Genomic DNA, 144179 nt, shown 5'->3' on the forward strand with positions numbered 1-144179 from the left:
TATCACCCCAGAACAAAAATATTGCAAGTTCACTGCACTGTACTGAATCTGGAGAGAGTCATGTTTTGTTCACGGCACCTTTTTATCCACTTACACATTGGAACGGTTCTCCTTTTAGACTTGTTTAAAGTTGATGTTCTAAAATACATAAAATTAGCAGGCCATAAAAGTTAATTTTATATTTATTGAATAAATAAATAAATAAAGCACCTACTACTCCAAAGTATAATCCAACCCTTCCCTGTGTTTATATTCTGTGGTTGGGTGAAACTTTGTCTGGATAAACCTCTTCTGCAGTTTCCTCTTGAAGCTGATCTAACCAAGGCTAGAACTTGCAAGGCAGCTGTTGCTTTCAGAAATGATGCTCCCTTTCTTTGTCCTATTGTTCCAATGATTTGTGTATACAGTACAGTGTCACACATGTGCACTTGGGAGACAACTTTAGGGCTAGTAATTCCACCCCATGGGTTGGTGCTGCCTTTTAATGCCTCTCCTCTTCCTCTATCTACAGACCAGAAGACTGACAGTTTAAGGACCTATGATGTCACTTCCTGTTTCCAGTCATCCTGGCCCACTACTTCCTGCATTCCTGCTAGATAGCCACGTCCACCGCATTCTTACTTCAGTCTAGCCTTGGATCCATGTCTGGAAAGACATTATTGTTTGATGTTACAGCACCAGCTCTTTATGATCTTTTTTGTCTTATTTAATTCCCTTTTATTTTAGAACTGAAATGAGCGGTCTTGCCAATTGTTTGTCTCTTAATCGGGAGATTATTTTCTTCTTTATTCTACTTAAACTAATTTGTCAAAAGGCCAATTCTTTTTTTTTCTCTTCTGCAGGTATCTCTGTTAATAAATGTGTATAATGATACATTTTAACGCTCCTTAGAGTGTATCTTGAAAATGTAAGCAAAAAAGCTCTGAACATGTGTGAGTCTGCAAACTGGGGCTGAAACTTTTTACTGTTGATTCCGACTTGTCTGTCTTATATGGTCAGCAGGAATAGAAATGGCGAAAGGTAAAATGTTTGTATTCCTTATTTTTCTTTTGACGTTTCACCAAAATGAGTTTTGGAATAATAGGAAGTAATTATGTAAATAATGTGTACTTTTTCTTTGATATTGTAAGAGATGGCCAGCAGCACAAGAGCGACGGTCCGCCCAAGAAGGCGGCAGCCTCTTTCGGGCACCGATTCCCCCAGAATGCTAAATGGCAGCTCCTCTGGATTGCAGCAGTGCCCTGGATTTCCCACAGGGCACTATGGCTGTTCTTCATCTCAGCCCTGTTGGGTACTGTGGATGCTGCCAGGGTATGCTGTAAAAATGGAAGAGCAATGTGGCATGAGGTCTCCGTCTAACCAGGAAGTGCTTACAGACCATGTGGGCAAAAGAACAGAAGCACTACCAGGTTGGACACTATAAAAGGACTTGCCAGCCTCACAGCAAGGAGCCAGAGTCCGGTGGTGGAGGACAGAGCTTGTGAAGAGGAATGGAGGCAGAGTAGAGAGCGAGAGAAAGAAAGAAAGAAAAAAAAGAAAGGACTGTATGTTATTTGGTGCTTTGTACTGTGTTGCGAAGTGGGGAGCAAAAAGAAAATGCTTCCTCACTGAAGAATAAAACGTTGAATACTGGTGTCAAAGCCTGTCTGTGTCACGGTTGGGGAGCAGTACGCCCCCTGGTGGACCACAATATAACAATATAACTTAATAATTTATGGTAAACACAATTTTACCTGAAAAATTGAAAAACATGTTTAGGCAAACTAAACAGTGACACAACAGCTTAGCTGCAAAGCAAAGAATTTATGAGGCACACAATCTCAGTTGTCCTTACACTTTAAAAAATTAAAAATATATCAAAACCCCTACTACCATATGAATTGGAATGTAACGTGTGACCCCAAACTTCAGCACCACAAGAACACAAAAGGGTACAGTATGTACCCCTACTTTCATTTCAAACTGAAACAGGACAGAAATACCCACCAATGACTGATCTAAAGTCTAACTGGAGCAGACCTCCTACTGACCCCAAACTCTACTGCAGCCAGGCCACATTGCCATTGTCTGTTTCCAGTTCCCAGCTTACTGTGGATTGCTTCAGATCCCTCAAACTAATTAGACATATAAAAGACTCACAAAGGACAAGAAAGAAAGAAAGTTAGTGGGTCTTTGAAAGTGCCCTGTCAGCCATAGCGATGCTATGAAAAAGGACTGAGCACTGCAGCTTTAACAGCCAGCTGAGTGATAGGCAGGTAGGCTAGGCAAAGGTACCTGCCAGTTAACCGGGAGTCCAAATTCCCTTTGAGATTCATTGCCCATTGTTGACTTTAAAAGCCAGAGCTGAAAGGAACCCTGCCCTCTTAATTAGCCAGCAGATTCAGCTACAAGAGGCTCACAGTCTGACAGATCACTCTGACAACTACAAAGGTTGCATAACAACTGAATAGAGCACTTGCTTTTAATTTTGCTGAGAGTTTACAAAAGAAGTTAAAAATGGGGGATTAAGATTGAAACAGCAAATGTCTTCCTAGTCCGAGTTCTCTTCAAACTTAAATGTACGCAGCTACCAGGTGACATAAAGTTACAATTTATGACCCAGCCAGGCTAAGTCCATCATCAGTTTGGAAAAAGTACAGCTAGTAGATTCTGAAATAACTCGTCAGTTTGTTAAAAAAAAGCATCAGAACTGACAAAGTTGCCCATCATTCTAAGTCCTGGGCAACTAGACATCTGCAGACGTCACATATTTTACTAAGAGAAATATCCCCCATTAAAACATGCGCCAAACAATAATTTTATTTTGTGGCAATTGTTATTAATAAGGCGAGTGTCCCCATATTGCAGATAAATATTGATCCAACACAATTAATAAAATTTTCAAACCTTCATTAAGTGCAGAAATACTGTACCTCTCTGTTAAAGACAAAGCTTTGTTAGATGGGTTTCTCAAGAATGGGTAGTTTCTTGTTGTTTTAACAATAAGATAATGAGGATCCAGGCTTTAGGGGTGGACACCATCTGTGACAGAGGTGAAAAGGCTGACACAATTTCTTAGGGCCTGTCCCAATAAAAGTCAGTTCATTAAATTCGCAAAATAATGCATCTGCACTGCAGAACTACAGCATCACTGGTCCAGAAGATGAAGGAGCATCAGCCATAGAATTCCAAATGTAATAATCAGAGGAGACAAGCTCCCGGGCTTAAACAAAAAAAGAGAAAGAAAATAAATAAATACGAATAATCTGCAATTTATTATGTACATATACATATGTGTCACTTTCACATTCTAAATGTGCTTCTCCCAATACAGGATTGTGAGGAGGAGGTGGCGGCTATTTTGGCAACACTGGATACAAGGCTGAAAACAATTTTGGATTGGCCCCCTCATTCACCACATGACAACTGTCATGAAGTTCGAATTACCTCCGAAAGGCTTCATAAGCCAAGTCAGACCAGGCTTACTTCGGGCAGTTTCTCTCCCTTACTCCCCAGGAAGGCTTTGGCCTACTCACTCAAGTTGGTTTTCAATCTGTTTAATGTAACTACATTCTACACATTACACAAACGTGTCTTTTTAGGGAAAGGAAGTATCAAAACATATGACTATGGTGGACAAACCCACAGAATAATCTTTATAAATACAGATTTTTGTAAAATATCACAAAAGAATAAAAATTGCAAAAATGAAGAAAAAACAATCTGCTTAAAAAGTCAGTCCGAGGCAAACAAGTCTTAATATGCAACCTAAAGACCAAAAACCGGGAACAGAAGGAAATAATTCCATTAAAAACACATAAACACTAAATAAAACTTCAATGAAGCACTGAAGGATCCACTCTCAGTTTTAGAAGATAAAAGATGGAGGGCAGTCCTTTAGCAGTGACCCACCTCTTGGTGCTCCACCCACGAAGTACAAGAAACGCAGCAGAACAATTCATTACACAGAGACAGTAAACAAACAACTCTAAAGGAACAGTAAATAATTAATGAACAAGAAACAAAATGAACAGAAATATGAAAAATAAAACAGAAAATAAACACAAGCCAGGGAATCAACACTGGTTGTAATACATCAACAGTTTGTAGCTGTCAATTAAACAAATACACACTCTTTTGGAAAATGGGGAACAAACTGGAAAAGAAACCTCTGACTAGGAAGAAAAAAGCAAACTCTGTACAGACAGTGCCCAAGCCAAAATTGTAACTCAGGACTTGAGAGCTCGGAGGGTTACCACTGAATCATGGTGCTTGCCTATAACAGTTCATTATACATATAAATTCAATGCTTCATGTTTGGCCATATTTTACAAATAATGTAGCCAGCTTTTTTTAAGAGAGTCACAAAATCCAATCCTTATTGGTCAAATAGGCTTCGGCTTTTCATTTGGGCTCAACCCTTTAAATATTCCATTTATGCATTTATTACATTAAAAAATCCAAAGCTTTACTTTTTCATAATCCATTGTTTTTAACAAAACATTACTGAAAAACATTTCAGACATAATGTTGCTCTTAAATATTTCACGGGATGTACTGAAGAGATGGCATAGCAGAATTGCAGATTGCATGCAGTTCTCATGGTCTTTTGTAAACTGAGAAAAGCCTGAATAATTCTGACCGCTAGTAAGTACAGCACAATTAGAAGACTCATGGATTTATCATACTTACATGTAACAATTTTGGGTTTGGCAGAGGAATAAACCTGCACAGAGTGCTGATCCACTGAACAGCCAGATAGAGTGATGTCAGGAACACGAAAATGTAGCTAAAAACCATAAGAAAGATCTGATGAAAACCCTGAATTACCAGACATAGGAAACCACAATCATAAGCAGACTGTAGCATCCAAACAAAGAATACATGTCATTTTGTTTATCTTTTTGAAAATCTTGCCAGAAGAATCATTTAAGAAATTAATTTCACAAAATACATTAAGGATACTTGCCTTGATATACGAAGTAAGGCCAACACACAGGAAATTCATTGGTCCTATTTGAGGCCCACTTACGTTGACTCCATTGAAACTTACGCTACCTGTTAGAGACACTTCCAAGGATTTTGGGAACTTTTGTCCTGTGAATATCAAGGTAACATTATTTTCATAAATCAATTATGTCACCAAAGCAATTAACAACATAAAAGATAAAACAATGTATTCCTTGCAACATAACACCATTACTGGCATTTTAACCACACTTCAGAATGATATGGACAGTTGAAGTTTGGAAGATATATTGGGCATGCCAGGCACTTACAGATGTAATGCAGACTACTGTGACTTTGGTGATGGTATGCACTGCAACTGAACCTTTTTAATAGAAGAATAAAATCATTCCTCTTTTAACAGCCAGACAGAGAGTTGAAAATTAATGAACCGCTCCTAACTACTAAGTTGGAATCCCATCTAGGTTGAAAACTGATTAGAGAATGTGTATTTTCTTTCATCATCTACTTTGCAAGCTATACCAGTAAAGTCAATGCACCAATGAATTCTAGTAAAACTGTGCATTGGACAAGAATGTCTTAAATGAAAATACCATGTAAATTAAAAAGGAAACACTTACCAAGCATCCAAACCACCAATCCCTCTCTCTGGTAACTTCGAGTTGTCCGGTTGTCACTCTGAGGTCAACACTGGCCAACTGACCCCTATAGAAACATAAAAATCTCAAAACAGCCAATATTTTCTGTACCATTCAAAGCAGGAAATGCAACCTATTCTCTGGTTAATTTAAAATATAATGATTGCTACTGGTGCATCACAGAACAATCAGATCCCTAGTGCATATGCATATGGCCTTTAAAATGGTGTCAAGTAACAGTAGGCTGTTACTGTCATTCTTCAATAAGGAATCTGTTACAAGCATTCACAGATGATTAAGAAATATTGAAGGCGATAATGATTTTGATAAAAGTGATGTCAGTCATTGGGTTTCCCCAACTGTGAGCTCTGAGAAAGGGGACTTGGAGCTCATCGAGTGTCTCATTCTGGTTGGCTTACAAGAGCAGTCAGTTAGGCATGGCTTTCACATGCTGATGAACTAATTTCAGAGTTCTGAGAGATTACAACCAGAATTCATGCAGATGAGATCTCAGTATCGAAGGGAAGAGCAAACAGCATTACTTATGTCAAAGTGTGTTCATGGTGGGCTACGTCTTTATTAGGGTAAGTCAAGTCCACTGTTTTTTGGCATAGAGAAAAAGTAATTATAGAAGACATTTATATGGTCAAACTTTTAACTCTCTGCATTCAGATTTGCCACTTTCCAGAACCTTTAAGAGAGTGTTCAACCTGTCACAAATATTGCTGAAATTCTCTTATAATTTGAGAATTCATTACCAGATAAAGAAAGGAATACATAGAAAGAAATTACAAGGCTTTGATCAATAATTTTTCTCCATCTGTACTACAGCCCAGATGCTACTCCCTCAAATTTCCACCTCTTTGCAGAACACAGAGATTTCATGTGTTGGAAAGGTTTTGGTAGTGATGACATGGTTATTGAAGAAGGGGAAACAAATGCAGGATTCAGATTTTTATTAGAAGGGGATAAATGTTTTCATTTCTTGTCGGAGAAAGCTTACTTTGTACAAAAATAAACAGTGTTGCAAATACATCTAATTACATTGTATTTTCAAACATTTCTCTAGTAAATTGTCAGTTAGTTAATCATTTTCTAACCCACTTAGTGCTGGTTTCCTGCCTAGTGCTGAATAAAGTTGCGGGAGGTGCTGGAGTCTATCCCAGCCAGCAAAGGGTGCAAGGTAGGAACACATGCTGGACAAGGTGACAATCCATGGCAGGGCAAATACACACATACACACGCCAAGGCCAATTTAGTATCACCAATCCAGCTAACCTGTGTGTCTTGAAAGGGGAAGTGCAGCTCACACATTCATTCAACCCTAGAAACAAGCTATTCCACAGCAGAACACTTTCACAAACGTTTATAAAGAAAAATGGGGTAAATTAACTTGTACCACTAAGAAACTACAAGTTATAGGGCAGTAACATTTAACTCAAAAAAGTGCAGCATTTATAATACTCAGCACACACTCACAGGGAGCTATGGTCACGTCAAAGACATAAACCTCTAATCATCTTCTCTCTATTACTGCCAACGCACTCCCTAATAAACTGACCTATGTACCTCAGAATTACTCTACCTGTTGAAGAAGGGGAGCTGGACTTCGCAATATTCAAATCCGTTTTTCACACTCTCATGGAGTTTCAGATTCACTGTAACTTTTAATCGGCCAAGTTCCTCGATTAGTTGGTAGGAGCCCAGAATTGGTGGCACAGGTACCTAGAAGGAGGATACAACAGATCAGGATAGAAGCAGCATTCCTTCATCCAAGATGCTTTTTACTACTACTGGATTAGGAAGGCTCAACCCTAATGCATGGAAGATAGTAACTACACTTCAACATGACAATATTTCATTGTAGGGCACATTTAAACATTTATGTCCAGACTGGGAATATTTACAGATATTTACAGTTTTAAGGTGTATGAAGAGAATACAGAAAACAAATGCAAACAGGAAAAATAGATAAATTCCATTCAGAAAGTGACTGGAATGGGATTCAATCCCAGGAGCCTGGAGCTGTGTGAACAAGAAAACTGTCCATTATATAAAACTCTAAAAATATCCTCATTCACATAAAATCAATTTAGAGTGGCTGATTCACCAAACAGTATGCGCATGAATTATTGTTTGAAACCCCTACAAAATATTTTAACCCAAAAAAGAACGGTAGACTCCTAGGTCCTACACTTTCCAAAGTGTCACTCACTTAATACAATGCATATTAAAAACATTCTACTGCCGATAAGGTATTACTGGACACACAGTGAATAATTCAAAAACTCACATCTAAGTAAGTTAAATAAGCAATTAGCTCAGGCTGTAAAAAAGGCATCATAAAGAGGAAATTCCTTCAGGAAACCTTTTAATTCAAAAACTTATAATAATAATAATTTCTAACATATTATTTAGGGTGGCCTCGGAAGGGCTTTAATACAAAATTGCTAGAAGTGTGTGATTACACATAAAGTGTACTGGAATAAAAATCTGCAGTTTTTGCATAACTCTGAATAAATTTGGACTTTTTTGCAACATTTGTATACCTGTGAAGTGTAACAGCACAGGCGAAAGGGCTCCAAGGGTGGAGAGAAGGGAAACTTGTAGGGTCCAGAGAAGGCAGAGCTGTCACTCTCATCCACACTACTTGCGGTCAAAACACTGGAATCCAGGGAAGTGACACAGTGATGAACCACAATATCCTGAAGAGGTGAACCATTAGGAGGCAGACTCAAAGTAACAGTGACATTGGGCAACACACCCTCCAGGTCACACTGTAGAATGTTTAAAAAAAAAAAAAAAAACTATCACTATTTTAATTCAAATCATTAAAGTTCCGACAGCCATAAATTGTACGATTACAACAAATGGTCTCAGTTCAACTTCATGTCCCTTCAGTACTAAGACACAGGAAATAAAAATCTAATTTATTACAATTACTATTGAATACTTGATTGATACCTCTTATCCAAGATTATGATACATGTTAGTTGTCTATAGTTATTTTACAGTTGGTGCAGGGGCAGATGAAATGACTTATTCAGGGTCACTGAGTGAAGCAAAGGAAGGAACAGAACCAGCACCGCTATGGTTTAAAACTAATAAGTGATTTACTCTAATGCACCAATTTAACTATAAAAGGTACTGCACTAACACTTTCTCGATTTTAAGATAGCTGACTACATTAATTAGTAGCTTGCCTTCAAGAACTCCATCAATCCTGACCTTGCATGACACAGTGCCAAATACGTCCCATGTGTCTGGCTTGGAAGGGTTCCCATATTGCATTGATCGAACTTGCTCACTGATAGCCACAGCAACCTGCGCTCTTCCTTTGTGTATGCCTGGTTTCCAAGCAGGCTGTTTCTGTGTTCCAGGAAGGGAAGCAGGAGGAACTACAGTCTGACTTAGATTGGTTTCTAAAGGACTGCCTAAAGGACAGGCATGCAATAAAAGATTAGACAAAAGGCCTAATCTGGATGTTAAGTCTCCTTCTGCCTTGACCCCAGTTAGGAATGCCTGGAGCCCTGCAAGTAAAGAAAATCCTTGAGATATTGAAGGTAGACTAGGAAGTGAAGGGCGTGGTTTAAGAGGTGCCTCTACCAGTGGCAGACATGCCAGAATTAGTTTCCCATGTTGTATGGCCAACACAGGCCACAGTACATCGCCTCTCAACTGATCCAGCTTTAACTCCAAAGCAGATGTTTTATGCATTCGGTCACAACCATCTCTTGCTTCCACAAAAGGTTTTTCAGGGTCTGTGAGGCCAAGCTCAGTAAGCAGGGACCGGACAAAGGCAGTATCCTCAGGAATGGACACATAATGTTCTTTCCCAATTCTTCTGGCCCTGATTTCCACAGTTGGGTACCGCCTGGGGAAGAAGCACAGTAATTCTTTCAAATATGAGAATTATTAATAATTGCACTTTCTAAAAATACATTTTTCAGCAGTTATAATTTCTCCAAAGTGACTTCCAGGTTACATGGGCATAGAACAATTGTTTCTGCTGTTTTTAGAGTGGAGCATTGGAAGGTGAACTGACTGAAGTACCATTACCCATTACAGTCAAAAGATACATCCATGTTTTAAAGCTGCTTTATCCTGAGCACAGTCATGGGGCAGTTGGAGCCTATCCAGGCAAACAAAGGGCACAAGACAGAAATGATTTCTGGAAAGGGCATGAATCCAACAGAGGTTAAACACAGACACACATACACTAGGGCCAATTTAGAACCGCCAGTCCACCTAAGCTGCATGATTTTGGACACAGGGAGAACATGCATACTTTACACAGCAGGGACCCAGGGACATCAACCCTGGTCTCATTACTGCGAGACAGCAATGCTATCACTGTGCTCTCCTAATCAAAATATTTTAAGAATTATTTCACTTTGCCTAGTTTTTTATAATTACACTTTGCTTGCACAACATTTGTTTATATAGCATATTTTCATAGATGAGAGTGGCTTAAAATCCTTTACAATAATAATAGCTAAACAGTATAGCATTAATTAATAAAATAATGCAGAAGCATATCATATATTTTTTTACTCATTCTTTAATTTTAGAAATCTAATATCACAATGGCATATAACAAAGACATAGAAATACTGTACCTGCTTATAAGCTTTTCCTAGGCCAGAGAATTCAAAGGCACTAGTGAGCTTTAAGGAACAATAGAAAATTAAGATTTTGCCTAACATCAAATTTAGCCTAAAAACATTAAAAGGACCTGACAGCATTTTCAGGCTTATGTGCTTCTAAGGTACCCATCACCTCTCAGATGCTGTTATATATAGTTTTAGTTTATATGTTTATCTTATACCATAATTTTCTCTCTATTTTCCTAAGTACTTTTTCATTGTTTTGTGCTTTGAACTTGGGAAAGGTATAATAAAAAAATGCATCATTATTATTAGGTTTTTATTTATGGCCTGGCTGTACAACACTTTTTGCCTTCGTGTTTCTATCCATTTTTAATATGTATATGAAGTACATTATTTCACCTCATCCTTCTTCAAGCTTCACTTTCCTAATAATATGGTTTTAGAGAGCAGGGGATTTTCCCAGGAGTACTGCCACAAAGCAGTGATGTGCAGGATACTAGTATGGTGGAGAAAAGTGCACCACAAAAAAAAAGAATCAAGATGTTGATGCAGGAGCACCTGCAAGCTCCACAATGACAGAAGTCATGTTGGACACTGATGCTAAAAAAAATTATCTAATGGCCAATGGATTGAATTACTAGCGGGGTTCACCCCCTGCTCACTTTGTTCACCAACCCCTCCCTCCACGACCTGTGCTACGCGCCAGCCACTTCGCTCACGTGTGTATGTGGATTTCACTTTCATCAAACAACAAATCTTTTAATTCTCGTTGATATGCCTCTTCATTGCGAACACTACTTTTCCCTGATGCCAACATGAATTAGACAATCTACAAGTCTCCAACATAAAGTTTAAAGCCGGACAATATATTCAATCTCTTTTCGCTGTTCCGTTATTTCACAGAGTAATAATTTCTGTTTGTTAGCGCTAATGTGATGTTTATTATAATTTTTTTGAGACTTTCGAATTTTAGTATTTTCATTATCTCTGACCTGCTCTGCATGTGTATCGCGCCAACGTTTTTGAATTCTTTACAACGTTCTACTTTGTCATCTACTCTTTGTCTTTAATTTCCAGCCCCGGGCTGGTTAAATCTCTTGACACAAGGTCTCGTACCGCAGGACATGAAAGTATCTCTCTCTGAAAAAGTCACATCTCATCCCAGAATTTTTTTTATTATAATAGAGAGAAATCCAAAAGACAGAAAACTGACAGCGTACTTCAAATCATTTTATGCTAAATTTTGAATTATGATTATTATACCACTAGAAAAAATGAATGCTGAGGCAAAAACTGTGGGGACTTCTTGCTCTCAATAGATGTCTTTTATCAAAGGATGTAACTAAGAGTTTTCTTCTTGAATGGATTTGTTCTAGATTTTTCTTACTGCCTATCTGAAACATTCTGCCTTCCAGTATCTAGAATTAGTGGTGAAAAGCGTTAGAGTAGCTTAGGTTGGATTAAGATACATGACACCTACTTTTATTAGTTAAAATGAAATTTAAATGTATTTACCTTGAAAACAGTACCACCCCAGATCCTCCATTTTCTTGACTAATCACCCAAAGAGATCTTATACTCATCTTCTGTTATGCAAGAAGAACTGGACCCCAGCAAACATGGATCAGACTTTATCAGTAGTACAATACAACGTAGTCAAAGAAATGTAATCTGAAAAATATAAAAATAAATAAAACCCTATTGTAAAATATTTATGGAACCAAAATGAGTATGGGGCCCAACATATCCACTGCCTATGGTCTAAGTCCTCACCCAGTTATTGCCAATGTGGAGATTGCACGTTCTCCTTATGCTTGCATGGGTTTTCCTCCCCAGAAACACTGTGGCAATTCCATATTGACTTTGTGTATGTGTACATACAAGCAGGCCTTATAATTAATGCAACCATGGTTGGCTGTAGACCCTGTGGCTCAGCAAATTTTTGGTTAAGATATTTTATGTTAGAACATTAGAAAACTTTCGAAAAGAACATGCCATTCAGCCCAACAAAGCTCACCAATTCAATCCTCTAAAACATCAAGTCAAATTTTGAATGTCTACTACACTACTTGGTAACTTTTTTTGTTGTTAAAGAGCTTTATTGTTGTTGTTTTTTTTTTTAAAAAAAACCTGGATAACTTTTGTTAAAAGCTGCCACATCTGTCGACCGGATATAGTTCTCAAAGCCTGTGATGAGCTCTTCTAGCACTTTGTCATCTTAAACAACACACTGGATTCGGAGGCTCCTTGATTCTGTAGCCTACTGGGATCAGTATGAAGGAGCCCCACAAAAGGCAGCCCAGGTTAATACTTGAAATGTGTTCTTCCAGCTTTGCCATGCCAATTTCAGCATCCTATGGCTTCATTTCAAAGAAGATGGAGGATTTGGTGAGGAGTGTTGGCTTCTTTGATATCTTTGCTTCAAACTGTGTCTGGTGTTCTGCTTTTATTTTCTTTGCCTCTTCACACTCCTCTTCCTTATTAGACTCAAACAGATCATTGTCATTGTCATCCTCCTCCTCTTTCTTAGCTGCTGTTGTGTCTTCAGTCTCTGCTGGGCTGTATTTTCTCATAGGTTTCTTTACTCCAGAGAGGCTACATTTTCCTTCTCCTAAGACTTGACGTGGTTATACGAATGAAGTACATTGAAAGATATGTGAAGGTGGTGGACTGGACTGAGACACAAAAACCACCACATCTGCTTGAAAAGACACATATCCTAAGACATAGCTTCAATCAGCCAAGTAGTTGATGAGGTCTTTAAGGCAAAAGGGAAATTTAAGGTTACCAAAGCCCAATGTGCTCCTCCGCTTACATGCAGTAACAAAAGCTAGCAGCTAAGATAGGGCCGACAAATAAAATTGTTAAATACAATAGGGAATTCTTTTCTTACTTTTTTTTTTTTTAAACTGCTGATTAAAGCAATATATTTCTCATTATACAAAAAGGATTTAATGATACTTTGTAACATAACATGTTCTTAAACTTGCTTAATCCTACTCAGGGTTGTAGGAGCTGGAGCCTGTCCAAGCAGCATTGGGCACATCATTGCATGTCCTGCTCATACAAACAAATGACCAGTTAGCAATCACTGAATAATCTAAAATGTATGACTTTGTGGGGTTCAAGACCAGGGTGCTGGATCCATCAACTCCAAGTTACATAGGCACTATATTTTTTCATATTGGATATCACATGGTCACATGAGGTCTGCATGGCCTGGGTGGGTTTGTTTCTTCCGCTGATGTGCCACAGGTGTGCACACGACGTTTACTTACATTTGAGCTCAACAACCTAGGAATCATATACTCAATCGAAAACGGAGAAACGACTTGATTTCATGGTCTTCTGGGCAGTCTGTATAATACAGAGATCCGGAGAGGACATTGTGTACGGCCACTCTAAATAACATGAAAGCTTTAATAGCGGAAAGTGTAAGACTTCACACACCACCAAAGATCACCTGCTAAAAAAAGGTAGCAAAGGTTCTTTGCCATCAATTTATAAAATATATAACCTTCCAAACGAAGGTGTGAGACTGCAAAACAAACTGCTTAACGAGGCTGTCATTAACCTGGGTCTCGTCACAAGTTTCAAGTCGGTGCTTTTGCTCCAAAAAAAATAGAGTAGGGCTCTTTTATGACAACTTTTAAATTCCTTGTTAAAGTTGGAAAAAACAAATCAATTGGAAAAATAAACCGATTTATGTATTCACAGATCTTCAAATGTAAATAAACAAAAGTTCCATTTGTCATGCTGGAGAAATTTCGGCAATGAATGATTGTCTCCATGCTAAACACTAAGAGATGTACTCATCTAAATAAATTACTTTGCAAGAACAAAAGCGTGTTAATCGTAAATAAAAACCGGCGACGACATATATAATAAATAAAAATATTCACATCATCAATTTTGCCAATTAACGAGACAATCTTCTGATATGATGCAGAAATTAACCAGAAGTTCCAGTTCAATGGCGAATTCTTTTTACGTAGCACCAAAGTAAGTCATTTCGATTAACGCCTTCCCTAGAAGCTTCCTCTTTCTAGTCTGCTTTCGGATGCACACGTGCTTAGGGTGGGCATCAGTACCAACGAATTACCAGGGCATCTCTCCAGATATTCAGCACTATACGGATGCCAGGCTTAAAAGTTACAAAAAAACCAAAAACAACTTCCTACATCCGGGAAAGGTCGTCGCCTCACGTGACACACAGCACTTCCGCGAATGTCTTTGTTACTAAAACTGTACTTCTTTATACGTGTTTTGAATTATTTCTTTATAGACATAATATGCAACTAATTAAGCACATCTTTTGAAATCATTAACTGTCTTAATTAAAATAATAATGAACCAGGCGTAACTTAACATTAAACGTAAGAATAAGGATAGATGAATATAAATATCAAAGAAGTTAAAGTAGGCTAATAAAAATACAATACATTATAGGGTAGAGGAATTACATATTCACTAAAATGTACTCCTTAGGTTAAATGTGCCCATCATTCAGCAGTTCTTTCCTTCACATACTTTAAGAAAGAAAAATAAAAACTGTCTTATAAAAACTGATAGATAATGAATAAAGTTAAGATGCTTATATTAATGAATATTTATTTACTTAAAACAATAAGAGCATTAACTAAAAGGTCACCTTGTTTGTTTTTAACATAAAACCGAAAGCAATATAATGTCTAGAGAAACTGTCAAGGTAATACATCTTTGATATATTTATGCAGATGGAGACCTGGGTTCACTTCCCGGGTCCTCCCCGCGTGGAGTTTGCATGTTCTCCCCGTGTCTGCATGGGTTTCCTCCCACAGTCCAAACACATGCAGGTTAGGTGCATTGGCGTAAATTGGCCCTAGTGTGTGCTTGGTGCGTTTGTGTGTGTCCTGCGGTGGGTTGGCACCCTGCCCGGGATTGGTTCCTGCCTTGTGCCCTGTGTTGGCTGGCATTGGCTCCAGCAGACCCCCGTGACTCTGTGTTCGAATTCAGCGGGTTGGAAAATGGATGGATGGATGGATACCAGAACTTGTTGGAATAAGTACAAATGAAAAAAAATGATGAGTTGTTTCATTATCCCTGCAAAATTCAGTTATTGCAAGCATAACCAAATTGCTGTCTTCCTCAGAAGTATATATTGATTAAACATTTTAAATGAATTTCTATTTCTATTTTCTAGATTTTACAGGAACAAGAAATGTGAAATATTTAGTTCTTAAATGATGTATAGTGTTCCCTGGATAATATTAAGACATGCAATTCTTATTTGAACAAGTTGGAAGGAAGGAGAATTAATACAACAGAATTTGAAAAATGCATTCTACAGTACCTAACCTCTACATGGAATAGCTTTAATAAACAAACAAACTATATTCTTTTTGAATAACGTTAAATTCATAGCTTAAACAGTCTTGAAAAAGCCTAGAATTTCCTTTGATATCCAATACAACAACAACAACATTTATTTATATAGCGCATTTTCATACAAACAGTAGCTCAAAGTGCTTTACATAATAAAGAATAGAAAAATAAAAGACACAATAAGAAAACAAAATAAATCAACATTAATTAATATCGAATAAGAGTAAGGTCCAATGACCAGGGGGGGCAGAAAAAACAAAAAAAAACTCCAGACGGCTGGAGAAAAAAATAAAATCTGTAGGGATTCCAGACCATGAGACCGCCCAGTATCCTCTGGGCATTCTACCTAACGTAAATGAAACGGTCCTCTTTGGATTTAGGGTTCTCACGGAAGGGCTTGATGATGATGGTCATGTAGACTTCTGCCTTTTAATCCATCCATCATTGTTGGAGCATCATGAAGCTTTGAGTAGGTGGAGGTGGCGCAGGCCACCACCACAAAGAAACCGGAAAAAGAAACAGAAAAAGAGAGTAGGAGTCAGTACGGAAAGAGTATAGAGTCATTATAGACTGAATTCTCTGTTCTATTCAGATTTTGTTGTGTAGCAATTTGTTTTTTTAATCAAAATGTACCTGTTATTCCAAAATGGATTATCATTTGTGGACAAACATCAGTTTCTAGTATAATAACACTTGGTAGTGAAAAGAAGACCATTTAAAAGGGATTTCGTGAATATTAAAGACACAAGATGAGAAAACGGAATATTTCCAATTTTTGACAATTATTTCTCTAGTAATATGATGTCAAAATTATTACTATATAGTTAAAAGGGATTTCAACCACTTGATCTTAATAGTACCTTTTGAGCATACAAAGTCTATTGCTCTGCAGTGGGCTGACACCCTGTCCGGGAATTGTTCCTGCCTTGCACCCTGTGTTGGCTGGGATTGGTTCCAGCAGACCCCTGTGACCCTGTGTTAGGATATAGTGGGTTGGATAATGGATGGATGGAAAGTCTATTGCTTGCACACCACTATCTTTAAAACTTTTGATTAGTTTGGCTTTTCTCATATAATACATTTTTTTTGCAAGTACTCCAAGTAAAGTCAAAATTTACTTGATTTTTTTATAGTTGTTTGTGAAATAGCTAATGTGTAAGCTGGATAGATACATCTTGAAAGCCTTTCCATTTTTGATAAATAAACTAGATCTAATATCGACATATCCTTCTACAAAATACTGTATGTATTAGCTTATATTAACCTTCATCAGTTGTACTGCAAATATTTAAACTTTCACTTGAATCAATGTTTTTGGTAACCGGTATTCTCAGATATTTTACAGTGGATTTAATCAGAATGACACAAGCATTAATTACAGGACAATACTGAACTGGCATTAGTTTATATTTGTTCACCTTTTAGAGTTAAACCAATTGAACTCATTCATACATATACTTAGTCAACAAATGCCAATACCAATATATAAGAACTGGCATATTGTAATATTTCAAAAATGCTAAATGAAAGTTTATTTTGATTCAGTGAATTATACATATGCTCAAATAGTTTCAATATAGTTAAAATTAGTGTTTACTTTTAAGTCATTTTCTTGTTTAGCATCTTTTATTGTTTCAGTAGCATATATTTTTATTTAAGACAACAATCTGAAGCAGCATGTTTTCGAAATAAGCATGATTATTAAGTAAAGAAAGAAAGACAGAAAGAAAGAAAGATAGATAGATAGATAGATAGATAGATAGATAGATAGATAGATAGATAGATAGATAGATAGATAGACTTTATTTGTCCCCAGTGGGAAATTCAGCTTTACACACAATCTCTTTAAATACATACATGCATACATAAATAAACAAATAAATACATAAACAAATGTACATACACACGATGCTCTGAACACACACCAGAATGTCTAAAAAGCAATAAAATTACAAAGAAAGAAAACTTCTGACTGAATTTGTATGCAAAGCAACACCCCATATGGCAGAAGAGAAAGTCACAGTCAGTCTAGGATTGGACAGATAAACTCATTTGGTCTGTACATCAAGTATTTCAATAGTATTGGTATTGTTTAATTAATGATAATTTTGTACAGAATATATATTTTAATAGGGTGGTCTGTGCAGTGGTGGCTGTAATGGGAAACCTCATTTCCAAAAGAGTTGGGTTGTTGAGTAAAATGTAAATAAAAACAAAATGCAATATTTTACAAATCATTTAAACCCATGTTTATTTGAAAATAGAACAAAGACAACATATCAAACTTTGAAGCTTAGAAATTGTATTGTTTTATGAAAGATATGTGGTCATTTTGAAACTGATGCCTGCACGATGTTTCAAACAAGTTGGGATAGGGTCATGTTTACAACGAATATTACATCATCTCTTCTTTTAACAACACTCTTTAAATGTTTGTCAACTGAGTAGATCAATTACTGTAGTTTTTAAAATGAAATGTTGTTATATAGTAATAGGCTGTGCTCCAAGGGCAAATGTGAAATGGATTCATTAAATTCTGCAGTAAGATGCATGGATGTACACCAGCATTCAAAAGTTTTCAATCACCCAGAAATGTTTATGTCTTTGATAGAAATTGATACGTTTCTTATCAAAGCACCATTAAATTGATTTAAAATTCAACCAAGACATTACTAGTATTAGTAATGACTATTAATGTTTGAAATGACCGATTTTTAATTTATTATTCACATATTTCAGCATAAAAAAATAAAATAAATAATAAGAAAATAAATAATTTATTATTCACATATTTCAGCGTTGGTTTGGACATGTGCAGAGGACAGATGCTGAGTATATTGGGAGAAGGATGCTAAGGATAGAACTGCCATGGAAGAGGAAAAGAGGAAGGCCTAAGAGAAGGTTTACAGGTGTGGTGAGAGAGGACATGTAGGTGATGGGTGTAACAGAACAAGATGCAGATGACAGAAAGATATGGAAGAAGATTATCTGCTGTGGCAAACCCTAATGGGAGCAGCCAAAAGAAGAAGATTCACATATTTCAGCAGCGATTCTGTCAGTGTCCTAATGGTCATCTCCCTTTGCTTATCCCTACTTAGTCATGTCCGAATGATAAAAGGTTATTAGAGAAAACTTTGTAATTGCATCAACTCCACTGAAACCTGTTATTCTGTTCAATAAAGCAAATACATTTTCTTTCTCTGGGCTGGAAGGTACTGACATTCTTAAAGTTCTGTTCTTGGTTGAAAAACGGCTAAAATTAAATAGCTTTCTCTGTTGCAGACGACACTGGAATTTGGTGTGTCTTTAAGGAAGAAGCAAACCGAGGACCTGTAAAGCATTTGTTTCTCAAACTACACACTATCATGGAAGACATGGGTGGGCTGGCATCCCAGCCAGGATTTATAGATCCTTACCTGGCTAGGAAGCCTTGCTACTTCTTTAATAAAGGAAGGAAATGAATGGACGGGTATCACGGCTGTGTTGGTTACTGGTATCTTTCCCAGTTAGGAGGCCATTATTAGTGAAGAACAGGGGGAAACTGTCTTCAGGGCTATGTGTTCCCTCAGTACACTGGGTGCCAGTATCTTTCTGGTATGACACCCATTTGGACACTAGCAGGGCTGCACAGGAGTTGTAGTTTTTCTGGGCAGCCCCGCTGGTGTTCTTGGGTATCACTACGGGGAGCTACTAGGGGGCAGGCTTCTCTGTTATGGAGAGGTTCTGCCTGACCCAAAAGTGTTTCCAAGTGGCAGTCTTGTTCCACCAGAAGTACTTCTTGGTTTGGATCGACAAACAGCTGCGCTATCTGGACCAGGGTGGGGTGGGAAACAGAATTAGTAGGAGGTGGAAGGAGAAACAAAAATAATTGTGACTGTGATATACCAGATAATAAAAACCTGTAAAAAGTATTTTAAGGGAAATATCTTCGTTTGAACCTGTGATTGTGTGGTTTGGATGCGTTTGGGATGCTGATACATCCCCTACAGATCACACTCTGATTTTGAGTATGTGGGAATGTGTGATGATGGCAATACATCAACACCCTTAAACAGTAAGAGGAACGGCTTAAGGCGTGAAACACATAAGGCAACCAGACGTCTCATTTTCCTAGGCAGGCCAGTTTTTATGCATCGCTTCCCGTTTTAAGGTGAATTTGAGTTGTTTTGGAACAAAAACAAATAACCAGGTTTGAGACTTTGAAAATCTGGTCCTCCTAGTGCTATCGATAGAAGTCATATTCTAGTAAACTAGTATAAAAGTCGAAAGGCGGCCAAAACGGTACTATATAAGTTAACATGGATTCATGGAAATATCCATTAGTAAAACGCATCTATTCACTAAACCTGGAGAGCGTCTTGACGTACCATGCGCATGCTTGAACTCTGAAATTGCCCGGCGACCGCGCCTACGCACGCGCAACTGTCAGTAGTGGGTGTGGTCTATGGTGCTGTGCTTCCGGGCCAAACATGGCTGATTCCGAACTTGCTGGCTCCAGGCTTTTAGTGTATGTGAAGCTGTATTTAATATTAATTTGAAAATAAAATCCTGCCAGATATACGGAAAGACGACGGCTGAAGTTGAAAAGCCCGCATCATTTGTCATTGGTCGGAGTCATTCCTTCTTGGACAGACCCAACCGTTATGGCTACCACGGCACAGCTTTTCGAGGTGGGGCTCGGCAAGAGAAAAAGAAATCAAATATGAAAAGTATTAGCTTGTCATTTGTTAAAGATTGACTTGTGTACTGAGGTTAATTTGTTGCATGCATAGTTGTGTTGATACCAGTCATCTGTTATGCATTCCGTATTTATTGCCTTCCTCCCCACATAAAAACTGTCTCTTGCAGTGTATGTGGATGTAAATATCTGGAATGGTGTTTGTATATGTGAGTGTGCTCCTGATGTTCTGCAGTCCTCGTAGGCGTTGGTAATGGGAGAGGGTCACCACAAAAAAAGCTTCCTGTATGTTTGCAAAATATCAATTTAAAGTGTTTCGATGAGAAACGATCCTAAGGTAGTGGATTCAATATGCAATGCTCCAGTTTAAACGTTATCCATATTGGTTCATTAAAGTACTTATCAAGGGGTGTGATTCATGAAAAGTATAGATTCATCTGTTTCGAACGTCAAGGAAATTACATGTAACGAGGAAATTGTACTATGTATCAGAAAAGACTGATGAAGCGGACAGGGTGGAGATGTATCACTTATGAATTTAATGGATTTCAGTCCATTTTTATACAGTACTAGTATCCACTATCATCAACCACAGAGCTAAGAAGATTGCAGTCAAGTATCAAACCGACCGTATAATTATTCGACAAAAATATTTTTATTTTCATTCAGATTAAAACATAAATTGAATTTTGAGACATAAAACTAGCTGTAAAGCTTGAAAAAAATTCCTGTCAATAATAAAAATGGTAGACTGTAAATCATTGGTCTCCAACTCTGGTCCTAGAGTACTATTGTGGCTGCAGGTTTTCATTTTAACCCTTCACCTAATTAGTGACCGTTTTTTTGCAGCTAACTCTTGTTTAAATTTAATTAAGTTGCCATTTAAGACTCCTTGATTGCTTATTTCCCATAATTAGTAACCAAACAATATGACACAAAACAAGCCAACACATGACCATCAATCTGTGCCCATCATACAATTTCTGAAAATAAAGGGGAAGGCCCACAAAACGTTTTGGTGGTGTTCTTAGAAAAAAGAAAATCAGCAATTTTGGATTTTTTTTTGTGACATAATGAGAGCATCAACAAGCCAATAAATTATATAATAAGTTGAATTAACAAGAACTGTTTCTAATTATGAAATTTTTTGGAGTGAAATTAAGGCCCCAACTTAGCTGAGAATCTGTTGGCTTAATTTACATCTCGTTTCCTTTTCATTGTCATTTAATGAAAACATAAGAAATTCAGAGGACTGAATCTTATAAAAAAAAACAGTTCAATTAAAGTTTACGGAAAAGATGTTAACTAGCTGCAAAAACTGGTCACTAATTTAAAAAGGGAAAATGGAAGCCTGCAGCCATAGTAGCACTCCAAGACTGGAGCTGGGGACCCTGGTTTAAATACTGTAGATTTTTCACAAGAGAAACAACTGAAGATCTGGCATACCAGTTAAGCATATGGTCTATTTCAGAGGGTTAATCACAGCATTTACTGTTTTGAAAAACAAAATAGAAAATTTGACTTAAGCCTTTATTTAGATCTTAAAAGTTTTTCAAAATCTTGAAATAGATGCAAGTCTTCAGAGTGTCGCAGCATCAAAGTTATTCACCTAGTATACTGAACTACATATAAACTTTAACTTCAGCAAAGATATATATTGTTCCTTCAGCTTGTGATTATGTGCAATATGAATATCAAGCGCTGCCATTCCAGAAAGAGCTTTGCCAACAATGGCAGGAAGTCTGGCTTCCTAATTGTATTTTCATCAGGAGTATTTATATAAATAGAAACCGGAAGCCTGCTTGCAGATAGACATTCGCCTTGCTCTGCTACACTACTGGCAGGATCATTTTCAACGGCTGCACACAAGTACTGTAGTCATTACCTAAAAAGCAAATATAGTTTGGTGGGTACAGCCCCAGATGTTGCTATACAATCTGTCTTAGATTACTAAAACAATTCCTTAAATTTGTACAAAGCCACACTTTAAACCTCTTACAGTATGTGATTACTGGAATAGAGGTGCATGCCACGTCACTACACCTTTATACTTTGTATGCTGTCATTTGTTGCTACTTTGTTTTGTATCACATTGCATAGTGTTTTTATAGTAACTCACAACAGTTTTTCTTCATTTATGTTTGGGTAAAAATTAATTGTAATAGAATTTTGTTATCCCCTTCTTTCCAGAAAATTTGTGCATGTGATCTGTGTGTGGTTAATAGTCATCACTCTGAAAATCTTTTCATTGTCCTGTTATTTACTTAACTGCATATATTTACTTCTCCTTTTTTCAACTATTTTGGCCATTTCATTAGTACAAAGTAGTACATTGGTATTGTAATGCATTCTTTGATGGTAATTACTATCAAAAAATGCTTTAAGATGCAAATGACAGGTGCTATATAAAATTATGATTACCTTTTAGGAAAGTAGGGAGTATAGCCTCAAAGTGAAGCCAAGCAAACAAAATTGCATGCTACAAGTAAAGTTAATATTAGGAGTAGTTTTATCATTGGTAGGCATGCCTACACTTTGAATTATTTATTAGTTCTGAGTGGGTCTACTTTCTTTTTAACATTTAGTAAAATTTTTGTTATACCTATAACGAAAGAGAGAATGTTACTCACTATATTAATATAGTTAACAGCCCACAAAAATATATACTTTGTGTAATTGTCTCTATATATCAGGTGAAAGAGAATTGGATTAATGTTTCTAGTTTCAGGCATCTGTTACCTGCTGTTTTAAAACACATTTTACTCAGGATGGATGAAAGATACAAATTTAAATCAAAGCACCATAGTGATTGAAGATCAGTACCATGTAGACTTCAAAACCTGGTATATTTCCTCACAATGATATTATGAAATATTATTGAAGGGCACAGGTTTAATTAAAAAAAAATTAAAATAAGTATTTCCTAATTCTGTTTTATATCTTTTCTACTTCTTTTTCAGCATCACTTTTCTCTCATTGACATGACAAAGGTCTTGATTTGCTATTGTGCTAAATACAGACAATATATTCTCTATGCATATGTTTTATGACTTTTGTTTTAGTTTCAAATTATGTATTTGCGTACTGTATATGTTGTTTTTCATGTATGTTGCACTGTGTGATGTGTGCTGGCATTCATTTTGTAACATTCCCCAGCGTATTTGCGTCTGGACAGCTCTTATTTTGTATCAAGTGTTCTTAAAAGCTGACTCATTCTTTCTCTGTATTATGGATAAGTAATTTATAAGCCCGGTGCCACTGTGTTAATCACAATAAACAACTCTGTTAACACTGAATACTCTATTCAAATGTGGCATTATCAATCTTTTATTGTGCTTTTTCTGTCTGTCTGTCTGTCTGTCTGTCAGTCACAAGTGTATGTGCAAGTTTAACTCAAGTCCTAAACCTAAAGGTTGTCTCTTACAAGCTCGTCATTTAACACATATTTTTGGTAACCTTAGAACCCTTTATACAGTAACTCTCAAACTTCTCCAATCCAAATGGGGGTATTTGAGAGGAATGTGCAGGCAGCATCTCTGTTTGTCAGGTTTTATAGATCTTCAATGTATCTGCTAAGAATACCTTTAGTTAGCACACATTTTGTTTTTTTTTAAATTCATCAGACTCTTGCCTTTTTTTTCTTTTTACTCCAGTTCTCTGGTTAAATTGTGTGGCTTTAATCCATAGATGGCTAATTAATTACATTAAATTTTCTTTCAGTTTGAATCCAGTTTAATTACAAGAGGAAGAGGTTTGAAGTAACAAATCAATTGTATTATCATTACAGGAGCCCTTTGATGCAGATGAATATATCGAAAGACTTGCTTGGAGGACTCCAGGAGGAGGCTCTAAAGGAGGTGCGGAGGCATTTGACCCAAAAAGGTGATTTTTCCCTTTGTCAGTGGCAAGCATCCTTGGGGAGTTCTGGCTTATTTATATCTTTAATGATTGTTAATGTGTGGTGATCATGGTTCATGCTGATAATAGGTGAAAAATACATTAATTTCCAAGTTATTATTTTGCATTACTGTATTTTAAAGGTCTTTGATGGAAATGGCTGTAATGTGAAGGCTGGTGCACGTGTCAGGCAGAGACAAACTTAGTTGGTTTTAAAAATAGTTGAACACCCTGTCCTAAAGTGAAAAATTTGTTTCTCTCTACTAAACAAATTCAGAAGGCAGAACATCACTTAATTTGTTTAATTTGCCTACATAATACAGGTTTTTTTTTTTCTTTTTTAGACTCATGCCTAATTTTACATTTTTTTTCCTGAAATGTGTGGTCTTTGTTTTATGCAATGACAAATTGCTTGTTGCAGTTTCAGTATCTGGTAAGCTGATGGAGTTTCTGTCATGTTTTTGTTCCAGAGAATCTGTTATTCTGTTCAAATTCTAGGTCAGAGCTTTTTAATGGAAAATTCTGCTTTTTCTTGATGTAATGGATGTTTAAATGTTTTGGCGCAAATCAGTTAAAAGACGGGGATCTTGGGTTCAGTAAAGGGAGTAGAATTGGTATTGTTAGGGTGTCGGAGAACCATATAAAAATCTTCTCTTAATATAGCCATATATCAGAGAGTAGAGCAATGAGGCAGAAAAAAAAATCAGCCAAAAATGTAAAGAAGACTGTACATATTACTAAAGACTAAATAAATATTTTGCTGTAAAATGTATGTATTTGTTGTATGCTTGTGTATATAATCTAACTCTAGGTTAGTATTGTGTTTGTTAAAGATAAAAGCTGTGATTTTTTTTTTTTTGGCTTAAACTTTGACGTGATTATAGACACATTTGCCCAGAAAAGCAGAAATGCCATCAACGCTGAAAAAGAGACTCGACAGTAATTACTGGTATTGATATTGGATATCTAAGTTTTGTCAAGATTTTGGACAGTACTGGGAAATGTATACAATCAAAGTAAAAAGTATGTGAACCCTTTGGAATTATCTGGTTTACTGCATGAATTGGTCATAAAAAGCGATCTTATCTTCATCTAAGTCACAGGTACTGATATACACAATGAGCTTAAGCTAATGACACACAAAAAATTATACTCTCATGTCTTTATTTTACAAACATATTCAACGTTCACAGTAGTAGTGGAAGAAGTAAGTGAACCTTGGGATTTAATAACCGGTTGACCCTCCTTTGGCAGCAATGACCTCAACCAGGTGCTTCCTGTAACTGCAGATCAGACCTGCACATCGTGCGGGGGGAATTTTACCCCATCCCTCCCTGCAGAACTGCCTTAACTCTTCCATATTCTTTGGTTGTCTTCTGTGTATGGATCTCTTCAAGTCACTCCACAGCATCTCAATAGGATTGAGATCTGGGCTCTGACTGGGCCACTCCAAAAGGCAGAGTTTGTTCTTTTGAAGCCATTGTGCTGTAGATTTGCTGCAATGTTTGGTGTCATTGTCCTGTTGCATCACCCAGCCTCTTCTGAGCTTAAGTTGATGGACAGACACCCTCACATTATCCTGGAGAATTTGTTGATAAACTTGTGAATTCATTTTCCCTTCAATGATGGCAACCTGTCCAGGCCCTGATGCAGCAAAACAGGCCCAAATCATGATGTTCCCTCCACCATACTTTACTGTAAGGATGATGTTTTGATGTTGATGTGCAGTGCCCTTTTTACGCCAAATGAAGTTCTGCTTGTTCCTTCCAAGTAGTTCAATTTTGGTTTCATCACTTCACAGAACATTTTCCCAGTACCGTTGTGGAGTGTCCAAGTGCTCTTTGGCAAACTTCATGCATTCAGCAATGTTCTTTTTTGATAGCAGTGTCTTCCTTCTTGGTGTCCTGCCATGGACTCCTTTCTTGTTCAATGTTTTGCGTATAGTTGACTCATGAACAGAGATGTTAGCCAGTTCTAATGACTTCTTCAAGTCCTTTGCTGTCACTCTAGGGTTCTTCTTTACCTCATTGCTGACTTTGCGTTGTGCTCTTGGGGTCATCTTGGCTGGGCATCCACTTCTAGGCAGAGTAACCACAATACTAAATTGTCTCCATTTATAGACAACTTGACTAACAGTAGACTGATGAATATATATAGTCTTTGAGATGACTTTGTAACCCTTTCCAGCCTTATGTAGATGAACAATTCTCGATCGTAGCTCTTCAGACAGCTCTTTTGTGTGAGGCATGATTCCCATCTGGATATGCTTCTTGTCAAAAGCTCAGACTCAAACTTTATAGTGTTTTTATCAATCAAAGTAATTCTAGGCCACACCTCTGAACTTGTTTCATTAAATGGACTGCAGGTGTGCTAAATTCTGACTGCTATGAGCTTTTAAAAAAGTCATTAGCATAGGGCTCACTTACTTTTTCCAACCTTCAGTTTCACAGTTTGAATGATTTATTCAATATGGTCAAAAATTCTCTGAAAGTCTGTGTATCTTTAGTTATAGGAGACTGTGTTTGTTCATTATTGTAACTGACATGAAGATACAACCATGTTTTATATGGGAATTAGACATAAATATAGATAATTTCCAGGGGTTCACGTACACTTTACTTTGACAGTAAAAGGAAAATTGCACTTATATATTGAAGAGCGTTTGAAAATGGGATTATGTGGTGTGATAACATTATAGGCAGACAATAATGTAATGGTACAGACTCATGCATCAACTGAGCATTACAGTCAGTAGCAGTCCATATTCAAGTCAGCAGCTTCAGTGCCAGCAGCAGGGGAGTCTATAAAAAGAGTGAACCTGCTGCCCTTGTACATTTACCATTCTAGTGTGGCCATAGCAAGTGGTTCATCTAAGGATAGCGATCTCCCTAAAAGAGCAATGAATTGAACAAGAATTCATTGGGCCAGTGCTGGCAAACACTGTGCAGCACTATAATACAAGGGTAAATCAAAACGTAAAGGTAATTTAAAAATGATGCGGTAACTGTAACACATATAAGTTGATGCAATACAGCATCATTGTGATGGCTAATAGACGACGAGGCTCAGTCTGGTTGACCATCAACATCAGGCACACAAATCCACATTGACATGGTGAATGTCTTCATCAGAGACAGACAGATTATCCACAGTTGGATAAACTGCTGATAACCAGCATAGGAGAGAGTTTCCCCCAACCCACAATTACAGCAGCCCAGGTAAGCAGAGAGCTGAGGAGACTATGTGCCAGTAAAGCAGCGGATCCAGATGGAGTATCGCCACGACTGCTGAAGGCCTGTGCATTGGAGCTGGGGAGTCCTCTACAGTGCATCTTCAGCCTGAGCCTGGAACAGGGGAGAGTCCCGAGGCTTTGGAAAACATCTTGCATCACCCCAGTCCCAAAGGTTTAACGTCCTAGTGAGCTGAACGACTTCTGGCCTGTCGCTGTGACGTCACCTGTGATGAAGACCATGGAGAGGCTGCTGCTTCACCACCTGAGGCCACAGGTCTGCCATGCCCTCGACCCTATGCAGTTCGCATTCCAGGAGAAGGTGGGAGCGGAGGATGCCATCATCTATATGCTACACCGATCCCTCTCCCACTTGGACAGAGGCAGTGATGCTGTAAGAATTATGTTTCTGGACTTCTCTAGCGCCTTCAACACCACCCAACCTCTGCTTCTTAGGGACAAGCTGACAGAGATGGGAGTAGATTCATATCTGGTAGCATGGATCGTGGACTATCTTAAAGACAGACCTCAGTATGTGCGTCTCGGGAACTGCAGGTCTGACATTGTGGTCAGCAAAACAGGAGCGCCGCAGGGGACTGTACTTTCTCCGGTCCTGTTTAGCCTATATACATCTGACTTCCAATGCAACTCGGAGTTCTGCCACGTGCAGAAGTTTGCAGACGACACTGCTATCCTGGGCAGGAGGAGGAGTATAGGAAACTAATCAAAGACTTTGTTAAATGGTGTGACTCAAACCACCTACAACTGAACGCCAGCAAAACCAATAAGCTGGTGGTGGATTTTAGGAGGCCCAGGCCCCTCATGAACCCCGTGATCATCAGAGGTGACTGTGTACAGAGGGTGCAGACCTATAAATACCTGGGAGAGCAGCTGGATGATGATAAATTGGACTGCACTGCCAATACTGATGCTCTGTGTAAGAAAGGACAGAGATGTCTATACTTCTTTAGAAGGTTGGTGTCTTTCAACATCTGCAATAAGATGCTGCAGATGTTCTATCAGATAGTTGTGGTGAGCGCCCTCTTCTACGTGGTGGTGTGCTGGGGAGGCAGCATAAAGCAGAGGGATGCCTCACCCCTGGACAAACTAGTAAGGAAGGCAGGCTCTATTGTAGACATGGAGCTGGACAGTTTGACATCCATGGCAGAGCGACGGGCACTGAGCAAGCTTCTGTCAATAATGGAAAATCCACTGAACAGGATCATCTCTAGACAGAGGAGCAGCTTCAGCGACAGACTGCTGTCACTGTCCTGCTCCACTGACAGACTGAGGAGAGCACACTATGCGACTCTTCAGTTCCACCCGGAGGGGTAAACGTTAATATTATACAAAATTATTGTCAGTCTGTTATACCTTCATTGTTATCACTCTTTAATTTAATATTGTTCTTTATCAGTATGCTGCTGCTGCTGCTGGAGTATGTGAATTTCCCCTTGGGATTAATAAAGTATCTATATAATGACTTGGGGTACTGTAACACTTGTGCAGGATGGGTACCTAAATAGCTTACTGATCTGTACAAGCCAACATCCTTTGGTGAATTTCAGCAGGTTTCACTTCCTCTACCTAAAGAAATTTCAATATGGCCAATTATTCAGCAATGGTATAATCTTACAGCAGAGCATCCATGTTCTTTTGACCTTTACTTCAACTAGACTAGCGGCAGAGTCCTGCACAGTGTGTGTTCGAACTACCCATAAGCCACTACTGCAAAAAATGTATTATTTTAATAGACAAAAGTATTGTAAACCTGCTTCATTCTTTTTGCACGGACTAGCTCTCAGCTTATCAATTACACTTTTTTTTTTGTCATTCATCTTCCAAAATGTTTTACAGTTTACATAATCGTGGAGAGCTGTGAGCTAAGATAAAGTAAAATATTTCAGAAAGAATATGTGTTTCTGTCATTGGGAAGCAACACATTTTTATAGACTTTCTTTTTGTCACATTTATTGCATTTGCATATTGTCTTGAAATTCTCTGTATAAACACACCACCATTATAAAAAGATGCACACATTTGATACATCACTAGGAAGCTAGACAGTTTAACGTTTAAACATTACTAACCTTTGGTGTTTTAAATATAAATGACTTTCTTGTCTGAATTATAAAATGAAAAAAGATATAAATCATGACCAGTTGAATTTTTTTTTTGAGAACGGCTACAGGGCAATTTTAATGTATGCTACTTAATTCTGTTTTGTTATTTTTGTACAACATGCAGCACCTTAAAAGGTAACACAATCTTGGGGAGAGATGATTGCACTGACTTTAAAATGTTATTTGTATTATTCAAAAGTCCTTTAGCCATTGGCATTCATCTGACCATTTAAAATACAATCCTGCCAATCTTGACTCCTGTTTTGTATCAGTGTTCTCTGAATGGATGTGGAGGAAATCGCATCAAAAAAACCTAAGTCATATAATAGCTATCCTTTCAGTACTGACTTAGCATTTTGTAAAGCATGAGCATCAGTAGAACAGAACATGCAGGAATCCATGTAAAATGTCTTATATTCATCACTACGTTACAACGCATGTACAAGGAAAACATTTCTTTAAGGAGTATTTGAATATAAATGTGATACGTCTGTGTAATGTAATCTGCACAAATATGAGATCAGATTTGGTAGCATAAACGCAGCATATATCACAAAGAGATTTTTTTTTTTTTTTTTTAATTCTTGGAATTGCATTCAACATAGAAATTCAATTTTTTGTGGGTGGGAGCCAAAGTGCATATAAAACTGTCATGAACCCAGGACTCTGATCTTTAGAACAGCAGTGCTTACCTATGCAGCACAGTGCTGCCCAGTGAGAATTGTGTTATTTGGTAATAATTATGTTTGTAGAGTGATTTTTTAAAATTTATTAATTTTTACCTTTAAAAATATTTAGAACAATCTTTTTGGTACTCAAACTGCTACATGAGTAAATTTCAAAGCGTTAATTATGTCTGTACATTGAGGTGTAGCCATATAGTGCATTTTATTTGAATGTGTGTTTTTGTTTTGTTTTTTTCTTTTAATTTTCCAATGTAAATGGGCATTTTGTGTTAATTATATTTGATAAGGTCTTCAGTAATCATTACAATGTATTTTGTGAAATTAATTAGTTACATTATTTATTTTTCCAGTCTGTAAACAATAAAGTGGGAAGAAAGGCCAACATTCTGTTTTAAAATAATAAAGGCAAACATTTCTATGGATGTATTTATGGAACTATTCCTGAAATAAGTGGTAAACACTGGTATATATCAATGTTTGACATAAACTGCTCAAAAAATTAAAGGAACACTTTGAAAACACATCAGATCTCATTGGGAAAAACAAATCCTGCTGGATAGCTCTACTGATATGGGCTGGGTAATGTGTTAGGAATGAAAGGATGCCACATTGTTTGATGGAAATGAAAATTATCACCCTACAGATGCCTGAATTCAAAGACACCCTGAAAATCAAAGTGAAAAAATGATGCGTCAGGCTAGTCCATTTTGCTGAAATTTCATTGCAGCAACTGAAAACCGTACTTGGGAGTGTGTATGGCCCCCACATGCTTGTATGCATGCCTGACAATGTTGGGGCATGCTCCTAATGAGACGACGGATGGTGTCCTGGGGGATCTCCTCCCAGATCCGTACCAGGGCATCACTGAGCTCCTGGACAGTCTGAGGTGCAACTTGGCGGTGTCGGATGGACTGAAACATAATGTCCCAGAGGTGTTCTATTGGATTTTGGTCAGGCGAGCGTGGGGGCCAGTGAATGGTATCAATTCCTTCATCCTCCAGGAACTGCCTGCATACTCTCGCCACGTGAGGCTGGGCATTGTCTTGCACCAGGAGGATCCCAGGATCCACTGCACCAGCATAGGGTCTGACAGTGGCTCCAAGGATTTCATCCCGATATCTAATGGCAGTCAAAGTGCCATTGTCTAGCCTGTATAGGTCTGTGCGTCCCTCCATGGATATGCCTCCACAGACCATCACCGACCCACCATCAAACCAGTCATGCTGAACGATATTACCCGGCAGCATAACATTCTCCACTGCTCCTCTAGACCCTTTTACATCTGTAACAACCCCCTCTGCTACTTAACTGACCACATCAATATCCCAGAAGTTTCATTGACTTGATGCTATACTCTGATTAAAAAGTGTTTCTTTAATTCTTTTGAGCAGTATATGTTTATGAAGTATTTGGGTTGACCATTGTGCCAGTTTTTAAATTTTAGGAAATACTGTATATGAATAACCTGCTGTAGTGCAAAGTAAAAGGTACAATAGTTTTCTTCTAGTTGAGAAAAACTACTATAGTACACCAGTCAAAGTGTTTAAAAATAGATCGAATGTGTTTCACCACTCTTAAAGTAACCATTAGGTTTTCTACTTTTAACTTTTTTTTCACTGCCATTTTTATACTGTTGGCACATACAGGCTACTTGAAGAATTTAAAAACCATATAGAAGAGCTAAAGTTTCTGGATGAGAGAATTCAGAGGAGAGTAGAAAAGCTAGAACAGCAGTGCCAAAAAGAAGCGAAGGAGTTTGCCCGAAAAGTACAGGATTTACAAAAAAGCAACCAGGTAATATTTTGAAATTCATTTAATTTTGAAGTTCATTTCAAACTTAATCGCCTTCTTTTTGCTTCTGGCATTTTGGCAATGTTTGCAGTGGTAACAAACCCCTTTTCCCACCACCCTGTACAATAGTTTCCAGGTATTCCTGGGAACTGTGCAGGCACAACCACACCAGTCAACTCAGAATATGTCAGGAGGACCATATCTTTTATCTCTATGTAGGTCATGCCTGGTACACAATTGTGAAAGTGTTGGCAACCTAACTCCATACTTAAATTGAGTTAGCTGTCTCCTCTGCACTCAGAAGCAAAGTTCTACTTTGAAGTTTATCCAGTGAGCGGTTTACCCAAACACAGTCAGTAAAATCATCAACCCCATGCACAAAGTTTCTTTGCATCAACTTTTCCACATAATTTCATTGTTTTAGTCAGTACCCAGAGTTTGTGGCCATTGTTGAGAATATGACTGTTGACCAATATTCAGTAACCATCTTTTTATATTTCAGATAATGAGAAATAGAATCTCCTACCTTTTATGTACTGTCATAGAAGTTAAAAAAAAATTAGACAGTCTTAAATTAGATTAACTATTTGTGAGGTGTCGGTCATGCGACATTGTAAAAGGACAAAATAAGATGACATTCTAAAACACAAGTGAGAAGTTGCATATATATAATAAAACAATTGTAAATGTGGTGATTTTATTGGTCAGGTCCTGAAACATAAAACAAAGTTGCTGTCATGTGTTTTTGTGGAAAGACTTGCCCTACAGTAGCCACATATAACATTTGATTCTCTCAAATACCTTCTCTTCAGCTGTGATGGAAGGGCATCTGAGTTTGCTCATCTATTGCAAATACAGTTCAGTCAGCAGGGTAAACTGAAAAGCCCCCTTAAGTCATCGATTGAAACTTATAATCTGTCATAAATATTTAGATCTGGGCAAGATTTATCAGACACTGCCAAGTCCTGTGCAAGCCTTTAACACTGACAACATTTGAGGCAGACAAGCCTCTTGACAATGCCAAGTTACAGTACTAGGAAGAGGGATTATTGCAGACTTGTTTTAAAATGATAAAGATACTATTTAGCCTTTCCTATTTTACATTTGCCCCACAATGTTTTATTAATTGCAATTTGTAAGCCTTATTTTTGGCATTTGGTACAATAGTCAGTGGACCAAAAATATATTTTGAACCATCTTTCTTGTATTTCAGTAATTAATGTATTTAATTATTTAAATAACCAAAAATAGATATACAGTATTTAACTTTAATAAATGATCCTTAATTACATTTTTTTGTTATTATTTGTATGCAGGCTCGATTGCCATTTATTCTAAAATTTCTAGATATCAATATTTGTGTAATGCTACATTAAGGGTCACTGTGTTCTATAAAGTAATAAAAATATGTATTTATCGGTAAAGGCTGTAAGTTTTGCTTTGTGGAGAGTGTTTGAGCTGTAAAATTAATTGAAAGAAGAATTGAATTTAATTTGTGTACAAATTGGCTCCTTAAAAAAAAAATAACGGGGTGTGTGTTTCTCTGATTTGAGTTGACTGGTAATCTCTCTTATTTGAGAAGTCAGAAGAAATGTGGCTTCCATTTTCTTCTAAAGAATGCTGCAGTTTTGTGTAAGAAGGTAATTAACAGGAAATGCACCCTAATTGCCTGCTGGATGTACTTGCAAGCATACTTATTATAAATAGGTGAGAATATGCCTTTTAGCTGAAACTCCTCCAAAGTGGACATATCTGTTGTACAGGGGAAGAGATAGACGATATCTTTTAGTTACACATTGCGGAGGTAACTAAGTAAATAATGAATATAATTGTAATGACAGTTCATTTTTTTAAACCAGCACAACTTATAACTGAGCGTTTTTTTTTGTTTTTGTTTTTTTAACAATGCTATCACACTTGTAACAAGTAGAAAAAAATATATAATTTTTTTTTATTTAGATAATGAAGTTAAACTCTTGCCTCTGTCACTGTTGAGTTTGCATCTTAAATGCAAGGCTTTATTTATCTTTTTATACAGGTGGCTTTTCAGCATTTTCAAGAGCTTGATGATCACATAAGTTATGTGGCTACAAAGGTGTGCCACCTAGGGGACCAGCTAGAGGGAGTGAACACGCCAAGACAGCGGGCTGTGGAAGCTCAGCGGCTCATGACATATTTCAATGAGTTCTTGGATGGTGAGCTACGCAGTGATGTTTTTAACAACCCAGACAAGGTAAATCAAAGTTCCTGTACACCTACACTTTACATTTTAATTCCTATATTGTTTTTCACTCTAAAGCTATGCCTCATTCAGTATTCTCACCCAAAGAGATATTTATTTAGTCACGGTCTTTGAACCATTTTTTTTTCTGTTTCTGAACCTGTTTAGGGTTGTTTGTCCTACCGTATAAGTATCTTTTGTCTTTTCCTCTGTCAAGCAGACAACAAGCCAACAATCCTCGCAGTTCCAAAGAGATTTAGTAAACTTATGAAATAATAGGGATGGAATATTGTGTCTCAATGTTCTACATAGTTAATTCATTAATTCATCAATTTAGAGATGTCTGAATGGTATTTTCTGCAGTATACAGGCAGAGATTTCCTCTTACTTTAGTTAAGTCATGTCATTGCCTTTGTGGAGTTTGAACTTTTATCTATGGCTGTGTGGTATTTTGGCCAGCATAGTGGAACAGTAGTTAGTGCTGATGCAACTTGGCAATGCCATTGTATTTATGGAATCTACACTCTTTCCTCTTGTCTTGCGGGATTTCATTCCGCATCCTAAAGGTGTGCAGTTTGAGTTAACAGGGTTCTTTAAATAGACCCTGTATGAATGGCTCTGACTATGTATGTGCTGTTCCCTGTGTATGATTGGTTTCTGCTTTACACCAAATGCTCCTGGGGTAGGCTCCAGTGTTCCAGAACCTAATGTTGTGTTGTAACAATTGAGTGATTAAATGTATGGTAAGGATTTCTAACTGCAGATTTGTTTTTTTAGTTCCTGAACCTTTCTGTGTAATTCTCTTCTTGTGTCAGAATCTGAGAAATAAGTTATAATTTAGCCGTTGGCTCAAGAATGAGGTAATCTGGGTTTTCATATTTCCTTTGTTCACCAACACTTTTTCACATGTAATTATTTGATTTGGTTGAGATGAAATTGAGATGTACCTGCTACATCACAATAGTATTACAATGATTTATTTATATCTCATTTACCAAGTACTACCTCAGTTTTCCCTTTTAGCCTATATTAGAAATTTAGGCTTATATAATGAACCACAAGGATTTATAGTGTGCTTGCTGAATGTACCATAAGGTTCTTGCTGAGGATGACACAGCAGTGCTGTTTCTACAGGCTGGTAGAAATGAGCTACTTGCTTACAATTTAAAGTGTTCAGAATTTTACTTATTTAATAAAAATGAACCAGCTCATTTTTCATCTGCTGCCTGAAGCAGTTCCCCCGAAGCAAATTAGAGTGATATAGATGATTTGAGGCAGGTGTGGTAGCCCTGCATGAAAAAGATTTTTTTTACAAATCCTTACAAAGGTGAGCACTATGCCAACAGCAAGGAGCAAGCACTTTAAAATCCTGACTCAAGGGTAGGCTGCTATATCGCTTACTTACATGGGATTTAGCTAATCTCAGCTAGAGGACAAACATTCAGGGGGAAAAAAAAAAAACCCTACCAAATCGGAAGCATGTCGCTGCCATGTGATTGAGCAAGAGCGTTAGCCTGACGTATGCTGCTGCAAATGAGAAAACACAAAGCGTGACTTGGGTTCTTGAGAAATGTGACTGCCTTTAAAACCATTCATTATTGTGAGCAAAAAAAATGTAATTTACTCTTTCTGTTCTATAGCAACAGCGTAAATCTGAACGTTTTCAGAGGTTACTCACCTTTTGTTTTGTACGCTTCACATTAAATGTCACAATTTTTGTCTTCTCATCTTTATGTGGCTTTATTTTATTTTCGTTCAGTTTGATATTCGTAAATTTCAACTTTGTATTTATGTGTTTTCCACATGATAGTTCAGTGGCAATACACCGAAATACAGTATAGTTAACCCAAGGTGACACAAAGAAGGCATCCTGTGTGTATGAATGCCAGATCTTGGTACTGATTAAATCTTTTAATGATAGCTTTTATTGTGATACAGAGTAAGCTTTGTGAATTAAGATATTGGCATTGAATCCTGGACCCTGCTGTTTTTAGCATATTTGGCACATTTTTTAAATTTATAGACCACAGTTACTCAGGTAACCTAGTAGTGATTGTGTTGAAGCTGTATAAGACCTATTCAAGGCTATGTGTAGAATTATGTCTGCAGTTATTTTCCACATATTAGGAGAATGGCATACAGTCGCAGCACTACAAGAAAGTCCAAAGAGCAACTTTTATTTTTAAGACTGCAGGGTATAAGGTATGAGGAAAGATTAACAAGTTGAATCATTTTAGTCTCCTCCCTGCAAGAAACAGAGTGGAAACATTGAGGCAATAATTAAAGTTGATTGCCCTGTTACATTAAATTCATTTCTTCATCAAGTACATTTGGTCACTTTTCAAAGCTAGTTAAGTTTAAACTCGCACAAAATGTTAAAAACGTTTTCTTTGCCTAGAGAACTATAGATACTTGGAAGTGTTTCCTTGAAGAGTACTTGAAAGTAGTACCTTGGAGACCTTTTAAATTTTACATTGTTCTTATATGCTTCAGTATATACTTCTTAGGCTTATGGCAAGAATCATTATCCTGATGAAAAAGCTAATTCACATATTGGTTCACAGCTATTGGGAATTAATTTGTCTGATGTACAAATACGTTCAGATAACTCGTATTTAAAGATTACTCTTATAGTGTCAGGGCTCTTAATGTGTGCCATGAAAACATGCAGCACAGTAACAACTTGCATTGTCACTGGGTAGTTCTAAAACATTTGTTTTTGATAATCTGTATCGTCATGTGTTTAGAGGATATGTTTTACAACTATACAACATTAAAAAGATAACACAGCATGGCCTAATAAAAATAGTAGTAGGTTTTAGCCTGGCGGTAGCATTCTAGACAACATTGTCACATGACTAAATAGTTTATAGCAGTTAAAACAAACATACAGAATTTTGCTCTCCCAGCCTTCCATCGGTTATATGACTCAGAACCTTTGAAGTCCCAAACAAGTCAAGGTAGCATTATTTTCTGAAACCAAGCATCCTTTTATAATAAGTCAAAGTCTCATTTGTTTCTATAACTCTTTATCACTGTGGACTGATAGAATAGCTCCAGATGGCTGGCCTTAAACCCATTTTACTTATAGACAACCTAGCAGCATTGTTTAAAGTATGTTTGTCATGGCACAGCTTTAAGTAAACATATAATTAATAAAATACCATGCCATTCTGGGTACACTTGGGAGTAATAAGATAGGTTTCTTTAAATTTTAATGTAAGGTGGTTTTCATGCCAAGCATACTGTATGTAGTTTCACTGCTTTGGTCTCTGGTCCGCATTTTATCTCTCTCTCTTTTTTTTTTTTTTTTGTTAAACTGGGAGGCTTTGCTTTAAGTCCTTTGGTGATTACCATAATTAGAAAACTTTAAAGTGACTTGCGTTTGCTGATAGTACAGCTGTACAAAGCACCTAGCATTGAGTGTCCTTTATGGTTTCATGCTGGGCACAGCTGCAGTCCAGATGTTTTTTTTTTTCTTCAAAAACTTAAGGCAGTTAGATTTTTGTGCTGCATTTTTTTAATTTGAAGTACTTACTGTTGTGTAGGTGGGGGGTTGGATTCATTCTCTTCAGAGATGTAAATGAGAATGGCTGGCCTGCAGGGAAGTTCTATTGGAAGTTAGAGAGTGGTTGCTGGACCGGAATATCTTTTGTTTCGCAGGAGTTATCAAACCTGCAGCAAAAGATGAGTGGGAAAAAAAACTTTTTGTTTTAGCTATTGTAGTACCAAATGCATGGGGTTTGGCTAAGGCTGTATGCTTGGTAGGAGTAATTGTTCAGAAACTTTAAAAAGAGCAAGTCAACTACATAATTGAAATTTTTACTCCATGCAACAAAATAGTTTAATAAACGTAGATGTCTTTTTTCAGTAACTTGTGATAATTTAATGGACATATTTTGAAGTTATATTCTTTTAATATCACTATATGTATAATTTTAAACAGGTGCCTGTTTAGTTCCAACATATTTTATTCTGGCACATCAATGTATGTTTTAAAATCTGCCTATAAAAGGGATTATAGTCTAACTTTAAGACACTGAGAGCAATATTCAAAACCTGAGAAATGCTTTTCTTTATTAACTGCTTCACAATACAGAGTACAGTCCACTACTCAGTCACTGTAACCAGCTGAAAGCTATGATTGAGAAGTACTAAGGTTATAATCAAAAATCTTGCTTTCTTAGGAATTATTTGGAATTTGTGAGTATTGCATCAGGAAATTCTAAATGATTCATAGCATGGGGGTGACATGTAGTTTCAGTTTGTTAGTCTATTAGCCAGCAGAACATAGGGATGGGAATTGTTAGGGGCAACACAATTTGATATTATCAAGGTCCTTGAGTTATAATGTGATAATGTTGTTTTATTAGTTTATGGAGTGGTGGCTCTATGGCTAAGGATCTGTGCTGGTATCTGGGAGGTTGTCATTACCCCCAGAGGGGATCCTACCCTGTTGGGCCTATGAGAATGGCCCTTAACCTGAACATTGCTCCTGGGACACTGTACATTGGTTGACCCTGCGCTATGATCCCCAACATCATGTGGAAGACCCCTTGGGGATTAATGAAGTATATTAAAACAAAAAATATTTAATTTTGTAGTTCAATTATCACATTGTTATAATGCAATATATTTTAATTATATTTATTGTACTAAAATAATTGAGCCCTTATGCTCATAGTAATTTCATAAAATAGCATTTGGGAAATTATAAGCATCAAGCCTGTTTTTCTTATGTTATTTAAACAAAATTGAGCTCAAAAGTCAACTTAAACACACTTCGAGTGTTTTGTATTGGACTTCCTACAGCAATGTTAACATTTTCAGTTGCCTTTCCACCTCTTATGCCATAGATGAATAACTGTTTACAGGCTATTTTCAAACAAGAGTAAAAATTGCCATGTTATTTTTTTTAAGTAATTCACTTGGTTATGCAAGTACCAAAATTGATTTTACAAAAGCTACCGGAAAAATCTCAATACTTACCATTGTATTGATAAAAGGTCCTATCAAAGATGTTACAGTACTATATGCATTGATGTCCAACCCCAACCACTTCTTGAATATTCAGGCTTAAGCAATTTAGAAACCTTTTTTTGATCCTTGGATTTTTTTCTGAACATAGGTTCTATGTAGGTTCAACCAGAAAATGTTTTTCTGTCACAACATTGAAAAAATTGCGTTGAGTTGTTGACCTCACTGTCTTTTTAAATATTTGAATAATGAATATTTTTTGTATGTGTTTTACCTTTTAACTCTTAAGGTTTCTGGGTGTTTTGAACTGAGTTTTTAAAGTAAATTATTTTTTTATTTGTCTTTTTAAATATTGTTTAAAGGCACAGACACACTGCTAGAATTAAAAAATGTGCTTTATCAAAATTCATCATAAAGCTAGCCCAGACCCTACTTTTCTACTGTGCGAGTTGTTAATAGATTTGAGAAACTTGTAAATCCTCTATAAAACATTCTCTTAGGTAAGGTAGTATTGTTTCTTTCCACATCTAACATTTGACATTAATGCTTTACATTCAGTTTATGAAGAATAGTCTCATCAACACCACATAAAGAAGCTTTTAATTTTGAAGACGCAAATGAAGTAATTTGATTCAAAATCATCTGCCCCTAAATATGTATCTTTAGCTCTTAACTTTGATTTATGTACCTACATTAAATTAGTGAACTGTATCCTCTTCATCTAACCCAGCGAATCAGAGTCAGTTGTTTATGTGCACATTTTTTATTTATTTATTTATTTTTGCAATGTTCACACTTCTGTGAAATGCACATATTGACAGGAGAAACTACAAGATATCCTTCATAATCGTTATTAAAATTACATTTATGTGATGTGTCATTTTCTGTCAGTGTCTTCATCTAGTGGATTCTAAGGTCATGATGATATTTTTGATTGTATTTATTTGTTTAATAAAAGACCTTTTCATCGTACTTGTCAGATCAAGGAAGCAGCAGATATAATCCAGAAGCTGCATCTGATTGCACAGGAGTTACCCTTTGACAGGTGAGTCTCTTATACTCCTTTAGATGGCAGGCGAACAGTCTATTAGGTGACTGTTCATTCTTACACTTGGTTTCCTTAAATCTGTTTTTATAAATTTATGTTAAGGTTGTCTGTTCGAACTTCATTACAGCCTTATTATTGTATTGTGTTACTCTGAATGAGTCCTTTAACCTAGCAGTTCCTAAAATGTACAGTGGCTGAAGTTTTTGCTTACTTTTTAATCTGACAGAAAATAATCTGGAGTATTCTTAAATATGTTTATTTAATGAAGCTGCTTAGATATTCAGATCCTTTTTGCTTTTCGAGGCACCCGTGCAAAAGCACTAAGACTACTGTGACCTGTTGGCACAGTTTTCCTTTCCCTAGTTTTGTTCACTCACCTCACTTTCTGCTGTGGCACATTGCTTCAAACAGTTTAACTGAGCTTCATGTTTTTAAAACTGGTGTTGCTCTGGGTGATGAGTTTCTCTTTAAAAAGGCATTTCTCTTTTATTTCTCATGTTTTTTTCCTCCCATTGTAAGCTGAGTTTGATTTGCCTGTGGCCATGAAGTCTTCACACATCCTTTTAAGAACCCTCAGCTGGAGCCCTTAGCACCAAGTTGTATGCAGTCAATAGGCTTGTTCTAATTTGCTTTCACTTTTGTTTCAAACAGGTTTGCAGATGTAAAGGCAAAAATTGCAAGTAAGTACAGACGTAGAATTTGATGTTTTGGTCCCTTGTGCATATTCGTGAAATCTGTAGCTGTTACTAAAGTTGGCTTTCAACCTAAAACACTTTCATGACAATGTTTGCCATGTTCTCCATAAAACATCTTGATGTTTACAGTAAACATTACTATATTATATTTTAAAAGACGGTAACTAAAAACATCCAGACATTCAATTATTGTGTTAAATTTCATAAGGAACTGTCCAGTGGGGTATGTTTGGAATGACACAATATACAGTAATGTTAACATGAAAAAATATACAGTACAGGCCAAAAGTTTGGACACACCTCCTCATTCAATGTGTTTTCTTTATTTTCATGACCATTTACATTGGTAGATTCTCACTGAAGGCATCAAAACTATGAATGAACACATGTGGAGTTATGTACTTAACAGAAAAAGGTGAAATAACTGAAAACATGTTTTATATTCTAGTTTCTTCAAAATAGCCACCCTTTGCTCTGATTACTGCTTTGCACACTCTTGCCATTCTCTTGATGAGCTTCAACAGGTAGTCACCTGAAATTTCAGATTTCAGTGAGAATCTACCAATGTAAATGGTCATGAAAATAAAGAAAACACATTGAATGAGGAGGTGTGTCCAAACTTTTGGCCTGTACTGTATGTTTGCTTTCCTAATAGAGAAAACTGAAGATGGTATCCCTTAAAGAGCATAGTGAAGCATAGGCAATGTGTAAGATTTAATGATTTCCAATATTGACTTTGCCTTTTAGAAGCAGCTTATATGGGACACTAGAAATCCATATTTTGCCTTGTGATTGCAGCTAGAAGTTTAATGAGTCCTAAGCTTGAGCTTTGCTGCTAATGATCTATATTTTGTGTACTATTGATATTTAGGTAAATACCATGACCTGGAACGGCAGTTGATTCAAGAATTCACCGCTGCTCAGCGTCGTGGTGAAATTGCTCGCATGCGAGAGGTGGCAGCAGTTTTGCTACACTTCAAGGTACTTACTATCATTTTGCTCAATTTTGGAACTATGTTATCTTCAGAAATTGTAAGATCACTGCAAGTTATGATAGCATTTCACCATTCTTCCTTCAGAAATGATAATGTCACAATATTACAAGTGTAGGAATCTTTTGTTGAGCATCTGCTACAGATGAGTTTCTTCTAAAACTTAAAAGTAAAAAAAAACAACATTTGAATATTGATCAGAAAAAAAATCCATCAAAATGTTACTAACCCCACTCCCCAGCTAGGAAAGACAAAAGCAAAATAGAACAATTAAATATGCTTCACTATAATGCATCCAAAATACATCAAAGGGGCCCCTTCTCTGACCATACTTCACTGCATTCCAAGGTCTGATGAGCATTTGCATGCATAATAAACATAAGCAAGTATTTAATTTTGTGCTAAATGTAGGAAATTGAAAGTGTGTTTAACTTTTTAAACTGCCAGGGTCAAGACTTGTATTTGAAGCAAATAAGTTACTGGTTCAAAGTCCATCATTGTTTGGTTGTGCTCCAGATATGTAAATATATATATTTCTTTTCTTAAGGTAAAATTACTGTAGTTTAATATTTTCAGTGTAAATTATGAAAAATACATTAATTGATGAAAAACAGAACTATAATCTGAAGGTGAAATTGAAGTATATAAGGGTGGAGTCTTTAGTAGTGCAAAGATTATCAAGACCAATAAGAAGGGACATCTTCCCAGCCAAGTTGCTATACTGCTGTATAGTTGACTGGAGCTTTTCCAAATGGTAGCTTGGTTCTTACTAGACAGAGGCAAGGATTTAAAGCAGTGCTGTCACTTCTCACTAATGATGCAAAGTGTTTTTTAGAAGCATAATTACTCTTCTGTCTAAATGTTGGCACAAATCTAGAGTGATATATTATGAAGTCGTATCCGATCTTATTGTTTATTGTTACATTTAGTCGTGTGCTAAATAACCAAAAGGTACTTGTAGCTCAGTGGTTTCCATACTCAAAAGTCCCCAGGTAGCACTAGATTTACTGTAGCTATAGAGAAAACAAACTTTGAATGTGGTTCTTTAAGAGTAAGGTCTCTTCTTGAAAATTTTTATTTTTAGGATTATTGGTCATGGTTAATAACTGCTATAATTCTTTCTTGAGTATGAAATTGACCATTATAAAAGGGGATCTTGTATGAGTTGTGATCTGATGTAAAAGTCCTCTCCATATCCTACTTCACTGCTCAGCATTGAATAAGCATTTTAGACAATGCTAGACTGCTTCATAGTTCTTTTGTTGTAGATCTTTGGATTCACAACATCAAAGCCTTACTATTGAAGATGCATGAGCATATTTACACCAAGGTGATTGGATCACAAAACTACACCAGAAACACTCAATAAATTGGTGTCCTCCATACCTAAACATTTATTAGGTGGTGTTAAAAAGAAAGCAACGTAAGAAAATGGTAAACTCTTTACTGCACAAACGTTTTTTGGAATATGTCACAATTATCAAAATCAAAACAAGTGTTTATTATTGAAAATAATAACATTCATTAGTTATTACAACAAATAATGGGCTGTTGTGTTGTTTTCCAGTTTGAGATCATTTACTCTCATTTACTAATCATTTTTGTTTTGCATTTTCCATATGGTGCCAACTTTTTTCAAGTAGGAGTTGCAGATTTTTTAGTCACAATGTCATAAAAAGAGGTTTTGTGTAATATATCTGTATGAGTAAAACATTTATTTCCTTTTTTTTTTATAAAGGGTTATGCTCACTGTGTGGATGTGTACATAAAACAGTGCCAAGAGGTAAGTTGAAAGCTTGGTTGCATGCTTTTATACAGAAGAACTATATTCTTGATCCAGTTTCATTGTTTATGTACCTTCTGTCTCTAAGAGATTAACCACTTCATATTGCTAGACATATTCATTGAGCATGAGGAGCAGGGAGATTGAACATATGCAGTGCTGATCATTTATATGCCATATCCACGAATTTTTCTCCCTGATTTTTGTACACTGTAGAGGTCTAAACAATGTGATGTTTGTAGATAATATAGAAATGTGCCTGGGTGGCACAGTAGTTAGAATTGTTGCTGCTTCTGCATATCTCCAGTGTTTGATGTTATATCCCATTATGAAACTTATTGTTTGGAATAGGCATATTTTCACTTGGCATTCTCTTCATGTACTCTGATTTCCTGCCACATCCCATGTGCATAATTTTGATGTGACCTTAAACTAGTCATGTATGAATCTTTGAGTGTTGATGTATATGTTAGTATACCATATGAAAGATGGAAGCCATCTCCAAAGTTGGATCCTGACACTCACTACTGTTGGGATAGTCACTGCAGTCCTGATTATTTTGAAATAGTCATGTATATAAAATGTGTTAATAAAAGATATTGGGTGTCACAATTATCATTTATCACTAATATATTATAGTTTATTTTTATAGTTCAGTAGCATTTCAAGATACATTTATATATAATAGTTATTAAAGATTATAATAAAGTAGAATTTTTGGATTACTGTTTGGCAGCACTGAAAGTGTCATTTGGAGGTGTGTGAATGGAAGCTAATAAGAAAACTTAACTGGAGTGTAAGATTAATGTTTGGTTGTGAAAGCAAAGTAACTTCATTAAGTTTCTAACATTAGTGCACCTTCTGAAAACCAAAGGTAACAAAACAGCATTAAGTTATCATTCCCTTTCTTAATTAATGTATAGGGTGCATATTTCCATGATGACATTTTTGAAGACACTGCTTTGTTGTGTCAGCGTGTCAACAAGCAGGTTGGAGAAGTTTTCTCCAGTCCAGAAACCATAATGGCCAAACTTATCCAAAACATTTTTGAAAATAAATTGCAGGTAAGCAAGTCAGCATATTACTTGATTTGTGTTCTTCTAAGCTCTTGATGTTTACGAGTAATTTCTTTATGTTAATTCTTCAGCATTTTTGGGGACTTAGGTCTATAGTCTGGCTAAATCATGTAACTGCTGTGCTTAGTAGAAAGCAGCATCTCAAGTAGGTTTAGACGTTTATGTTTTAAAACTGAGTCCTAAAAATGTACATTAAGCCACGATCATAAATTTATGAGATTGGTAAAAAGCACAAAAGATAGGATGCACTGCTTTTAATTTAATCAACATTACTGATTTTCATGTTTTATTTACTGTGATTTAATGCTTAAAACATGATAGTTGGAGTAGATGTGCCTTTTTCACTTTACCTTGTAATTAATTGCAAATATCACTGTAAGGTAAATAATCTTTTAAAAAGTCTTTTTTTCTCTCTGCAGAATTTTGTAAGAGACAAGCTGGAAGAAAGTCGTAAAACCGATGCTGAACAGTACCTTAAAGATCTCTATGACTTATATACAAGGTAATAATGATTGTTGCCGCTTATGAGTAATGTAAAATGTATGGTTAAAGTGATGCACTTTGGATTGAAGCAAACAGGTTCTCCTAATGAGAGCATGCTAAGTTAACTGTACATACAGTATTACCTGGGCACAATGCAGGAAGTAATTCTAGATTGATTTTTAGTTCACTCACATGCTTCCTAATATGCTGGTAGTTTAAAGCTAGTGGTTAACCTAGCATCTTTAAACACATTTGGAATTACTTTTAAAACAGGACCAACTAGAGTTAAAGACTTGCTGATGCTGATTGACCAGTGCTCTGCAGCTTTGAAGCAGGAGTACTAAGCAATGCACCACAGTTTTGCATAATAACAGACATTATTTTTTAAAGTGTTATCTTTTACTAGACATATAAAGCTATGGTAGTACTTGTACAACAAAACAAATTTGTGTCAGTGTAACTTCTTAATGTCTATACACTAAACATTTATGATTCTCTTCTAAATGTTTTATGGGTACGATAATATGTACATACTATTATATGTGTTCTACTCCTCATTTAGGGTTTTGGCCAGGTCATGCTGTACCTCTATCCTTCCCTGAACAATGCCACTGTATATCACCTTCTGAATCCACACTCCTAAAAAACATATGTAGGTTTAAAGCCATCTAAGCATTGGCCACATCCACTTGCATTTTCCTGCGTACTGTGTTCTTCATATGGTTTGAAAGATTACCTCCTAACCGTGAGCCTGCAATGTCCCTGAACTGAGTTTTAGAAGGCTGTTTTAGAAGGATATTACCCTAGTGGCAAGAAATGAATCTAAAAATATGTATGTTTTTTCAAAAGTATTCATTTTCATTTAGTATCTCCTAGTATAAAATAACATCAGCAACTCCAGGTTTCTCCTTTCTTTGTTATATACAGTAACATTGCTTTGCAATATAATAAGTCAAAATAAATTATTTGTAAAATATCTCATAATGTACTTTACTAAAGTTAATCTTACAAAATAGCTTCTTTTCATTATATAGTTGTAACTAAAATGATGCAATAATAAGCTGTTTAAAAATGCTTCAGTTTCAGAAAGAAGTTTCTAAAAAATGATGAAGTTTGCAGTATTGGATTCAACTATTAGTAATTAATGCAAATAAAATATAACTATACTGTCATGCATGCCAAAGGTGGTGATGTTTTCAAGTGCTTTTTTCTGGTCAAAATAGTACTGTTCTTTTTCTGTATATTGAGTGAAGAAGTGTACAGTTACATACTTCTTAAATTTAGTAAGCTTGAATTATGTCTGCCTTGCATCTTGTAACTTTTTTAAAACAAAATGATAAAATATCTGGCTTCCTCCATCAGAAGAACTAACATGATAACTCAGTTTGGTGTATGAAATACACACACCTAATTCCACAAGACCCCAATACATTTTTGTGTTTGGAGGCCTTGCCGGTGATTCTTAACTGTCAGACTTATGAACTGATGTCAGTCTAACTGTAGCTGCTTTGGCTCTTGTTTATCTGTTTTATTATACTTATAGTTAAAATCTGTGAACAGAATATGCCAGTGCTGCCACTGCATATTAGAGGGTCAGTTCTGTATTTTGTATTTTGAGAGCTTGAGCTTTTTGTCAGTGATGGTTCTTGAAGCAACGTATTACCTGATGTAAAAGATATCTCTGTTCAGACACTCAGAGGAATGATTTTCTTGATTCTCCATCTGCTATATGTGGTCTTGGGCATATTTGGCGATAAAATACATTATTTTTTTCCTGCTCTTCACTTTTTCTCCATGTTCACTTCAGCTTCCCTCTTGAATTTATCCCTCCTGTACTTCAATCACTATACTTTTCACCTAATCTTTGTCTTTTTCTCCACATGCCCAAACACCCTCAGCCTTTCTTACCTCGCCAAATAACATACCTTTTATCCCCAATTCATTTCAACTTTGCAGTTTTCTTAGTTTCAAAGAAGTTTCACATATCTATTTGATCATTGTCATCTCTGTCTTTTTAATTTAGCTCCATAGTCTACCCTCAGTACCGGTGTCCTACAATACTTGTACACTTTGAATGAAAATTTCCTTTCAGTATAAGAAAGATTATTATATGACTCTGAATAGTGTAAAGCTCCCCAAACTAATGCTGTATACTTCTCACATTTAGGCAAATATGTGTTTTATAATATATATGAAGAAACCACCAAATACTGCGAATTTACTTTCCCTTCATTGCTGGGTTCTTTTGAGGTTGTTATCACTGTGAAATACAAATTACGCTTGAACACCCTCTTACAGTGAACTGCTCACCTAATGAATATAGCTTATTTGTGTTAATACTGTAGGCCTAGTGCACACCACAAGATTTCCATCGTATCAGAGAAAAGAAAGATTGATGCGCCAGGTTGGAATTTTCAAGAAAAATGATCAGAAGAATATGTTTGTGTCCCCTAGAATGAAAACATAATTTGTCTGATCTTACAGGAAACTGTTGCAGTAGCTAAACAATACAGCTTTAGAAGGCATTAAGAGATGAAACATGAGGAAAATTTTTCGAAATACATAGATGTGGGAGGGAAAAACTTGAACAACTAAAAAAAAAATCATTTGCATGATATAAAACCCTATTTAGAAGAAAACGAAGTAAATATGGCAGAGTCAGAGCTGGCTAATGAGTATCACAACATATTGCTTCATCATGTAAACCTATCACTGAAGATGAGTTTATTAAGCTGTGTATGCAAGAGATTGTACAGGAGATTTGCCCAGAGAAATGGGACTGGTGTTAGCAAGGGTAGTTACCAGAAGAGTGGAAGAATTGGCAGACAGTCTCTTGCAGCAGCTCAGAAGGAAAGCACTGTGAATCGTTATTTATTTTATTGCCTTTGATGAGAATACTGACGTAATGGACATTGCACAATTGCTGGTATTTTTACTAAGCATAGATGAATTGTTCAATAACACCGAGGAGTTAGCTGCTGTTCATAGTTTGAAAGGAAACATAACTGGAGAAGAACTATTCCTATTCTTATGTATGTGTAAACCTCTTGAGCAGCTTGATTTGAAATGAGAGAGCTTAAAAGTTAGAGTGCCAAAGAGATTTTTTGAGTTACTCTCTGAAATCATCACATTTATGACAGAAAAGGGAAAGGCTGTCAGAGATGTCTCATTTTAAATGGCTTTGGAAGTGGGCGTTCCTCACTATCTCACCCAGCATGTCAATGAGTTCCAGACTACAGGGAAAAGGGAGACTCGTGTGTAATTTGTATAGTGTGCAGTGTCAAAGCATTTGAAATGTGTCTTCAGTTGTTCAAGGAACAAATATCAGAGGGAAAACTGGGTCATTTCCAGTCTGTGCAGAATTTTAAAAAATCTGAAATAAATGTGTCTCTGCTTTGCACCCTAGCAACCAAGTTACCCAAACTATTCAATAACATTTCAGTGATTATTTACCGCTCTGATGCAGAGCTTTCTGATAATAAAATAGGTCATTACAATAGCAATTGGCAAGAAGAATTCATAATTAATTGCCGAATTACGGTTTTTAAGGGTTCCTCTAGGGTGATTCTTGCATGATTTGGCTCAAAAACTTATCAGCACATCGTCATCTTGTAACAGGCTTAAGTTTCAAGTTTGGTATTTTTCCATCTATCCATTTTAGCTCTAGACTGTCCTCAAGAACCTGAGACACACAGACAGACACACACACCCATCATCAAGATATCAATGTTTTTGGTTTTGGAGATCTGTTGAAAATCAAGAGATTGAAATTTTTAACAAATCTAAAGCTTTCGCTCCTCCCCCATAAATGAAAGGTTATGTTGTGGGTGACGTGCAAAGCAAAAAAAGCACATTAAATATATGCTTCCTAAAAGACTTAGATGTCCAAAAAATTGAATTGTTATGGGTGCATTTTGCTCAGAATTCTCAGGATTTTATTGAACTTGCAGATGCCATTATGCTTTTTGAAAATCCTTTTCACATAACTCTCAATTCACCGCTGTCTTCCCTTCAGCTGGAGCTCATTGATTTGCAAGGCAATAGTTCATTGAAAGACAAATGCAAAGAATGTGATCTGATTACATTTTACAAGGAACTTTCCCGTGACGATTTTACTACTTTGAAAACAATGGCACATGGTTTTACTATAATGTATGGAAGCATATACACCTGTGACCAGACATTCCCATGGATGAGAACTACAAAGTCAAGGTTGAGATCCAGCCTGCATTGCCAGTCTGCAGAGTCCAAATTAGTCTGGGACATAGGCTGATTAGCAGCTGAGAAGCAAGCACACGCCTCTCACTAACGGTGTTGTGATGGATCAACTTGTCTGGCCCCAAAAAGAGTTGATTTTTGTTTACTGGCCCTTGGGATAAAAAGTTTGCCGACCACTGGTTTAGAAAGTTACCACCCCCTTTAAAAGATGTTTACATTTTGCAGCCTAAAAACCCAAAATGAAGACATAGAAAATCAAACTTTTTGTGTGCCTTGTAATTTGCACCATCCAAGTGAAAAAAAAGCAAAACTTTTAGAAAAAAGTTTTAGAAGTACAACATCTATCTATCTATCTATCTATCTATCCATCCATCCATCCATCCATCCATCCATCCATCCATCCATCCATCCATCCATCCATCCATCCATCCATCCATCCATCCATCCATCCATCCTGGGTAAGAGAACATTCTCCTGGGTTAATACTTAGTGCAAGCAACATTTGTTTGAATTGCAGCTGTCATTCTGTTCGGGTATTTCTCTACCAGATGTAACCTAGAACAGGTATACTTAATTATGGTCCTGGAGGTCTGAAATGGCAGCAGGTTTTTGCTTTAACCAGTTTCTTAATTAGAAACTGTTTATTTACTGATAAAGCAATAATTTGTTGCTGTCATTGCAGACTTCAGGACCATATCTGAGTACCCCTAACCTTGAGGGAGAAATATGTCCTTATTACAGAATTAAGTTCAGTCAACCTGGATAACAACAGTTGACGAACTTTACTTTTCCGTTTATCCTAGAGATATTTGATGGAATTTACTTTGAGGATCTGACTAAGCCACTTGAAACCATTGACTTTTTTGTTTCTCTTATCACTACTGCGTTTTTCTGTAGGAATAGCATTCTATGGATAGTGTAAGATGCATTGGGTTTTCACTATTTCTAAAGTTTTGCATTCCTGTCAAAAAGATCATTGTTGTTCTCATCTGATGCTGGCACCTTTTGCTACTTGGCTTTAGAATCTTTTAATGCTCCTTTTGAAAAACATAAGTAAGGCTTGATTTGGGTCTTTTTTTTTATAGAATAGAATTTTTCTTGTTGTCCTCCCATACGAGCCAGATATGTGAAGCACTTGTGATATTGTCTCAATCACACAATGACCAGCCTGCCATAAAGACCTGAAGCTTTTTCAAGGTTGCATTCAGACTCTTGGTAGCCTCACTGTTTGATTACATTTTCAATGCAATTTATATTTGAATGGCACTCTTCATGGAGTACAGGCTTGGTGAATATTCTGTCTCTTTACTTGTCGGTCATCAAGTTTGGAGAGACAGTCTAACCTAAGCAAAGTCTGGGTGATGCCATACACTTTCCCCTAAATTAGGCATTGTAATCACTTTATACCCATCTCCTGACTTGTGCCTTTTCACAATTTTATTTTGAAGTTCTAGTGAGAGCACTTTACTGCCCATAGTGGGTATTTTGCTTTATAGAAACAGTTGGTTTTATTCTGAACTAACTAAAATCACCACAGGTGGGTGTCAGTTAATTTATTGTTAATGTGTTGGGAACCTGAGCAGATTTACAAATACCATGGAAAGTGTGAGTTCACTTATCCAAATAAGTTAATTGCACTTTTTAGATAATTTGCAGAATGTTTTATAACTGTGTTTTCATTTAGGTAATGTTTTGCCATTTTGGCTGAATAAAACTGGAACAAACCCTATTTATTTATTTAGGTTTTTGAGAGGTAAGGCAGCTCCTTAGAAAAACTTCAGATGTTCAGCTCTCAGAGTAATAACATTGCCTTGAACTTAAAGTTTTGAAAACTTTCTCATTAAAAAAACAGAAACTAAATAACCAAAGTAAGCTTTATGAAGTGAACTTTATGAAATACAAAGAGCAGTTTGCTAGCATGTCCATTATAGTAGCTATATCTTTTCTTTCTCATTCAGGCATATTGATAAAGTAGATCCATCTTGAAAAGAGTAACACAAAGGAACATGATTATAGGTCAGCAGAGAGGAGGAATTGTGTATTCACACTTGTTTAATAATTTGTAGAGAAAATGGGAGTTACTAATGGTCATATTCAGTGTGTTGAAACATTTGATCTTCATTCACATCCAAGGAAAATGGGGTGGTTTGGTGGTAGGACCAATTTCTTTTTTATCTGCTATCAATATGTAGTGTTAAAATTTTACTAAATAAATACTTGAACACACTTACACAGTATCTTATTGAATGCAGCTTGCAGGGAGGTCTATGTTACTCATGTAAAAGTTAAAGGGAAGAACTTGTCAGAATTCCATTGTCAAGAGAGAAAATACCCAGTGTTGGATTCTTATTTCATATATTTAAAGTTAAAATGAATACTTTTTGGTTTCTTAGCTTTATAGATTTAAAAATAGTTTTGTGTAATTTTTTTTACTGTTTTAAAAGCTGGAAGGATAGGCAACTTTAGTAATTTATTTTCTGTATAATTAGCAGTTATAAAATGTTCATTCCTGTACAGCTGCAAAAATATCCTAACTAATTTTTGTTCTATTTAAATTCATTTTTGTCTCCAAGGATGACTGCTCTGGCAAGTAAACTGACAGAATTTAACCTGGGCACAGACAAACAAACCTTCTTATCAAAACTGATTAAGAACATCTTTTCCTCTTACTTGGAAAACTACATTGACACAGAGCGAGAGTACCTAAAGAGCCGCAGTACAATGATTCTACAACGATACTATGAATCAAAGCATCATCAAAAACGTACTTTGGGAGCTGGAGGGTAAGCTATGCAAGGTTTAACTAGTCTGTCTAACTTAGTAATGTATTTTATCTTCTTGCATCCAGGATTAGGCTACTAACTTAACTGAATTTAAGTGGTGTGTTTGTTAGATACAGATGAACAGTGTGCTTATTTTCACAATGTCTAATTCTGAATGCTTTCTGCATTAAGAACATGAAGGGTATGTACATTTCTTGGTTGTAAATAAAAATCTACCCATTCCTTGTTAAAAATACTATGTTTTTAATAAAAGCCTTTTTCAAACAAGTTATCATACCTAGGTTCGTGCCTGGCTTTAGCTCATCTTAAGTGTACAGTTATTCCTTTCTTACTACTTGCATACCCTACAGTTGTGCTTGAAAGTTTGTAAACCCTTTAGAATTTTCTATATTTCTGCATAAATATGACCTAAAACATCATCATATTTTCACTCATGTCATAAAAGTAGATAAAGAGAAACCAGTTAAACAAATGAGACAAAAATATTATACTTGGTCATTTATTTATTGAGGAAAATTATCAAATATTACATATTTATAAGTGGCAAAAGTATGTGAACCTCTAGGAATAGCAGTTTGAAGGTGAAATTTGAGTCAGGTGTTTTTAATAAATGGGATGACAATCAGATGTAAGTGGGCACCCTGTGTTGTTTAAAGAACAGGGATCTATCAAAGTCTGCTCTTCACAACACGTTTGTGGAAGTGTATCATGGCATGAACAAAGGAGATTTCTGAGGACCTCAGAAAAAGAGTTGTTGATGCTCATCAGGCTGGAAAAGGTTACAAAACCTTCTGTAAAGAGTTTGGACTTCACCAATCCACAGTCAGACAGATTGTGTACAAATGGAGGAAATTCAAGACCATTGTTACCCTCCCCAGGAGTGGTTGACCAACAAAGATCACTCCAAGAGCAAGGCGTCTAATAGTCGGTGAGGACACAAAGGACCCCAGGGTAACTTCTAAGCAACTCAAGGCCTCTCTCACATTGGCTAATGTTCTTGTTCATCAGGAGAACACTGAACAACAATGGTGTACATGGCAGGGTTGCAAGGAGAAAGCCACTGCTCTCCAAAAAAAAATTGCTGGTCGTCTGCAGTTTGCTAAAGATCACGTGGATAATCCAGAAGGCTATTGGAAGAATGTTTTGTGGACAGATGAGACCAAAATAGAATTTTTTGTTTTAAATGAAAAGTGTTATGGTTGGAGAAAGGAAAACACTGCATTCCAGCATAAGAACCTTATCCCAACTGTGAAACATGGTGGTGGTAGTATCATGGTTTGGGCCTGTTTTGCTGCATCTGGGCCAGGACGGCTTGCCTTCATTGAACAATGAATTCTGAATTATATCAGAGAATTCTAAAGGAAAATGTCAGGACATCTGTCCATGAACTGAATCTCAAGAGAAGGTGGGTCATGCAGCAAGACAATGACCCTAAGCACACAAGTTGTTCTACCAAATAATGGTTAAAGAAGAATAAAGTTAATGTTTTGGAATGGCCAAGTCAAAGTCCTGACTTTAATCCAATCAAAATGTTGTGGAAAGACCTGAAGCGAGCAGTTAATGTGAGGAAACCCACCAACATCCCAGAGTTGAAGCTGTTCTGTATGGAGGAATGGGCTAAAATTCCTCCAAGCCTGTGTTCAGGAATGATCAAAAGTTACCAGAAACAATTAGTTGCAGTTATTGCTGCAAAGGGGGGGTCACACCAGATACTGAAAGCAAAGGTTCACATACTTTTGCCACAATATTCGATCATTTTCCTTAATAAATAAATGACCAAGTATAATATTTTTGTCTCATTTGTTTAACTGGTTTCTCTTTATCTACTTTTAGGACTTGAGTGAAAATCTGATGATGTTTTAGGACATATTTATGCAGAAATATAGAAAATTCTAAAGGGCTCACAAACTTTCAAGCACAACTGTATATGGCCAAAAGTATGTGGACAAGCCTCCAGCTTACTGGGTTTGGGTGCATCAGCCTTACCCATTGTTAACAGGCACATAAACACAAGCATATAACCATGCAATGTCCATTGGCAGTAGAGTGGATTATACTGAAGAGCTCAGTGACTGTAAACATGGCACTTTCCTAAGATGCCAACACCGTTACAAGTCAGCAAGTGAAATTTCTGCTCTGATTGATCTACCTGGTTAACTCAAAATACTATTATTATGCAGTGGAAGCAGTAGAATCAACAGCCACTCAGCCACAAAGTGGCAGGCCACACAGACTCACAGGGTGAGGCCACCAAGTGCTGAAGTGCATAGTAAGTAAAAATTGCATATCCTCTGTTGCGTCACTCACAACAGAGTTCTAAATTGCTTCTAGAAACAAAGTCAGCACAAGAATTGTATGTCGGGTACATCAGCTTCATGAAATAGGCACTATGTGTCATGCTAGTTGTCGGCTGGAGTGGTGTAACACTCTGGACTCTGGATCAGTAAAAATATTTCTCACGGAAGTAAAGAATTGTGCTTCTCTATGTGGCAGTCTGATGGATGAATCTAGGTTTGATGGGTGGCAAGAGAAAGCTACCTCCTAGACTGCATAGTGCCTCCTGTTAATGCTATAGCTACCAAAGTCATTTTAGACAACTGTGTACTTCCAACTTTGTGACAACAGTTTGGTGAAGGTCTTTTTCTGTTACAGAGTGACTCCGCCCCAGTGCACAAAGACTGGTCCATAAACAAATGTTTTGATGTGGAGGATCTTCAGTGGCCTGCACAGAGTCTAGACCTCAACCCTAATGAATACATTTCCTAATGCCACAAATGCTCTTTTGGCTGAATTGGCACAAATTTGCACAGACAAACTTCAAAATCTTGTGTAAAGCCTCTTCATAAGAGCGGAGGCTGTTATTGCCACTTTGGGAGGACAACTCCATATTAATACCCATGGCTTTGAATGGGATTTCCAACAAGCTCAAATAGGAGTTATGGTCAGATGCCCCCCACACCTTTTACAATATTGTGTACTTAGCTGAGTTTAAACTGTATATATTCACATTTTTCTTATTTTTCCAGTCACATCAAGGACATAATTTATCTGATGGCTGGATTGCTCAAAAATGTTCTGTAATTCCGAAATGGTTGTTGGCGTTGGCTGATTGTCTTCCCTAACGCTGATTATGGTGGTGGTGTGGCACTGCCCTTACTCAATTGTCATGACATTGCGCCACAACCCCATTTTCAGCCCTTGAATGCAGTTTTTTTTCCAAAAATAATGTTATGTTAAATTATTAGTAAAGTCCAATTGATTATTTCCAAAAATGTTAGTGGATTGTGTTTTATTTAAATTTTTTTTTTCTTAGTAACATTGTAACTTGGCACAAAGTAATTACGGATGCATGTATGGGGTAATGCTTTTGTTCCTTGATAATTTCTTTGATGTTTCTAGCTTGCTGACTTTGCCACATTTTGTCTGTGTAGTATTCAGGATCTAAAGGAACGCATTCGACAGCGCACCAACTTGCCATTGGGCCCTAGCATTGATACTCATGGGGAAACCTTTCTGTCTCAAGAAGTGGTTGTGAACCTGCTTCAAGAGACCAAACATGCCTTTGAACGCTGCCATCGGGTAAGACAACTATTTTCTTAAATTAGTACAGAAAAAAGAAAAGGGCAATGGATCAGAACCTGTGTTTGTTGTACATGTAAGCAATAATATATAAAGCAGGCAGTGTTGCCACTATTTTATAAGACATTGATGAATGTTTTTTATTGTACAGGTATGATTAATATTTTCTAGCAAATGTAGTGAAAACTGCATTTTTTTTCCAGAGAAAATCAGATGCATATAAAAATGACAAAATCATGTTTTTTTTTTTTTTTTGAATCCTTATATGCCAAGTCCATACGTGATACAGCTTGAATTCCTGAGTTCTCCAACTTAGCTGAGAAATAGTCCTTTTTTATCACTTGTATTGAGTTTCATTTGAATTGCTGTGTCATGACTTACACACTACAAATTGAAGATGTAAGACGCAACCGTGGACCTCTGCACCTTTCTCATATGGTTTAATTACAACTTCATCCTTCTGGAGAACTCACCTTACTATACATACTCTTATTTATTTTTCTCATTCCTGTCGTAATGTAGTGTCTTGCTTTTTTTGCAAAGCAAGTTACGCTGAGAGTGTTATTACCTTAGAAATGTTGTTTTGGATTGACAGCCAGCATTCAGCTGTCACAAAAATTGTGCAGTAGGTGACCCTGTCTGTCCAGTGTACTTGGGTCTATGAAAAATGAAGGTGCACTTTAAAGTAAAGCTGAACCCAGGGAGCAAAAAATTTGTTGCATTTCATCATGAGCAAGCAGGATAAGCACATTGATAGTTCTATAGAGTATGTTTCTGTCACCCTGTCCCATCATCATGAGCAAGCAGGATAAGCACATTGATAGTTCTATAGAGTATGTTTCTGTCACCCTGTCCCATCTTCATATCCTGGTAAAACACCACAAAAATCATTATCAACTCTTATAATTTCTGCCTTCTCCCAAAACCTTTTAACAGGCCAAGTAATCTAAGCAGTGCCCTGGATGGCCACTGGTCACCTTGTTCAGACATAGAATACCAGGTTGTACATTATCACATGATAGAGGCTCATAACTGTGACATATACAAATCAGCTATTTGAGAAATGGTGGAAAAACTAGCAACTATTTGCTTTGCCTTATTGAATATATTTGTCTACACTAAAATATCAAGTGGACAAACCGAAATCCAATCCTGCCAAGAACATTTTCAATAGACATATAGCATCAAAAAGCTTCTTTTACAATTTAAATACTTACTCAAAAGAAACCACACATTTAATATTGTCCAAACATTTTACATTTCTGTTGGGTATAACTATCTTCAACTCCTCCAGGTAGTGTTGTGCATATTGACTGTATATGCAAATCAGTCTTTAGGCCAAGGGCGGTTAAAGGTAATCACAGAAAAATGTGAATGCAGGAGTGTTGCAACTAATGCAGTACCATAAGCCTTTATTTTCATGGCACAAAAAAAAGCATCTTATTTTAAATGCACATTTTCTGATGATAACTGATGATAACTGTTGCTATAAATTGTCCTATTTCACCTCCCACAGTTCCTTCTGTAGCATGTTCTGCATTCAGTCCCATACATCTCTTCAGCCCCCTCCTAGACCTGCTTGTCTGAGGCATAGGTGCTGTCAAAATGATTCACTATCAGCCAATGCTTGGAAATACTAAAGAGTCAAAAGCATTTTAAAATGTTTTCCTTCTTAATTGTAACATCGCCATATGTTTAGATGCATGATAGACTTGACAGCTCTGCAATAAGTTCCATTCAATTTTTTTTTATCACAAGATGCCTTTCCTGATGCCAACGTCCCTTAACTGCTTTATATGGCATGCAAGAGTGATGAGTGATTATTCTAATCCCATGTCACTAGAGTACAAAAAAGAGCATACCTTCTTATTTTTATGGATTTTTTTCCCCAGTATGAATGACCTTCATTTCCTCCTTTTTTATGAGACAATTGAAAACTGGACTAGGGGAAGCATATACTGTGGGAGGAAAGAGTACTTGAAAGATATGGGGATTGTCAGAAGATCTGTATTTTATATCCCTTTATATGGGAGTTGTAAGAAGATCTGTATTTTATATCACTTTTCAACTACCTGAGAGCCAAAAAGCTAATTCAAGCTGGATATAAAACTTAATATATTGAAGTAAATTTGCCATTTTTTTAATATAAACCTGTGTTCTATAACATCACAAATGACAGTGAAACTGTGACATTATTATTGTATTGTAGGCTTTTGTCTTATTGACTTGGTTTCTTTTTTCCCCAACTTCTTGCAGTTGTCTGACCCTCCTGACCTCCCAAAGAATGCCTTCTCCATCTTTCTTTTGCTGGTAGACTACCTATGTGTTGATCACATTGACTATGCCCTGGAAATTGGATTGGCAGGTCTGTTTTTTGTGGAATAAATATGTGATCCTGTATTCTACTGAAACATGTTAATAATCATTCAAAACTTCTATGTTGAGATCTTTTAAGTCTGCATCTTTTTTTGACACCATGTACTTTATGGTGATCTTAACATTTCTTGTTATGTCACTGCTTTGTAAACTGAAGTTGCACTATTACAAAATTATTAATAGATAGGAAATAATTGTAATGAAATAATTTGACTCTTTAGTCAAAGTCGTTAATAGTGTTTCATACATTGTTTTTTGTGAATAAGGAACCTTAGAATTAAGTGCTTCTGAAGAATGTTTGACCAGAAGAGGGCAGTGTTTTCAAGTTAGCCCCCAGCTCTCTTAAACGTTTTTGTTTTTGTTTTTTAATAGCTATTCCCTCCGCTGACTCTAAGAATGCAAACCTGTACTTCCTGGATGTAGTACAACAAGCTAACACTATCTTCCATCTTTTTGATAAGCAGTTTAATGATCATCTCATGCCGTTGATCAGGTAAGTGAAGTAAAATAAAGTGGAATTTATATTTGGGAAATATTTTGTTTCTATTTGTTTGAACAGAATGCAGAAATGAGTATGTGCTAGAAATGTGTGCGTCAGAATTTTCTTAACTTTTTTTGTAGTTCAGTAGTTTGAGCATATTATGTCACTGTATTGTTTTTTACTTCACACATTTCACTTGCTTGAAGCTCTGTTGAGTTATTTGTTGAGCACTACCCAGAAAGTGTTAATATACAGTGGTGTAAAAAACTATTTGCCCCCTTCCTGATTTCTTATTCTTTTGCATGTTTGTCACACAAAATGTTTCTGATCATCAAACACATTTAACCATTAGTCAAATATAACACAAGTAAACACAAAATGCAGTTTTTAAATGATGGTTTTTATTATTTAGGGAGAAAAAAAATCTAAACCTACATGGCCCTGTGTGAAAAAGTAATTGCCCCTTGTTAAAAAATAACCTAACTGTGGTGTATCACACCTGAGTTCAATTTCCATAGCCACCCCCAGGCCTGATTACTGCCACACCTGTTTCAATCAAGAAATCACTTAAATAGGAGCTGCCTGACACAGAGAAGTAGACCAAAAGCACTTCAAAAGCTAGACATCATGCCAAGATCCAAAGAAATTCAGGAACAAATGAGAACAGAAGTAATTGAGATCTATCAGTCTGGTAAAGGTTATAAAGCCATTTCTAAAGCTTTGGGATTCCAGCGAACCACAGTGAGAGCCATTATCCACAAATGGCAAAAACATGGAACAGTGGTGAACCTTCCCAGGAGTGGCCGGCCGACCAAAACTACCCCAAGAGCGCAGAGACGACTCATCCGAGAGGTCACAAAAGACCCCAGTACAACGTCTCAAGAACTGCAGGCCTCACTTGCCTCAATTAAGGTCAGTGTTCACGACTCCACCATAAGAAAGAGACTGGGCAAAAACGGCCTGCATGGCAGATTTCCAAGACACAAACCACTGTTAAGCAAAAGAACATTAGGGCTCGTCTCAATTTTGCTAAGAAACATCTCAATGATTGCCAAGACTTTTGGGAAAATACCTTGTGGACTGATGAGACAAAAGTTGAACTTTTTGGAAGGCAAATGTCCCGTTACATCTGGCGTAAAAGGAACACAGCATTTCAGAAAAGAACATCATACCAACAGTAAAATATGGTGGTGGTAGTGTGATGGTCTGGGGTTGTTTTGCTGCTTCAGGACCTGGAAGGCTTGCTGTGATAGATGGAACCATGAATTCTACTGTCTACCAAAAATCCTGAAGGAGAATGTCCGGCCATCTGTTCGTCAACTCAAGCTGAAGTGATCTTGGGTGCTGCAACAGGACAATGACCCAAAACACACCAGCAAATCCACCTCTGAATGGCTGAAGAAAAACAAAATGAAGACTTTGGAGTGGCCTAGTCAAAGTCCTGACCTGAATCCAATTGAGATGCTATGGCATGACCTTAAAAAGGCGGTTCATGCTAGAAAACCTTCAAATAAAGCTGAATTACAACAATTCTGCCAAGATGAGTGGGCCAAAATTCCTCCAGAGCGCTGTAAAAGACTCATTGCAAGGTATCGCAAACGCTTGATTGCAGTTATTGCTGCTAAGGGTGGCCCAACCAGTTATTAGGTTCAGGGGGCAATTACTTTTTCACACAGGGCCATGTAGGTTTGGATTTTTTCTCCCTAAATAATTAAAACCATCATTTAAAAACTGCATTTTGTGTTTACTTGTGTTATATTTGACTAATGGTTAAATGTGTTTGATGATCATAAACATTTTGTGTGACAAACATGCAAAAGAATAAGAAATCAGGAAGGGGGCAAATAGTTTTTCACACCACTGTATTCTCTAAAAAGACTTATTTAGCTGCAGAATTATTTTTTGACATCCTTTTGTTGTAGAGTGAATTCTGTTATGTTTTCTTTAATTTTGAATATGAGCTTTTTACTGGAAGATAAAAAACTTTTATAGACTATTCTTTTATATTAAATTAAATATACTTGTGATGTTCACATTTAAAAAAACAAAACAAAAAACAAATCAGGGTTGTGGGGGCTCGTTGTGCTATTGATAAATATATTCCAGAATGAATATTTATTCTCCTGGTTTGGTGTTATTTTGACACTGCTGAGAAAAAACAATTGTATATTAAAACTTTCTATTAGCAGTATTGTAGATGTGATTCAATTTTTAATACTTTTCATTTTGTCAGATACCTATTACACTTCTGTATATCCCTTATGACTGACAGGGAGTCTCTGCTTCTCAGAGCAGTGTGCTCTTACCATCCCACCATCTTCCCAAATTGACCCACTGCTGTGAACTGCTATTACAACTCTCTTAGAACTGTCAAAGGTAGAAAAGCACAAACCGGTTAGTCAGTGATTACAACTGGCTGACTTTCCTTTATAATAAGCGACTGGCCCATTTAGTTATTATTTCCTAGTTCTTTTTTCCATTTACAGTCTGACCCAAGTTCTTGTCTAATACCAGAGTATTATTGTATATGCAAAAACAAAACAAAGACAATTTATCTTGCGGATATGTAGAAGTAACAGTAGTAGTAGATTGCAAAAAATTAGGCAGAGTTTAATTACAAGCAGTAATAAGTGATGAATTCTGAATTTCTTTGGAATGACAACACCTATCCCACATCCTAAAATGTGTAACTGCAGGGTGTTATTGTGTTTTAAAGTAGCTGGATAGTTCTTGCTATTTGTAGCATATAGAAAATCATACCTTTACCATTTTCCTTCTATTCCCAACTAGGGAAGAGTTTTATGGAATTAGTATCTTGGCATTTTTTCAAAGGCATTGAATATATTAATTGAACTTCATATTATTTGCCTGATTCTTCTCCATTAACATTTTGTAGTGTAAAAGAATGTAGTGGACAGCAACTACATAGCTAGTGCCTTTCAGAATCCTGTAACCTAAATGGTGACAAGTATACAGTGCATCCGGAAAGTATTCACAGTGCATCACTTTTTCCACATTTTGTTATGTTACAGCCTTATTCCAAAATGGATTAAATTCATTTTTTTCCTCAGAATTCTACACACAACAACAATGCTGTGAATACTTATGTACATGTGATTTCTCAGTGTTTTTATTTTTAATAAATTTGCAAAAACCTCAAGTAAACTTTTTTCACGTTGTCATTATGGGGTGTTGTGTGTATAATTCTGAGGAAAAAAATTAAGTTAATCCATTTTGGAATAAGGCTGTAACATAACAAAATGTGGAAAAGTGATGCACTTTGAATACTTTCCGGATGCACTGTAAAGGAAACATTATATTTAACTGATTATTTATTGTACTTAGCTTTTTAAGCATTGATTGATTTTTATCAATAAAGGCAAGTTGATTTTATAAATTAAGTCAGCTCACTCATCTGGTTATACCAAGGTCAAGGAAAGAATCCCATCCAGGTAATTAAGGCCTTGTCTCTGTTCAGTCAGTTATGGATCAGTGTATAATTCATGTGCATTCAAAGCTTGATTAGTATATATACAGTCATAGGAAAATGTTTGGGAACCCCTTTCAGCCTGCTTAATCATTTACTCTACTTTCAACAAAAAAGATAACAGTGGTATGTCTCATTTCCTAGGAACATCTGAGTACTGGGGTGTTTTCCGAACAAAGATTTTTAGTGACGTAGTATTTAGTTGCATGAAATTAAATCAAATGTGAAAAACTGGCTGTGCAAAAATTTGGGTCCCCTTGTAATTTTGCTGATTTAAATGCATGTAACTGCTCAATACTGATTACTTGCAACACCAAATTGGTTGGATTAGCTTGTTAAGCCTTGAACTTCATAGATAGGTATGTCCAATCATGAGAAATGTTATTTAAGGTGGTCATTTGCAACTTGTGCTTCCCTCTGACTCTCCTCTGAAGAGTGATAGCATCGGATCCTCAAAACAACTCTCAAAAGATCTGAAAACAAAGATTGTTCAGATATCATGGTTTAGGGGAAGGCTACAAAAAGCTATCTCAGTGGTTTAAACTGTCAGTTTCAACTTTAAGGAATGGAAACAGGAAATGGAAGGCCACAAGCACAGTTGCTGTTAAATACATGTCTGGCATGCCAAGAAAACTACAGGAGCGGTATATGCGCAGGATTGTGAGAATGGTTACAGACAACCCACAGATCACCTCCAAAGACCTGCAAGAACATCTTGCTGCAGATGGTGTATCTGTAAATTATTCTACAATTCAGCACAATTTGCACAAAGAACATCTGTATGGCAGGGTGATGAGAAAGAAGCCCTTTCTGCACTCGTGCCACAAACAGAGTCACTTGTTGTATGCAAATGCTCATTTAGACAAGCCAGTTCATTTTGGAACAAAGTGCTTTGGACTGATGAGACAAAAATGGAGTTATTTGGTCATTACAAAAAGTGCTCTGCATGGCAGAAGAAGAACACCGCATTCCAAGAAAAATACTTGCTATGTGCTGTCAAATTTGGTGGAGGTTCCATCATGCTGTGGGACTGTATGGCTAGTTCAGGGACTGGGGCCCTTGTTAAAGTCGAGGGTCGAATGAATTCAACCCAGTATCAACAAATTCTTCAGAATAATGTTCAAGCATCAGTCACAAAGTTGAAGTTACGCAGGAGTTGGATATTCCAACAAGACAATGACCCAAAACACAGTTCGAAATCTACAAAGGCATTTGTGCAGAGGGAGAAGTACAATGTTCTGGAATGGTCACAGTCCCCTAACTTGAATATCATCGGGATATCAATGGGATGATACGAAGCAAGCTGTCCATGCTCAGCAGCCATCAAATTTAACTGAATTAGACAGATTTTGTATGGAAGAATGGTCAAAAATACCTCCATCCAGAATTCAGACCCTAATCAAAGGCAATAGGAGGCGTCTAGAGGCTGTTATATTTGCAAAAGGAAGCTCAACTAAGTATTGATGTAATATCTCTGTTCGGGTGCCCAAATTTATGCACCTGCCTAATTTTATTGTGATGCAAATTGCATATTTTTTGTTAATCCAATAAATTTAAAAGTTCAGCCAGTGATAAACAAAAATCCAAAGAATTAAGAGGGGTTCCCAAACTTTTTCATATGACTGTATTATTTGGATTCTAGTATAAAATCATCTTAATATTTTGTATTGTGTACACTGATAATGAAATGCAGTGTTTCAATCAGTTAATGAAGTGTGTTTTTTTATTTAATTTTGATTGTTAGCCAACTTAACTTTAAGTGAACTCAGGAGAAAGTAATGTTATGTGAATTGTTTTCCAGTATATAATAACAATTCTCTAGATTTCTGCAGTCGCAATCGTCTATAATTTTTAACCTAATTTTTATTATCATAAATTGGCTGCAGATGCTGTGAGGCTTTCCTTTCAGCAGGTGTTTTGGTGTAGATATATAAATAATGCTGGAATTAAGAGATACTTGTCATTAATACACTTCAGTATTATTCTTTGTGTTATCCAGCTCTTCTCCAAAACTCACAGAGTGTTTGCACAAGAAAAAGGAGGTCATTGAGCAGATGGAAGTCAAGTTGGACACAGGAATTGACAGGTCAGTTATTAACCCAGAGGGTCTGTAAGATACGTGAGCATTTCTAGTATTATTAGGTAGAAATGCTATACCTGGGCACACATGGAAACTTCCACTTCTCAAACTTTGTTTTGATTAGTTTATCCTTCATATTAGCCTTTATGTTAATATGTAATATTTTGACTGCACATGGCTATCTAGGGTAAAAGGGTTTTACTAGACTTGTCTGCCCATTATTCTTTATAGTAAACAAAAAAGATTAAGCTTTTAATCTGTCGCCATTTGCAGTGTTCATAGAAAGGACTGTAACGTATTTCATCTTTTGAAATATATTCACTGTAGTGTACAATGCAAATTAAAGAAGCAATATTCCAAATGTACCCTTGTTACCTATCCAGGACATTGAACTGCATGGTAGGACAGATGAAGCATATACTTGCTACTGAGCAGAAAAAGACTGACTTCAAACCAGAGGACGAGAATAATGTAATGATCCAGTATACTAATGTAAGTATTCTGGTCCTAGCCGTTATGTCCTTTCACCTGGGATCAGGACTGAAGATTCCAGGGCTTTAAGGTTAAAGAACTTCATGCATATGTGAAGTCTCAGAGTGAGAGGCAATGACAAAAATAAGAAATATATTTAATTTAACTAGATAGTGTGACCTTGTGGCTAAGGTATTGAACCAAAAGGCTGATATTTCAGTGTGATGTTTGCTTTCAAGAGTTTCTGTATAAAATGTATCTAAAGGTTTTTTTTTTCCTCTTGATTTTGTAAATTTCATTTCAGGCCTGTGCCAAGGTATGCGCCTATGTAAACAAACAGGTGGAGCGGGTCCGTAATTCAATGGATGGGAAGAATATAGACACAGTGCTCACTGAACTTGGAGTGCGCTTCCACCGACTGATCCATGAACACCTCCAGCAGTTTACATACAGCTCCATGGGTGGCATGCTGGCCATTTGTGATGTTGCAGAATATCGCCGTTGTGCCAAGGAGTTTAAGGTATATTGGGGAACAGAGGATGAAGGCCTTACCAGTTTCTGCCTGATGATAGTTACTGTTTTCAGTTTCAAATTAAGAAAACATACGTCTTCCTCTTTCCTCTAGGTGCCACTAGTGTTGCAGCTGTTTGACACCCTCCATGCGTTGTGTAATCTCCTAGTTGTTGCCCCTGACAACTTGAAACAGGTCTGTTCTGGAGACCAGCTCACCAATTTGGATCGAAACTTACTCCATGGCTTTGTGCAGCTGAGGGCAGACTACAGATCGGCAAGACTGGGCAGGCACTTCAGCTAACAAAACAGACAGCAACTGCTAAATATTGGCAATTATTGTGATCAGCGCATTAACTGGATATCTACACTATTAGCCTTCCAAAGGTGTGGAGTTGACTCCTTACTTTTAGGTGTCTTTCAGCTGTTAAGATGTCCAGCCAGTAAAGAGTGAAACTTGGCAAAACACTAAGTGGCTTTCAGCTTATGCCTGGATGAGACAGTTCAGCACAATTCCAGCTTTGCAGTATACATTAAAAGTAAACAGACTATTTGTTATCCAAAACACTTAGCCAATCATTTGTAAGTATGTTTTTGAAGATTTGTCTCCTTTCATATCCCAATTTAAATCTACTTTCTAAATTCTTAACAAATGAGTATGAGTTTTTTTTTGTCTTTTTGTTCTTTGTTTATTAACATAGCCTGGCTTATGAAAATATTTGATTCAGAGATAGTTTTCTGATATTTAACCTAATTTTTCACAAAGCTCATAGTAAATGTGGCTTTTTTTGTGTAACACAGGAGCCCTGCTTCCACCTCAATGCCAAACCTGCAAAGTTAAATGGCACATTTAACATTGGTTTAGATAACTTATTGTCAATTAATTTAGGGAAAAAACTCTTACTTTTCAGAATAAGCCAGTGAACTGTTTATGAGCGCATGTTCTTCTGTTTAACAGGAGAGTTTTCACATTTTAGTCCTGTGAGGCTTACCGAGCAGTCAGTTGGGATTGACCATCCAGTGGACGAAGCATGTCTAACCCTCAGCCTTTTAAGACTTAAGATGCTTAGTTGTGTAAACCTCTTTGCTGGGCAAAGGACAAAGAAATGCCGAGAGTGTTTCTGCATGAATTTCAAATGGAAAGGATTTGGTGAGCTGCAGATTGTTGTAATTGAAGCACTGTTCAGTAAGCTGTACCATATAACAAAATGTGATGGCACAACATAAAATGTACTGTATGTGCTCAAGCTGGCATATAGTAAATGTTTTCATAGAGGCAAGAGAGTGGTGATGTCAAACATGTTGAATCATCTGCTGTTCTATCAGTTTGTACTCTCCATATTCCAGAGTTGTGGGTGGACAATAATACAGACATCAACTCCCAAATAAACAAAATATTTTGTAAAAATCTATTTATTCTCTGAAGATCTCAATTTCTCACCCAGTCAGTCAGGGAATGTGTTGTGTGACCTTTATGGTATAGGTTTGATGAACTGGATATGAATACATCAAGCCTACATCTTCTCTGAAGTGCTTGGTTACGCAGATCACTAGGCATATATAAATTAGCTTTTTGCATTTTCAGTCATTTTTAGTATCCAGTTGCAGGTTATTTGGGCATTGAAATATTCAAAATGGGAAAGAAAACTTTAATACATGCAAAAATATTTATATTTTTGATGATGCAAGAAGTTATCAGTGTTGCATATGGTAAAATGTATACTAATTTTATGTTTTTTTTATTATCAACACTTTATTTCATAGTATTTCTAAAGTAATTCCAGTGTGATAGCCTAGTTAAGGACATCTTGTACTGCTTGAAAAATTTCCATTTTCCTGTCACAGAAAGATGATTCAAAAATCAACAGATACTGTTTTAATTTACTGGTAAAGTACACAATTAAAAATTGTATATAAGCTCTGTGAAATTACATGTCCAAAGTGAAGATGTTTCGAGCTCAGTGTGCTGTATTTCAAACTTATCAATCCCTACCTACTCAAACAGTGGCAAAGCCAGGTTTTTATCTTCAGGTTTTTTTGTATTGATCAAAAAAGAAAACATTTGACCATTTTGTTCAAAGTCTTGAAATATGGTGGAGAATTCCATTTCAAGTTGTTGAACATACTGAATGATGCCATGGTGGTTAACAAGCTGATGTGATAACCACGCCCTCAAACGACTGAAATAAAAGCTTTCCAATTTGATTTTCACAAGACAATTCTATAATTTTCACCAGAAATGCCTTCCACGCGTCAAATAAAGCTAACAGTTTGGCCTGCACATTTTAACTACAAATTTAGTATATCGAGAGTATGTTGTCTTGTAATGTTCATTAAAAACATAACTTTTATTAGCCATCACTCAACCTCTAGCTCTGGGGAGTTCAAACCCTTCATTTCTAAATACATGCAGATCACGTAAAATCACTCATCAAACTGCTCAAAACCCTTTCTGCCAGTGCGCCATCTCAAAGGGCAGTGGAGATTCAAATCCTTGTGAACACTGTTCATCTCCTGCAGTAGCAATAGAAACTGTTGTTAGGTTAATGGTGAGTGAGTGATAAGAAAATTAACTGTTTTAACAACTGTGTCTATAACAGCGGTCAAATCAAACCTCTGTATTTTGATAAATTAATATTCATGTTGAATAATGGAATTGAACCTCATGACTGATCCAATTAACTAACTATCCCTTGCTGTTTCTCCACCATGACAGGGGCACAGTTTGTTGTAATGACAAATATTTTTTCATGCCTATACCTCTTCTTTCAGAATGGTCAGTAAAAGCTCTTGCCACATCATCAACTTTAGTAGACGTGAAATGTCCTTGATATCCACATTTTTGTACACAGCCTCACTGAAGACTGGTACATCTGTCTGTGCAAATAATTGTTGGAAATGGTGCTTTCTGCCATTTTGAAAATCTTCCTTTCTACAGTTCTTGCTAAAATGGGCAAATCTTTAATTCTGGAAACAATTTTTTTTCTTTGTTTGGCAATTAATCAAATAAAACCTCTGCACTGCTTAGGAAGGCATCTTTTCTGGTACTCTGTCTCTAAATGGTTTTTCAATTTTGTCCATACATTCTGAACATTTGTCCATAGCTGCCTTCTGCCACCTGAGTTTAAACATTGCATAGGGGTTTGAACGCGTCTTTGCTTTTCATATTTTATTACTGCTGTTGTGCTAAAGTACACTCTGTCTGCATGATGCTTGAATTGCTTCTCATGCTTTGTTTCGGAGTAACATTGTACATTTGATGTTCAGCACATGAAACATTTTCAAAATACAGTACAAAGTACATGTGCTCAATTTCCTTTCACAGCAGAACCAAACTCTTTTGTCTACCCAGGTTGAAAAGAATGACTGCTGCACTCACTTGCCTACCATTTTGCACTGTATTTCCATAGGCCATGTCAGTTAGATGGTTTTAGCAACTGTTGCCACTGCTGTTGTGTGTGCGGCTGCTCATTGAGAAGTTCACGCATGCGGAATTTTGCTCTTAAGCGTTATTTTTTATTTTCTGATTTTTTTTTAAATTTTATTTTATAATGACTATAATAAACTTTGATGATACTACAGACTAATTAATTTCACTACAGTTTTAATGAGAAATGTGAAATAATTTTGTAGACCTCAATATGCTAGATGGCACTGAAAATGGCATTGAATGCCTTAGTTTGCTGACCCCTGTTTCCGGCTCATGCTGACTACCTGTTTGAGTCTGCTGGATCTGGCCAGGTGCCACTTTGTCCATCTGAGGCACCTTATTACCAGTGGCAATCAGTTGAGTGCTATGTATCTCTTCATACCATAGGGTCAGGAACACAAGGACTTAATTGACATGAAATGCCTACAAGATCTGTTGCTGAACTGTAGACCCAAGTCCACAGGAACTCATATGACTGACCCCATTTCAAGGAATATGAGTCCCAAAGTTAGAAATATTGCCAGATGATCTAACTGTACTGGAGTTTTCTTAGTCACTCTCCCCCCCAAACAGGGAAACAAAAAATGGGGGTGTTATTGAGCCAGTGGTATGGAGACAGAAGTAAGGAGTACATAAGGTAAGCTGTACTGTGTTTTCTGTCACATAATAATACAACTGCTGTGTAGTTTATGTATTTTAGTATATAATTAGTTTTCATTGCACTAAAGGTTGGGAATGTGTTGCCTGTTGGACAGATGTGCGAGTTGGAATCTTCTGTACTCTATAAAGAAGACAATCCCTACTAATAAAGTCCAGTTTCTTCCCAGCTTCAGTGTTGCACATATCATGGTCCTTGTTAGCTCCAAAATGAAGCTGTATGAGTTGGTGTGTAAATGCTTGATTTGGATTGTCTAGATTGTGTTTATGTTGCTCGTTTTGAAGTTACAAGGATTATTCACAAATCAGATTATCTCCCTGTGTTGACATTTTTCCTTTTTTAATGGTTTGATTGAACTTAAACACAACAATAATAATTCAGATACTGTAAATCCTTTCCTGCATGTAGGCCCTCCAACCTGCAGGGAAAACCTGGGGATTGGTGGCATAATTGGCACTCCAGCCACCACAATAAAAACCTCACACTGTTCCACTCCATGTGAACTAGTGTGGTGCTGAGGTATCACCCGTTACATGGCTGCATTCGGGTCCTAATCTGGATCCTAGGTTGGTTTGTCATGTGGTGGGTGCAGCAATGCGCTGTATCAGTGCGTGCTACTAACCCTGTAAATATTAAATGATCCTTTTTCTTAAAGTGTTTGTGCATGTTGTGATTTGCTACTGGAGCAATTTTGCCTCTATTTTTATCTGCATTTAAATTCACTCTATGTGCATTCATTGTTTTGCTCACTCAAATATGATGATGTTCGTGTATATAAAATATAACACAAGTCAACTTCTGTAATACCTGGACACTTAATTGATACCAGTGCATTGACTTTTCTAGTTATTTATTCATAAATACATTTTTAATGTGCAAATATTAAAATTACAATCTAGAATGAATTATCCCATCCCAGTTTCTGTTCTTCTTAAAACTATGAAGTTATGCTGGGAATGTTTGCTTTTGTTTTCATTTGTAGTTATTTGGTAGTTCAGCATTTTTCTCCTTTGGTCCAGTTAGCATCTTTTCTGATGAATTTGGGCTCTCCATCTAACATGAATAACATGTAGTTCATTCTGTATTTGTGTGTTTGAGCTTTAACATGACAATTTGCAATGCTTATCTTGAGCCTTCGTTCATGGGGTCAATCTGATGCATAGCTGGAGGCAGAGCCTAACTCTCCCAATAATGAAAGTAGGGATGGAGTTTGTACTGTTAGAGGGAAAGTAGGGGATGTTTCACATACATTATAATATAAAAGTCAGTTAAAGTCCAATATAAGAAAGAATATGTTGAATCAAATTGAAACCAGCATTGAACAAGTGAATCTATGAGCCCTGAAATGGACCGATGAGCTATCTAGTGCTTCTTCATTCTTTCAGTAATGTTATCTTATAACAAAAGATGCCTTTACTAACATAGAATGAACATTATTTTTCTATCTCACTATCTTAGGACATCTTAATATATGTAGATAGAGGAACACACACATAATCACATTTTGAACTCTGTTCTGTTCTATTTGAGAACTGCAGTTCAAGTGCATTTAAAAGGTTCAACAATGTATTCAATATTAATGAAATGATCATCCCATAAATACGAATATATTATTTTGCTGTAATTAGAAGAAAATTAGAAATGTATGAAGGTGAAATTATTGGATTAATTTTGCAAAACAAATGAACAGTGGCTTCAAGAGATTTCCGCATTCCTCAAAGAAGTGGAAGCTTCTATTGTTTTTCTTTCTGTGTTGCTACATTCAGTCTTTATGCCTGTAGAGGTGAGCACTCTCCGACTGGCAGTACTATATTTACCTTAACTCACCTTTTCTTTGGATAAATCCAGTGCAGAGCGTTAAGAGGTATAGCCTAATTCCTCAATAATGAAAGCAGGATAATAATTAATTCACTGTAATATTTGAGTAGACACATTAAAATTTGATTTCTCTTTCTCTAAGAAATATTGGAGCAAAACCCATAAACTAGATTTGGTTTGTTCAATAATGGATACATGTACAAAATGTGATTATACTGTCATCTTCTGGCCATATTTGTTTTGGAAGTTTGTTTTTTCTATTGTCTACAGAGTGTGAAATATATGCTCACTTTGGTCTAGTCAGTTAAAAACTTTTGGCTTTGAAAAAGTTGAAACAGCATGTTTAAGTTCACAATTTTTGTTCCGAGCAGCTGAGATTGTTTTTTACTTTAAACCACTAAAGTAGTTTTGTACCGATGATTTATTTCCCACTATTTCAGTTGTTTAGTAACAGATAGTGAGAGCGGGACTTAACCATGCTTGTAACGTGTAAATAGGTGACAAGAACTGAACAAATCTTATAAATATACATTTAGTTTTAAACAGAATAAACTTTGTTTTCTACAGATCTTTTAACATAGAGAGAGTGGTGGTGTACAGTTAGCATTGCTAGGAGCGAAGTCAATTCCATGTAACAATTTGCCAAGAAACTCAAGATTTCATACAAAGGTGTCTATTATTGTGTTCAGAGAAGAGGGCAAACTGAATCTAACCAGAATAGTAGAAGAACGGGAAGGCCCAGATGGGCAACCACTTAAGAGGAGAAAGGCATGCAAGTGAGTAGTTTGAGAAACAAACACCTTACAGGTTGTCAGTTGACTTTTTCCTTGATTATGTGCCAAATACCAGTGTTGTCTGCCTCAGAGAAAGGATGACTTCTTGCTATTCCCCCAGTGCTGCTGAGGTAGTTACTGGCGCTGTGTGATTCTAAACTGGGCAGATTAAATTTACTCCTCAGTACCTGTAGGTGTAAATGTGTATACCTGAAGGTCAGTGTTTCTCAAATAGTGGGGCACGCCTCTGTCAAGGGGGGGTGCGTTTGACCTCAGGGAACATGCTTTTTTATTTTTCTTTTAAATTTTTTTTGAATTTAGAATGCACTTTAAATTTTTTCTGTTACATTTAATAAAGCTATTCTTTGTTGTAAATTGGTCCATATTTCTTTCTTTCTTTATTCTCTTATACGTTAATAAGGATACAGTGTTATGCAGAGGTGTACTTATAACAATTTTATAGACAAATGATACTATTTATAGTCGCGCGGGGGGGGCGAGATGTTTTCTTCTTCTTCTTCTTCTTCTTCTTCTTCTTCTTCTTCTTCTTCTTCCTAGGGGGGGGCATGACAGAAAATAATTAAGAAGCACTGCTGTAGGGTATGTTCTGTTCTTGTAAACCTAATTGTACACTATGATTGTGCCAAGTCTCTCTATCACTAGCAATTAAATGACCACTAAAACATGCAGATACGTGATGATACTAGCAGCAGACAGATGATTTTTTTTTGAAGTAGTAGGAATAAGCTGTCCTGGTGACTGGCACAAGCCAAACCATTAAGTTCTTCACACTTTCCTTTGTTCATCACTTTAGTACGATTTTATCTTTTTTCTCATCAAACTTACAAGGTGTAAGATTCTTTTTACCAGACTTTTTTATTGACTGCAGTGTCATTTCTTATTCTGAAAAATTATTTGCCAGTGCTTTCTTAACAGTGTACCATACCTGCATATTTTATGTGCTTTATCCTAGATTGATATTTCTAGTTTCACAGCCTTAAGGGTAACCAAGTTTACTTGTGTTAATAGCATAAGATATCAGCAGCAGACTCCAAAGTCAAATGCAAAACATAGAATCAGGTCCACCTATTAACACCTCTCTTGTTATAATGATTCATGTTAGTACATTGAATTGATGACAAATGTCATTGATGGCATTTCTCAATTACTTTTAGTTCTCTTAAAATACACTAAGAGGACTGTGGATTATACACAGTAAATACTGTAAATTCACAGCTATTCATGCCATGCCTTTGGAAATGATTTCAGATTAAGGCTGACCTACTCCACTTTAACCAGTCAGTCATTGTGTTATTATAGTCACAGACTGTGCTAATCCTTAATTGCTAAAAATGTATTCATTTGTCTGAATACTTTCATAGTTCAATATGTATCTGTTTCTTCATTGAATCACACCATGATCTGTCCCAGCCCACTGAAGCAGCTCATTTACAGTGTGAGCTAATAGGAGAAATCCCACGCTCAATCATGTAGGGACTGTCTGTAAGCACTGCAAATGGAGTGGTTTCTAGTGATGTCAGCTGAGCACTTTCTCGTTCAGCCCCAACCTTTTGTGGAGCACCACCACTACACTCCACCCGTTCAGTGTAAATCCTGCCAACTACGCCAAGTGTTGTTATGGAATCGCGCCACAATCTGCTCAAGTCTGGACATTTGTGCTGTCGTAATTTCTGGTGGCCAGCTGTGAACCTGCCACATTTGGATTACAAGGCCCTCATAAGCAGCCTCTCTATGGTGTGAGCTAATAGGAGAACTCCTGTTGCTCATAGTGCATGAAATGTTAATGCTTTTATGGGTTTCTAAAGCATTACAGTTTATTCGTGTTCTTTTAATATTTTACCGGAAGCATTGGGAGGTTGCAGAGTTAAAGATGTTAAGATTTGCATTGGGTGTGATTTCTACAGTAAATTTAACTTCTTAATGAAATGCTTTCCTGCTTCTTTCTTTATTCAAAAATCATCATGCATGTGGGCTATACATCTCAATAAAATGCAAAGCAAAGTTTTTCAGTTGTCACAGCCCTTGTTTTGACAGGGAGAGCGGAAGTGGCTGCAAGGTTTCATTAGAAGCAATTTTATTTATTTAATGTCAGGCCATAGCATCAATTGAAGTTCACATCTGACTGAACGGCTTACCTTATGTTCCTCTCAGCAGTCTAGTTAACAGTAAGTGTGAATTTTAAATCTCTTAATTGCTACTATGGTTTTTTTTTTGGGAATGACAGTTTACCTGCTTTCTTCCTGCCTCATGCCAGTACTTTCGACCAGGGGTTACCAACTCCAGTCCTGGAGGACCACCATGGCTGCAGGTTTTCATTCTAACCCTTTTTTTAAATGAGTGCCCTGTTTGTGCGGCTAATTAACTTATTGTAAATTCATTTTAATTGAATTGTTCCCCTGAATTTCTTCATCGTTCCTCTGAATTGCTTCATTTCTTTCCTTAAATGGAACCCAAACAGAAATGAAATGTGAAGTGAGTGAGCCAACAGAAGACCAACTAAATCAGGGCCTCAAACTTCAACCAGTTTCACTCCAACCAGTTGCTTAATGAGGTGCCAATTCTTGTTGTTAATTAAACCAGTTTCTTTTAATTTTGTGGCTTGTTGCTGCACTTGTGGTGCATTAGCAGACATTTCCGAAATTGTTGATTTTTCTCATTCTAAGAGCACACTGTTAAAATGTTTTGGGGACCTGAGCAGATTGAAATTCCTGAGACCTTCATCTTTCTTTATTTTTAGATACAGTAATCCCTCCTCGATTGTGGGGGTTGCGTTCCAGACCCCCCAACCAGCCCCCCAGATAGGTGAAAATCCGCAAAGTAGAAACCATATGTTTGTGTGGATATTTTTAGATATTTTAAGCCCTTATAAATTCTCCCACACTGTTTATAAATATTCCCTGCACAGTTATACAGCATACTCCCATTGTATTCTCTTAGATATTAGGTACGATTCATTGAAATTATGTAAATAAACACACTGTTTATATACAGTAAAACCTAAATATTATTTTAAAGATATCGAGTGTCTCCGATATCACATATGTTACAGCCATTACGATAGACTGGCCACCAGCAATAAATACGTACAATGCAAGAAAAATAGTATACAGTAAATGTGTGTACAGTGACACTAAACGTACGTACATGTACTAAGTACTGTAAGTAGAAAATTAATTATGGTTACTCACCAACAATGACACGATGACTTGTCCGATAACAATGAGTTTTATTTTACTGCACAACAAAGGAGAGCGTTACAGCTCTTCCAAACGAGCCACTTCAGGCGATTGTGTAGCACTGCCGTTGTTCTTCTTCCGGCAGTCTTCAATCCAAATCCCTAAAGCAGATTCCATCCAGACTACTGCCTTATTACATCCACTTACAACTCGTTTTGCACCCTGGTTAAAAGGACACTGCGGCCGTAGATCTTATATTCCTTTCCTACTTTTTAAATAAAAAGAATCGTAGCCTCATTGATGTTGTAATGGCGTCCTACAGCGGTGTAGCTTTTCCCTTCCTTCAGCAAATCCAAAACGTTTACCTTTTCGTCAATCGTTAACATCTTCCATTGGCGCTTGGTCACGGCCCCTGAAGCAGTAGCAGGAGCAGATCGTTTTGGAGCCATAATGAAGGGCTTGACTATGCACAAAGATGAACACAACAGAGCACAAAAGTGAACTCTTTACACAGCGAAACACGTTGATGTTGACTGAGCGAGACGAGACTTCCTGGTTAACACTGCATTCAGCACACAGGAACTTAACTGCGTGCTCTGATTGGTTAGCTTCTCAGTCATCCGCCAATAACGTCCCTTGTATGAAATCAACCGGGCAAACCAACTGAGGAAGCATGTACAGGAAGTAAAAAGACACATTGTCCGGAGACCCGAAGCAGCGAAAAATCTGCGTTATATATTTAGTTATGCTTACATATAAAATCCGCGATAGAGTGAAGCCGCGAAAGTCGAAGCGCGATATAGCGAGGGATTACTGTATTGTATAATGGGCACCAGTTGTTTTGTCTCATTTTATATCTCATTATTGTTTGGTTGCTAATTAAGGAAAAATAAACAAATAAGCGATCTGAGTCTTCAAGAGCAAGTCAATTAAAATTATGTTCAAAAGAAGTTAATTAGGTCACTCATTAAGAAAAATGTTAGAATGAAAACCTGCAGCCACTGTGGTCCTCCAGGACCGGAGTTGGCGACCCCTGTTTTTAGACACTGGCCCTCCTATGACTATAAATTGTATTAAGTGGATTTAAAATTTGTATACGTCTTTCTTTTTAGGCAGCAGCTGACCAGCAAACCAGTCCATATGCTGTAGTTTGTGTTCCTAACCATAAGCTTCCTTTGAATAAAATATGAAAGAAAAAGTTGTGGGATTGAGGGGTTTTAATTGTTCAGTCCACAAATCATTTAGACAAGAAAAGTATGAAAGGAAAGTAAAATATGTACTCTGGTAGGAGTTTAAGTTAATCAGAAGATGATGTCTAATTAAATGGTAGGATCTAGTTATTAAGAAACTGTTTGGTGTGAAAGCACTCCTGGTAAATGGAAGTGAATCCATTCTCTAATTCAGGATTTATCAGTTAGGGATTTTTTTCTAGCCAGCTCCTTTAAAAAAAACGTAATTGTTGGTATTGTTGGAACATTTCAGTTGATCAGGTAGCTCATTGCTATTCTCGTTCTGCCGAGTCAAAAATTTGATTAATGTACAGTACATTTTGTTTTACTGAACAAATGAGCAGCATGTTTTTGTCGACCCTTTTTACTCAATTATTTTTTCAGTTTCTTTTGTAACATTATTTTAAGGCACATTCTTCTTAATGAACAGACAGTGGAAAATGTTATCTGATTAGCTGTTTTGGTTTGCACCTCATTTTCATTTTAAGAATGAAGTGAAGAGAAGTAAAAACCAGAAAGACTGAATTGACTTGAGTGCTCTAAGGTACCCTGAAACGTACAAGAGTAAGAGAGATGGGTCATGTCGTATGGAAAAATAAGTAGTTCCTTTAATAGTGAAGAAATTGGTTTGATTCGTAAACTTTCAGGCTGGGGTGCTTACGCTTCTATTAGTAGATTACATTTGCCTGTCTTATATAATGTTTATTTTTCATTGTTTTCTATGTCTTCTTCCAGCTTGTCTCTCAGTCCATCATAGTAAGGAGTCTTGGGGCTTCAGAGGGGTGTCATCTCATTTTTATGGTTATCTGATATTCAAGTATCCTAAATGTTTTGTGTTGCACCAAATCATTAGGTAAGTTTCTTTCCTATTTTAAATACACTGCCAGGATTTTTATTTTCTTTTTGAGCATTGTTACAATATTTTTAAACGGGAAAATCTGCAGTATGCGTTTCCTGAAACATCTCCAAATAAATGTTACATTTGACGTAAGTTGCTTTCCTTTCTGCTCTTCAATTTGCAGGATGCCCTGTAGCACATCCATGTGCTATATTTTGGAGCACCATATCTAATCATTACTTTTTTTGCTTAATTATCATGCTACATTGGTGCCTTTTTTTTTAAAAAAAAAATCTAATTAATGCTGTACAAATTTGACATATTAAAAATCTATATTTATTTTAAGGCCTGTGAAATTATTTCATTCAAAGCTCTTCCCCTAATTTATTCTCTAATTATGCTTTACCCAGTTCAGAGTTGCTAACATTCAGAGTGTATCCTAACTACAGATGATGCAAGGTAGGATCCAAGTGTGGAATTGACAGCAGTTCATTGAAGGGCAAACATGCACTGCACTCTCAAACTCTGTTAGCCTTGCTGGCAAACTGCCTACACGTGGAAATATGAAAATGTCTGACTTGCCCTTTAGGCTTTGCCATTCACTGTTGTGAACGCTGGCCCCGGCACAGACAGACGGACAACATATTTTGCTCCACACACTGTTTATTATACACTATTTACAAAGTCTTTGCTCACGTGCACCCCCAGTGCCTTCTCGCACCGAATTCCCCAAAGTCCAGGCCCACAGTCTTTTGTGCCTTCCTGGCCGCCTCCAGTCCTTCCTCTTGCTCAGTCCGCTTCCTCCCGACTTCCACCAAATGACTGGAGGGAGGCGGCCCCTTAAATAATGCCCCGGATGAGCCCCAGGTGTTTCTGGCATCTGCTCTCTAGCCACGCCCCAGCGTGGCGGAAGTGTCGGTTGCCTTCCTGGCAGCTCTCCAGGCGCCACACAAAGTCTTCCCCCCGGCACTTCCTGGTGTGGCGGAAGTGCCGGGCTCCCGGGATAATTAGGCACTGGGGCGCCGCCTGGCGGTGGCCACGGGTCCCTACAGGGCTGGGCTTCCACGCCCTGTACCCGAGGCCCCTGCCTAACCAGGACGGACGCCCCCACTCTGTCTGGAGGAGGCACTCGCCCTCCTCTTGTCCTCCAAGGCGTCCCGGCCGGGCTCCAGCCCCAGCCGCGGACCGTACGGGATCAACCGGCATGCCCTCGACCCGTGGCTCCCAACAGAACCAGGACGGACGCCCCCTCGCGGTCTGGAGGAGGCACAAGCCCTGTCCAAATAAAGTAGGTAATATTTCAAACAGTTGACCAGGTTGGAGTCAGTGTGACACGATGGTGTCTACCCAGATGATCTAGTGAGAGCAGAATTTGAGCTGTGCTCTGCGATGAAAATAAGAGTATATACTGTACAGTGCCAGAAAAGGTATTCACCACCTTGGAAATGTTCACATTTTATTATTCTACAACACTGAATCTTAGTAGACTTAATTTGGTCTTTTTGTCATTGATCAACAGGAAAAAAAAAAAACTTTAATGTTCAAGTGAGAACAGATCTCTGCAATGAATACCAAATATAAAACACAAAATGTAACTGATTAAGCCATTAAGTCAGTTTAGCTTTGGAAGCCATGAAAACCTTAAGTCTGTGTGAATAGGCCTCTTTGCACATCTAGACCCTGCCACTTTCTTCGAGTCGTCTTTGCTAAAACGCTCAGGGTCTGCCAGGTTGCATGGTAATAATGAGTGAACAGCCTTCCTTCTTCAAGTCCAGCCATAGATCAAGCCATGAGCTGAAATTTCAGGAGTTGGCATTTTAACATTAACCTCTGTGTCCAACTCACGCTGCAAACCACATCCCAAAATTAAGAACCATAAACTTATTATTCAGTTAAACCAAAACAAAAGCCACTTTTTAGTCTGATAGGATTTCAGTGATATGACAAATTGAAATGAAATTTAAAATCTTACAAAACCGTGTTAACGTAGACTTACTGTATGTGGCGTGAGTACGTTTAATAGATTTTGTTTTCTCAGCTTTAAATGAGCAGATAAGAGAATGGACTTTCTTTTCCTGCTATAGGATGTTAATAAAGTACCACCAGCCTCCTTCACAGATTCTTCATTGGAGCCCAACATGGTAGTGTATTGAAGAATGTACACATACAGCAAAATAAAGTTAAACAATATAATTAATTAGACTAATATTAATATTATTAATACAGCGGAATTCAATTTTCTTCTTCTTAATCACAACTGGATAGCTTGTAAAAACTATTGTCTTAGGCTCGGGAGTAAACAGCAGTGCTTTCCAAACATTTGAAAACTATTTGGTTTTGCGGTGATTAGAGTGGGCTGCCTTTTAACTGGGTGGGGGATTTTTTTTTTCTTCTTCTTCTTCTCTTTTCTTACCACAAGCTGATAATGGAGCAATGAGCAGACAAAGCTAGAGGGACTGGCATTCCTAGAAACTGCAGCACATATTTGAAACTCCTGTGTGTCTGAGCACAGTCGGGCGCCTGGAGATTGTTTTATTGGGGTGATGAGGGGGGTGCTGTTTGAGCAGGTGGACAGGATTAGCACATTGTCAACATTCGGGTTGCCGATAAGGCTCGCTCTCTCCTAATTCTGTGTGTCTTGTGTGCTGTTCCTCCTCTGTCCCCACCGAAGCTTGCCCACCAAGTCTGGAAGTCATGGAAAGAGATAGCTCTGTTTGGAATTCATAGTTCCCCTGGGAACAGCATCCAGGACGTTACTTGAAGACGCATGGATGCTCGACTTGAAGAGAACCAGCTTTTTCATGTTGTCCTTTTTTTTTTTTTTTTTCTTTTTGCTTAAGTGGAAAGTTTGCCGCTATGCCCTTAACAAAGAGTGATTAAAACCTAACGGTCTGAGCTTTGTATCCTCTGCTTTTTTTTTTTGTGCGCTTTGTGTTGTGACCAGGTAGGTAAAGATGTGATTCAAATAATCAAATAATGGTCTATTTGACTAATCCTCTTATTACCCTTATCCAAGGCGACTTACAAACTCAGGATAGATTACAGCTGTTTAGATACTTTTGACAGGTGGCAGATAAAACGCAAAGGCGGCACCTGAACTGGCAACCTTGTGACTTAAAGTCTACTTCCTTACCCATTATACCATTCTAATTGTCCTGCCTATATAGATTAAAATTAAAAGTGACAAAATCTTTTAAATATAATAACATTTTTAAGACAAAAAAAAATCCACCTGCTCACACTGAGAGCTCACTCCATACCAGTAAGGCAGGAGGAAGTGCTCTTTGTCACCATTTAGTATTCCTGTGGGCTTACACCTGAACACTCTTAGGTGAGACTGCCCCAGCATAGAATAGCATAGGGACTCGGCTGACTTTAACTTCCTGTTGTAGCTCAACCCATCATCTCCATGTCTGGCAGCTTTGCTGTAATCAGAAATGAAGTAATCTAATTTCAAGGCATTCTCTTAATTTGAGCAGGAGGTCTTGATTGGAATTTCTTTAGGGAAGGTTGAGAGACAAATAACTCTTAGGGTCACAACACCTTAAAATCAAATCATTTTACATGAATAAACAAAAGTGATGGGTTGACAATAAATATGTGGGAAAAACAGCGAGGAGAGTGGAAGTACAGGGGAAGAGAAAGCAAGGGAGGCAGTTATGTAGCCGGGCATCCTGAGTGCCTCAGTCCAACCAGTCTGTGGCTCAAAATTAAACAGGTTTGATTTAATCTTTAGTCATAGGGCTGGGCTGTGTGTGTCATGGGAGAGCTAACAACCAATGAACACTCACCCGAAAGCATAATGCATATAATGTAGTTACGAGGAATAAGGAACATGGGTGTTTTGGACGTGGTAAACAGAAGAGAGACTTTTAATATAAAAATATAAGTATTGATATTGTGTCTGAATTAGCTATACCTGTGAAGTGTTTTTACAGCACTGGTGTCGTCAGGCAGCATATTACTGGTTGAAAAAACGGTGAACAAGCGATACTTTGTGAAACTGTGCTGAAAAGTCATCACCGAGTCATTTAGTGTGTAATTTTTTTTTTCTCCAGCTGTGTGGAGTTTTTTTTTTTTTTCTGTCCACCCTGGCCATCGGACCTTACTCCTTTTCTACATTAACAAATGTTGTCTTATTTTAATTTCTTATTTTGTCTTTTATTTTTCTTTTTTCATTATGTAAAGCACTTTGACCTACTTTTTGTATGAAAATGTGCTATATAAATAAATGTTGTTGTTGTTAATCTGCTCCAATTTGTCATTTTGTGATCTGATATACTCCGGTGACGAGATCAATGGCTGCAGTCATCAGGTTTGACATCTGTGGCAGGCAGCTGGCGTCCATGCCTAGCCGGGACGCCCCTGCACACTGTATTCAGGGGGAGCAGCCCTGGACACTGCAATACCTTCCCCTGGATGCTAGATGGCCACCCCCCTCTGGTGGAGCAGTGCCTCGGTTTCCCACAGGGCTCCCTGGGAATTGGAGTTGGGTGCAGCCCTGTTGGGTCCCGCAGGCACTGCCAGGGGGTGCTGTGTTTGGGACTCCTGAGCGCGTTTGGGCAGCATATTCATCACACCCGGAAGTGCAGCCGGAACTCGGTGATCAAATACATAAACGGAGCCAGCGACCACCATTTAAAGGCCAGAGTCAGGTGGAGGAGGACGACAAAGCTTGGTGAGGAGTGGTGGTGGAAGAAGAGAGTGTGTTGTAGTGGTGCGTAGGACTGTGCTTGGGACTGTATTTTGGCTGGAGGGATTACGGGGAAGGCATGCCCTTCAGCTGAAGAAAATAAAAGTTTATTTTTATATGTGCCTCCGTGTGAATCTTGTGTCGGGTCGGGTGCTATATAGTCTTTATATAGGCTATATAGCCTTTCTTACACATCTCCTTTGATTAGAAGTCGTGAAATGTGCCACCAACATTAGGTGGATAACTCTTTGTGCTGCCAAGCTGGTCATCTTGCCTTATTTATGCTGGGTGTCTACTCGAAGTGTTTTTTAGCAGTTGTGTCTGCAGCAGATCCGACTGAATGACTAGTGACCAAAAACTGCCAAGGACCAAAGCATACTTCACTTTCACTCGCCAACTTTTTTTTTTTTTCTCTTCTTGTGCAACATATTAAGTGCATAACTGTAAAGAAGTTCACATTCAAGTTGATTGGCCCTAATGAATCTGTTTCCAGCAGTTTAATGAAAAGAATTGATCCATTGTTTCTATACCCCAGGGCTTCTGTTGTCAAGGAATTGTGTTTGTTCTTGGTCCAAATAGTAATAGTAGTAGTTTATTTATATAGCGCCCTTCACACACAAAAGGTCACAGAGCGCTGAACAGCAAATACAGTACAAATACAACAGTTAAAACAAAACATAAAACCAATAAATTAACAAACTAGAACTATTCAGCACTGATTAAAAGCCTGTTTAAAAAGAAGTGTTTTCAGTTGTTTTTTAAAAGAATCAACAGACTTGGCTCCACGCAGACCACAAGGCAGGCTATTCCATAGTCTTGGTGCCACAGACTGAAAGGCACAATCCCCACAGGGTTTTAGCCGAGTGCATGTTGCCCAGATCTAAGACTCCGACAAGCTGTATGGTGTTGGAGCAGACTTGTTAGGTACTCAGAAACATGTCGATGCAAAACTCTGAAAGAAAGTACCAAAACTTTAAAATGAATTCTATAAAACAAGGGAAGCTAGTGCAGTATGTGCAAAATGGGGGTGATATCATTCCAACTGGCGCGAGTTAGGAGCCTGGCAGCTGCATTTTGAACTAACTGAAGAGGTGAGAGAGAGGACTTGCTCAAACCCATAAAGAGAGCATTACAGTAATCAGGCCGCGAGGAAATAAAAGAATGAACAAGCATCTCCAATTCCGATTTTGAAACATCATTTCTTAATTTAGAAAGATTTCTTAAATGAAAGAAACACAAGCAGCTGACTGATCTTACATATGCATCAAGTGTTGGGGACTGATCATGTAAACTCGACTTAATAACAGGAGAGACTGAAAAGCATTGACGTAAATCTTGTTCCGAACTCTGGTCACAGGTTCTCTGGATCAACAGCTACAGATCTTTTCAACTGCAGAGCAATAATGCACAAGGGGATGACAAAATAAGGGGATCAAGACCACCAAAAACCCAGTAAAGTAAGACGTTGGTGATTAATTTTTGCAGTGCCATATTGATAAAATATCGATATATTTTTATTACAGCACTTTGCTCCTCTTCTATAAAATAATCTCCATTCTGGATGGTGAAGTAGTTATCGCTGCTGTTCTGTACCTGTCGATGATTAATTTGAATCTCTTGCCAAGTCTAATCTATTTGAATTTTATTTTTTAAAGCCCCTTTTATCCATGTTTGCCTTAGTCCCTCTAAGTTAGGGTGTCAACATGATCATGAGTGTGATGACAGCAGCCTGGTGCCCTATTCAGTTTTGCTCATGACTTGTGGCCATTCAGCCACAATAAGCCTCTTAAAACCAACTTATTGTGATATGGGGTAATAATCTGTCTTCCTTTTAATACAGATTGGTTCTCTTTAATTTAAAAATGAAAATAGCCTCTTCCTCTTGAACCCCATAATGTACTTGCATGTTACTTTTGACTTTTCTGTTTTTTTTTTTTTTTATCACTTTATCTGAACTTTAGTTATGGTTTGGGTTCCATAAATTTACTATCCTGTCCGTGACTGTGAACACTTTAATAAATAAGCGAAACACTTTGAACAGGTGAAGGTGTTTATCATTTTTATTTCTAGTATGCAAGTCATGTATGCCTGCACTAGATTGTAATATTTAATTTTTTTCCTGACACATGTGTCTGAGTAACATTGCTTGGATCCCTGGTTTGGATTTCAGCAATGGAGTGTTTTTATATTGTTTTCATATTATCTTTGTGTTCCATTGGATGTTCTTCAGGATACTTGGGGTTGCATCTTCGGTGAATTAACTGGAACAGTATGTACATGAATGTACCCCAAGATGGACCACAGAAGGTGACTGCCCTCATATTTAAGCTGTAGTTTTTATAATAGTGAATACAATACGATACAATTTATTTATGTATACCCCAAAATCACACAAGATGTGCCACAATGGGCTTTAACAGGCCCTGCCTCTTGACAGCCCCCAGCCTTGACTGTTTAAGAAGACAAGGAAAAGCTCCCAAAAAAAAACCCTTGTAGGGAAAAAATGCAGTTCAAAGGGAGACTTCCAGGTAGGTTGGGCATGCAGTGGGTGTCAAAAAGAAGGGGGTCAATACAATACAATACGATACACAGAACAGAACAAATCCTCAATACAGTATAAAAATAAAAATTTTACAACTATGGAGCAAAATTTAACAGTAGATGATATCACATAATATGATTTGAATTTGTTTAGAGTCCTGGAGACCTCGGCCATCAAGCTGCCTCCCCCATTTGGCCATTCCACAGCTGAAACCGCGCTGGGCCAGCCAATCCGATGAAAGGACCCCTATTCCCCACAATTCCTGCGATCCTCCATCAGGGATGACTTTACCTTAGGCAGGCAAAACAACTTGGCAGGTGGGCCGTGGCACCAAGTGCCACATTTGAGTACCGAGAAGAGAAACAGAATAGGTGAGGGTTAATATCCAATTATAATTATCATGTTAACTTATGTTTTAGTGGTAATGGCTAACAACAGAGATGCAGTCTGTACAGTTAATCAGCAGCTCTAGTCAGGATATGCTAAACTGAAGCAGTGAGTCTTCAGCCGGGATTTAAAGGCTGAGACTGAAGGGGCACCTCTTATAGTAGCAGGCAGACCATTCCACAGTTTAGGGGCCCTGTTACTAAAAGACAGCGTAATGCTATCTAATTCATTCTTTCATGTTTACTTTATATTAAATTTTAAACTGTAATGTCAGAAAGCCAGTGTGAACACAGTCTAGAGCACTGCTTGATAAACGTTTTTTTTTTTCTTGTGACGCAATTTTGCCTTTTTTTGTGTGTTCAAGAGAAAGAATCGGCACCGAATATCATTCCTTTCTCTCTTGCTCTCCCTTGGAGAATTGTCAATGCAGATTGCTTGAAATGGGTTGTGACCCATAGTTTAAGAAACTATAGTTTGGAGGACTGTATTACCACTTATGGGATATGTATGCATTCAGCAGGACTTAAGGCCTTGTGGCACTCCCTTATTATTATTGGGGTATCATTTCACTACTGTTAGTAATTAGCAGGTTAATGACTGTGAGTGACCGTATGAATGATAAGATGTCTTTTCAGTAACCTAGTTACTTTTGCAGTGTCGCTAGCCATTTAATGTCTTCTGAAGCAGAAAAGGCATCAAGATCAAATTCTATAGTAATTTCCTTCATATTGGTTGCTTATATCCCACTGAACAAATGAGCTTATTGGAAAAGTAAGGGTAAAAATGAAAAGTGTTACTCCATCCTGGGAAAGGAATCACAGCAACACTGATAATGTCACTTTTGTCTGTTGATTGTGCTTTTAAATGATCAATGACATCTGCAAGGTCAAGAAGTAACCTGCAAGCAGTGTTAGCTATAAATGGTGCATTTTTTAAGCAATCTATTAATTTTGTCATTAATTATTATATGTTAAATGTATTAATTGTTGAACCCACTCATGCCAGATAACCAGCAAACCCTTGGTAGGCATTGACGATGGTCCAGTGGGACTGCTGAAACCACACGGAAACAATGGAGGCCACTATATTAGAACTGTTAGATGGACCAAATGCATCAGTTGATAAGTTGCCCCCTCAATAAGAAAGACGTTAGGCTTAAGAAACATCCTAACAATTGCAGGGCTGAGTGTAGCTGACCTGTGGAGAGGCAATCTAATTCTTTGGTCGCGCTGCAAACCCCAGCCCAGCTCGGTGTTTACCCTGGCACCATGGTAACCTTCCCATGGACCTTAATTAACTCGCCACTTGGAATGCCTTCCTTCTCCACAAGTGCCTGTCGCCGCCACATCCAAACAAAACGATACCTTTGCATGCTTGGAGCGCTGAAGCCCTTTTGTCATTGCTGTGGCAGGCTGCTCTCAATGAGCACAAGTTTCACTTGTGCATTTCAGAGATTACCACTTTATTGTGAGATGTCATTTTCCTTAATAAGGTGCTGCCATCAAAGTCATATAGGATTAAACTGCCAAGCAGAATGCAAGGCCTACCACTGACAAAGCTCACCCAAGCAGTGACTTATTAGTGTATGAGACAGGGGGGAAAAAAGTCAGCCTGTACAGTAGAATGCATTTACTGGAGTTGGCACATCTGTCTCCGTGTGGCTCTATTAACAAATGACAGCATCTACTTTTAAATACACATAGTATGTTTGGAGTGTTGGCCTGCCAGTCCCTGTGTACCACTCCACCTGGTCATTCCAGAGCTCACTGCCTCTCTGGTTATAGAGCTTACACTAACTACGTATGGAGCTGCTTCTCACGAGAATGCCTGGCTTCCCAGTGCCCTCCAGCCACATAGTGTGCCCGCTGTCATGTATAATGATTTTGGGCTTCACTGTATGTCTGCATTACATCATGTGTAGTATTGAACAGATCATGGGTTATGTGGTGTAGCAACTGTATAGTTTTCTCACAGTTTTTGTATTGTGATGTTCTTTTAAAGATGTGATGGCTTCTCATAAATGATTCAGTTGCTTAATGGAAGGATAATATATGGAAGTTGCCAGTTTTCCAGAATTCTAATGGCTTCTCAATAATGCAGCTGTGAAAATGGTTACCCTTGGCCTGTTGTTGCATCTGTTTCCATCTTGCTTGTTCTTTCGCATATGTTCTGATGACCTCTGGTTGAACCTTTAGATTTGTACTTGGCAGGTTTGAGGAGTAAGAGGTGGTTCATAATCACCATGAATTCTCCTTTGGTGATCAATAATGTGCTATCTACCTATTGACCAATCAGTTGAGGCTGATTAGATACAGCTATAGTCATCTGACAGCTATGAGCGTTTCTTTTCCATTCTATGGATTTTTCATTAGTATCTTTTGTTAAATAGTATGCATTTTTATGGATTACTAGGATAGTAATAACAACTCTGTACTATTGGCAAGTCTTCCAGAATGTGCACCTTTCCTACTTCATCTCAATTTTGATCTCTTAAGATTTCACCACTGGGGTAAAACACGTAGATAGCTGATAAGGGTGTTCACTGTTTAATCTGGTGAAGGACATTACTATGTATGAATTTGTTTCTCCTCTTCTATGAATGGGCTAATGTCGTCTTCTTCTTTCAGCTACTCCTGTTAGGGGTTGCTCATCTTCTTCCATATCATCCTATCTTCTGCATCTTGCAGTTGGTGGGTGTAACTGAGCATATCCTCTCTCACCACATTCATAAACCTTCTCTTAGGCCTTCCTCTTTTCCTCTTGCCTGGCAGTTCTATCCTTAACATAATTTTCCCAGTTTACCCAGCATCTCTCCTCTGCACATGACCAAATCAACACAATCTCGCCTCTCTGACTTTGTCTCCCAACCGTCCAACTTGAGCTGACCCTCTAATGTACTCATTTCTAATCCTATCCATCCTCGTCACACCCAGTGCAAATCTTGGCATCTTTAACTCTGCCACCTCCAGCTCTGTCTCCTGCTTTCTGGTCAGTGTCACCATCTCCAACCCATATACAGTCATATGAAAAAGTTTTGGAACCCTTCTCAGCCTGCATAATAGTTTACTTTCAACAAAAAGATAACAGTGGTATGTCTTTCATTTCCTAGAAACATCTGAGTACTGGGGTGTTTTCTGAACAAAGATTTTTAGTGTAGCAGTATTTAGTTGTATAAAATTAAATCAAATATGAAAAGCTGGCTGTGCAAAAATTTTGGTGGTCTTATAATTTTGCTGATTTGGATGCATGTAACTGCTCAATACTGATTACTTGCAACACCAAATTGGTTGGATTAGTTCGTTAAGCCTTGAACTTCATAGACAGGTGGGTCCAATCATGAGAAAAGGTATTTAAGGTGATCAACTGTAAGTTGTGCTTCCCTTTGACTCTCCTCTGAAGAGTGGCAGCATGGGATCATCAAAGCAACTCTCAAAAGATCTGAAAACAAAGATTGTTCAGTATCATGGTTTAGGGGAAGGGTACAAAAAGCTATCTCAGAGGTTTAAACTGTCAGTTTCAACTGTAAGGAATGGAATCAGGAAATGGAAGGCCACAGGCACATTTGCTGTTAAATGGTGTGTCTGTACATCGTTCTACAATTCAGCGCAATTTGCACAAAGAACATCTGTATGGCAGGGTGATGAGAAAGAAGCCCTTTCTGCACTCATGCCACAAACAGAGTCGCTTGTTGTATGCAAATGCTCATTTAGACAAGCCAGATTCATTTTGGAACAAAGTGCTTTGGACTGATGAGACCAAAATTGAGTTATTTGGTCATAACAAAAAGTGCTTTGCATGGTGGAAGAAGAACACCACATTTCATGTAAAAAACAACTGCTACCTACTGTCAAATTTGGTGGAGGTTCCATCATGCTGTGGGGCTGTGTGACTAGTTCAGGGACTGGGGCCCTTGTTAAAGTCAAGGGTCAGATGAATTCAACCCAATATCAACACATTCTTCAGGATAATGTTCAAGCATCAGTCACAAAGTTGAAGTTACACAGGAGTTGGATATTCCAACAAGACAATGACCCAAACCACAGTTCGAAATCTACAAAGGCATTCATGCAGAGGGAGAAGTACAATGTTCTGCAATGACCGTCACAGTCCCCTAACTTGAATATCATCGAAAATCAACGGGATGATTTGAAGCAGGCTGTCCATGCTCGGCAGCCATCAAATTTAACTGAACTGGAGAGATTTTGTATGGAAGAATGGTCACAAATACCTCCATCCAGAATCCAGACACTCATCAAAGGCCATAGGAGACGTCTAGAGGTTGTTATATTTGCAAAAGGAGGCTCAACTAAGTATTGCTGTAATATCTCTGTTGGGGTGCCTAAAGTTAAGCACCTGTCTAATTTTGTAATGATGCATATTGCATATTTTCTGTTAATCCAATAAACCTAATGTCACTGCTGAAATACTACTGTTTCCATAAGGCATGTCATATATTAAAAGGAAGTTGCAACTTTGAAAGCTCAGCCAATGATAAACAAAAAATTAAGAGGGGTTTCCAGACTTTTTCACATGACTGTAACATAGCTGGTCTCACTGCCGTCCTGTAGACTTTCCCTTTCACTCTTGCTGATATCCATCTGTCACAAATCACTCCCGACACTCTTCCCCACCAATTCCACCCTGTCTACACTCTCTTTTTCACCTCTCTTCCACAATCCCCATTACTCTACCGAAGCAAAATTGATCATATTCGTTGCTGCATGTTCATATTGGACTGAATGTGAAATCCATTCAATCAGGATGTTATTTACGGTGCAATAGAGATGAGTTTTCTTACGGAGAGTTTTCAACTGAAGCACCAGAAACAGGTTAGGGTCTCATACACAGTGTGTCTTAAGATCTCACACTAGAATTGAAAATCAGAAGGAAGAGGGAAGTTGAAATCCATGAAGTATTCCCTAGAACTTTATTGCTTGTGTAACCAGTTTTAAAGCTCCTGCAAACACGAATCCTACTCTTAAAAGGCAATGACATTAAAAAGCATCTGGTAACCAATGTGATTTCTATAATTTGTCAGTGCATTACCTATTGGAAGCCACAATAACAAAATATTCCAACAAAGTATATACAAATTAAAATCAATTTAAATAAACAACACAAAATGGATAACACTGATGTCTAACATGTGTCTAACACCGCCTAACTGTTACGCAGGAAGCTGCAAGTGTAAATAACCTGGGTAAGGTTTAAATCCTGCGTTTCCTAACTATGAAGAATTAGAAACCTGATATGTCCAGCATGCAACTTTTCCTGTATAAAAGTGTGATTTAGCAGTTAAACATTGTAGACCACTGTGGGGCAAAAAAAAAAAAAGACTAAACAACATTGTACTTAAATTCTAAACTGCCAGAACATTACAAGAACTGTTTGACGTTTCAGACTGGGTGATTTTTTTTTGCGTTGTTACTTCCTGATGCATAAACACACACATACTCCAAAATTAATCCGGTTCTGTGTGGGTATGCCTGGAACATGCAAGTGTGTTGAGAAACTTGTTTTGTGTGTCTCAGAGGGGTCAAAATGTCAACATCCTTACACCCACGAATGTTTTGGGGTATATTTAGGGAGTGCGTAGGTTTCAGTTCATATTTAAAACTCTTGAGAGTCTTGCCATGTCAGTGAGTCATTGTCTGAAATTCTACACTTGGTGAAGGCTGTTGCTTTGTCTGTTGTAGCCATCATGGAGTTTGAAGTCTACAATGATGATTCAAGTTATTTCTGGTAAATGGATAGTTGTTTGACCTTGGCACAGCCTCTCTTGAGACCTTTGTTCGTGTATGGGCAGTTTCTTCCATCCTATGCTACTAGCTCATACATTTACTGTTACAAAATAATTACAGTAGAATTAACTTATATTAATTTATTTCATTGCTTTTAGTAATTATAACATGGGCCAGCTGCCTCAGAACTCTTAATTTTTTTTACCTGCCTTACCGAGTTCAAATGTGCAGTTTGTGAAAATGTACAAATATGGAGTGAGAATTGTTTACTATAAAAGTCCCAAGCAAAATCGACCGACTGGTGACCTTACGTTGGCTCTGAAATGAGCTGGCATCAGTTGCAGCGTGGATAGACTACTGCCTACCTTGAAACACCATTTAAAGTTGAACAAGTTCATCTTAAACCAGATAAACCTACACCACTCCAAGAGACTGGGTTAGAATCCAGGCTCAGCCACAGCCTTTGTATCTACACTACCTCTGTATGGCCTTTCTCCAAGTGTTCTAATTTTCCTTCCATTTCCCAAAGACATCCACATGAGGGTATCTCTAATTTCATCTGGAACGAGTTAGCGTATGCCTTAAAGGGCAGCCATCCTGTCCAGGCTTGGGTTTTTCTGTGTGCCCATTCCTTCCAGAGTTGGCACTGGCTCCCTGGCATCCTGAAATGGATTAATAAGATTCAGGAATTTATGGATACATCACATAAAACAATTGATGGCATCTTAAGTGGCCTGCTCAAATAAATAGTGAATACTGTCAGTAAGCAACAAACCATGAACACCAAGTAATACAAAAGAGAAAAATACAAGTAGATTACCTGAAGTCAGAAAGGAATGTTGTTATGGTTATTATGCAAGCAAAATGCATAGCAAACAAACAGGCCTTTCGGCAGTAAATAAAAAGTCCCAGTGGAGTTTTCTCAAAGGGGGGCAAAGCGACCAGCCAAAGCCCTGTCCACACTCTACAATATCTCATAAACACATGTTTAAACATTTCCATAAAGAGTATTATTCTTAATCCTAAAGAAATCTAAAATGATGGGTGGACAGATGCATTTTTCAAAACCCGAGGTACAGTCAGTTGAAAGATAAGTTATTTTGAAATGTGGCATACATATACCAACTTAGGGGGGAAAAACATTAGCTGGTGGAAAATGGCGAGCACAAGCTGACATCAGAACAAATTACTACAGTTAAGGGAAATGAAGGGGGAGGATAGAAATGTGACACACTCTTAAAAATAAAGGGGCCAGAATGGTTCTTCAGAGTGATGCCATAGGTGAACAAGCTTTGGTTCTCAAAAGACCCATCCATTTAAAGGTTCCAGAAAGATCCATTTATTTATTTAGATCTGTAACAATCTCCATACAGTGGATAATCATCATTAGTTGATAATAGATTTGTGAAATACCAGTGGCTCATGATTTTAAAAAGGCTCTTGCTACATACATCCAATAACACAGGCCAGGTTTTCTTAATCTGTTATTGTTCTGCAGCTAGCCATGCATTAAAGATTTCAGGTTTTTTTCTCCATATTTGGAAGTTTTTCCAACCTGAAAGATCCAACTTCATATGTAGAGAACCCTTCCCAGAGCCTTCTACTGTTTAGATCATGGATGACAGATAGGAATTATGCCACACATAATTATTCAGTCTAGCCCCGTATGATGAATGAGGTGATGTTAAAATTTAGGTCCTTCATGGGCTGTGCTGGGGCTACTGCTCTTCTTAATATATTCAAAGTAGGGGGCTTAGCCTCCTGCTCACTTCGCTCACCAACCCCCTGACCAGCGCTACATGCTAGCCTCTTTGCAGTTCTGCCGCTTGGATATGGGGTTGTGGATGTACAATTTAAACAGATTTAAATTTTCATGTGAAGTGTTATACGTCGCGTAGATGCAAATGTAACTGCCCATAATTTGCATTTTGTTTCTTTCTCTCGATTAAATAAAACGACTTTTTTGAATGTTTGGCTCTGAGATTTGTTAATTGTCTTTCCAAAAGCTATTCTAACGGGAAACTGTTAAAAGTTTTAATATTAGTGGCATATCAAGAATTCCTTTGATGCCTTAATGTTATCCGAGGGAAATGTACTACATTACCTTTCTTGGATACATCCTTCTTTCTACAGTAATTCGTGCGGTGGAAGACCGGATGGTGTTAACGGTTGTAAATATTCTTAATGATATTGTAAGTTGTTGTTTTCATCTTTCACACGATCACCACCAACTGTTTCAGCATAGCCAATTGAAACGCATTTAACCATTTTGATGTGTTACCAATTTATATTTTTGGCGTAAATTCGTTTGACCATCATTTCTCGGTGCTAGGAATGCCCGTGTACTCATTTTTTCTCTTGATAACCCTTCTTTATGAAATTCTTCAATAAGATTTGGACATAATATGTCTTCTTTAATTGGGAACTTAAAGTAAGGAAAACGTTAAAATTTATAAGAGCTGAGAGCGCAGGAAGTGTGTCTGACAAAAGCATTCACAAGACTGAGAGGTGAGAGTACTATGGTCTTGTTTGAAAATGGTTGCCAGGAGGGCGTGACTTTTAAAAATATCATGGCAATATTCGTGCCTCGCAGGACCTGAAAAAATCTTTTCCAAAAAGTCACGTCTCATCTCCTAAAAAGTTTTGTTGCGTTGAAAGATTTTTTTATATAATAGAGAGATATATTTATATTATCTAGTTAAGAAAATCCCTTCCTCAAACCGCCACCTTAGGTGGAGGGGTTTGCTTGTCCCAGTGATCCTAGGAGGTCTGTTGCCCGGGGCTTTAGGCCCCTGGTAGGGTCACCCAAGGAAACCTGGTCCTAGGTGAGGGATGAGACAACGAGTGGTTCAGTAAACGTCCAATGAAGAATAAAAACTTTTGATGGCGTTTTCCCTTGCCCGGACGCGGGTCACCGGGCCCCCCCTCTGGAGGTGGGGCTCAATGGCGAACGGCTGGTGGCCGGGTCTGCACCCATGGGGCTCAGCCAGGCACAGCCGAAGAGGCAACGTGGGTCCCCCTTCCCATGGGCTCACCACCTGTAAGAGTGGTCAAGGAGGTTGGGTGCAGTGTGAGTTGGGTGGTGGCTGAAGGCAGGGACCTTGGTGGTCCGATCCTCGGCTACAGAAGCTGGCTCTTGGGATGTGGAATGTCAATTCTCTGAAGGGAAAGGAGCCTGAGCTAGTGCGCAAGGTCGAGAGGCTCCAGCTAGATATAGTCGGGCTCACCTCGATGCACAGCTTGGACTCTGGAACCAATCTCCTTGAGACGGGCTGGACTCTCTACCACTTTGGAGTTGCCCCCAGTGAGAGGCGCCGAGCGGGTATGGGCATACTTATTACCCCCCAACTTGGAGCCTGTTCAGCCCTTCAGGTGGGGTGACGGGTCCTAACTGTTGTTTGTGCGTATGCGCTGAACAGCAGTTTGGAGTACCCACCCTTTTTGGAGTCCCTGTAGGGGGTGCTAGAGGGCATACCTTCTGGGGACTCCCTCGTACTGCTGGGAGACTTCAATGCTCACTTGGGCAATGACAGTGAGACCTTGAAGGGTGTGATTGGGAGGAATGGCCCCCCCAGTCTAAACCCGAGCGGTGTTTTGTAATTGGACTTCTGTGCTCGCCACGGATTGTCCATAACGAACACCATGTTCAAGCATAGGGGTGTTCATATGTGCCCTTGGCACCAGGACACCCTAGGCCTCAGTTCGATGATCAACTTTGTGGTCATGTCGTCGGACTTGCGGCCACATGTCTTGGACACTCGGGTGAAGAGTGGGGCGGAGCTGTCAACTGATCACCACCTGGTGGTGAGTTGGCTTTGATGGTGGGGGAGGATGCCGGTCAGGCCTGGTAGGCCCAAACGTGTTGTGAGGGTCTGCTGGGAATATCTGGCAGAGTCCTCTGTTAGAAGTAGCTTCAACTCCCACCTCCGGCAGAACTTCGACCACGTCCCGAGGGAGGTGGGGGACATTGAGTCCGAACAGGCCATGTTCCGTGCCTCTATTGTTGAGGCGGCTGACCGGAGCTGTGGCTGTAAGGCGGTTGGTGCCGGTCATGGTGGCAATTCCCGAACCTGTTGGTGGACACCGGTGGTGAGGGATGCCGTCAAGCTGAAGAAGGAGTCCTACAGGACCCTTTTGTCCTGTGGGACTCTGGAGGCAGCTAATAGGTACTGGCAGGCCAAGCGGAATGCGGCTTCAGTGGTTGCTGAGGCAAAAACTCGGGCATGGGAGGAGTTTGGGGAAGCCATAGAGAACGACTTCCGGATGGCTTTGAAGAGATTCTGGTCCACCATCCGGCGTCTCAGGAGTGGGAAGCAGTGCAGTGTCAACAATTCATATGGTGGGGGGGAGTACTTCGAAGACCTCCTCAATCCCACTAACATGCCTTCCAACAAGGAAGCAGAGACTGGAGACTCGAAGGTGGGCTCCCCCATCTCTGAGACTTTGGTCACCGAGGTGGTCAAAAATCTCCTTGGTGGCAGGGCCCCCTTGGTGAGATATACCCAGAGTTCCTCAAGGCTCTGGATGTTGTAGGACTGTCTTGGTTGACACGCCTCTGCAACATCGCATGGACATCAGGGATAGTGCCACTGGATTGGCAGACCAGGGTAGTGGTCCCCTTCTTTAAGAAAGGGGACCAGAGAGTGTGTTCCAACTACAGAGGGATCACACTCCTCAGCCTTCCTGGAAAAGTCTATTCGGGGGTCCTGGAGAGGAGGGTCCGTCAGATAGTTGAACCTTAGATTCAGGAGGAACAGTGTGGTTTTCGTCCTGGTCGTGGAACAGTGGACCAGCTCTACACCCTTGGCAGGGTCCTGGAGGGTGCATGGGAGTTTGCCCAACTAGTCTACATGTGTTTTGTGGACTTGGAAAAGGCATTCGACCGTGTCCCTTGGGGAATCCTGTGGGGGGTGCTCCAAGAGTATGGGGTACCGGACCCCCTGATAAGGGCTGTTTGGTCCCTGTACAACCGGTGTCAGAGCTTGGTCCACATTGCCGGCAGTAAGTCGAACCCGTTTCCAGTGGGAGTTGGACTCCGCAAGGGCTGCCCTTTGTCACCGATTCTGTTCATAATCTTTTATGGACAGAATTTCTAGGTACAGCCAGGTCATTGAGGGAGTCTGTCTTGGTGGGCTCAGGATTGGGTCATTGCTTTTTGCAGATGATGTTGTCCTGTTTGCTTCATCAGGCCGTGATCTTCAGTTCTCTCTGGACCGGTTTGCAGCCGAGTGTGAAGCAGCTGGGATGGGAATCAGCACCTCCAAATCCGAGACCATGGTCCTCAGCCAGAAAAGGGTGGAGTGCCCTCTCAGCATTGGGAGTGAGATCCTGCCCCAAGTGGAGGAGTTCAAGTATCTCGAGGTCTTGTTCACGAGTGAGGGAAGAATGGAGCGTGAGATCGACAGGTGGATCAGTGATGCAGGCTCTGCATCGGTCTGTCATGATGAAAAAGGAGCTGAGCTGTAAGGCAAAGCTGTCAATTTACCAGTCGATCTACGTTCCTACCCTCACCTATGGTCATGAGCTGTGGACAGTGACCTAAAGAACAAGATCGCGAATACAAGCGGCTGAAATGAGTTTCCTCCGCAGGGTGTCTGGGCTTTCCCTTAAAGATAGGGTGAGAAGCTCAGAGTAGAGCCTTGCTCCTCCGCATCGAGAGGAGTCAAATGAGGGGGCTCAGGCATCTGATCAGAATGCCTCCCTGGTGAGGTGTTCCAGGCATGTCTAACCGGCAGAAGGTCCCGGGGAAGACCCAGGATACACTGGAGGGACTATGTCTCTCGGCTGGCCTGGGAATGCCTCAGGATTGGGGGAAGAGCTAGAAGAAGTGGCCGGGGAGAGGGAAGTCTGGGCATCTCTGCTCAAGCTGCTGCCCCCGCGACCCGACCTCGGATAAGCGGAAGAGGATGGATAGATAAGAAAATAGTAATTTGGGTTATGTACCCAGATGCCACCAAACCAGGTGGAATTTCAGATACTCTAGAACCTTTACTTAATGACGTGAACAAAATACAGGCTGGGCAGATTTGTGGTTGATGAAATCTGATATAAGCAAATGTAAGGGAGTAGAAAGTAAAAAATGTAAGATTTTGATGTTCTGTGGGAGGTCTGAAACTTGAAAACACCCCTTATGAGAAAGACCTTTGAAGTAGACTGGTCACTATTGACACCCAGACAGTGCACAGAAGGAAATGAAAGGCTGACATAATGTTTGGTTATATAGCACAATGTGTAGAGTACAAGTCCAAGAAGGTTATGCTTAGGCCATTTACCACTGTGGTGAGGCCTCACCTGGAGTACTGTGTGCGGTTTTGGTCTACAGGTTACATAAAAAGACAAGTCAGCACTGGAGAATGTCTGGAGAAGATCAACTAGGCCAGGGGTGGCTCTACTGTGAAACTAATGTAGGTTAAGCTTCAGGGTCCCAGAGGCATCTTTAGACCACATTGCTTAAATAATGTGGGTGTCTACTTTATGAAAAAGGGTTTTTAAACAGTAATATTATTAATAATATAGTGTAATTCACTACTACACACATTTTAATCAAAATACCAGATGTAGTGTTACATTTTTAAAAAATTTGTGGTGATCTGACAAGGAACAACCCAAATGATGATAACAGTGATTACCCAGTCCTCATTGTTGGTTTCAAGTGGGTTTCAAGCTTCAGGGCTCCAAAATTGTAGGCCCACCACTTAACTAGGCAGATTCCAGGATTGATTGGCTGATGTTATGAAGATAGAGTAAAAGAGTTGAACCTTTTCAGTTTAAGAAAACTGAAATTAAAGAGGTGACATGATTGAAGTGTTTTAAAATTACGTAAGGAATTAGTACAATGGATTCAGGCAGTTACTTTACAATGAATTCAATAAGAACTCAAACACAGTTGGAAACTTGGAGGGTAAACTTCACACAGATATTTGCCCTTTTATTTCCTCAAACAGATCCACAGACCCATTAAATAAATTAAAAGGCAGCGTGGTAGAGAGTAGAACTTTAGTGACCTTCAAAACTCAGCTTGATTTTTACTTTGGTGAAATTAGGTGGATAGCATTGGAGAGCCTTGTTGGGATGACTGGCCTATTCTCGTCAAAATGCTTCTAATGATATAGTCTTTGGTCTCTCTGCCTGCTTATTAATAGCTCAGTGTGTCCCGGTGGAAAATGAGCAAATCTCATAAAAGTTTGATAGACAACGCTGTGGTCCAAGGAAGAACAAAAGTTGAACATGACAGAAATATCAGTCGCGTGTGATAACAGACCTAAGGGCAAGAAGTTTATTGCAGCTCAGATCTTGAAATTGTCTTAGGTCTAGTAAATTACTTACAATGCTTGTGCACAGTTTTTATAAGATTAGCACTGCCCAGTGTGGGGTGCCGAAAAGCTGAAGGCCGTACTGTGACACATTGCATGATGCAACATTCAAGAAGATCCAGCCACCCATTTTTTAACTTACATATAGTATTCAGTGTTGGGTGCAAGATATTAAGGAAGATGAACGATATTATTGCAAAAAAAAAACCTTCTGGTGTTACTCTCTCTGAACTCCAACAAGAACCAAGAATACAGACGGGCACAGGGCCATCAGGGAAAGGAGCTGGTCAGTTATCAGACATGCATCCCGATCCGTCACAGAAGCATGAAAGACTCGGTTATGTTGTTTGGGTACAAGTCCTTCTGCCACATGTCCCGTATCCTTATCTCTCCAGTTAGGATGGTACTGCTTGCTACCTGTGGTCATGTGAGGCTGCTAGCACATTAGCCCACGGTATCACCTTTCGATTTAAAGCACTCAACCTCCTGCTGTCACCTCCAGTTTACTGCACACTGCCCGTTAGCAGGTTTCATTTATAGCATACGGTGTTTTGTTCTCTTATTCCAGTCTGTTGTGCACGGTCCACATGTCTACTTTATGCTGCACTATCCCCATCTTCATTTCCACTTCCTAGCACTATGATCCTTTTGCCACATGTTTATTCTGAAGTGCAGTCTTCAACGTCATGTCCACTTTACGGCTGACTGCCCCATATCCTCGTCTTCAGTGTATTCCAGGCTGTTCTTCTTTTCTGCCAGTGTTGTCTGGGCTTCTCGGTAGATCACACCGCCCCAGTCTCCTAAGCTCAAGTGTAAATCACACTGCTTTTCCAGCAGACCACGCTGTAATGCTGACAATAAAATACTGCAGTCAATCCATGTCAACAACAGATTTGCTTAATTCCCACTAAACACATTTAAGCTAAATCTTCTTTTAATGATCTATAATGATTAGTCCATGTTCTTTATTTTGTAGACTGTGCACAATAATGAATCTATTTATTTATTTGGCTTAAGACAAATGGGCTCAGGTATAGCTCAAAGTGTATTTTTGAGGAGGGAAAAGATGTAATAAATATGTAATTATTTTATGTCCAGATATATCTGGCTTCTCAGTGATTTAACTCTTCAACTACAGCGTAATTGTGCAAAATGCTTCCCTGCCTTATAAATAAATGGATGAAGAAAGTGTCGGAGTTCATTTATACAAATCTCAGTTCCTCCCATTAGGATTTAGAAGGAGTCTACTGCCTTGGACACACTAAAAACACAATTTAGAGAAGCCGACGATTCTACTAAATGTATCAATTTAGAGAACAATTAGATCTGAGATTGAAATTTCAGTTTAATAGCAGGTGCTTAATTAGTAGACCCTGTGTCCTTCGCCAGGATAACAAGGCCTAGAAATTAGGTTGACGGATGAGTAGTTAACGGAGTGTGATTTCCGAAATTAGAAGAATCCACTAGGTCCGCTTCATTTGTTTATCCATCCATTTTAACGTGTTTAACAAGTTCAAAGTTGCAGGCAGGCAGTGTCCATCTTATTTTTTTCTAATGTTTCTATATAACACTGCTCAATATAAAATAGAGATAATATTAGAAAACTCATTATTGAGAACTCCCGAGAGCTGTCTGAAGCTTGAACACGATACAAGAGCCGCTGTCAATGGGCGACTTCTGAATATAAGGCAGATTTTGCTAAAAGCCTGATCAGATTAACACATTTATAAGAAGAAACAGGTCGGGTCGCTGCTTTCTGGGCTGCCACTTTTGGAGTCACAGTGTCTTACGATTTTTATAGCAGCTAACGTCTTCAAATGTCTTTATTAACTGAATTTTGTCTTTTACCTTCTTTGTGAAGCAAGTTATCAACTAATTAAAGAAATCAAGAAAAAGGGAGCTTATCTTAAATTTGACACTAGAAAGCTGAGATTTGACTAATTAATAGTTGATAGGATGGCACAGTGTTACATTGGATAGCCCCAGATTTTTGGGGTCAAATCCACTGTGTGGACTTTGCATGTTCTCCCATTGTCCATCCATTCATCCATTATCCAACCCGCTATATCCTAACCACAGGGGTCCACTGGAGCCAATCCCAGCCAACACAGGGCGCCAGCCCACCGCAGGGCACATACACACACACACACACACACAGCCACACACCAAGCACACACTAGGGACACTTTAGAATCGCCTTGCACCTAATCTGCATGTCTTTGTACTGTGGGAGGAAACCCACGCAGACACGGGGAGAACATGCAAACTCCACTCAGGGGGGATCCGGAAAGCGAACCCGGGTCTCCTAACTGCGAGGCAGCAACGCTACCCACTGCGCCACCGTACCGTTCTCCCATTGTATGTGTGGGTTTTCTGCAAGTAGTCCAGTCGAAAGGTGAGAGGCTTTAAAATTGGCCAGTGTGTATGTATGTGTTTTGGGAATTGTGGTACTCGACCAGAGTTACGTATGGATAGGCTTGGGGGGAAAAAGGGAGTCGAAAACGAAAAGCGTCGGCTGTAAGAAGAGCCCATTAAAACGGCTTACAGCAACGCCGCCGACAGAAGACTCGAGCTGCAAAAGAAAGGACGTTTCGGTAATTTCAGTAAAAACGTACCACTTTTGTGCCATGGTGTGATTAGCTGAACACTTTTTATATTTGATAATGGCAGCGATTTCCCCTTTCGCCCTCCCACAGCGGATAGTGACACAGTTTTATAGTCTTGGACAGAACCCGGCCTCTTAATAAACCTGCTGACCCACGGCTCCATGGAGGCTGCACCTTCGTCTGCCCAAGTGCATCTACGACCACTCCGTGTCGCCGTCCAGATAGCCTCGGGATAGTTGGACTAATGTCGTGTGATGACCTTCGTGGCCCACCGACGGCCCCGGTGCATTGCGGGATGTTTATATGTTAGACTTGGGCGGAGGTAAGAGAGAGCAGGTTCAGATGTACTGCAGTTCACAACTTGTGTCTGAGGACTTTATAAAAGACACAACTACAGACGTACACACAAGATCGGCTAGTTAGATTTTAAAAACATTTGGACTCCAGTATTAAAGTACAGATGGCTTATTGCTTATCAGAATTCGCGTAATTCCAATGCCGCTTTGTCGTGTGCATTATGACTTCAAGGGTAAATCTTAAAATAGGAGAGAAAGGAGAGTTTTCCTCACTCCTCAAGTGTGTTGGAATAACAACTGAAGACTTTTAAGTCCAGTGGCTCCGCCGAACATGTCCGTTTGAGTTTTTTACCCTACAAGTGGAGGATGACCAGGAGTTAAATGGCGAGAAACACTTTGAGGAACTCCGCATGTACAGCCAGACTGGCTTTTTCTCCTCTGGCATCCGCTGAGATCGGCTTTATAAATAGACATCAAAGAAACAAAGGTGTTGATTTTCAATCACAAAAGCCAAAAAATAACCACAAAAACAGCCTGTCATGTAAGTGTGGGAAAAAAAAAAACATGAAAATGCTCATCACTTTACCGACCTATACACGCGTTTTTAAACTGACAACCTTATTTTATTAAAATTGATCCTACGTTTTCAGCGCGATTTTAATCACATTTTTTTCTTGGTGAAGGAGCCATAACTGCAAGTATCCATTCCCTCAGAATATACCTATGGTCTTAACGCGATGCTGTATTCATTCATCGTGTCCTGCAATGGACTGACTAGCCGTCTCCACGAAAATCTACCTTTTGAGACAGTAGGCTCCGGCCGCACACCGTAAAATAGAATAAACCGGTTCCGAAAATAAATTAATGGCTATTTTTCTAATATATAGTATTCTGTTTTATAAAACATCAAAAACTAAGTCACAAAATAATTGCACAAATACATAATTTACAGTACTGTAGTGTCAACAGCTAATAAGACGACAAAAAAGGGTGAGCCGTCAAGATAAGTTTTCCACCTGTCGTTTATGGCTAATCTGGCTCCCATAAAACAGAAGGCCCACACAGGTGAGCCCGATCACTTCTTTCAGATGTCAGGCATTTCCCAAATTCGGCACACAAGACACTGGAGCTCCCAGCCAAGCCGTTCGCTGTGGGCTTCTGGGAAAAGCGAAGCTCGGATTAAATGGGTAACGCCGAAAAAAGGCCGCCCCGCCGGACTTGACGGGACAATCGCCGTGGAAGGAGCCGTCATATTCCCGCCACGCTTTTGTTTATTTACTTGAGGATTTCTCAAATACAATGTAATTGAGTGTGATTTAACACAGGGATTTCTGTCAAATCCTATCGCAAACTGGGAATTCTAACGAGGTAAATAATTAATGCCGCGTTCAGCGTTTATTAAGAGCCACCGTTTGTTATTATGCGGATCATGATGAATTAATCTATATGACCCCACTTTACAAGTGGGGGAAAAAGAATATATATATATATATATATATATATATATATATATATATATATATATATATATATATATATATATATATATATATATCCCTGTCTGGAGGAAAATCTTTAAATTCGTCAGTCACCAAGCAATCAAACAAAGCCTCAATTTAAACCACTGGAATTGCAGGCGTATACTTAAAACACCAGCATCAAGCCGTTCAACTGCTTCAAACTGCTAGGTTACCTGAGAAAAATGAGAGGCGAACAGCCTGACTTATCAGTTATGGTGCCCTTGGATGTATGGGTGGGCGATAGCGAGGCTTGTTCGGGGACACGGGCGGCGTGAGTTCAGCGCGGCGGCTTACCAATGTGGAGTGTACTGTAGGCTATATGTAAAGTACAGCAGGCCACTCGAGGAATGTCGGAAATGAGTGGCCGTGACACTCACCGGGGCGCTCCATTCTGATTAAGACCTGCAGTTCCGCGAGTTTCTTGACTCGTCTGTTTATCTCCCTCAATGATTAAGATGTTCTCTTGAAAATTCTAAAGAGGAGTTGGGTTGTTGGTTAGCTTGTCGGCTTTTAAGACCAGCAACTTACCGCCAAATAGATTTTAATGTCCATTCGTTTAATAAAATACCTGTTACCCTTAAAACGTGTAATGTTATGAAAATGTATTCTTTTGTTTAAATGATATACAGTAGAGCAGCAGATGGTTTAAATCACCAAGTCTTTACGTTACAAGACAATATTCTTTTTTGATTATTTTAGCAATGTTTCATGTATCAATGCAATGTTAACAGATTAATCTATTATATACCTACTTCATATAGTTAATATGTACATGTAAATATAAAATATTTATATTATTTATATTTAGATATAAAATATTTACATGATAATGTGGATAAAACGCGTATTCAAAGAAATACGTGACACTCATTTACTTGGCAGACGCCTTGATCCAAAGTGACTTACAACCATTTGACCGACAGTTTCTTTTGTTTTTTCCAGTTGGTGAAGTGACCTGCTCAGGGTGACACAGTGCCAGTAGCGGAATTTGAACCCACAACTTTGGGGTTTGTAGTCCAAAGCCTTAACCACTACAGCCCACATCTCCCTGTCTGCTATTTAATCGTCATGTTATATAGCGCATTTTCACATGTCAGGATATCTCAAAGCACATTATAAAGCACACAGGAGTGCAGTTTAAACCAACAAAAGTGTAAAACAAGATCATTAAAAATATACCTGTCATGGATGGATATGAGTAAAATTAGGCTGAGCTTACAAACATTATAAAAATATATAAAGTAATACATTCCACATTTATTTATTCAGCGATTTAAATATTTAAGTAAACATATTTAAATAAACATTATTTGGGATGCATTGATATGGTTTGTTTATTGCGAGGAAGTAACTAACATTTTACTGCCTACGTCGTTCTTTCGGAGAAAGTACCTACAGTATTATTTCTGTTCACAATTTCAGACGCCTTTGCAATATGTATTTATTTTGAAATGGCATTTGTAAAATGAATGAATGAACGAATGACACACCTTCACAAATTCAAAGTTTCGCTTTATTTACTCTCGATTCGATTTTAAGTCTGAACTCGGTGATTATTTCCTAACACCTTAACAGGTTTATGTGGTGCGCTATTCAAGGTTTGGCACCTGCCATGCACCCCGTTCTGAAGAAACAGGCTTCCGTTCCTCTTCCTCCTCTTCCTCCTCGTCGTCGCTACATTGAACTGGGCGGACTTGTCAACTGCACACACACGCACTTAGGAAAAGCGTACAGGCTGTGGCACTTGCCATTTTCGGAGATCTGTTCTGTGCTTCACCATATTGGCTCTCCTGCCTGGACTCCGCATATATTAACTTGTCCTCCCCTTGTCCACGTGGGGTTTCCCTCCGCTGTTCCGGCTTTCCTTTTACATCTTAAAAGACTTGCAAGTGCGATTGAATTTTGACTCCAAGCTGGCCTTGTGTACGTGTGTGTGCGCATGTAAGTGTGGGAGTGAGTGAGTGTGTCCTGCACCGGACTGGCACCTTGTCCGGGGCTGCCGTGATGTGCTCCGCGCCCTTCGGTCACTCCAGAATGCACTGAACGGCTTTGACAGCATTAGGCAGTGGTTTGTTATACCTTGTAAAATTAACGACCACGTAAACGTCTCACTATAAAACGTACAAAGCCGTTTCTCAAGAGGTTGACCTTGAAAAGTGTTTTTCAAAATGAACTTCGATTTATTAAATGCGGCCATTCATTTTCCTACAGACATACTCAATTCGGAGTCGCAAGGAGTCTGCGTCTGCCACGACTGGGTCCGGTTCAAGGCGGGAGTCAGGCGCTCATCCACCACGAACACGCTCACACTCGCCCGCCCTCACTCTCTCACGTACTTGTTCACACCCACCCTCACTCTCATACACATTCATATTTTCTAAATATGACCTAACCGGACACGAGAGAAAACCTGCACACAAGCAAAGACTGAAGCGCGCTATTCAAACCGAGGACGCAACATCTGCGAGGACAACAGCGCTAAGTGCTGCGCCACCCATGCACTCACATTAATAGTGTTATTATTAACAACAACAATGACGGTAAAAATATTTCGATTTAAATGCATGCACACCCTCGAGTAAAGACAATGTCATCTTTTTTAAAAAATGCACCAAAACCAGACACGGACGCCAAGTCTGCAAGAGCAAAACTGGTGGAAATGCTGAGTATCGAAAAAAGTGACTAATTCGTTAAAATGTCCGATATGTGGGGCACATCACTCAGCACTATGCTTTTTTTCTGATTTCAATACTGATCACGTTAGTAAGTTAACTGAATAAACTAACACAGTTTAAACGGCTTATTGGGGTTTCTCGCCTGTTTCTCCATTTCTGACCTGCCTGTACTTCTTCGCTTTTCCTTAAAGGGGGCAGTGTTGTTCCAGCAGTGACTAGCGTACAGTGTCACGAACCCCTCTAAAAACACACACACACACACACCGCCTTGACAATGGGAAGCTGCCGGAAGCGAAGTGTCGCTTTTTAGGTCTGTAAACCCATATCCCTTAATCCCGAGTGATGATTGACAATCATGATTTTGAGTATATGGTGTCCCATTCTAATCCACAAGGCCTGATTTCATTTGCATAGATTCCGTGGCCTCATTTTTTAGCAGAAGAAATCACAGCCTTTGTAAGCGATGCTCTCTGCTCAGCTGAGGCTCGCCGACTTCGGTGGCTGAGAGGCGTATCCAGTGTCTGAGTTCTTCGGGCAGATCTTAATATTTCACACAGCTGCTGTCTACCACGGCGACTCTCTGGACCTCCGAGGACAGGGCTACATGAGCACTCGCTGCCTTTGTCATTAGTTCTGCCGAACACAAACACCTCCCACTCTGGTGGGCCACTTTGTACGCGACCCCCACACCATCACCTTTTAATAATTACGATAACACACCCGCTTAACCCGCTTTAGGGCCTCCTTAGTGGAAAGCTATCCCGGTATTATGGTCCGCAATGTGGGGCTCGCAGGCCTCCGCAGGGCGCACCTACTTACACTGAGTCTGTTGCGGGCACTGATTAACGGAAAATTGACATTTTGGAATATGCGCTATATAAACTCTCACAAACACGAGGAGTACTGTACATGTAAACCTGACATTTTCAAATTAAGAGCATACAGTCACACACACACACACACACACACACACATATATATATATTTATATATCATTATATTATATATATTACTTTTCATCCTTACCTCGATAACAGAAATTAGTTATGATTTTTTATAGAGCAAATTAATGAACTCGCACGTAACTGACGTCCAATGAACATGGGTCAATTTTAATCGGAGGTTTTTGGATGTGGATAGAAAACAGAATACTATAGACGGCATGGAGAGAATGAACAAACAATGGACTCGAAAATGAGCACCGGTTCTCAGTCATAATGCTGAGGAGATGCTACATTAGCAAGTCTGCTTAACCCAATTCTGGTTTTTAAAGGGTGCAAAACGGAAGAGGACCCTGGACGGGGCACCAGTTTGTCCCTGGGCACACACGTCCTTGTGTATATGATGGGACCCCACATAGAACCACCACAAGATACGAGATTATGCTTTATGCCACTACGTGATGCAGCAACAGTAATCACTGCGCCACCGTATCACATTAGTCAGCGTATTAGTTTTACACAATTCTGTACACCCAGTCAGTTTAATGGAGCCGTCTAACGTGACTTGTGTGGATTTAAGGGCAAAGCTGGAGTATCCGGAGAAAAAACACTTAGAAAATGTAGACCCACATGAGGTTAAGGACTGCGCCACTGCATCGCCGCAATTTAAAATATGTTATATTATATAAATGATTCAGTCTCATTATGGTTCGTTTCTTACCGGTTTTCTTTACACTTGTGATTATTTGCGGCTATAAACGCAAAATAGGTCATTGTTTTGACAACCACGCACAACCTTTCCAGACAGAAAGTAAGTTTTTCTGGCACATTACGTGGAAGTCCTTTCAGTTTAGCGAGTGAAAATAAACTTTCAGGTTTCAAGATCCTTCCAAAGTGGGCTGTAGCTGCTTCCAAAATATATTATTTCATCTTTTAACAATGTGCTTGCTTTAATAAGGGGACAACTACAGTCCCATTCGGAAGAGATGATGGATGTTGTTTCATAAGTTTAGTTTTTAAATTTTTTTTACACCACCACAGTGCGTTTATTTCAGGTTCTCGGCTTATTTTACAGTCTGTGTCAAGTTTGCATGTTCTCCCATGTTTATGTGTGATTTCCTTCTGACTACGTTGGTTTTCGTCTCACATCTTTGGGTCGTGTACTTTAGCTTCATTGGCGACCCCAGATGAGCCTATGTGAGTGATCTTGACAGTGCCAGCCTGCACTGCTACCCGTACCCACATCCGAAAATTGTAAAATATTCAAACATATTGAACCAAGGTAGGTACATATTTGTCGGATTTAAAAAAAAAAGCTTCCGGATATAAATTTAAACAGCGAATAAAAACTGATCACAACGGCCAATGGCCAAGCTGAGTGGCTGCAGTGAGCAGAACCTCTCCCTGAACCTTGGCGGCGGAACGAGAGCGAAGTTTCCGTTTAGTGGCCAGTCTCGCTTGTGGTCACGTGGTGATCGACTGAATGCACACGGCGGGATGACCGGTTCAGCCATTCGGGAGGACCTCGGAGTGGAGTCGCTGGCTTACCCTCACCCGAAAAAAAACCCGAAAAATTTAGATTTGAAAAAGATCGGGCTAGTTCACAAAAAGCAAGGCGTCTCTGAATGTTCAGATACAGTTCAAACACGAGACTTAGAAGACCATCGTAAATGAGATCTGGGATCAAAATGAAATGCGCGCTCGCCTCCCTCCAAACGGCTCGCTTCAGTCAGCCACTGCTCGGCCCCGAGTTTCCCTTTCAGTACTCTCCATTTACATGTCTTTCATTTTGCTGAAGTCTCACGTACTTCCTACAGACACTTCTGCCGTCAGGTGTCTCCCTCAGGCAAGTCCAGCAGTGTGGCCCAAAAGCGATGTAATCTGACAGCTCCGACATTTTAATGATTATGACAGCCGTTCTGCAAATTCAACCTCCAGGGAAGTCATTTATTGAACGACCTCTTATGTGTTCTGACTTTTGTCTTTTTTCTTTTATTTGAAGGTAGAAAGAAGCATTAATCAAAGGACGATATAATATAATAGATATAGTGGTAATGGAGTGTATCCCGTACTATTGAAAACTCGATCAAATAAATCTGAAAAAGTTATATTATATACACTGTTCGGGACCCTGGTGTACCTGGCCTTACCTCCACGAACCTTAAGTTCAGAGTTTGTGGTAGGGGTAGGCCAGTCTAAAACAAACAACAAGAAGGAGATGGCGTCCGCTTTTTGAACAAGACCCTCATCTCCTCCTCTTCTAAAAATGTTATAATGTTTAGAATCTCCAGTATCCTTGTTTTTAGTTTCTCAGTATAGAGAGATAACCTCAATCCAGTGGTTTCTAAAGCCAGTCCTGGGAGAGCTGGGTGAACACTTTCACATTTCCATTCCAGCCAGTTTCATTATCATTAACCATTAACCAATAATGGTTCCCAGGGCTCCTCAGTTCCGATCCTGGAGGGCCGCAGTGGCTGCAGGTTTTCATTCTAACCTTTTTCTTAATTGGTGACCAGTTTCTGCTGCTAATTAACTCCTTTTCCTTTCATTTTAGTTGAGTTTTTTAAGATTTGTCCCTCTGGATTTCTTCATTTCTTTCCTTAAATGGCACCCAAACAGAAATGAAAAGTGAAGTGAGGGAGTAACAGAAGACCAACTAAGTCAGGGCCTCAAACTCCAAGCAGTTGCTTCATTAGACACTGACTCGTGTTGTCAATTAAACCCGTTCTTTACTTCCATGGCTTGTTGCTGCTCTCATTGTGCAATAGCAGACATTTCCAAAATTGTTGATTTTCTCTTTTCTAAGAGCACACTGTTAAAATGTTCTGAGGACCTGAGCAGATCATCATTCCAGAGACCTTCATCTTTCTTTATTTTCAGATCTTGTATGATAGATACAGTGTGCTGGTCATGTTTTGACTCATTTTGTATCTCATTATTGTTTGCCTGCTAATTAAGGAAGAAATAAACAATTAAGGGGTCAATAAATAAGAAAAGCGTTAGAATGAAAACCTGAAGTCACTGTGGCCCTCCAGGACTGGAACTGGGGACCCCTGCCATAGGGGAACCATTTTTACTTAATGGTTACTGATAATGAAACTGGCTGGAATGAAAATGTGAATGTTGGAGACCCTTGCCCTATGGCATGACTCCAAAGAACCACCTTGGCGCCTTTATTTTCAAGATTGCAGAGACCAGGACAAATGATGCTGGATACTGAATGCCTGTGTTATGTTTGTGGTGAGATGGTTAACCCCACTGTGTCCCTGATCCACTGTTCCGGGTTTCAAAGTCCTTGCCCAGCTACACTCTGTTGCATGCAGCTGGATCCTCCAGTTTTCCTTCCATATCCCAAAGATTAATTTTATGTTAACTGGTGAATTTTGACTGTCCCAGCATTGGCGAGCGTGGGTGTGTGTTTGTGCCCTGCTATGGACTTGCACCTTACCAGTCATGGTTGGTTCTTACCTTACTCTTAGTGCAGTAGGGGGAGCCTCCAGCCCCAGAATTGGACTGGAGAATGTTATGTTATTTTATATACAGCAATGGCCAAAATTTAGTTTACAGTTGTTTATATGGATAAAGACATGCAGGTTGTGATTATTACAATAGCTTTATTAACTCACAAAATGTCTCAATGGCACAGTGCAGTGAAGTACAGTTTTGTAAGTTCTCAACTCTCCAGCCTCTCGCGTACTCATAACTGTAAACCTACTTTCGCACCCACCCTTATTATTCTGTGACTGCTAGTGGGCACTCAACAAATGAAGACACAGAGCTCAGCAACTTCTTAGTGTCAGGTCCACAATCCCATCTCGTAACTTGCTTGAATGTTGTGCTTTTAGTAGCAGTGCTCCTTTTCTGAAGTTGTCATCTCCTGGTTTGATTTGATGTGCTCCATTTATGCTGTGACTGCTGAGGGTGCTGAGCAAAGCAAGACACAGAGCTTCATACTACCCTCCTAGTACCAGCCATGTGGGTGGCATTTATTAAGAACTTTTTCTTAAGCTTTTAGCAGTCTCCCCAATTAGGGAATGCCTCACAGACACTTTAATCTTCTCACAGTAATGCCTGGGACTGGGGAGGGTAGAGAACTGACCTTCAAGTTGTTGTGTCCACTTTAAAATCTGCCAGGTTTGTGGCTGGAACAGGGTTATAACTCTTCTCGCTAAGAAGCCTTGCCAAGTGACAAAGCAGTCTCTATCAGCTCGTGGCCACCTCTCCTGGGTATGACCTGCTCTTGGCTTTTTCAGTTCTGCTCTTCAAAGAGAATACAACAGTCACTGAGGACCAAGTGTGTATTTTCTTTTTCAATAGTTTTCCTGGAACCTCAAAATGTTCAAGGCAAAGAGTGCACTATATACAGTATTTATACAGTGTACACTATACATACACTTACCGGACACTTTATTAGGAATACCTTTCTGGTATCGGGTTGAGCCCCCTCTTCCCTTCTAAACTGCCATATTTGTTCAGGGCATTGATTCAAAAAGGTTCTGGAAACATTCCTCAGGGACTGTGGTCAATGTTGACAAGATTAGCATCACTCAGTTGCTGTAGATTTGTTGACTGCATATCCATGATGCAAATCTCCTGTACTACCACATCCCAAAGGTGCTCTATTTGATTGAGACCTGCTGACTGTGGAGGCCATTTAAGTACAGTGAACTCATTGTCATGTACAAGAAACCAGTTTGAGTTGATTTGAGCTTTGTGACATGGTGTGATACCCTGCTAGAAGTAGCCATCAGAAGATGAGTACACTGCGGTCATAAAGGGATTGACATGGTCAGCAACAATACTGGGGTAGACTGTGGCATTTAAACGATGCTCAGTTGGCACTAAGGGGCCCACACCATTACACCACCACCAGCAGCCTGAACCATTGACACAAGGCAGGATGGATCCATGCTTTCATGTTGTTGATACCAAATTCTGACCCTACCATCCAAATGCCACAACAGAAATTGAGACTCATCAGACCAGGCCAAATATTTCTAATCTTCTGCTGTCCAATATTGGTGAGCCCATGTGAATTGTAGTCCAGTTACCTGTTGTTAGCTGACAGGAGTGGCACCTGGTGTGGTCTTCTGCTGCTGTAACCCATCTGCTTCAAGGTTCAATGTGTTGTGTTCAGAGATGCTCTTCTGCATATCTCGGTTGTAACGAGTGGTTATTTGAGTTACTGTTGCCTTTCTATCAGCTCAATCCACTCTGGCCGTTCCCTTCTGACCTCTGGCATCAACAAGGCATTTTCATCCAGAGAACTGACGCTCACTGGATATTGTCCCTTTTTCGGACCATTCTCTGTAAACCCCAGAGATGGTTGTGTGTGAAAATCCCAGTAGATCAGCAATTTTCTGAAATACTCAGACCAGCCTGCTTGGCACCAACAACCATGCCACGTTCAAAGATAATTAAATCACCTTTCTTTCCTATTCTGATGTTCAGTTTGAAGTTTAGCTGATTGTCTTGACAATGTCTACATGCTGAAATGCATTGGGTTGTGGCAATGTGATTGGCTGATTAGATATTTGTGTTAACAAGCAGGTGGACAGGTGTACCTAATAAAGTGGCTGGTGAGGGAGTTCATGGCTGCTAGCAGGTTGCCAGTTTTAAGGTTGTCAGGGTCAAAAGCACCACCAGCATAGCACAGATCACATTTAGGACTCAGCAGAAGCCTCCAGCCACGAGTGAGAGTCCTGAAGATTCAAGTGTGGAAGCACTGGGTCTGCTAGAGGTCAGTATTGCAATGCTTCCCAAGGTCTAATCTGTAACTGAACAATTGTGCACCACCAGCCCTGGAGCAGCATCACAAATGATTAAAAATATGGGTGAGCAATGCTATGTCGTTACTGGTCTCGCTCAGTATGAACCAGAAAATCAATGCAAACACAAATACTGATTTACAATGAATCTGAAAACAGCAGACATACAAACAATGCAGGAACGAATGCAAATGGAAGTTTGGCAAAATCGGATAGCTTGAAAAAGTTCAGTCCCTATAAGAGACTCAACAGAGTAACAGTTCAAAGGAAGAGTGATGAATCATAGACAGGATGGTAGAGAGAGCTTCCAGAAGTGGTTTAACAAAACTCACGTAGACCACCGGTTGACAATTTCTGGCACTTTCCAGTCCCAGTCCCATTTTGCATTCCACATGGTTGTGGTTGCTACTGCATTGCTGCCCTAGGACAGCTGGAAGTTCTCAACCAGTAATGTCATCATTTTAATGGGTTAAAGGTCAGCATCGTGCATATCCTGGTTTATCAAAATTGGTTACTCTGATCAAAACTCTCAAATATTCTTGTGATTTTGTTTCCTTGGTTTTGCTGGAGTTTTTTGCCAATAAATGAGCTTTGCATTTTTTTTTGCACTCTTGGTTTATTGGTCTCCTGGTTTTAACTTTTAACCCCCTTTTTTGACTCCCCTTGTATCTCCCGGTCCCTTGTTAACTCGTCTGCTACACTGTTCACCTCAGCCAGAACACTACTTTCACGGGACTAAACCATTTTTGTGAAAGCTTTGTGGATAATTTGGGTGACGTTTTGGAGAGTTGATCTCAGCCAAACCCAGTGCCCTTCTAAATATTTTACTACCAAATGGCACTTGCTTATAATACCGATGGTGTGTTGTGGCTTGTTACAGCGTGACCTGTATTTGTGCTGTAGGAGTCACAAGGTGGGAGAGATCTGGCCTGAATGAAAGCATTAATTGTCCCCTCATGATACTAGGAGGCAGGTTCCTTGACCTCTAACTGGAGGGCTGTGCTGTCCCTCTAATGGAGCAGGCAGGAAAGAAGCTTCCTTAGAGAAAGAGAGGTTCAGAGCAGGCACAGTTCATTGTTGCACCCACCACACAACAAACCACCTCTCAGGATCTCAGATTAGGACCTGAGGCTCCTTATAGTGGTAGTCCTACCACCAACCCCCAAGTTTTCAGTGCAAGTTGGAGGACCTGCTTGCCGGGCTGGATGCAAGTTAACATCATACCCAGGATGAAGCAATGGCAGGTTAAGGGCCTTGCTCAAGGGCTCAATGGAGTAGAGTCACTTCTGGCGTTTATAGGATTCGAACCAGCAACCTTCTTATCAACAATGCAGATCCCTATCCTCAGAGCCACCAATCTCCCCTTTCCAAAGAGAACTGACCCTTTAAAAGAACTTGAAGGGCTCAGAAGTACAGAAGACACCGGGGTCTGCTGGAGAAAGCATGGTGTCCATATGGCAGAAGTGGACCCAGGATAGAATTTCAAAGGTAAATCACAGGCTGAGCTTTAATGAGTGCAGTGCAGAGGCAGAGCAGGTGAACATTCAAGGAGAGGGAGGAAGAGAGAATAAGAGTGTGAAAGAAAAGACTTGCAGTGAGGAGTTGGTGTGGTACTGTGGTGGTGAAGTGGAAGAGCTATCCCAGGTGCAAAAGGGTTTAGGATCCAGTTAGGCAGATCCAGAAAAGCTGCAGATCTTTGTCTCGATTCTGTTTATTTTGACATCATGATCTCCCCTTTGTTTATATGTTGTTTGTTTTTTAAAGTGCTTGTTTGTTCAGTTCTGGCCTCTGTGATGTACTTCCCACAAGGTTCCTGTCCTATCACTACATATACTGTATATATACATACATACCCATGAGAAAAGACAGTTTCCCCTCAGGGATTTACAAAGTACATCAAATAAAAAAAAAACACATACATATGGTCTATCTATCTATCTATCTATCTATCTATCTATCTATCTATCTATCTATCTATCTATCTATCTATCTATCTATCTATCTATCTATCTATCTATCTGTAATTATATGTAAGAGACTGGTCTGTCTCTGGTGGGCCGCAATTTCAAAGGTACTGGGGAGTCTCCCTTTGAAAAATATGTATGACAATGAATGTGTTAGTCTGTGCCCACCACTTTTCATCCACTACCACCATACAGTTACAGAGGGTTCAAATGCTGGCATGATGACAGTCTGGGTGAAGTCTACAGTGGGGTTGTTTCTGGTGTAATAACAGAGAATAATAAAGATGAAGAGTTGGAGTACCACAGAGTGAACAATGTTTAATTGGAAGGTGGTTTGCCAAACAATTAACAAAACATTTTCAAGAAACGTCTTGTCCAGATGCAAATCTAAAGTGTCTGGTGACTTCCGGTATGGTCAGATCTTATATGTCTCCAGGACCAAAACAGGTGGGACTTCCCTCAGTGTTTTTCCAGCCTTCTGTCTTCAGATCTGAGGGCAAAAGAGGGAAACGTGTAAATGGCAGTGTCAACGCGCCAACTGTTATAGAAACCTTGAAGCTGTCCCGCTATTCACACACATGTGACACTGTGTTCTCTGTTTTTCCTCCCAGACAGATTGGCTTGGAAAGCAAAGAATACACGGGAGCAGACAGCTGAGCCCTGGATGAAACTGAGCACTAAAATAACAAATACAGTTACAATGTTTTCAAAACAAAATACATTTTTAAAAGCATAGCCAATAATTCTGTTTTTCACCATTGATGGACTTATGAATCCACCATCTAACATCTCATCTAAAATTTGTTTCAGTAGTAAAAAGTGACAAAGTTGCAGTCTACCTTGACAACATGTCTGTCATCTGAGAAAGTATGGTCAGTACAGACCCTGGTCAGACTCCATGTTTGTTACCAATTCAATGTTTGGCCTAAATAGTGAAATTTCCTTACTATTAATCTTGAAGCACTCATAGCATTCATTTCATTATTAAAATCTTCTTGTTGTTCCCTGGACTAAATGTTTTTTGTTAGGTTTTTCCTACACTTCTTTATCACAAGTAGTCAACTTGTCACTCCAACTAGGAATTCACCCAGTTTATTTTAACACTTGGTTATTACTGCCAAAGAAAAGTCACCCTGACTGCCATCTAGCCTTCCTTTACTTGGTAAAATCATTGAGAAGATTGTTTCATTACAGCTTATTATCTTAATACACATGGTCTACAGGAAATTTTCCAGTCTTGGTTTTGGCTCCATAACCATATTGAAACAGGGTTATTAAAAGTTATTAATGACATGAGAATGTTCAAAGGTGTTTAATTCTGGATCTCCATGACCTCTATGTAGTATTTGATACTCTGGACCAAGAAGTTTTACAGGGCTACCTTCATGAGTGGGCTGGCCTTTGTGGGAAATGTTCTAGATGTTTCATCAATATGACAATAACAGAAAGCTTTATTTGTCTTTATCTATTTGCATGGGTGTAGTAATACTAGAGAGAAACTCTCAAATGGATGATTGACAGCCCAAAATATTATCTATGAAATATGATTTATGAAACATGATTTATGACCTCTAAGCCACTCCTTTTTGGGGGAGAGGCTTCATAAACCAAACCCCTTATCACCCCCTTTACCGATTCCCACATTCAGTAGGTATGCCTTTGTCTCCTCTAACAGCCTATAGGGTCAGGGGGTGTGTTGCTCCACCCTCCTGTATAAAAGTCTGTACTTTTAATGAAAACGCTATGACATTCGAAATGCACAGAATGGACGGCCTTGTGAATGCTTCTAAGAAAATGAAAACAAGCACGGTTTCCAGAATGTTTGAGCTATGGAATCATCGATTCAGTTCAGCTTGGTACGATTCTAATTGTTCTTTGAGACAAGTGGAAGTAAAAAGAAATGCTCTGGAACATCTCACGGTGGTAATTTCCAAGAAAGAGCCTATCCTTCCTGAATATAAAGAGGATAGCCATGAAAATGGGGAAGAGTACCATTAAAATGAGATAAAGGAATGAGTGACTGAAAGCAATGTTTCTGTAAAAGACTGGACTTTTTTGAAATATCTTATTCTGAATATCGATGAGGCTATTCATAAAGGAAAACTGCCTGGCCAAATGGAAAGAATTAAAAGAAAACTGGGACCTATGTTTTCAGGGAAGGAGATTTGCATATTCAATACATGAAGCTCGGAGGAGGAGGAAGAAAACTGGGAAACACCCACACCTAAGTAAGTGGAGGAGGAGGAGGAGGAGGTTAGGAGCATGCACTGATACAGCGCATTGCCGCACCCACCACATGACACTCCCAGATTAGGACCCGAGTGAAGCCATGCAATGGGTGATACCTCAGCACCCCACTAGTTCAGGTGCAATGAAACCAATGCAATGTTTTTTTTATGGTGGCTGGAGTGCCAATTCTGCCACCAATCCCCAGGTTTTTCCCTGCAGGTTAGAAATAAATAAATCTCTTTTTTCGGTGATTACATTACCCTAAAGTGACCACAAGATGTCTTCAACCAACTACCCTAAGGAAGCTGAGCTCCTAGAAACCTTTGATAGCTGGACTGGTCATCTCCCGGTTCTCTCTGACTGTCCTCCACACCTTGATGTGTTCCCGAAGAACTGGGAGACAACTAGTCCAGCTATTTAAGGTTTCTAGGAGCTCAGGTTCCAGTTTTCTTTGAATTCTTTTCATTTGGTCAGACTGTTTTCCTTTATGAATAGACACATCAGTATTTGTAATTCTGTAAGAGATACCATCTCAAGTGACACTTTCAACAAAGTTCTACAACAAAGAGTCTGAGTACTTACCTAAACGAGGTTTTTGATTTTTAATACATTTTGAAACCTTTTTGAAAAGATTTTTTTACTTTGTCATTATGGATTATTGAGTTTTGATGGAAAATGGCAAAATGTTTCAATTTACAATTAAATCTACAACACAATAAAGTGTGTAGAAAATGAAGGGGCCTGATTGCTTTCCTAGTGCACTATGTATTTTTCCTCATTGTATATTTGAGAAGCTTATTTTCTAAGCAGAATAAACAACTGTAAATGCTGTAAAAAACCTCATGTCTGATTTTCTCTTAGCCATGCCTGCCAGTTGCTTTTGCCTGACAACAACAATTACTCGGCTTTCAGGCCGGTTTGCTGTTGTATTTAGACAGGCTCCAGGTATTCACAAGTGAATTGCTATTATGCCTCTTCCCTGATCTAGTTTTTAGTGCTTTACCAAGTTCTTTCTTAGTTTTGAGTTTGCTTAGTTCACCTTACAACTATAAATAACATCTTGGCCTTTTTACTAATGGTTTAATTTAACAGACATTATAGAATTTTTCATCTGCACTTGACCATTTGATACTATTCTGCAATTTCTTGTACATATAGAATACTAAATTAGGATCATCCAACTATGTAACTGTGTTTTCTACCTGACATAATTTTTAACTAAAGCCTTTAAACAATACCACTAATGCCTCTGTGTTCTGATGTTGGTACAAGACATTGATACTCACTAAAATTAAACCCCTGTACTGAAACGGCAAGTGCGAAGACAGGTTGAAAACAGTGTATTAAATATCCCATGGTAAGCAGGGAGGTCCGTTAGTGCCTTTACTGTTTGTTAAGTACTTCACTTTTACTTGGGTCTGTGGAGTATACAATTAATTACCTATGGAGAATGCTATTATTTAGGATACGCCTTTCGTAGGCAGAGTAATCACAGATGTGGATGCACACTCTGAAAACAAAGGTCACAACGAGTTGACCAGCACCCCACAGAACTGCCACCTTTCATGACACATGCACACTTGCACGTGACAGACAGCTCTACTCTGATATATTCCCCCCAAATACAGACTTCCTTTGACATAACACAGATCAAGACCTCATCCTGTCAGCCCCTGTGGATTCCTGCTGACTGCTGGGAATTGAAGTCCTCTCAATAGCACTGTGATGGGTCATTGTAATACCAGCATTGTTTATTGAACAGCAAAATGCAGCAACACTGTACCCTAATAGTCTAATGAGACTATTAAACTTTCACGTTTTATAGGCCACAGAAAACAAAAACAAGAAATACAAACAGTGAAGAGGACACAGCATCACACTGTTCCCTGCCTGAATACTGTCAGTATCACTATCAGAAATCATTGTCTCACTCTCCAAACAGGAAAGCATTAATGGCCATGGAGGGCTCCAATGTTTTCATTTCTTCTTTCTCAAATTCTCCTGATTTAAAAGATGAACTCTTCTTCTTTGACGATAAATTGCTGTCACATCTGACTCCAACAAGACTGTAAAGCCTTCCCAGTATGCTGCCATCCAGTCCTTGCTGTGAAGAGCTTTCTGCAGATTTCTACAACATTTTTCGTACAAACTCAGTAATGGACAGTGAATGTTTTATAACACTTTGATTTAATTTTTTTTTTTTTAATATATATTTTCAGGCTTTTAGGAGGTCCACAGTATTTACCAGTGTGTCCCATACCCCAGTGACCTCCATACTTCACCCCTTGGTTGAAGACCCTACACAACGTGGTGAGACAGGCACTATATAAAAATTCTAAAGGATACCAAATCATTTTTGAAGCAGAGCTTTACAGAAGAATGGCTCAGTGGAACTGTAAAACCATCAACTGACAAAAGAATGAAACCAAACAAAATTAGCAGACAAGCCTAAGAATACACAATACAGTGAAAACACAAACAACTGCCTCTAATTTTGCTCTCAAACTCATGGGTTTCCATACAAGGTGTCTTTATGGACAGTATTTCTACAGCAGGCCTCCATTTGTAGAGATCTGCTGTACCCAATGCCTAGACTCGGACTTCACCATCACATGTTGAGTTTTGTTTTATCAGCCACCAGTGATCACAGCTTTTTCCACTGCAAAACCAGATAGAGCAGAAATATTCAGAGTTATTAGACATGCCAACCTCTGCCTTTACCAGTCTTGCCTGTCTGGTGGTGAAATAAAGGACTCTGCACCAAGCCAAACACAAGTGTAACCTGCATTTATCTCTTTAAACTGATAGAAAATGAAGGGTTTAGTGGTAGCAGGAGAATGCGTGAAATGAAGAGTGAGTCAGAGGATGTGTCTGTGAGAGAAGAATCAGGGCTCTTAAAGAATGCAGAAGATAAAAATGAGAGGGTCCTGCATGGTGCCTGTTTACAGCGGCCCTCCCTCCGTGTCACTCTGTGAAGCATCTTCTGACTCCACATTCAATTTCCCCCACATATTCTTGATCAGTTAATCTTAAACTGGTTCAGTGTTTTTGCTCATGAAGAAGTAGAGCAGGGGATGCAGGAAACACATATTTGAAGGGACATTGGTCTTTAGATGACTATCTCCAGGTCAAACTGAATGAATGCTTGCACCAGAGGTAAATTACAAATGTGGCGAATAATTGAGGAACAAGCCAATTCACATAAAAATAACCCTAATGGAGACTGGCAGAACCATCACCTGCCACTCCATCATCACAAATACATTTTCTCCATTTCACAGTGAGAAGTTATCTTCTATTTTTTTGTGATTTGGCATTACAGGCAGTCTCCGGGTTACGTATGAGATAGGGACATTAGGTTTGTACTTAAGTTGAATTTGTGTGTAAGTCAGAACAAGTACTTTATTTTAATAAATGCTATTGTTGACCAACTGTAACCAAGTGCTCTGCCAATGAATGATGGAGTTTCACCTCTCTCTGACCTTTTTATTATTTCTACTTTATTTTCAATGGTGATGGTTTTTCTCTTCTTTGCTGTATCACCAGCACTTGCATCAGATTTGCGTTTCAGAGACATTCTTGAAGGGTGAAGACAAAAGATTAAGATGAGCTCTTCTGCACAGCACTGCACACGCTATCACAGCAGGAAGGCACCAGACATCAACACGTCTGATGAACTGACAAGAGACAACTTCCTGCTATGTGCGTAACAGTACAAGCAGGCTTACTATTGAGAATGACTTGGGGCGGCGAAGGGTGGTTTATCACCAGCCCACCTCACAGTCGCCTCCACTACAATATGCTGCCTGCAGTGTCCGCCCACCAAGAACAAACATGGTGTGGCCAATGGCGGGTAGTGAATCGCCCAACCCCAATTCAACAGGCAGCCATCCAAGGCACACTACAATGCTACCCCCGCCGCCCCGTTCACTCTCAATGGCCTCCGTTCAGCCACAACTGGGTCACCGCTTGCAGCATTACCAGCCATGTGTGCTGGGCGGGCAGTGAAACACCCCTCTCCACTCCATCCAGCCTGCTTCCAGTCAGGAGCAGTAGCTCCAGCGGCGTAGTGGGTGGGCAGTGAACCATTGTCGTGCACACGAGTGATAGCTGTGGCCCCGGTGACTATGGACCACGGGTCACCACTTGCCGCTGGGAGCCGCCCGAGGGACACTACACTGTGTAAGCAGCTAAATCGCTCCCCTCCAGCCACCGCTTGCAGCATCCCCAGGCCGAAGATGAGGGAGCGGCAGTTCCTGAGGTGCATGCATCGCAGCTGTGGCCTCGTTAGTAAGTCGTAGGTCGGATGTCCGTAACCTGGGGACTACTTGTATTTCCCAGATGATCCACACTGTTATACTTGTGTGATACATAGTTCCAAGAGGTCAAAAAGACCCGTTTTGGTGTAATCAGTCAACAGAATCTTCTACAGGACATGCATGAGTCCAGGCTAATATGATCTAACATGAGCGGTCGTCAGTAAAAAATGTTCTGTTGCCTATCTACCACAAAGAAACTTGAGTTGAATACCAACATTGACCCTTCTCAGTTATGTAACAATTTTAAAAGTCAGCAGCCACACCACCTGCATTTCAGAACAGGTCATCCACCTGAAGCTAAGCATGTTGGGGCCCTGCCAGTACATGGATGGAAGACCATTTAGGAAAGCTTGTGTTGGTGAAGCCATTAGGGAGTGTTTGCCCTGTGCTTTGTGTGTGGACCCCAGTGCAGTGATGCCAACACTGTGCTGCAAAAATTGGCACCATCCTTTGAATGAGATGTGAAACCGAAGTCTTTGGCTCTCTGTGATCATAAAAGAGTAGGGTGTACCTTGAGGCCATCATATCCTTGTCCATTCTGGAACTCTAATCATCCCCCATCTCTAACTGGCTAACTATCTCTCTATAACCACCTAATATTTAAAGTGTGGTGAGCATATTGGCACAGGAATGGGTACCGCGCATCATTCAGGTGGGTGCTACCCATTGGTGTTGGTTTAGTATCCCCACTGTCCATTGTAGACTGTGGCCGGCCAGTCATCCCGGCCAATACCCCCAGGCCGCTAGATGGAGCCCTCCCTGCAGCATGGAGGTGCCCCGAATGCCAGCAGGGAATCATGGACATTGGAGTTTTCTCTCACAGCCCTGCTGGATACCCTGGGGGCCACCAGAGGACGCTGCAGGGAGGCCCAGGGACTGTTATTTGTCCTCTAACCCAGAAGTATGTCTTAGTCACAGCGACAGGGGATATGATGTACTTCCGGGTTGAAGAAGAGGAGTTTTTATCTGACCCAGAAGTGTTACCAGTTACATGGACAGAGAGAGAAAACACGTCCGGGTCAAGGACTATAAAAAGGACTGTGGGAGATCCCAAGGTTGAGCTGAGTCAGGAGGAAGGGTGAGAACGCGTTTGGGAGTAGGAGAATTGATTATTAATTATTGTATTGTATATTTATGAGTATTGTGGAGTGGAGGGTGCTTGGTGCACATTATTATTATAAAATAAATAATAATTGGACTTTTATCTGGTGTCTGCCGTCTGATCTGAGGGTTCAAGGGGACTACAGCGCCCCCTATCTGTCACACCATGTAAAGTGCTCTGAGCATTAGAAAAGCATTATACAGTATACATGTGATTAATTCATTCATTTCAAGTTGCTATAGGCCTCTGGCTGCTCCCCTGAGCAGTTTCAGTTCTATCTGTATTCTCAGATCTGGAGTATGCACTATGCACATTTCTTTTTTTCCATTTCTTTATACGTGATTGAATATTTGGAATTTATTGACTGTCCTTCCATTTTCAAGTGCCCTCATTCTTTCAGTTCATCACAAATGAAAATAGAATTGCCAGCTAGTTTAACACATATCTTTGTGTAAAATGTGAATACTCAAAGAACGTGCAGTCTTGGCCAAGAGTTGACAAGCAGGCAGTAGTACTAACCCTGGCACCCCCTTGGGCACTTTCAATGCCTTCCAAATTCTTTTTGCCAGTCCTCTGATTTGTAGGTGACATTTTCAAATCCACTTAACCCAGTTTGGGAGGAAGGCAGGAGCCAAGCATAGATGGGACACCAGCTCATTACAAGACCCAGTTATGCACATGCTGTGAAGGCTAGGGGGTGCCACAGAGCTCCAAACCCCAATCACGAAACACACAAACACAGTCCCGGGTTCAAAAAAAGAGGGTTTTATTACACAAATTCTCCACCACACCCGTCTCAGCTCCCAGTTTTGACTCACTTGGACAAGACAAGTCTCTTTTATTAGACGTGATGTAGCCAGCTGGAATATGAGAAAGCCAGAGAGATTCTTCCCTGGCAGTGCCCTCTACCATCTACCGGGGACCCCTACAGGGCTGCTCTTCTGGACTCCAACTTCCATGCAGCCCTGTTGGTGTCCAAACTGGGGCTCCATATGAGGGACACTGCCACCCATTAAAGTGGGGGATGAACTGCTCCCTGCTGTGCCAGTTCTTGTAATCTTCAGGCATCCCACCCAGTATGATAATCATAAGGTGTCCTGACTGGGTATCACCACCATTTAGTATATCCTTCAATTATGGCATCCTGGCCCAGGTAAGGACTCCAGTTCTGTCCTGGGCAGGACACCCAACCATCCTCTGGGGCATCTACAACGCTCACACCTGTGCGTGCCTGTATATAACTGACAGTTAGCATGCCTTTGACATGTGAGAGGAAAGCGGCCATAGAAACAAACCTGAGGAAGGTGCAAAGAGCTCACATACGGTGGCCAGGTGTGGTATGTAAACCACATGGATCCATGCGGCAGCACCACTAAACACCGAATCTCTGTGTCACACTTCCTCTGATTTGTGTTTTTCAGTAACCTTATTCCTCATTCCCTTTCAAAGTTTCTTTCTTTATGATGCTGTTTTTGTTAGGAACTCTAATAGCCAACTGTGAGACCTCTCAGAGAATGGTGTATTTCACTTGAGCACCTTCATTAATTAATGGAAAAACCTTAATTGCACGCAGTTGGACTCCATTCAGCTAATTAGGTGACTTCTTAGGAAACAGTGAGTATTGTCGACTGTTTAGTTGGGTCAGGGCAAAGGGGGTGAACACTCCCAGAATTTTACTATTTATATCCAATTTATAAAGATCTTTAAAATTGTATTGCTTTACAACTTTCAGTTTTAACTGTTGAGGGTTTCATTTTGATGAATGGCAAAACTCCCCAAGTAAATATATTAGGAATCCAATAGGAATTTTGATTATCATCATTATTAAAACTTAGACCATAAAACATTTCAGACCCACTTACAAGTTCATGGGTGGCTGGAGCCTATTCTGGCTGCATTGAATGTAAGGCAGGAGGGCGCTGTGCTTGAAACCCTCGTCCATCATGAGGAGCACTCATGTATGCGCCCCACTAACTCATCCAGCGAGTCACCAATTAACCTAACATAGCCATCATTGGATGTGGGAGAAAAACTCAAGCAAATACAAGGAAACACCAAATGACTGCCCAAGAGCTGTGAAACATCAGTGCTACCCACGTAACATCAGGCCACCCGCTTTAAATCACTGCACTTAGCACCTGAATGGGGCAGTTAGTGGCCCACTTGTGATGTGCAATGCATTAAATTGTTTCTTGCATGTAGGAAAAAATGCTTGTGATACTTTGTATGTAACATTTGTGAAGATCAAGTTGTGTTATTCTATGAGTTGCTTCAAGATGCACTTTGATGTTGTGCTCACTGTGAAAATTGCTGAATGACTGAATGTTATGAGATGGAATTGCAAACATGGGTGTGAGACCTCTTACAAGGACAACGAAGATAGGCCAGGGCCTTCACCAGCCAGCCTAGATAAGGCACCCCCAGTTCAGCTTGTCCCAGAGAAATACCAGCCAACTTCAGCATAGCTAGACCTAAAAAGGGGAAAACTGGCTTAACAATTCAAAATATAAAGAAATGACCCAAAATATATCAGAGTGCCCAATAAGGGAGGGATAACAGCAAACCCCTGGCTTGAAAACAGAAGGAGAACAAAGAATTTTTATAAACAAAAAATTTATTTAGAAAAACAGAAAAACCAGAGCAAAATGCTCAAAATAGTAATAAAAGGTTTGCCTAAAAGGTAATCCAGTGCAGCATAGTCCCAATGCTTATGATTGGAACTTTTCATTCATTTTTTATTAGCTTTCACTGAGGTATAAAAATGTTCTTAGAATATTTTTGTGGGGGTTTCATATCATGGGAATTTAATTCTCCATTTTGAAGTTTCATTTTACTTCACATCTTTGTCAGTGCCATTTTGCTTGGTCTTTAGGTATTGCTATGCTGTGGGATTGATTTTGGAAGTTTCAATAACATTGTATGCCAAAATGCATTTGAATGCCGTGCTGATGACGTCTCCAGTCTAACTATTTAAAGTTCACCTGCACTGTTTCAGTGTATCCATGATTTGGGTAATATTCTATTTTGGATTGTGACTCTCGCTCTGTTTATTGTGGTTTCCGATCTTTGAGCGTTTCTTTAACTTTCCTTTTTGATCTTGTCCTAGTATTTTGATGAACTGTATTAGTCCTCTAGTCTTGACATGTGCTTTGCTTTATTGACTTTGTTCTTTCTCCTGTCCCCACTCTCTAAATATCTTACTAGCTGCTTCGGCAGACCAGACTCCAATTCACAAGTTTCAAACAGCATATCCAAATTAACAGATAATTAAATCCAGTATACTTTGGTGTACTTCTGCTTTTGTATCTCACTTGGATTTTAGAATTTCATCTTTTAACATTACATTTTGTTATTTGCTTTAGGATTTGGTTTATTGAATTAATGACTGGGTTTATCACTTTTTGGTTTGACTGCAATCCATAACCTTTTGCTACCTTTTTTTAATTTCTTGTCAATAGTCTCATGTATATACATATATATATATATATATATATATATATATATATATATATATATATATATACATATATATATATATATATATATATATATATATATATATATATATATATATATATAGTAGTCTATGGCTGGCTTGTCATCCCTGCCAATACCAGGCCGCCAGATGGAGCCCTCACTGCAGTATGGAGGTGCCCGAAGACCAGCAGGGAATCTTTGACAATGGAGTTTTTATCCACAGCTTTGCTGGATACCACAGGGGCCGCAAGAGGGAGCTGCAGGGAGGAGCAAAGAATCATATGTGCCCTATAACCCGGAAGTGCGTCATAGGCAGAGCGACGGCAGAAGTGACGTACTTCCAGGGTGAAGAAAAGGACTTGTACCTGACCCGAAAGTGATAAAGAATCACATGGACTGGGGATTGGGAACACTTCCGTGTCAGGGAATATAAAAGGACTGTGGAAGCTCCCAGACGGTGAGCTGAGCTGGTTGGAAGGAGGGCAACGCATCTGGGAGTGGAGGATTGATTTATTGTAGTGTATTGTTTAATTAATGAGTATAGTGGAGGGGAGGGTGCTTTGTGCACTGTTGTTTATAAATAAAGTCAACTTGTGGACTTTTATCTGGTGTCTGGCAACTTGGACAAGGGTTCAAGGGAGCGATAGCGCCCCCTATTTGTCACTATATATGTATATATATATATATATATATATATATATATATATATATATATACATACACACACACACACACACACTAGGGGGCTCTATGCTCCAGCCACTTTTGTGTCTCTGCTGCTTGCATTGTGAAGGAGATGTGGACAGATCAGCTGCTGGCTTTCTGCTGCTGCTGCCGAGCTGTGTATTCTGTTTGTCGCACTGCACATCGATCATTTAAAAGCCTGTACAGCAGCAGTCCTTTTGTGTCACTGCCTTGTTTCACGGGACGTTAAGGTGTCGCAGAGAAGATCACAAATCGACATATGTCCTGAATAGAAGGCAGCTGTGTGACAACTTCACAACCTCCATCAGTGCTTTCAGTGCTAATGAATCAAGAAGGTGCTGTACCAAGATGTGAAACAACCAGTCAGGATGGACTCCACTGTGCATCTGTAGATGTTGGTTAGAATAGATGGAGGAATGCAAACAGCCCTCAGATGTCTGAGGAGGTAGAGACACTGGTGAAGCGTGTTGATGAAATGTGTTGTTCCTGCTTCATTTCAGCAGTGATGGTCACTGCAGAAAATTTAAAGCAGCAGCTCTATGTTCAAACAGCATGTGGGCGAAAAAGTGTGGTCTGCCTTCTGCTTACTGTGTTCTATGACCAGCTCCTTGATTTATTTGATGTTAAAGGTGAAATTGTTTTACTGGCACCACTCCATCAGAAAACAGACCTCTTCTCTGTAAGCCCTCACATCATTGTTGGTCATCAGCCCTAAAACAAAGGCAGAGTTTAATGACAGAGTTGGAGCTGCAATACAAGAGGCCTGCTGACCATGAAGGCCAAAGTCCAGTTACAGAGGACATTGATTAAGTTGAGCAGGGTACTGTGCACTGAAAATTAGGGAAGGACAAGGGTACTGGATAAATGTGTCTGTCAAAACATCTGAAGCACTGCCATGTTGGTGCCAGGAAGCTAAAGGTCTGTTGGTGGTCTTACAACTAGGAGATAGCCACTTGCAGACAGGGAGAGAGTTGGGTCATGATTTGTAGAAACATAAAGAGGGCACCTCACCCATCCTTAGAGAGAGATAGAGAGAGAGAGAGAATGAAACCAGGGAGAGTAGGTATGAGGCTGCATGACCTTCTTGGAAACAGCTGGAAGCACATGGCTTCTAGACAGGGAAGTTGTGGCCATTGATTCATGGATTAGTTTTAGGAACAATAGCAATTGAGGACTACTCACCAGCCTAACCAACAGACAGCATACAGTCCCTGTCTGGAAGGAGATGCATCTTGTTGCTCTTTTGAGCAAATAAGAATTTGAGAATCTCTCTTGGAGACCTGGTTTCTTAAGAGCAACAGAAGGTTTAAGGGTGTAGGGCAACACAGATCTGTTAGTTCACAACCCTAAAGGTGTTTTCAGGGCTTTACTAGAAATGATGTACAGCTATTAGCCCAGAATTGAGGAGAAACCTTGGGGAGAAGGTTAAAATGGTGAAAAGAAGTGGTCAGGTTTTGAAGAGATAGGGAGGGAGAGAGATATGGACAGAGAAAAAGGGGGTGGTTGCTTGGCAAGTGGGCAGGTCACCCTACTGGGTAGACAAGGGGGTTCTGTAACAATGTACAGTATATCACTGTCTGAGACTGTCATAGGTTAAAATGAAAGCTGGGGGAATAGGATAGAGCGGTGGACAGATGGAATTGTGGAGAAAAACAGAGAGAGTGAGAAAACTGTCAATGACATGTTAATTTGGACAAGCAAGCAGCCATGGAGCAGAAGACCCTGTACCTGCATCATATGTCTTGGATTTACACTTGACACAAGTGAAAGGCCGTAAAGCACTGGCTTTAACCTGATGGGTCTCTTCAACCTGCTAAGTGAAATGTTATAGCAGGTAGGCCAGTTATACAACGTAATGGAAACCTGAGCCTTTAAGGACAAGTTACTCTGTCTCAGAAAGACTTGTGATAGATAGATAGATAGATAGATAGATAGATAGATAGATAGATAGATAGATAGATAGATAGATAGATAGATACTTTATTAATCCCAAGGGGAAATTCACATAATCCAGCAGCAGTATGCTGATACAAAGAAACAATATTAAATTAAATAGTAATAAAAATGAAAAAAATTAAAATAAAATTAATGTTCGCATTTACTCCCCCGGGTGGAATTGAAGAGTCGCATAGTGTGGGGGAGGAACGATCTCTTTAGTCTGTCAGTGGAACAGGACAGTGACAAAAGTCTGTCACTGAAGCTACTCCTCTGTCTGGAGATGACACTGTTCAGTGGATGCAGTGGATTATTCATGATTAAGTAAGAATGAAGAAAGCCTTCGTCCTAGGTAGGTGGGCTAGCCACCCCTACTAGGCCGGTAAGAACTTGAGTCTTGCATGGTTTCACTCCTGTATGATGAGGTTCTTTGTTTTCTTTCATGAATTCTTTTTTCAGTTTATCAAAAAGTGACATTTTTCTTTACTTTGGACCCCCTTGGACCTGTTGTAGAAGTGAAGGGGTACCATGAGAACCTTTTTCTTTCTCAGTATCAAATAAAATAATGGTGGGTTTGATTTAACAGCATGAGGGACTTTGTTTGCAGGTCCTGACCAGGGGGGGTTCCTGGTCCTGGTGTAGCTGTGGTCAATAATCCAGCAGCCCAGCTGAGGCATTGGAAGCGCATCCTAAATTAGCAGGACGTCAAGGGAAGCCTAGCTGGATGTCAGGGTGCCTTCCTGGCCCGTGGTGGTGCCTGATCCCCTACGCTGTCAACTTGCGGGCACATTGTTCTTCCCTGTTTACTAGCTTAATTGAATCCCTATCTCTGTATTCACTAATTTTGTTATTAGAAGAAAAAAAACGAAGACGAAAAGAGGGAGATTCTCTTTCTCCCATTTTAAGAAATTATACTCTTGTACTTGATTCAGCTAACAGGATTTTCTTAAATTACTTTATAAAAAGACCATCTTTTAACTTTGTGTCTTTTTTCTCTCCCATTCATTAGCACGGACGCCTGAAGGGGTGCACGCATCAATTGGATGGGTTAAAGTTACAAAGTTAGGCGCTTAATGCTCACGGTAATGGTGGGGGGTGGGTGGGGAGGGAGTAGATTTATTAATTTCCAAAGTATTTAAAAAAAGAACGAGATTGGATTAAGAGTATTGCGGCTCTGTTATCCCGCACTGCTAGCCCCGGGGACTTGGGGCTCTGCGGTGGAGGACTTTATGCAAATAAGCCTCCTTTCTCTGTCTCGCTCTCTTTGGTTGTCTTTCCTCTTTCATTGTTTGCTGCTAATACAGTTCACAAAAAAATCACACCCAAGGACATCAGATTATTATTATTTTTTTTTATTAATATTTTAAATTTCTGCCTCCTCTCTTTAGGAACGCACACATAGCAAAAAGTAATGTAAGCCACCATTTAGCTGCATATCCCGTCTGGATTAGGACATCATCCTGCGGAGGAGCAGAACTGAGTCAGCATGCCGTCCCACAAGGGAGCTTGGGGGGAAAAACCGAGGCTGAAGCCTGGAATTAAGTCATTACATCAGCCAGCGGGGGACAAGCTCCTGAAAGGGCTGCTATCTGAGGAGGTCTCCAGCAAGGTTGACGACTGCTTGCCATCTTGACAGGGCCCAGCATAATGTCATGATACCGTGGCAGGTGACGGAGCTAAGATTGAACAGGGCTTCTCTAGGGAGCTGATGTTGGTGGATGGTCAAGGTCAAGGAGTGTAATCGAGATACACAGGGTCAAACAGCTCAGATGCACATCTGTATTTTGTTGTTTTTGCAAGGCATCCCATTGATAAAAACATGACAAGTGCCAGAAGGAAGGCTGCTACTCAACATACTTTGCATAGAAACCTAAGAGGCTTACCTGTGTATTTGTTTATTTCTACAATCCTTTACACACCCTACTGCCATTCCTCATTTTACAGGCCTTGGGGACATCATGAAGAGAATAAACTAAAGACAGTTCATTAGCCATCTCTGTCCTCTTTAAGCATTTGCTCCATCTCCCCTCCAATCACTTGCTGACAATTATATCTTTTAGTTCTCATCTCAGTCCTCTTGCCTTCATTTAGTCATTTACATCATGTTTGGGCACCGTTTTTAATCTGCCTCACTCCAGAGGTAGACACATCCATGGCATGGGGAAACCCAGATGACATCTCTAATCCTGGTCTACCACCCTCCTGATTCATCTGTGGGCACCTCAGCTTCACCACTCCCCACCTGTCCTCTCTTTTAGTGGGCTTAGTTGCTTCATCTCAAGACAGGCATTGGGCAGAACTTACTCCAGACCAGTAGCTGCACTTTTGGGCTTTTCTAAAATCTCAGGATGTTATTATGGAAGTCCTCCCACATGAATTAAAGGCCAAAGATGCAGAGGTTCTTCATGAGAGCAGTCCAAAAATTCTGCAGGACCTTCAGCTTTCCAGCTGTATGGTTGAATTTTACATGTCCTAGTATGGACACATCTTCACTTTTTGCAGTGGTCCGCACTGTGGTGATGGCCTACATATATGCAGCAAGTGTGTAGGGTGACATGACGGTGTCAGTAGACCTCGTACACACCAAAATCTCACTAAATGGGCACAGGGCAGTAGTCTTGGATGTTACAAGGGGTACTTTACTGCCTTTGCACTGAATTTAAAATATTTATGAATTTGTTTAAAGAATTAAAAAGTGAATTTGGCATGTGCAAAAAATATACATCCTGTTAATCAGTCTTTAGTAAAACCTATTTTCACAGAAGTCCTAGCTTACAAACATTTCTTGTAGATAAAATATTTGCATGTTTCCTTTAGGAATTTTTAGGATTCATCCAATGCAGAAACATTCTTGGGTCTTCTTCTACACACTTTGTGTTTGAGATGTCTCCATACATTTCCAATAATATTTCAGTCAGAGAAATGTGGAGGCCATCCCAGAACCTTAAGGTTTCCTTTTTTTAAAAAAGCTTCATGGTTGATTTGCAGGTGTCTTTCAAGGTGCTGCATCTTTCCAGCTTCAATTTTTTCTCTGACACTGGGGTTTGTTGGCATTTACTTGAGTCCCCACTTGCACAGCTTCTCCTGTTACTCTGTCCGCTACATAACTCCAGCATGTGATAGATGCACCCCCATGATTAATACTTGGTAAGGTGCTCTTTTTTTAAATACTTTATATTTGTTCACCAGACGGATCTTTTGTGGTTGTGGTCAAAGCATTCCTTTTTTATTAGTCCACAGCACTTCAGTCCAAAACATTTCTGGCTCATTAAAGTTTTGTTTTAAACATACATTGACTTTCATGATGACGCTGTAGGAAAGATCTCCTTCTGTCTACACCCACATGCGGCTCATTCTTATATTGGAAACACTGTGCTCTGGAGCTGTGGACAGCTCTCCTCATTGCCACCTAAATATGTTCTCCTTGAGATTTTGTTCAGTTTGTTAAGGTCCTGCCTTGTCTTCAACATGTCTAATTAATTCCTATTTTAATGATTTTTCTGGTGGTTGACATAACTAGTTGGCAGCATTTAGATATCCTTTTAAAGCCTTCCTCTGCTTTGCACAAGTATTTTTTCTTTATTTTGAATCCATTAGTCAGATGTGTAGAGGAGTACATGACCGTTGACAGACGACACATAATTTAAGAGCTAACAAGTCAATGAATTTTTAAGAACTGAATAGCATTACTGAGTCAATTCTAAGAGCTAAATATCCCAGATTTACTCTTTTATTAGTTAATTATATTCAACAAATCATTAGTAATTGTGTGTATTGAATAAAACACAGTTTGAGCAGGGTTTTCAGACCTTTGCGTATAACTCTTGTGAAAGACGCTATATAAGCGCCCGACCCAGCACAGACTGACGCAGAGGCACGTCCAAAATAAATAGAGGCTTTTATTAATATTCTTCAGCCGTGGGACATGTCTTCCTTGTGCCACACAGCTCAACACAGTCCCAAACAGCAATCACAACACAAAACACTCTCTTTCTTCTCTTCCACCACTCATCCTCAAGCTTAGTCCTCCTCCTCCTGACCCTGGCTCCTTGAGTGGTGGTGGCTGGCCCTTTTTAAAACCCACCCGGAAGTGTTCCTTGTGCTTGACTACCTGGTCCTGATTGCACCTTCAGGTAGGGCTAAAGAATCGTCCAGCCAGGCTGCGGAGTCCATGCAGCTCCCCCTAGCGGCCATCTGAGCCCCCATCCAGGCTGTGGAGGACTCCATCTCCCATGGAGCCCTGCGGGTGGTTGGGGAAATCGGCGTCGGCCAGGGAGGCTGCCACTAAGCGTCCCGGGGGAGGTACTGGACTGCCCATGGTGGCTCCCCTGGAACATAAGCAGCAGGGGCGCCCCTGCCGGGCATGGGACCTGACTGTCCTTCACACTCTATACTCAGAGAATGCGGGGTTTGATGTGTACGTGACAAATGCAGCTTACCATATCATTCCCAAGCCTGCTTAATGTAACTCAGCATTATAGGGGGATATTGACCTCTCCCAGTAATATTATGCACATAACAGCAAACAGCCGTGGACAAAACCCATCACAAGGCACACTTGCACTTGGACCAATTTGAAGTTATCTTTGGGCTTGTGAGAGGAAAGCTCGAGTACCCATCTGAGGTATTATGGGGTTGTGGAACTTGCCAAATCCATTATAGAGTGACCTACCCGTGCCCTTTAAGCTTAAAGCAAACATGGAAAGACACATACACACATACAAAGACCCCATCCACTTAAGCACTGATCATGAGTTATGCCACCACAGCCTGACAATCCACAGTACTCCACAAATGGACTCATTACCTTTGACATGAACAGCCTATTCCTAAAGGCTGCCTTTGTCAACAAGAAAAACCTAGACATATAAATGTCCCCAAATATAACTGTGAAATGAATAGACCTTCACACCAAAAGGAGGTTTGGGGCAGCCACCAGTATACTTGAAATATACTTCTGCAAATATGAAGATTAGGTAACACAGAAATGTACAGGTTGAGTCCAACAACAGAACTGAGTATAAATGAAGGATGACTGGCTTTTAAAACATGTTGGTGTAAGTGACATCATATGGGGGGTAGAACCGGAAATTATGTTCTTGGGGCTGAAACCTTAAGTGTCGTCATCGGGGCAGAACCTGACATTGTTGGAATCAGGCAGAATTTCCCGTGTCTGTTCTGCAGAGATAAAAGAGAAAGGTTTACTGTACCCCGCCACCCCTTGACCTGTCATGGAATTACCTTCTTTTGGTCCTTCTAGCTGCCTCCCATGCACACGTGTGTGACATAACCTAGACCTAAAGGCTAACACACTTTGACCCTCAAGAATATCCTAGACACATGGAGACTGATACACTTTAACTAATGCCACTTTTCAACTAACGATGCATTACTCCCACTGTAGTGTCCTCTGCTGTGGATGTCTTTCTTCAGCCAGCTAAAAATGTGGGAATTTCTCCCTACCAGGGGCCTTGTATCTACATTATTATATCAATTGCACAATACTGTGTCTTCAACATCCAGTTGGTTTAAGACTCTGATGACTCCTGTTATGATTCAAGTGCACTACAACAGAGATAAGAAAGCGTGAAGCCCCCCAAAGACTCCACAAACCAGGACAGAACTTCTCAGCAAGCCTAGAATAGGCCTCACCCCAAGCTGTCTGAACTCCCAGCTACTACTTAAGCCCCAATTTAGAAACTAAATTTTGTTGTGGTGCGTTGAAGTTGTTTGGAGTTACAGTAAGTATTGGTTTTGTTTGGAATTACAGGATTTTCAGTTATTCTTGTTGTATTTCTTAAATTATTCTTTGGATTAAATGTTTTGAGACCTGCTTTCAGGCAACTCCCTTTTGCACTTATGAGCATTTTTATTAATTTTTATTTGCTAAAGCAATATTTTTGATATACAAAGATTATTTGATGGATTGGTTTCTTCAGCCAAAGTTTTTTATTGTTTCCTTTCTTAGAGAAGTACTATTGATCTTTAGGAAAATTTAAGTTTGGTTTTTAATATAACATCTGCAGTTACGAAGTGATGACAGCCCATTACATAACACCATAGGAAAATCCAGGCAGACATGAGAAGATTATGCAAACTTCATGTGGACAACATGCAGGTATGGGGTTCAAACCCAAATTATGAGATGTTTAATGTAAATAAATTTAAAGACTTAAAAATAAGTGATTAAAAGCTACAAAATGTAAGTACATAGTGATGTTATGAACATTCTAGAAACACTCTCAAAATAAAACTTCACAAAAGGTCTAAAGGCTACTCTGCCTTAGGTTCCTAAATCAGGAGTCAGGAGATAACCTGGAGAGAAATCTCAGTGACAGGGAAAGAAGACAGAGGAGAGTGAGAATGAAAGGGAGAATAGACAATAAGGTCAAGGAAATGTTCTCTTGGGTAGTCATTGCCAAACCCATGCAAGACAGTTCCAGAAGAGCATCAACAGTAACCTTTATTTTCCTAATCCTTGATTACTTTGTGTTGCTTCCTTTTTTTGTCCCTGTAAATGTTTTTTGTCTTCTTCTCCTTTTGGCTGCTCCCGTTAGGGGTAGCCACAGCAGATCACCTTTTTCCATATCCTCCTGTCCCCTGCATCTTGCTCTATTACACCCATCACCTGCTTGAAAATTTTAGACCCATCTCTAACTTGCCCTTCTTAAGTAAAGTTCTAGAGAAGGCAGTCATTATGCAGTTAAATGACCACCTAAATAAACATGCTATTCTTGATAAATTTCAGTCAGGTTTTAGAACAAATCACAGCACAGAAACTGCACTCGTTAAAGTAGTAAATGACTTGCGGGTAAATGCAGACAGAGGCCATTTATCTGTTCTCATCCTCTTAGATCTGAGTGCTGCATTTGACACCATTGATCACAACATTCTTAGAAACCGCCTTAGTCAATGGGTGGGCCTCTCTGGCAGTGTCTTAAATTGGTTTGAATCCTACCTGACAGGGAGAAAATATTTTGTTAGTTGTGGGAATTACAACTCGAAGACACATGATATCCGATATGGTGTTCCACAAGGCTCTATCCTGGGTCCGCTGTTATTCTCAATCTACATGCTTCCGTTAGGTCAGATTATCTCAGGGCACAACGTGAGCTACCACAGCTATGCTGATGACACACAGCTGTACTTATCAATAGCACCTGATGACCCCGATTCTATTGATTCACTAACACAATGTCTGACTAGTATCTCAGAATGGATGAATAGTAATTTTCTCAAGTTAAATAAAGAGAAAACTGAAATTTTAGTGATCAGCAATAATGGATACAATGAGGCTATTAGAAATAAACTGGATACATTAGGATTAAAAGTCAAGACGGAGGTAAAAAGCTTAGGGGTGATTGTTGACTGTAATCTGAATTTTAAATCGCATATTAATCAGATCATTAGGACAGCATTTTTCACTTAAGAAACATAAGTAAAGTTAGACCTCTTTATCACTGAAAGATGCTGAGAAATTAGTTCACGCGTTTGTTTTCAGTCGACTAGATTACTGTAACGCACTCCTCTCAGGACTACCCAAAAAAGATATAAATCGTTTGCAACTAGTGCAGAATGCAGCTGCTAGAATCCTAACTAGGAAAAGAAAATCAGAACACATTACTCCAGTTTTGATGTCACTACACTGGTTACCTGTGTCATTCAGAATTGACTTTAAAATTCTGCTTATGGTTTATAAAGCCTTAAATAATCTCGCCCCATCTTATATATCGGAATGTCTGACACCTTATATTCCAAATCGTAACCTCAGATCCTCAAATGAGTGTCTCCTTAGAATTCCAAGAACAAAACTTAAAAGAAGTGGTGAGGCGGCCTTCTGCTGCTGTGCACCTAAAATCTGGAATAGCCTGCCAATAGGAATTCGCCAGGCTGATACAGTAGAGCACTTTAAAACACTGCTGAAAACACATTACTTTAACATGGCCTTTTATAACTTCATTTTAATCGTAATTTAACTTAATCCTGATACTCTGTATGTTCAATTCATCATAACAACTATTCATGGTGGCTCTAAAATCGGTACTGACCCCTACTCTCTTTTCTGTTTCTTTTTCCGGTTTCTTTGTGGTGGTGGCCTGCGCCACCTCCACCTACTAAAAGCTTCATGATGCTCCAACAATGATGGACGGATTAAAAGGAAGAACTCTACGTGACCATCATCATCATCAAGCCCTTCCATGAGAATCCTAAATCCAAAGAGGACTGTTTCATTTATGTTAGGTAGAATGCCCAGAGGGGACTGGGCGGTATCATGGTCTGGAATCCCTACAGATTTTATTTTTCTCCAGCCGTCTGGAGTTTTTTTTTTCTGTCCCCTGGCCATTGAACCTTACTCTTATTCGATGTTAATGTTGATTTATTTTTTATAATTATGTCTTTCATTTTTCTATTCTTTAATATGTAAAGCACTTTGAGCTACTGTTTGTATGAAAATGTGCTATATAAATAAATGTTGTTGTTGTTGTTGTTGATGTCCTCTCTCATCACATCCATAAATCTTCTCTTAGGCCTTCTTCTTTTATGCTTGCCCAGCAGTTCCATCCCTCGCATCCTTTTCCCAATATACACAGCATCTCTCCTCTGCACATGTCCAAACCAACGCAATCTCGCCTCTCTGACTTTGTCTCCAAATTGTCCAACCTGGGTTGACCCTCTAATGTATTTGTTCCTAATCTGTTCCATCCTTGTCACACCCAATGCAATTCATAGCATCTTTAACTCTGCTACCTCCAGTTCTGTCTCCTGTTTTTTGTCAGTGCCACCGTCTCCAGACCACATAACATAGCTGGTCCCTCTACCGTCCTATAGATCTTCCATTTCACTGTTGGTATCTGTCACAAATCACTCCTGACACTCTTCATCACCCATTTCACCCTGCCTGCACTCTCTTTTTCACTTCTCTTCCACGCTACCCATTACTCTGTACTGTTGATCCCAAGTATTTAAACTCATCCACCTTCGCCAACTTTGCTCCCTACATCCTCACCATTCCACTGACCTCCCTCTCATTTACACACATGTATTCTGTCTTGTTACTACTGACCTTCATTCCTCTCCTCTCTAGAGCATATCTCCACCTCTCCAGGGTCTCCTCAACCTGCTCCCTACTCTCGCTACAGATCACAATGTCATCTGCAAACATCATAGTCCATGGGGACTCCTGTCTAATCTCGTCTGTCAACCTGTCCATCACCATTGCAAATAAGAAAGGGCTCAGAGCGGATCCCTGATGTATTCCCACCTCTACCTTGAGTGTATTTGTCACTCCTACCGCAGACCTCACCACAGTCACACTTCTCTCGAACATATCCTTTGGTCTTACACTCCTGACTTCCTCATGCAATACCACAACTCCTCTCTAGCCATTCTCTCATATTCTTTCTCCAGGTCCACAAAGACACAATGCAACTCCTTTTGGCCTTCTCTATACTTCTCCATCAACAGCCTCAGAGCAAACATCACATCTGTAGTACTCTTTCCTATTTTTTGTCTTAAATCTTTGAATTCACTAAAGTTAAATCCTTGTGCTTAGCAGCCTCCTAAACTCACTTTAGTTTTGATCTTTCTTTTCTTTAAATGACCAAGGCCCCAAGTCAAATATTTGAGTTTTCCAGTCCTTAACTAGTCCAGACCATTCTGCCAGTCTACCAAGACCCCCCAACCATCTCTTTCCCTATCTGTTTTACTTTCTGTTTCTCCTTTTTTCTCTCTTTCTTCTTCACCCTTCCAAGTCTGTTCTTCCAGATATCCTCTCTCTTCAACTGCTATTGTGTATCTTTCCCTATACATATCCATCTTCAAATTCATTCTCTACCCAATATCATTTTTATGACCTCCTTCCCCACACTAGAAGCATCCTGTTGCATCATTACCTGAAGGTTGTGACCACCAAGGAAACATCCCAATGTTTCATAGCAACATAGCCATGCAATGCATGAAGCTGTCTTGAGGATGGGAACCAAGTATCGCAGCAATCATGAGAAATACAAAATGGTGGCCAGCACTGTTCCAAAAATTAGATAACTTTTTTAGCAATTGGGATTTCCAAAAATAAACATTATACTTCTATTCATAAGCCTCTAAAATGAGTGATTGATCTTGGAAATCCATAAGAAAAGACATATAAGAAATAAAAGTAGAAACCAAAATCCTAATACTGATACTTTTGAGTGGCAGGAATCACAAGAAGTAAAGACAAAGCCCTAAAGATAACAAAATATCCACAAAAGAGTGGTGACCTTTAAGCAAACAACATTGAGAAAATTGTGTAAATAATTGCAAAAGCAAAGTACAAAATGTGCTCAAAGTCCAAAAAAGAGATTCCAAAACCATGAATTCAACATCAGGCAGAAGGGCTGGCATTACAAGCGAAACATTTCACTTAAATTCTTCCTTGTATTTGGCTTGCAGAAGCTTTGTTGTTCTGTCTCATGTATAGTTTAATACTTAATATCTGAAGCTATGATGGCTGCAACAGGTATGCCTCATGTCAGGCAATAAATGAACTCCTACCCAATCAGAAGCAATGGCACCCTGTAAAAAGATGTTAACACGACAATACAATCAGAGCAGCTGCATTATTATGAATGAGTTCATAATTAATATTTTTTGCTTTTTTTGCATTAATTTACAACAATGAGCTCTCATTTTGGGGGTTTCAATAATTATAGATTCCTTTAACCTTCTGACTTCAGCTTTTTGAGTTATTTTGGATCATGTTTGCCACCATTTTGGTTATTTACATACAATCACTGCTATTTTGCTTTTTACTCGTCATCAAGTCAAAGCCTGTGTTTTTAGAGGTGTGCACCCAGAGGTCGTGACCTGCATTCATGATATGAAAGATCTGAAACGTTATTTCCTATGCGGCTAGGTGACTACATTTTGTGATATTTATTCTCTCTGCATTGTTTCTTTTTTGGTTTCGGCTCTCTGTGATTTTTTACTCTGATTTTTGCTTCTCGTTTTGGTCTTGACATAGTGCGTGAGATCTTATGGTTTTGACCCCTTTCTGAGTCTGACTAAGCCTCTTCTCGTGGTTTTCCTTCAAGTAAATCCCATACTGATAGCTATCAGAAGATACACACTATTTACTTTTAAGATGACTGCTGCAAAACTGCCTAACAAATACATAAATGCATCAGTTAAAACAGGACTTAAGACCTTTAATTTACATGAAGAAATACAGTGCATCCGGAAAGTATTCACAGCGCATCACTTTGTCCACATTTTGTTATGTTACAGCCTTATTCCAAAATGGATTAAATTCATTTTTTTCCTCAGAATTCTACATACAACATCCCATAATGACAACGTGAAAAAAGTTTACTTGAGGTTCTTGCAAATTTATTAAAAATAAAAAATTGAGAAAGCACATGTACATAAGTATTCACAGCCTTTGCTATGAAGCTCAAAATTGAGCTCAGCTGCATCCTGTTTCCCCTGATCATCCGTGAGATGTTTCTGCAGCTTAACTGGAGTCCACCTGTGGTAAATTCAATTGATTGGACATGATTTGGAAAGGCACACACCTGTCTATAGAAGGTCCCACAGTTGACAGTTCATGTCAGAGCACAAACCAAGCATGAAGTCAAAGGAATTGTTTGTAGACATCCGAGACAGGATTGTCTCGAGGCACAAATCTGGGGAAGGTTACAGAAAAATTTCTGCTGCTTTGAAGGTCCCAATGAGCACAGTGGCCTCCATCATCCGTAAGTGGAAGAAGTTTAAAACCACCAGGACTCTTCCTAGAGCTGGCCGGCCATCTAAACTGAGCAATCGGGGGAGAAGGGCTTAGTCAGGGAGGTGACCAAGAACCTGACGGTCACTCTGTCAGAGCTCCAGAGGTCCTCTGTGGATTAAAGGAGAACCTTCCAGAAGGACAACCATCTCTGCATTAAAAGGCACATGGCAGCCCACCTGGAGTTTGCCAAAAGGCACCTGAAGGACTCTCAGACCATGAGAAACAAAATTCTCTGGTCTGATGAGACAAAGATTGAACTCTATGGTGTGAATGCCAGGCGTCATTTTTTGGAGGAAACCAGGCACCGCTCATCACCAGGCCAATACCATCCCTACAGTGAAGCATGGTGGTGGCAGCATCATGCTGTGGGGATGTTTTTCAGCAACAGGAACTGGGAGACTAGTCAGGATAAAGGGAAAGATGACTGCAGCAATGTACAGAGACATCTTGGATGAAAACCTGCTCCAGAGCGCTCTTGACCTCAGACTGGGGCGACGGTTTATCTTTCAGAAGGACAACGACCCTAAGCACACAGCCAAGATATCAAAGGAGTGGCATCAGGGCAACTCTGTGAATGTCCTTGAGTGGTCCAGCCAGAGCCCAGACTTGAATCCGATTGAACATCTCTGGAGAGGTCTTAAAATGGCTGTGCACCGACGCTTCCCATCCAACCTGATGGAGCTTGAGAGGTCCTGCAAAGAGGAATGGGCGAAACTGGCCAAGGATAGGTGTGCCAAGCTTGTGGCATCATATTCAAAAAGACTTGAGGCTGTAATTGCTGCGAAAGGTGCATCAACAAAGTATTGAGCAAAGGCTGTGAATAATTATGTACATGTGATTTCTCAGTGTTTTTATTTTTAATAAATTTGCAAAAACCTCAAGTACACTTTTTTCACGTTGTCATTATGGGGTGTTGTGTGTAGAATTCTGTGGAAAAAAATGAATTTAATCCATTTTGGAATAAGGCTGTAACATAACAAAATGTGGAAAAAGTGATGAGTTGTGAATACTTTCCAGATGCACTGTATTAATGGCCACTAACATAATAAGTGAATAATATTTCCATAATTTGGAAAGTTTGAAGCCAACAAGAAGATAAGGATTACATTTCTGTTGAATTTAAAAAATAAAGCTTGCAGAATGAGTAAGGTCCTATGATAAAGGTGCTATACGGCTAAACCCAGTAATGACTGGATCCTATTTTGGCATCAGTGTAGACTTCAGCATTTTATAAAAATGAGGATTTTTACACATGGATTACTGTGAGTAAGTATGAGTGTGTCATGTGATGGACTGGCACCCTGTGCGTGGATGGTTGCCATCTTGTGCCCAATTCTGCACAGACAAGACACCAGCTATCTGAATCGGATTAGAAATGCAATGGATGGATAGACAGATAAAAAGTGCTTAAAAATCAAAAGGTCATTGTGTAATACTGCTTTGTTTTAGTTGATTTATCAGACAACTTCAATTTTACATTTTTGGGAAATAAACTGCACAACAAATATTTAAATATAATAATTAAAGAAACAAACACCCAGGTCAATCAATCAGGTCACATTGCCACATAAACCATAGATTAGTGATTCAGTACCAAACAATATAAAGTCTTAATCTTCTATCCTGTTGAGTCATCTCAGGCTAAAGTGACAAACTCCATTCATATTTCAGATTCAAGTGAAATAGTGAAAAGACGAGAACTCAATTCAAACATTTCTTAAACAAACAAAAGCCCCACTGGGACACAGGATTGGCAATTCAAATGGGGACCAAAAAAAATATTAGTGTAGCTTATTATAATCCGATGGAAGAAAATCATTTTCTGTTGGCTCTGGCTGCTGAGAGGTCAGAGTGCCATGTTCATTCGGTAACCGTGATGGCACACAGGCCCTGTTCGGCAGGTGTCGGCTGGACGTTAACGCGACTGTCTCTGCTGCGATGTCTGCCTCGCAGTGGCACCTGCTCACTGTTGTAAGAGCTAAGTAGTGCAGTCGCTGTTTGCCGTAGCTACAGTCAGTGGTAACAAGGCTGGTTTGATGTTAGCAAATATTAGCTTTCTCTGTTAAGTTTTTCCCGACAAGCTCATTGCATATTCAGTGGCAGATGTTGTGATGTCTGTGCAGGAATAAGGAGCAGGCTGGCAGGAGAATGAAAGGCTGAGATGTAGCTACAAAGCCCGAGTGCTGTCGGAGGATTGGATAATTGGCCCCTTGGCGATGTGGTGGCAAGCTCGAATTGTTCATTTTTCAGATCTGATAAAGGTAAACATGTAGCACATTTGAGATTTGATGATGAAGGATTTTTGCAAAATCAAGCAGACATGATGACCCTGTGATCTCTCCCTCCTGCCTCCCTGTGAAGCTCTGCTGCATATCATCCAGCAATATGTCCCCAATGGTAAAGGTCTGCGCCGGATCTCTGTCAGCTGACAGAACCAATCCAAATCTATTACCGCAGCTCGTCCGAGACGGCCACAGGAGTGTCTCCCGTTTCTGCTCAGGCACTTGTGCTTCATGCCAGTAGCTTATAGTCTACTGCAATTTTACGCTCCTTTTTCTATATATGCAAAAAAAAAATCAGCATCTGATTTCATTTTATTTTTTCCGCATTACATCTTTGTGCCTGTGTCTTTATATTTTTATTGATACATTTTTCTTAAGGATATTATTTGACAAGATTTCTTCTTCTACGTTCTTCCATTTTTTTAACATTCAGTCCTCTCCATCGGTTTACCTTTCTGTTTGACTGAACACATTCTGTTTCCATATTTGACTGTTTTTAGACAGGTGGAACAATGAAGCACTTAAACTGACTGTTATTTACTTGTGCAAATGCCAGGCCAAAAAAGGTCCAAATATTAGAATCGCCACTGTGGTATTTGGCCGGCTTGTCATCCCAGCCAATACCCCCAGGCCGCCAGATGGAGCCCTCCCTTCAGTATGGAGGTTCCCCAAAGACCAGCAGGGAGTCATGGACTTTGTAGTTTTTATCCTCAGCCCTGCTGGGTACCACAGGGGCCGCAAGAGGGAGCTGCAGTGAGGACCGAAGACTTATTTGTGCCCTTTACCCCGGAAGTTTGTCAAAGGAAGAGCGACGGGCTTCCGGGGTGAAGAAAAGAACATTTTACCTGACCCGGAAGTGATACAGGATCACATGGACTGGGGATTGGGAACACTTCCGGGTCAGGGTATATAAAAGAACTGTGGGAGCTCCCAGACGGCGAGCTGAGCTGGGTGGTAGGAGGGCAACACATCTGGGAGTGTGGAGGATTGTTATTACTGTAGTTAATGGTTTGTTTATGAGTATTGTGGAGGAGAGGGTGCTTTGTGCACTGTGGCGATTAAATAAAGTCAATTATTGGATTTTTACCTGGTGTCTGGAGTCGTGGACAGGGGTTCAAGGGAGCGAGAGCGCCCTCTATTTCTCACACCACTTAATACGTTTCGGGTTCAACAGCTGTTCTGTTTTTGAGTATTTTATAGTTTGTTTTGCTTGTTTTATTTTTCTACAATAATTTTACTCCAGTAATTTGTAGTCTTCTGACATTTCATTATGGTTCCATCGTGATTATGACATCATGGCAGCCATGCACTTTCATCCAAAAGCAGCTCTTAAATAGAGGAGAACCGTCAGTGCACTAACTGTCCCTCTTGACTTTTTGCCCTGTCCTACTTCACAACATTTTGTCGTCTTTAATGAAGGTCTTAGCACGTTTTTTTTTTTTTAAAAACCTTCCTTTTGATTTTGCTCTCTTCCTCTTTCGTTCAAGTGTGTCTTTTCTGTCTGTGCTCATTAATAGTTTTTGTATTTTAAGAAGTCACCTGTGCCGAAACGTAAAGTGTCCAAGAAGTTTTGTGAATAAACCTAAAAGACCAGGAAATGGTTTCTTTGACAAATACATCATTATTAACAAAAACTGGCCAAAACCAGGAGGTCAAAAAATAACCAAGCAGCCAGGAATTAAAGGATCAATTGTTGAACTGAAGTCGAATGCAAAATGAGAGTCGGTGTGTTAAATGCTGGTCCTTCCTAGAAAACATGTTAAGAGCACTACAAGAAATGAGATATTGTGTACCCACCGAGGAAAAGTCACTTACTTATGGGTAATTTCTCTGATGTCAGAAACATGATGAATAATGTCATGTGACATATCTTCATTGTGTTACTTAAATAAAGAAAACCAAAATGGTTTGCGGACAACAGCAAAATTAAGTTTCTACAGAATCATTCTAAATGGAAAATAAACCTTTAAAAACAGAATCTACATGTCAAAATAACAAAAAAAAAGAAAACTCACAATCAAATGTGTTTTATCACATCAACCACATAGGGTCTAATGAGTGAAGCACGTCAATTTGTTAACAAAATTATTGTCATGTCTTCTTTTTTGAAGCAGTTCTCATTTTTGGAATTTTTGAACACGTTTCTCCAACTATACATTTTGTCATTCTGAGGGTGACATTATTAGGTGACATCAGTGCCATCTTGGATGATGCTGCTATCTTGTAGTTGTGTTAAATGGCCGCGGCTTTTGACGGTCTCACGAGGTCAGGTGTTGCTGTGCACCTTTTCTAGATGGACGTGTACAGATTCAATAGCCAAGCATTGGATTGATTTGCTTGATTTTCTTTTTACAAATGTTACTGTTTAGCTTAGTGGAAGATGAAAGGATGCTTCCAGGTTGATCCTAGAGTGAGAGCCTCCATGCTAGTTTTGACTTTGGTGTTGCATTGTGGTTTGGTTTCGGTGCGTTTTCCTTGTCTTTCTGACCTCTGCCTGTGCTTTGAGTATGTCTGCACAGGGATACAGAGCCGTCTAGCAGGAGAATGGCAGCTCGTTCTCGTTCTTTCCATCCTACAGTGGATCCGGAAAGTATTCACAGTGCATCACTTTTTCCACATTTTGTTGTGTTACAGCCTTATTCCAAAATGGATTAAATTCATTTTTTTCCTCACAATTCTACACACAACACCCCATAATGACAACATGAAAAAAGTTTACTTGAGGTTTTTGCAAATTTATTAAAAAATAAAAAA

At 39.2% G+C, this 144179-nt stretch overlaps 2 protein-coding genes and 1 pseudogene across 2 annotated transcripts; 1 reads left to right on the forward strand and 2 right to left on the reverse strand.

Annotated features, from left to right (window-relative positions):
- Positions 1-2431: 2431 nt before the first annotated feature.
- Positions 2432-14389, reverse strand: ap5m1 (adaptor related protein complex 5 subunit mu 1). Its single transcript, XM_039741256.1, is given in 10 exon segments — positions 2432-3202; positions 4672-4768; positions 4949-5076; positions 5568-5588; positions 5591-5652; positions 7171-7310; positions 8135-8362; positions 8814-9459; positions 11711-11866; positions 14098-14389. Coding segments are annotated over 9 exon segments (1473 nt in total). The 5' UTR covers positions 11779-11866; positions 14098-14389; the 3' UTR covers positions 2432-3119.
- Positions 12278-19935, reverse strand: LOC120519093 (annotated as a pseudogene).
- Positions 19936-19993: 58 nt separating this feature from the next.
- exoc5 (exocyst complex component 5) lies at positions 19994-66635 on the forward strand. Its single transcript, XM_039741173.1, has 18 exons — positions 19994-20229; positions 24025-24119; positions 31819-31966; positions 34002-34196; positions 40142-40206; positions 40861-40889; positions 41776-41885; positions 43635-43679; positions 44603-44743; positions 45175-45257; positions 52030-52239; positions 55671-55818; positions 58075-58183; positions 58567-58687; positions 64162-64248; positions 64626-64734; positions 65018-65233; positions 65339-66635. Exons 1-18 carry the CDS (start codon positions 20203-20205, stop codon positions 65525-65527), a joined length of 2127 nt encoding a protein of 708 aa, XP_039597107.1. The 5' UTR covers positions 19994-20202; the 3' UTR covers positions 65528-66635.
- Positions 66636-144179: the final 77544 nt, after the last annotated feature.

Source organism: Polypterus senegalus, chromosome 18 (assembly GCF_016835505.1).
Source record: "Polypterus senegalus isolate Bchr_013 chromosome 18, ASM1683550v1, whole genome shotgun sequence".
NCBI lineage: Eukaryota > Metazoa > Chordata > Cladistia > Polypteriformes > Polypteridae > Polypterus > Polypterus senegalus.

Bases quoted from the DNA above. Each gene is read 5' to 3' on its own strand.
- exoc5 (XM_039741173.1), top strand. From the start codon at position 20,203: ATGGCTACCACGGCACAGCTTTTCGAG. The intron at 43,680-44,602 runs GTAAGTTGAAAG...ATTAATGTATAG, and splicing joins ACATAAAACAGTGCCAAGAG to GGTGCATATTTCCATGATGA. The intron at 58,688-64,161 runs GTAAGTGAAGTA...TGTGTTATCCAG, and splicing joins CATCTCATGCCGTTGATCAG to CTCTTCTCCAAAACTCACAG.